Source organism: Theropithecus gelada, chromosome 13, assembly GCF_003255815.1.
Source record: "Theropithecus gelada isolate Dixy chromosome 13, Tgel_1.0, whole genome shotgun sequence".
Classification (NCBI taxonomy): domain Eukaryota; kingdom Metazoa; phylum Chordata; class Mammalia; order Primates; family Cercopithecidae; genus Theropithecus; species Theropithecus gelada.
Window position 1 is genome coordinate 76,658,272 of NC_037681.1, and position 144,179 is coordinate 76,802,450.

Consider the following 144,179-nt stretch of genomic DNA (forward strand, 5'->3'; position numbering starts at 1 on the left):
TCTTTGAATAATAATAACACAAGTAACCCTATACTCACATTCCAGTTTAGGAATAGTACATTTTCAAAACTTTGAAGCCTGTATGAACTCCTATTATATCACATTTCCTCTTCTCTCCAGAGATAATGGATGTTTTGAATTTTGTTCTTATTTTCTTTGTAGTTTTAGAAACCACATATAGATAATTCCTAAACAATGTCTTATTTAATTTTATTCATTTTTGAACTATATGTAATTCTAATCATATCTTACAAATTCTTTTGTGACTTCCTTTTTTTCTGGAAATTCATTACCCTTTCAGTATCATCCATGTTGATGCATCTTTTTAATGCATGCATGTTATTATGCTCTATGGTCATATCACTTTTCATTCTGTTGTTTCCAGTTTCTTTCATTACAAAAATGCGACAATAAACTTTCTTGTACATATGTGCAAAAGATGTATTCCTGGATTAGAATTGCTGGCTCATAAGAGATGCATATTTTCTTCTTTAAAAATAGCCAAATTGTTTTCCAAAGGGCTTGTATCATTTTATACTCACACCAGCAGTGTTTAAGAGTTCTTGTTGTTTCACGTTATTATTAATGTTTGATATTTTCGGACTTTAAAATCAGTGGTGGCTGTAAAATGCTAACTCATGGTGGTTTTACTTTGCATTTTTCTGATTACTGATTAGGCAAGCATCTTTTTCATCTATTTATTGGTCCTCTGATAAATGTCTTTTCATGTCTTTGGACCACTTTGTTATTGGGTTGTTTGTTTTTCCTTTGCTTTTCTGATTCCAAAGTATTCTTCATAAATTCTGGACACTAATCCTAAGTTAGTTTTATGTGTGAAAATGCCATCTGACCAGGCGTAGTGGCTCATACCTGTAATCCCAGCATTTTGGGAGACCAAAGTAGGAGGATCACTTGAGCCCAGGAGATTGAGACCAGTCTGGGCAACATAAAAATATCTCTACAAAAAAATGTAAAAATTAACTGGATGTGGTCCCTGCTACTCAAGAGGCTGAAGTCAGAGAATCACTTGAGCCTGGGAGGTTGAAGCTGCAATGAGCTGTGATCACTCCCACTGCACTTCAGACTGGGCAACAGAGCAAGATTCTCTCTCTTTCTCTCTCTCTCTCTCTCTCACACACACACACACACACACACCACCCCCCAAAACACAGAAAATGCCATCTCTCAGTTTATGACTTATTTTTTCCATTTCCTTTGATATCTTTTGATGTCGTTCTTTAATTTATCAAGCTTTACTTCATGAGTTGTGCTTTTGATTTCTTGTTTAAAGCCTTTTTCCACCCTGAGGATATAAAGATATTCTTCTGTTTGTTCCTGAAAGATGTAAAATTTTGTCTTTCACATTTATTTATTTTGTATTATTCAATTGAAGTTACACATCTGCAATTTTTGTACATGGTTTCACACGCTGTGGTAGTTGTATTATTGATCCCGATTTGTCACCCCTCCCTGTAACCATATCCTCTGGCATGTGGTTTCAAATTTCTCCTGTAAAGTTAGATGATACTTCCCTAGCTCTTGGCTTTAGTCACATGGCTTTTTTTGGCTAAGAGAATGAGAAGAAAGACATGAGTTCCAAGCCCAGGCCTTAAGAGGCCTTGTGTGTTTCTGCTTCTTCCATTGCTCAGAGAAGAATATGTCTAAGCTAGTCCACTAGGCCCAGGAGGTGAGCTATACCGGCCACACAGCCTAAGCTAAGCCCAGTTGATTTCAACTGAACACCAGGTCACTTGTAGAGTTTTCTGTGATAATAAACCATTGCTGCTTTAAACCACTGAGTTTGAGGTGGTTTTGTTTTGTAACAATAGTTATCTGATACAGGTATTGATCCAATTTCATTTTTTCCTGTATAAAAACCAATTGTCTCTCTTATTATATAGCAATGACTCAAGTCTTTTGGTTTTCTTTGGTTAGTATTTGTCTGATATGTTCTTTTTTTAAAAAATGTTTTATTTCCATAGGTTTTTGGGGGAACAGGTGGTATTTGGTTACATGAGGAAGTTCTTCAGTGGTGATTTGTGAGATTTTGGTGCACCCATCACCTGAGCAGTATACAGTGAACTCAATTTGTAGTCTTTTTTTTTTTTTTTTTTGAGATGGAGTCTTGCTCTGTTGCCCAGGCTGGAGTGCAGTGGCATGATCTGGGCTCACTGCAAGCTCCGCCTCCTGGGTTCACGCCATTCTCCTGCCTCATCCTCCCAAGTAGCTGAGACTACAGGTGCCTGCCACTGTGCCCAGCTAACTTTGTATTTTTTTATAGTAGAGATGGGGTTTCACCGTGTTAGCCAGGATGGTCTCGATCTCCTGACCTGGTGATCTGCCGGCCTTGGCCTCCCAAAGTGCTGGGATTACAGGCATCAGCCACCGCGCCTGGCCAATTTGTAGTCTTTTATCCCTCATGTCTGGTATGTTCTTTGAAGGAGAGTGTTCAGTCATTTTCATTTATAGTGATTATTGTTGCTTTTGAATTCATTGCTACCATCTTAATTTTCATTTTCTCTTTGCTTTTTTTTTTCATTCTTTCAGATTGGTTTGTTGTTATGCTGTTTTTTCCATTCTACTTTTTCCTCTTCTCGTTTTCAGTTGTACCTACTGTTTCTATTAATTTTGTGGTTATCTTAAAATTTTTATTATGCATATTTAGCTTAAAAATGTTCAAAGGACATCACTATCTTCAGGACCTTAGAACAGTTTAACTTTGATGACCATCTCCTTTACTGTTGTTTTATATTTGTTCTATCTTTCTAAAATCCCACAATTTAGACATTGTTGTCCTTGCAGTTAATGTTTATTAACTTCATCCACATGTTTAGTATATTCTCTCTTGGTATTTCCTTCTGAATTTCAGATCTTTCTTTGTTCTATAGTGTTTCCATTAGAAGTTCCTTTAGAAAGGATATGTGGGTGGTAAACTCTCCCTTTTTGCTTGTCTGAAAATGTCTTCATCATGCTTATCTTGAAAGATACTTTTGTTGGATATAAGATTCCAAATTGAGAGTTATTGTGATTTGGCATGTTGAAGGTGTTATTCCACAATCTTCTGGCTTTCATGGTTGATCTAAGATGTCAGCAATCATTTTATTAATAATTGTTCATTTGTAGATAATCTCTCTTTTCTCTCTGGCTTCTTTTAAGATCTCTTGAACTCAGGTATGTTTAATTTCTCGTGATGTCTCTAGGTGTGGATTTATTTTCACTTTTCCTTCTTGGCATTGTTATAATTCTGAATCTGAAGATTTATGCCTTTCCACTCTCTTGCATCTCCTCATTTGCTTTGTTATCTTTGACTAGCCTATTAAATATGTCTCTCTCTTCTGACTCTCTTCTCCAAGTCTCTTGACCTCTCTTTTATATGTCAATCTTTGATTCTTGTTGCTGCATATGGGTACTCAGATATATCTACTAACTCATGGGTTCTCTCTTCAGCTCTAACTTGAAGATTAGCTTGACAATTAAGTTTCTAATATTACGATAGTTTCCAGTTTAACGTTTTGTCTTTTTCACGACTGTCTAGTTTTTTATACTCCCTTGTTTCTTCTTCATTTTAAGTATTGTTTTCTGTAAACACATTAAACTCATGTATTTTTAAATATAATATCTCATAATTCCAATACCAGAAATTTTTGTGAGTCTGATTGAATTGTGTAATTATTCTGCTGACTCTTGTTCATAGTGGCTTGTTTCCTTATTTGTTTTGTGATTTTTATTTGTGAGCTCATAATCACTAGAACTCTATCTGTGGGAAATCTGAGGCCTGGGTTAAAGTTACCTTCTATAGAAAGAATTTAAATTTGCTTCTGCAAGCCAAATGGAAATGAAATCAAGAGCTACTTTAGTCTGTAATCTTTTATTTTCCTCTGCATAGATAATTTGAGTCTTGTTACCAAACCAAAATGAAAGTTTGCCTGAGACTGTAAGTTCTTAGGAATTCTCTTCTTTTTTTTCCTTTATGTAGAAACCAGAATCCAGAGCCCTTGCTTTGTGAGTAAGTGGGATAGTTTTGTTTTGTTTGTTTGTTTAGTTTACCTTTTCCATTGAGAATATCTCCTTTCATTATTTCAGCTTTGTGGAAATGTCTTGATCTTAATTTCTGTTTTAGGTTGGTCCTGTTTTCTATTCCTCATTAAAATTGAAATCTCCAAACTGTAAGAAATCACAAATTTCTGCAAATGCCTCCAGGCAACTAACTGTGCTGTTGAGTGCTTGGTTACCTTTTTGGATTCTAGCTTTTAAATAATTTTTGGTTCTGCAAATTCCTTTATTTTCTTGCCATCTAAGCTATACTTCTAAAATGTTTTAAAAAATGTTTTGTTCAGAATTTTTAGGTATCCTGTACAGAAAAATTCTTTGGGATACACCATATTGTTAGAATTATAAACCTAGAAATTTAAAATTTTGAGGTAGTCAGGTGTATCAGTATTTTCTTTTATGAATTTTGTTTTCATTGTTAAGCTTGCGAGGTCCTACTTCACTTCAAGAATATCCAAATGTTCACATGTATTTTCCTATTGTAGTTGCATGGTTTTACGTTTTAAGTGTTTAAATATTTACTTCATTTGGAATTAATCTCGATGAAACGTGAAAAGTAGGAATCTAATTTTATTTTTTTTCTCAGATAGTTAACTTGTTGTCCCAACATCTAGGTAATTTGTTAAAAAATAGAAATATAAAATAATAATGGCTAAAGGTATAACTAGTAATGAAAAGGATTGTGTTTCAGTTGAAGTTACAAGCATACTTGTTAGATGCATAACATAGAAAACCAATTGTGAAAATGAATGATTTTGTGTTTTTTAAAAGTATGTTGATTTCCTTTGTACTCTTTGAAAGTTCAATTCCTTGGTTTATTCACCAGTGTCTCCAACAGAAATTTTTTTTTCTAAAATATGTCCAGTATACTATAAAATGGAACATTAAAATAGGAGACTCTGGAGAGCAAAAGATTTTTTGCTGACTCCATGTTTTTTGTTTTCCTAAAATCGGAACCTTGTATATATTGAATTTACCCATGTGACATAATTATTGGTGGTCTAGTAGAGAATTAGAAACAGATATGTATTAATTTGGATGGGGGAAAATTGGACTTTCTTATTTTCCCAGGAATGAGGGCTATGAAGATGGAGACAGAGGTGCATGGATAACCCCTATGGAATATTATTATGCCCTTCCTCATAGATTAAATTTGTGCTTTTTTGTCAAGTTTCCCTTTTCCCATGCAATTGTTTCCATGCAAAATAGAAATTCACTGTACTGAGAAGTAAAATTTAACTTCTAATTGAAACTTGTAGCTTACGTTGCCACAGATCCATATAAGAATAATGTGGGTTTTGCATTATGGACATAATCTCTATCGTTCAAAAATTATTTGTTGATCCTTTGAAACTCCATGCTGGGCCTTGCATTGAGTAGGAAGAGACTTCAGTCCTCATTTATGTATAATGTGGGAGAACAGGTTAGTTTTATTAATAGAACATATGAATGATTAATCACATTAACAAAGTCAAAAAATAGAAATACATTTGAAACTAAAACTGTATGGAAGAGACTCAACCCTCTTTGGAACTTCTGGATTTTACAGTATTTTCTACTTACAGTCAGAGAGCTTTGACTGTTACTGCTTAGCCTGGTAATTATAGGTGAACAAGGCAGTTAGAGGTTGGATGCAAACAGGATTGCTTTTACAGACGTATTAGAAGTTGCTTTATGGACTACATTTCTGAAAGCTTGTTTGCTTGTTATTCTTTCGTCATTAAAGAGAATTCTAAGAATTCTCAGAATTCTGAGAATTCTAGAATTCTAAGCAACAGTTGCAACATCTTTCATATGCCCAGTGTCTAACACAGTGTTGGGAACATAGTAGGCATTCAATAAACACCTGCAAATCAACGGAAAAGGGAGCATAGGAAAACACCACCCTGTTTATTTTAACTTTCTGCTTGATTGCATTCTAGATAAATGACAGTTTATTATAGAGAGAAAAACAGGATCTGATGGAATCTAGGAAAGATGTGGAAAGGGGAGTTTGTCCAGCAGGTCAGGACATTTGAACCCGTTGTCAAGAGTTCTAAATGTTTTTCCTGTTCAATGTTACAAGGCATTTACCCATCATTCATTTTAGGTGGTTTTTATGTGAACTTAAACTTTGGGTAATTTCTTGATTAGTGCTTTTTAATTTAACATCAGGTTTTTTTTTTAATGATTTGCATTTTGTTTTACAACAGCTGCCCAAAATATCCCTGAAAAATGAGGGCTGTGTTCACCTTTAATGCTTAAAAATCACTTGGAGGCAGTTCAGTTGAGCATGAGTATGTGTTTGCAAGAAAGTAAAACATAACCAGAGTGAGTAACCTCTGTTCTCTGAGGCTTATTGCATATCATTTATGCTTGAAAAAACAGTGAATTTATTTGTTTTAATTCCCCAAACTTTGACTCAAGAGTTAAAAGGAGCTAGCTGACCAATAAGGTAAAAATGGCAGCAAACTTACTTTTAACTGGGATGATATTTAATCTTACATCTCTTCATCACAGAACATGTTGAAAACAGAAATAATTTTCTAATGTTGGAAGCACATTTAGAATGTTTTTCCTGGTAATATAAAATGTAGGCTGGCCAACTTCAGTGAATAACCAAAGTTCCCAAACCCACCCTGGAGATAAAGGAGAGTTTTGTTTTTTTTTTTTTTTTAGCTTAAATTATCCAAATAGCTTATCTTTATAATCCCATGACATTCAGTAATTGCTCAATCTTCATCTGATCCCCACTGCACTGTGAACTGAGTTATATTAATGAAATGAAAGGATTTAAGGAAATAGTATGCTAGGAATCAGCAATGAAAGGCTCATTTTACTTTAAAAATGTTGTTTTTAAATTAGAGATGATACATGATAATTTATTTAAACCTGAAGAAATCCTGATTCATCTTCTCAAATATCTGTATTTTGTTGATTATTCCATGGAGATTTTACTCTCATGTTTTATATTTTCTCTAAAGGAGTGGGTGGGTCTTAGCTTGATTTGATGTTTCTTCCCAGGCCACCAATAAAGGCAGGCTTGTTTCCCAAGTGATTTTTATTATCTTTCTAGAAAAATGCTGATGACAATAACTTTTTAAATTACTCTTTGTACTGAACCTCTCCATGCCTCCCTAATTGAATATGATAACAGCCAATTATTTAATATTTAAGGAGTAACTTTGAGTTAAACAAGGGCCTCTTCCTTAAAAATGGACCCTAGAAAGCATAACAGAGAATATAAGACATGTTTAGTAATTTTTTAGATTCAGAGTTTGATTAGAGAGAAAGTGACATTGATAAAATGGCCTTTCAGTAATTAAGAACTTTTGTTTGGTCCTTGGCATTGTGCCATACACACTGTGGGGTATAAAAGCTTAAGATGTGGTTACAGTCACCAACTTACAGTCTAGATAATGTGAACTTATAGTCTAGATAACAAGATCATATTTACACCTGAACTTCCAGCAGTTCAGCATACAACTATATGCCAAAATGAGTAGTATAAATAGCAAATACTGTAAGAGTTCCTAATGGGGGTTATGTATCAGTAGAGGCCAGTTGACTTACACAGTGGAGTCACATCTTACTTAGGGGTTTGGTACTAAAGTCAATATACAATATGAAAATTATGCAAAGTCAATATCCTTGAAAGACTATTAAACTGCTCATAAATTTTAGTATATCCCATCACAAATATCTGCTACATTAGATACTAACACTCTCTCTCTACAAGTGCTGTACAGTTAGTTTTTCCTTTGCTGTAGACACAGATCACTAAAGAAGGGGGCTTGACTTTATCAGCATCAGGAGCTGCTTAGACTACGAGGGGCACATGGGGAGTGAATGCTCCTTCAGTGGACCGGAGGGCAGAATTGCCTACACTTTACAGTTCTTTTACTCACATCTTTTCCAATAAGCGTGTAGAGGCAAGTTTACATAAAGTGTGTACATGATGTGTTCCATTTTATATAAACTACACACACTCTTGCCTTCTCTTTTTCTAGCTGTAGATGGTAAATGTTGATTTGTTTTTATTTGGCTGTATTTAAGATTTATGTAGCGTACTTAAATCGGCATATTATTTTTCCATGCTTATTTTTAAAATAAGACCAAGGCTGTCCTAATTAGGACTTTTGTATTCTCCTCTATAATTTTCCTATAATTTTCTTCCCTTCCTTTTAGTTTCGTGGGAGAAAATATATTCTACCTGTTCTGTAGCCCATACCACCACCTGTTCTGGGACTCACCCTTTCTCATTTTCTTTAGGACTCTACCCCCTCATTGCCAAACTAAAAAACCAATTAGCAAATACTCACAGAGCATCTACTATGGTGCAAATTATTGGACTAAGTTTGGAAAAGAAACTTTGAAGTGTATCAAAAGGGAAGACTGGGACATTCAATCACACAAAGTACCATGTTGTAAGCATCAAGCTGGTGATACATAGAGTAAGTACTGTGGCCATTTCAGAGAAGGGAGACACTCATAGCCTGGAGTGAGTGACTGAGAAAGTCCAGGGAAGGGGCTTGGGATTGAGCCAGGCCTGGAACCTTGGGTAGGATTAAGACACAGAGAGCAGGGTGCATTCATAATTTCATTCATTCAGACTGAGATACATGAATGCTGCCTGGTACTGGTCCTCTGTGAGCTCCTGGTCTAGTGATGGAGACACACTGTGAAAAAGATAAATTTCAACAATCTGGCAAATGTGATTATACAGGGATTTGAACAAAGTCTTATAGGGGCACGGAGTGTGGAGGAACTCTGTGGGATTCTGATAAGAGGTAAGAAAGGACGGGTCATTTGGGCAGCACTTTAAAGGTAGGTAGGAGCTTCCCAGGGCACGAAGGGAGAAAAAGCTCTTTGGATAAATGAAAACACTGCTCCCAGGAATAAATCTGGAAAGAACAAGAAGCCCACCATGGCAGAGATGAAGTGCTGGATGAGAAGGGTGTGGCACAGGGGGAAGCAGACTGGGAAACATCTTCCATGACTGTAGAAGGATTTGCATTTCACCTTGTAGGAAAAAGAGAGTGAAAAGAGAATTGGAAGCCACGGCATGACATTATAAGATTTGTTTTCTGACAAGAAAATGCATTTAAGCCTAGGGGCAGGGAGACCAGATAAGAGGCTGAGGGCTACACAAGGGCAAGATTGTGTTGAATTCCTCTTGGTATGTCCAGCACCTAGCACATAGGTGTGCTGCTATATTTTACTGAATTGAGCCTTTGTGTTGCCTATATAGGCAACCTTTCCTTAAAAGGTTGGAAAGCAAACCAGGAAAGGTTGAGAGCAAACTAAAGCCTTAGCAACGGAAGTGGAAAGAAGAGGTCACATTTGAGTGAGGTTTGTGAGATAGAATCCACAGGGACTATTTTTCTGATCAGATGTGGTGGGAGGGGAATAGGAAGAAGAGAAAGTTGAAGAGAATGCCAAGGCTTCTTAACTTAGGAGGCCAGATAGATTTGTTATGAATTAAAATAGAAAACACAGGAGCCATGATGGGATTTGGACTCTCTTTTGGAAGTGGCTGTTTTGTTTAAAGGGCCTGTGGATTTCTGAATCAACTATGTCCAGCGGGCAGTGGGAAGCATGGCTCTAAAGAGTGGCATTGAACTTGAGGCCAGGGGTTCAGATTTCATAGTAACAAGCAAGGAATAGATGGACTGGGAGCAGATGAGACCACAGGGGAATGGCCATTCTCTGGGGCTGGATGAGGACTGTATTGAGTTGAAGACTTCCCCCCCCGCGCCGACCCCTGATTTTATGTCTACCCAGAACCTAAGATTCTTACCTTATCTGGGGTTGTTTGGAGGTTCTAGCAGGGGAATGCAGCTACTTGTATATCCTTGACCAAAGACCGGTCCTCCTCTATCCAGATGGTCGTCCTCTTCCCCCGAGTGCGCAGCTTCTGGAGGGGTGCACATGGAGTTGCGGGAGGAAGGGGACACCTGCCTAACCAGCCAGATCAGCCGAATCAACCCTGGTGATCAATGGGGTGACAGATGTTGCGGCCAGATCGCCCTCATATCCTGTCACCTTATTTGGAATTCGGTCTCTGCAGTTGTAATTAGTTAAGTTAAAATTAGGTCATACTGGATTAGGGTGGGCCCTAATCCAATGCCTAATGTCCTTGTGAGAAGAGAAAACAGAGATACAGACACACAATGGAAAAAGCCATGTGAAGATAGAGGCAGAGATTGAAGTAATGCATGTATAAACTAAGGAACACAAAGGATTTCCAGGACCTCCAAAAAGGTAAGAGGAAGCAAGGAAGGACCCTCCTTATGGCCTTCCGAGACAGCATGGCTCTGCCACACCTTGATTTTAGACTTTTAGCCTCCAGAATTGTGAGAGAATATGTCTGTTGTTTTAGGCCACCCAGGTTGTGGTATTTTGTTATGGCAGCCCTAGAAGATTAATACAAGGACCACGGATGAGCCCTGGAATCTGACAGTTAAGGATAGCAGGAAATGAGGATGTGAGAAAGGGGCAGAGGAGGAACATTCCCAGAGTTAGAGAAGGCTATGTGTGTGCAGGTGGGGAGTAGCACAAGAATGGCTTGATTAGGAGAGATGACTTGTGGTGAGGCATGGTTTAGAGATAAAGTCTCAAAGATGTTTAGAGCCAGCTGAGGTGCACTTCCGTGCCAGGCACAGCTGTATATGGTACATGGGCAGCCTCTGATGGTTGGGGGTGTGCAGGGGACAGGATGGTTCTGGGCTGTTTCCACATCTCCAATCTTCTGTCTCTTCCCCTCTCTTGCTTCCAAACTCAGGCCCATATCCCCTATTCTGCAAAGGATGAAGCAAATCATCCTGGGTCTAATCTGCTGCCTTCTCATCTCCCTCTGCACCCACTGCCTCCAGTTCCTCACCACTCATCCTCCAGGACTTGATTTCTAGCTTTAATTTCCCAAGTAGTCTTTAACTTGTTAACTCCTGTGCCTTTTTGTTTCTCCTTGTTTTCCTTGACCTCAGTGCATCTCTGCAGCACTAACATTTCTGATCTTCTCTGCTTTATTCGAAGTTTCTCTTTGTATGACTTCTCTGCTGCTATATTATTTCAATTCTTAAATTACATTTCAGTCCCCCTAGGGTTCATTCTTCCTGCTGCTGAATAATGCAGATGAGATGATTTTCTTGGGTTAACAATGACTTCTATGATTCCCTCCCGCTCTCCCTCAGACAATTTATATAACTATTCATTGAATGAATTAATTATGAATTAATTCAATAAACAGTAATGCCACAAAAATTTCTTCAAATTTGCCCTCTCTCAGACCTAGTATAATTTTGGTCAGGAATATTAAGCATCAATTCTAATCCATGTCTGTTTGGAATTCCTCTTGTTTTACTCAAAATGTTTCCTTAAGGAGCTTATTGAAGAAAATTTAGAAAATACGGAAGAAGTAAGAGGAGAAAAAAAGCATCCAATATTTCCTTTCATCTATTTTTTACATGAAGGGTTTTCTTTTGTTTATTTTTATAAGCAAACATTTTTATATATGTATGTGTATCTATAATATTGGCTTGTTTTCTGTCTTTTTAAAAATATTATAAACATTTTTATGTTATTACCAATGTTCATAGGTGTTTCTCATGGCTACATAGTAATCTGTTGAGAGATTATATAATTTTTTTCCTTAATCATTTTCCTACTGTTCAACATAAATGCTGTTTCTCTGTTTTTCTATTAAAAATAATGCTGCAGTAAATATCTTTGTGCATAAAATTTTTCCTATTGTAGTTGTATTTAAAATAATATCTCCTTCAAAGTGGAATTTTTGGATCTGGGGTATAATCATTTTCCACCTTCATATATATTGTCAATTTGCTTATATGGTGTTCTGTACCAAATTACACATCAGCAGTTTATAAGTACTTGTTTTACCACTGCCCTTAAATGCTTACTTAAATTTTCTGTTCTTTAAATACTTGACTTTTTTCCTGCAAGAACATTGATGATGTAGGTCTTCTTAGTGAAGAGATCTACAATTTGGATATTTTTGTCATGTATATCTATCTATATATTACAAAATAGAGAGATATTACAAAATATATAAAATTATGGTGTATATATATAGAGAGAGAGAGAGAAAGAGAGGACTGTTAGTAGAAACTAAGTCGACAAGAATCTGGCTTTTACTAACAAAAGCATGTTTACTTGAAAGCAGAATCTTAGAGAAAAAAGAAAAGATCTGAAAAGAAAATTTGTTATGGTATTAGAGGCAGTTTCTGAATCTGTAGGATAACATTTCTCTGTAATTCCTCTCCAGAATAAGAAAATATTCTTAATGTCTTAATTTTAAGCAGAAAAACAATTCCAACAGAGAGGGAATAGTTTTCTTTATGCAGATACGATATTCATGTATCCTTATAGAAAATATCTTCCCGGGGCATGTACAGATGAACATTTTCTGATATACTTGTTTTCTGCTGGCCACGTGAAGTGACTGTTTAGCAAAGCTTACATGAGAGTTTTGTGTATTGTCCTAATGTAGGCATGTGTAGCCTGTGGCGTGTAGGATTGGCTCAGAACATTAATTAAATTCTTCCTGCTATTTTATACAGAATGTACTGTCAGTTTATAGTGTTTGTAGAGTTCTTTCAAAGAGCCTGAGATCTACCATTTTATAGCAAAGAGTCCATGTCAAGTCTGATTTCTGAATCACTTTCTCATAATTCACTGCATTTCTAGTTAGTGATACTTGAAGAAAAGTTAGAGAAAAGCTAGGTGCTTGATAATACATAACTGGTATGTTCTGTATTCCCAGGTTTTTGAAAAAATCAAACCACTGGTGATATGCTAAAAGCTAAATTTTGTTAAATGTTAAACATTCATGAAAGAAATGATGAAAGAAAGGCTAGGTTTCCTGCCAGCCTTGCGGTCAGCAGCAGTACTCTGGCCTGATTACTTAAGCCGATGTTTTTCCTAAATCAGTCATGAATCAGTAATTATCAAGTTTTGCAATACTAGGCAATTCTCTTGAGAACAGCAAATGATTTGTAATGTTAAGTTGATAGCTTTTTTTTTTTTTTTTTTTTTTTAAAGAAATAATTTGGCTTCTCTTGATGGGTTTCCCTGGGCACTAGGCAGAACCTCTATTGATTTAATGGGCTTTGTCTGTGGAAGCTTTGTAGATTTATCTTTCTTGCACGATCAAATAGCACATATTTGTTTTCTTTCTCCACAAAAATAAGAATGCTGCTGGTGTGTAGTGTATTGGTTTCGCTTCTATTCATTTGGCTTAACTACTTAAACCACAATTTAGTCCCAAAATGGAAAAAAATGAGAAGTCATAGATACAAGATCAGAAATCAAGACTTTTTGCTTTATTTAGTTTCTTCCAGCATGTTTTGGAATGACCTGCTGATAACTGTTTTCTTCTCCTATAACATGTTCTCTTTTGTGTATGGGGATTATAGATCCTAGAGTTAGATCTATAAGGGACTTATAGGGACTTTGTGAAAAATTTTTAATTCAGTCCCCTGATTTTTGAAGCCCATGGGAGTTTAAAAACTGTATCAGTTATAGAGCCCGGCATTGGTTGAATATGGATCCAAACATGGGCTGTTTTTCCTACACAGTGGCATTGTTTCAGAGGCAGGATACCCAGGGCTCACCCAATGACATCGTTTGCAATTTGCTTTGAGGTACTGCCTGATGCCAGGATTTTAAACAACCTGTTTCTTGGTTGTCCAGGACCCCCCAGGCTGTTACTCCTCTTCTGCATTCACCATCTCAGTCCTGTATACTTTACTCAGGAGACCTCTATAACTGTCTTGTCTACCCCCTGCTTGTTTACTTTTGGAGGTACTCTTCTTGGGCACATCTTTGACAACAGCTTTGCTTGGAGCTTCCCAAGAATCTGAATGTCCTAACATTCATGAGGGCCCCTCAGGAGTCAGCATCGGAAGAGCCTTTCAAAATACTCTAGAATCCTACACATCTCTTCTTCAAGGAGCTGTTTTTTTAGTTCTTTAGTTACGTCTTCATCTTGGAGTGCCCTTGTCTAATAACTTTGACCCTTTTTGAGCACTAATGAGTTTTGGCATTCTGAAGCTCTCCCAGATACTGACTAGCACCCTGGGAGTTTGGTCAAGTTCTTGGTAGAAGTTCGACCTTCCCATTCTCTGTTTCCTCACCACCATTCAGAATGGGCTCTGGTTCCCTGAGTAAGCCTAACCCATGGCTAATCTTCAACATTGACAACCTTGTAGTGTGGGTTCCCAGGTTTGTTTATTGTGTTATTAAGGGGGAGCTGCAGAAATTCACACAATTGCAGGACTGGAAGGGAGCCTACTGGTCATTGAATGCTTGCATCACCCCTACCAAATCACTGCCAAGTAATTATTTAGCCTGATGGGAAACTTATTACCTCCCAAGGTGGTTCATTTTAATTCAGACAGCTTCAACTGGTGGGAAATTCTTTTTTATACCTATTCAGTTTGATGTGTTTCTTGTATTGAGTAAACCAGAATTCCTATTAATTAAACTCCCCACAGTCTTTCCAGGGTTGACTTACCCTGTTACTTTTGGGAGGAAAACTGATTTGCATTTATGGAACTTGGTGGATCCTGCCTTGTGAAATTCAGAATGCAGCCTTACATAATCAACAGATCTTTAGTGGGCATTTAATGTAAAACACTTGTTGAACTAAGCTGAATTATTCTCTCCATAAAGCAGTGATGGCTAGGAGTATAGTACTTACAGAATGCATCATTATTTTGGCAGCTACTGCCTTGGACTCTCAGTTATTTTATATGCACAGGTCTTGCCGGCATAGCCTGTTGTTGTTTTTATTTTATTTATTTATTTATTTATTTATTTATTTATTTATTTTTGAGACGGAGTCTCACTCTGTCACCCAGGCTGGAGTGCAATGGTGTGGTCTCAGCTCACTGCAACCTCTGCCTCCCGGGTTCAAGTGGTTCTCCCACCTCAGCCTCCTGAGTAGCTGGGACTACAGGCGTGCGCCACCACACCCGGCTAATTTTTGTATTTTTAGTAGAGATGGGGTTTCACTATGTTGGCCAGGCTGGTTTTGAACTCCTGACCTCATGATCCTCCTGCCTCGACCTCCCAAAGTGCTGGGATTACAAGTGTGGGTCACCACGCCTGTCCTAGCATAGCCTGTTGTTAAGCTCCTTGGAGTGTGGATCTGTCTTGTATGTGCAGTCCCCAACAGGCCTTATTCATGACCTTGCATTCACAAGATCAGCTAGTGAAAGAAAGTGGAAGTGCAAGAATTGTTCCTCCTGACACTTAACTGCTTTTCTTGTTTGCCCCAGGTGATGATTGGTGGTAGTGGCAGTGGGTACATGTGTGTTGGCATAAGCCCAGGGCCAACTCTCTTTTATTGAGGGTCTTAGAACTAATCTCCCAACAGAAACAAGTATTTCCAGGCTGGCCTACAAAAACCTATTCCATTTCTGTTTCTGACATAAGCCTGCAGCACTGGTGGAGCTACAGTTGGGGTTAAATTGACACTTGGGTGTTGGTCTGGCAACCTGACAACCACATACCAGGAACACCCTTCTCCACTCATCTGCCTGGTGCATACTTCCTCATTCTTTAGGCCTCAGTGGAATGTCTCTTTGTGGAACCTTCCTGATCCGCCCAGGCAGAGGGCTCACCTCTTTTTTCTTGTTCTCACTGTACTGTGGATAGTCCTCTATTTTTCCACATGCTGCCTTGCATATGTATCATTTCTATCACTGTCTCCTTTGTTCTTCTGTGAACTTCTGGAGGAATGAGATTGTGTCTCACTTTCTCTTCTACTGTGCCAAGAACAGTGCCAAGTAAGAAGATACTTGGTGAATGTCTTTGAAGGAATGACTCCTGAAGTGTATGAGTTGTTGGTGTAGAGATATGCGTTCCCAAGTGCTAGAGAGTCTATTTGCAAGCATATTTTTGGAGTATAACATTTTTTGAAGCTGAGCATTACTTGTACTGCTTTGTGTACCGTCAGGGTTCTGCCAGGGTAGGCATGACTCGACAGCATCCTTCCAGTTAACCCAGTGACAGTCCTGTGGTATGGCTAAGCCACGAGCTGGAACAGGAACCAAGTGAGGCAGGCCCTGAGGATAGAGACCTGTTTTAGACCGTGAGAGAGGACAGTTGGCAAATAGAAGGTGGTATCCACTGGGTATGGGAACCAAGCATGAATCAGAAAAGCAGTTTGGCTTTACAGAGTCTAATGGAATAAGTGAGAAGTCCTAAAGGTGGTTGAACATAGCAGTAGGAATCGAGGAAGATATCTTGTACTTCTGATGCTCTCAAATATAGGCTACTGATGGTCAGCCAGCATCAGGGAAGGCTGCCAGGAGTGAAGAGGTAAGGGATTAAAGGATGTACTGACAAGGACCTGGCAGAGCTCTAAACCAAGAGGGACACTGGCATAAAGCCTTTTTGTCATTCCTTTAGCAAATATTTATACCTACTGTGAAAATGCTTCCAAGAGGAGGCGAATTCTTGATGTGATTATCAGAAGGAGAAGAAAGAAGATGCCCAGTTACCAGCATTGGGACATATGATCAGGGCTAGACTAAGTAAGTATGGTGACATGATGTGAATTCCTCCTTATGGGGATAGAACTCCCTTAGTGTCTTTTGTTTCTATTTAGGATTGATCGTAGAGGCAGGATGGGGCAGAGCTTCTGGGGTCAAATAAACCCAACAGTGGAAAGAAGAAGGCCTAGGGGTTACAGTACCAAGAAGGGCCTGACAAACCATCACTTGACTGATAGAACTGGATCCAACCTAGAATTATTCATTAAACCATTAAATTGTTGATTGGCCACACCATATGGTGGCATTACATAGCACAGTACAGGAAACACTGATTTTCATAACATCTTCTACTTGAAAAATAGTCCATACTTACCAAAATACTTTCACATTTCACTAGATTCCAAAATTCTTTGATATAAACAGGGTGTTATATCCATTATTTTTTAGAGGACATCGAAGCACTAACAATGTAAATAGATGGTTTAACTCCTGGCTAGCTAGTGGCAGAGACAGAACTAGAACTATGGGGTCCTTATTGATAGGTCACTGCTCTTTCCTTTATCTCACTGCTTTGCTTGTGTGATACTGTGACAACTCTTGGAGGCCATTTTTGCTGATAATTCAGTCCAGGTCTGATTGACTTTTGGGAAACAGGACCTGCTGAGTCTGAGCATTCAAGAATATACGCTCAGCCATAATCATGAGCCCAAGTATTGTTTCAGATACTTGCTTTAGGAAATGTGCTTGAGTTCTGATAGTGGGCTATTATCTCTTTTTAGGAGGTCTCCTTAAGTGTACTCAAGTAAATTAGCAATGCCAGATATTTTAAAATATCAGTTTCTAGTAAAAATGCTTAATTTTTGTGACTTTATTATGTTGCTGCATTACTGAGTTCCCCTGATGTGTCAGGCACTATTGTAAGATTTGAAGACATGGCAATAAACAAAATAGAAAAAATTCTGTCTTCGTCATAGGGCTTTTATTCTAGTTGGGGAGGGGGTGCTTGTGAAGGAGGCGAACAAAAACCAAGTAAAATATAAAGTATGTCAAATGTTGATAAGAGAAAAAATAGAACAGGGAATTGGGACAGGATATGTGGGGGTAAGGGGGACAGGGATTGCAATTTTAAATAAGATGGTTAGGGGAAAGGCTCCACGGTAAATGTGAAGGAAATACATCACTATGTACATCTTCAAAATCTACAAACATCAATATTAAATTTCCAAAGTACTTATCTATAATTACTAGCAAAAAAACAAAAAAATTAATGAGTATACAAACACAGCCACACCTACACACAGATGCATACACATATGTACATATAAAATCTAGCACTTACTTTTCAAATTAACTCCCCACTCTTTATGCACCTAAAAGATGAAATAAGTTTGAATTTATGTTTTTGTGCAACTATAAGAATATGGAATGTAGCTATTACTAATCTCTGCTTTTTTGTTTTCAGACCTCCCACCGTTTAGCTCAGTGATAAAATTCCACAATAAATTTTGACTTGAAAGATTTTAGGATATCATGAAAATGGGAATGACGAATGAAGGCTGAGATGAGGCAAATATTTGGCAAATCCTGTGAAGCACTTAGAGCAAGCTTTATTAAGTGTGGTGGAATCAGATAATCATTACTGTTTTTATTTTTATCTGGAGTCAAACTTAATTAAAATAAAACATTTTCTGTGGGTTTTCTAATTAGCCTAACAATTTACTGGTCTCCAAAGATCTTTGTAGATGGTGACTTTGGCACAGAGTTCTATTGCAGAGGACTCTCTAGATCTGGAAAGAAGTTGGAAAATAATTTCTTTAAAAACAAAACAAAAAACGTCCCAGGAAACACCATGAGAGAATGTTTTGTGACATATTGGGGATTCAGTTGAAAGGTATTATTAGGAAGTCGATGGCAAGCTGAGTCCCCAAATGCTCAGTTTGTCATTGTTTAGAATCGCAAAGACCTAGGAGGAAATGTTGTAGCTGCCCTCTTGTGGCCAAATTGAAAGTTTTGCCTCTTTGTCTTGATACTCGTAAGAAACCAATGATACATTTTTTCCCTGGAGTTATTCATTTAATAATCTAAGAGTAATGAAAAATTTAACATTTTCAAATGGGCTCAAAAAAAAAAAAAAAAAAACCTTCTTCCAAAGCAAGATTCAGCAGATCAGTCAATACATACTTTTTAATGGAGCAAAACTCCCGGCTATTGGTAAATTATAATAAAAGCGTGGTCCCTTCCACCACACCCCAAGTAAAGTCATTTGAGACTTTTAAAGGAAATACCTAAGTTTACAAATACTTTCTGGTGGAGGTGGTGGGGGCTAACTGCAGAGGAACATGTAGGAAATAATAACGGGAAGTGCTTTGGTGCCTGTCAGCTGGGTGATCAAGGCTCAGTCACTTAACCCAAAAGCTTAGACTTTAGTTTTCTCACATGTAAAATGAGATTGCTCAAAGGCAACTTCTAATACCACTTTTAGCTCTAAAACCCTATACATATGTGACCGGATGGACAAAACAAACGGCTTTTTGGTCTCTGGAATTTCTTTCCTTTCTGCCTGTGTGGCTTTATGATTAGTGAACCAAAAAGTCGTGAGGGGAATTACGTGATGAAACCTTTGAAAATTGCAGGGCTACAGGGAGATTCGTAAAACTGCCCTCACTGGTCTTGTGAGAATTTTTCAGTTTATTTATACAAGTATTGACTTTATTAAGTATCAACTATGTGCTATGCATTATTCTTGGTGCCAGTAATACAAAATAAATGGAGAGGAGAATCCTTGTCTTTAACGTGTTTGTAGTTTGAAGAAATCAAAATTCAATCATTTCTATGTAGCCTTACACAGTTTGCTTATATGTTCATACGGTTCTGGAAATATTAAGGGGAACTTACCTTAACTTTGTCTCCAAAGAGCTTTGAGGTGGGATCGCCTTGAAGCTTAGCAAAACTCCCAGTGAAGTTTGGCAAGAGCTGGGTCTGGACTCAAAATTCTGAGTTCAGGAGAAGTGTGCTCTTTGGTGAAGTTTCCAATGAAAGAGGTGTCCGACTATGCCCTGGTCATTCTGAAAACTGCTCTTCCATGGGCCATTTTTTTAACATAAAAGGAAATTCTAGTAAGTCCTATATCTTTTTGGAAAATGCCTTGTCTGTGTTCTGCTTTTACATTCATAACATACTATGAAACGGCTAATTTCATAAGATTGTGTTTTAAATGATTTATGAATTGATTCAAAATTTTTACTTTATCAGGATAAGATTGTTTTCTTGGGTTTGTGTATTCCTCAAGTCTTTGTGCATGTTCTGATGTCTAAAGTAGAGAAATAATCTTAAATTTGGCAACACTAATTGTTTTGGATGTGAGAAAATTTAAGCTATACATTATTAAAATGAAAGTTGATTTATGTTATTAGTCATACATATATACACATGTGTGCTATGATTAGGTTACAGGAGCTTGATAAAAATGATTATTCTAGATTACAAGACATTCTGGGAGGACCTCTTGATGACACAGATTTTTTTCCCTGTTGCCTTGGTATTTTCGGAATATCTTACACATCATCTACTATATGTGGCTTTGTTGTAAGTTAGAGTTTGGTTAGATAGAACATTTGAACTCTATTCAACTTGGCAATGTGAAGAGCCTGGAGTCCAGTGATTCGTCTTTAGGGCGGTGTTTGGGGAATAACAAAATATTTCAGAATCATTAAGGGTATTCCAACAGGGAATTTGGGAGTGGTTGAGATGCTTTGTGTGCTTCTAAGAAGGCAGGATGGGAGAGATTAGAAGAGGAAAATGGTTTTAAAATTTCACTCACAGATTTGTAAATATAGTCAACATTGCTGCAGGTCCATAACACAATGAAATGATTACAAATTGGTAAAAAGATGATGGCTCTTTCTGGTCTCAGTTTAATGAAACTGAGATGTTAAAACAAAAAACAATTTACATGTTACAAAGGTAGGGCTATTAATGTGTGATATTAGAGCTCTTCCCTGGCCAAAACTATCTGAAGACTTTTAGATAAAGTTTTTTAAATAAGTTGGTGATATCATTTTGATACAAATGGCGACACCACAGATCACTTCTTTATACAGATTTTCATGTAGAGATGCTCTGAGGAAGGCACTGTGAAGTCCTCGAAAGAATAAAGACCTGGTTCAGAATATGCTGGGTCAGTAATTTGCTGCTGGTTGTGTGGTGTTAGGTAAGTTCTTTAGCCCCAGGATCCACACTTACAAATTGAAGTGATTCTTCTTCTCTCATAGGCTTGTTCAGAAAAGGCTCCATGTTTTCTTCTTGCCACATCTTCCAGGTTTCTGGGAGAGTTTTGCTACATACCTAACTGATCTCCAAGATCATGTCAATCATTAAGGCCTAAAGAGCTAAAAAAAAAAAAAAAAAAAAAAAAAAAGAGAGAGAGAGAGAGAAAAAAAAAACAGTTTAAATGTTATTGTTTGTGTTAAGTAGTACATGAAAATTTAAACTCCCTCTTTTAGCTATGCCAAACAAAGAGGAATGCGTTTAACATTGAAGGCAAAAGAGTCTTTGCTCCATGGACTGTAAGGAAACTTGCATTTTCAGGTTTTGTTTAGGTGTGGAGATGTGGAGAACAGCAGGAGTTTACAATTTCTGCACATAGGGCTCAAAGGCTTATCCAGGCATTTTCTGCGTGGTTGTGTTTGAACCTGGTTGTTGATTGCTTTTCACGCAGACCTCTTTCCTACATTCATTTTTTTCTTCATTTAATTCAGACATTTTAACCATTGGGTGCACATTATTGAACACAATTCTTGTGTCTTTATGGCTAAGACCATGTTTAGCAGCATTGCCTAATTCTGGATGGCAAACTCAAATGTATGTGCCGATTAAAAGTGAAGCAGGCCCTATAATACAGCTGTGAGCATTGGAGACTGGTGAACTGGGGACCTCAGTCCAGACAGCAGCCACCAGTCAATGGCTTGTTGCCGCATCACTATGTGAGCTGCCTAGTGCCAGATCTTCCAACTTTTTTGAGAGCAGTCAGAAATACAGACTTGATTTTTAAAACACTGTGCAAATCAAACAGAGCCCATTGTCTGAGGACTGCTTGTTTTGTGTACTTGCATTCCAGATACAGTTAGCACCTCTTTCACTATCTGTTTCCTAATAAGGTAATAGTTAAGAGCTAGATAAACTGGGATCAAATCATAGCCCCATCACATACATACTGACTGTGTGACTTTGGAAAGTTACCTGATATCTCATTTATGAAATAGAGATGATAATAGCTCTTATCTTATTGGGTTTTAGGGAAGACTTAAATGAGCTGAAATATATAAAGTGCTTAGAATAGTGCCTGGGATGTAGTAGGTGCTCCTGAAGTGTTTAATATTGTTAGAGTCTCTTTTATATCATCTCACTAAGAGGCCACAGTCCTCTTGTGAGGCCTGGGAAGAGAGAAGGAGGAAGAAGGGAAACTACCCTTTATTGAGTACCTCCTGTTTGCCAATAATTATGCCATATGCTTTGTATAACATTTCCTCATTTAATCCTCATGTAGAGTCTTGAGGTAGATGTCATTTGCATTTTATAGTAGAGAGAATTGAGGCCTAATGAGATTCAATGACTTGTCCAAGGTAGAACAGGGATTTAGGCTTAAGTAGATCTGATTCCAAACCGATCATTTTACTAGAAAGCCTATCACCCTTGATCCAGGGAGATCTGCTGTGAATTTGATGCTTGCTAGGAAATTGCCTTCTAAATGAATCCACTTGGTGTTATGAGAAAAACTTAGGACTGTAATGTTTCCTCCCCACCCCCTGCAAACTGGGAAGGTATCAAGAGACCAAAATGACTTGGACAAGTCCAGCTTGGTGAGTAGATGAGTTTATTAAGACTTACATCCAAAGCACTCCTGGGCGGTAGCAGGACAGCTCTAGAGATTCATCCCGCTTCCTATCTCTCATTTAAGCTAATTATTTGGCTCTTTGCGTACTGTGCCTGTGTGATGGGACTGTTTTCCTTGGTACGTTTGGGTTCTCAGAGACACCTGCTCCTCGGCTGGGCCTGACGGCCTTGGCTCACTACCTGACCTTTAAGGTTCAGGCAGTGGACATACACCCTTAAGTAACCTGGTAGAGGACCCATCACACTACACTTGGAGCCAGATTAACTAGGGAGAGCTTTGCTACTCATTAACCTACTGTCCCTGCTGGGCAAATGTCAGCTCCTTGAGAGGAGGGATAGGGTCTTTTTCTATCTGAAGCTCTCAGCATATTCAGTGAACTCAAATCCTGACAAAGATATGAAAGGGGGACTCAAAATAGACTCTCACAGTTTTGGCGAGTCTGGACATAGCATGCAATGATAGATCTGGCCAGGCCAAGTATTAGCCTTTAATTCCTGCACTAAAAGCCCCTCAAATGCTACAACACTTGTGCCTCCCCTTCTAACGGTGTTCTTTATGGTATCAATTAATACAATCAAAGTAGATGGGAGGTGTGAAGGTGTGTGTGAAGGGAAGGAGGAAGGGAGCCAGAAAAGAAAGTGGGAAGCGTGTCTGTAGAGATAAGGAGAGCAGGGCTGTGAAAGGCAAAAGTCATTGAACAAACTTCCTGTCAGCTCCACAAAGTAATTTCAGCCTGGATGAACTTCCCAAATCAGGACAGAATCAAGAAGCACACGCAACAGTTTCCTTGGAAAGCCCTTTTCACCTAATTGGGCTCTGCTGAAAACAGCTTTTGTTTTTGGTAGGTGGAATAAAAGAGTATGAGAAGGTTACTCAGAATATCTATCTGCTGTTGTAAATCACACAAAGTTTTTCCCAGTTAGGGCTTAAGTCACATCCATCTACAACTCTGAAGCAGAAAAACATGTGACTCTTTCTGCTGGCTGATGAAATGTTTTCAAAGGATTTTAATTCTTCCATCTGAGAAGTTTGAACACACAACTTTCTAGTTTTTGCTTCATTGACTCAAATGTGGTAGGAGTCAGTGGAATGACCAAAGTCATGAACTAAATGATTAATAGGTCTGTTTTTAAGAATCGAGTGGAAAACAAACAGAGAAACGAGAACTACAGTTCCCACTCTGTCCCTTTATCACTTTGCTTTCTGTCTCCCAGGAGACTGAGGGACAGTCAAGGCCGCTGAGTCACCACCTTGCTGTTCCCTTTCAGTCTCTCCAGATGGAGTGCCAAGGCCGCCAAGGCTGCGCCGCCCCATCCCGGGGGTCAGGCAGGCTCACAGATGGGCCTTTGGAAGTAATCCAGATGCAGAGCAACGCTGAGCCCATCCATCCAGAGCCAAGTGTCAGTGTCTGAATCAATTTTCAGGCAGAGCTCTTTAATAAGCTTAATATCTAGAGTCCTGTACTTCCTGGCTGAAGGAGCTCTGGCAAGTTACTTACCCTCCCTGATTCTCAATTTCCTCATCTGTGAAATGGGAATAATCCTAAAAGCTACCTCATGTGTGTGATAATTAAATGATAATTAAAAGCCACATGTAAAAGGCTTTGTGCAGTGACTAACACATGTTCATTAATATTGTAAATAGTAATATAATGTTTTAGAGGTGTATTGATCACAAGAGCAGGTGACTATATTTGCACTGGAAATAACCCTTTTCAAAGTGCTTTTATTTTGTGAATGATTTTAAAAGGCATTTGATGTGAGATCAGGTACTTTCATTTACCACTCCAAAAATGAGAAATAGAAATCTCCATTTCTATTATAAGCAGATTTTTATTCCTTTGTGTAAATTATCAAGATTTTATAAAGGGATATAATATAATCTTGTTCCTTGCAGGGGGGAAATGGGGGTAATTATACAGCGATAACATGTAGATAAAGCAATGATTAATTAGATGGATTAAACATGATTAAAAAAGTCAAAGAGGGATAAAATCATTTTTTTTTCTTTTTAAAAGAAGTAACTTTGTTCCATACTTACTGTTTCCATATACTGGATTGTTTCTCATTTACACTAAATGGAACACAAAATTGTCAGGCCCAAATAAAAATTTCACAAAGCTTCGTTTCTAGTTCGTACCAAAGGTGTTTCCTGATTAGTATTAAGCAGCGTTATTAATTCTCAGGGATTATCTTTTGACATTTTCCTGTATCACATTTTTGTAGGTAGGAGAACTGATCGGAATTATAGCGGCAAAGCAGAATTCAGAACTGGGCTCTGCAATCACAGATCTTCCCTTTGTAAAGTTGGGATGGAAGAGTACAGTATAGCAGAAAGCCACAGGCTGTATATGAATATGAAACAGATCTGTATATGAATTCTGGATATACCACTTATTACTGAGTTTTCAATGCATTAGTTATTTTAATAAATTTATGGAACAAACAAGTGGTTCTCAAAATTTATCATGGATCAGATTTACCTAGAAGGTATGTTAACACTCAGATTGTGGACACCACCATAGAGTTCCTGATTCGGTAGGTCTGCTGCTTGGTCCCAAAATGTGCATTTCTAATTAGTTCCCAGGTGATGATGGGGGCCTCACTTTGATAACCAGTAGGATAAATGTTATGCAGTATGTTCGGCTTCGGTGGTAGGTTGTGAATAGCTGGTTAACTATTTGGGGCCAGTTTCCGTATCTATAACTGGGAAGAATAATGGGAAAAACCTGGTTTCCCATAGCGAATAGAGATGTTGTATAGATACACCTGACACTTAGTGGGCAGTCAATAAGTAGTAGATATTTTTCTCTTAGAGTCTGATACCCTTGGGTTCAAGTTCAAACTCTGCTGCTTGCCAACTGAGTGAGCTGTTGTGAACTCCTTGTTCTCTTGAAACATCATTTATTTGTAAAGTGGATGCTATTGACTGAACTGTTCCTCCCTGACTCTCCCTGACAATTCATGTGTGGAAGCCCTAAAGCCTACTGTATTGGTACTGTATTGGTATTTTGCAATGAGGCCTTTAGGAGATAATTGGGGTTAAATGAAGTCATGAGGATGGGGACCTCATGATGGGATTAGTGCCCTTATAAGAAGAAACACCTTCGAGCTCTCTCGCGCTTCCTTTCACCCTCTGTCTCTCCGTACCATCCCCACCCCTCCACCATGTGAGTACACAGTGAGGAGGTTGTTGTTTGCAAGCCAGGAAGAAAACCCTCACCAGGAACCAAATCAGCTGGCACCTTGATCTCATACTTTCTGGCTTCCAGAACTGTGAGAAATAAATTTCTGTTGTTTAAGCCACTCAGTCTATGGTATTTTGTTATGGCAATTCTAGCTGACTAATACAGTGGAGAAAATTCTACCCTGTAAATTATGGACATAATGAGATACTGTGCATACAGCACTCAGAACAGAACTGGCTTCTTGTAGTGATGGTAGCTAATGAGTGTTAGTGTTGTTATTTAATAAGAACAATCGCCATTCTGTCCTTCCTTCCAATTTCTTTGCAGGATTTCTCCTCATGTAAACTTTGCTAAGTACTTTCCAAATCTGATGGTCAACTATTGTGGGGCATGTGGATGAGATAAGAAGTGAGGGCTAATTTAAGTCATTGCCTTTTAACTTTGTTGCTACAAATTAATTTCTGTCTCAGCATCTCATCTTGGGACCTCCCCATATTTATGTAAGAACAAAATGGTATCAAACATTTTTATGTGTTCAGCCTATTCAAGAGAGTAAGCCATCTTGTATGGCTCATTTTTGTGACATTCCATTTTTCAGAGCACATTGGTCAGTTGTCTCCTGGGTGGTATCTTGCACATGTGTTTCCCATTAAAGTAGCAACTAAAGAGTGGCAACTGTGGATCTTTTCTGGCTGGTGTTCATGTTCCCTTTTCTTCTGTAATTAGCTTGGGGTGGACGTTTTTGGAGGAAGGGAGGGGGAGGCTTATTTATGAATTGAAAATTGGACTTGATGCATATGACACTGGGTTATATTGCTTAAACTAGCTATGATGAGATTTTCTCCTGGTTCTCTCTCTCTCACTAAAATCTCTTCATGTATAAGTAGAGTCCTCAAGGCCTTATGCTTCTACAATGTTAAGCACTTAATTTTGTTTTAAAAATCACATTAAAATACGAAAGACTTAATTGAAGCTTTAAAAGTAAAAAGAAAGAAATGAAGTCAAATGCCTCTGATTATTTTAAGAACAATATTTTGTCATGGTGAATAACTATTGGAATCCCCTCAACACAAGTAAACAAGCTGTTGGGGGTCATTTTAATAATTTTTGTATTTTTTACTTATCAAAAAGACATTATGTATAGCCACTCTGTAAAAAGTTTGGCAATTTCTTATAGACATACGTGTAGGATGTGACCCAGCAATCCCACTTCTAGGTATTTACCCAGGAGAATAAAAAGTTATACTCACAACATAACTTGTACATAAATGTTTATAGCAGCTCATTTGTAATTGCTAAAAACTGAAAATAACTACGTGTCCTTCAGTGGGTGAATGGATAAACAAACTGTGGTATATCCATATAACAGAGTATCACCTAGCAATAAAAAGGACAGATTATTGAGACGTGGAGCAACTTAGATGGATCTCAAAGGTATTTTGCTGAGTGAAAAGTTACATGACAAAAGTTATGTGACATTCTTGACAAGACAAAGCTATAGTGACAGAGAACAGACCAGTGGTTTGCTAGTGCTTAAAGTAGGAGAGGGACTGTAAAGTAGTAATGTCAGACAATTTTTGGGGTGCTAGAATTATTACCCTGACTGCAGTGTTGGTTCCATGAGTCTATACCTGTAGTAAGATTCATAAAACTATACACCAAAATAAGTCAATTTTACTGTGTCAATTTAACAAATAATTTATGATTTTAGGGGGAATAGAGAAAGACATGATGTCTCTTTCAGGAATTTAATGACATCCCAGTATGGTAGGCAGTGAGGTTTTAAACGTGTGTTGAGTTGAATCTATTATGGAATTTCTGTGCAGGTTGGAAATGTCAGGAAGACATTTATTTTTGCTTGCTGTGCATAATGAAGGAATGAAGGAAGGATGGGTTCAATTTTACCTTTGGTTTCACATATAACAACCAGAAATCATAGGATAATATAATGAGTTAACAATACTCATAAATTTCTTTTTGAAATCTCTAAACCTCATCACTTATTAACTTTCTGATCTCCACTGCATTTCAGAAATGAATTGCATCTGGATTCTGAGTCTGAGATGCCCGAGATGGGAAGTGGTTGGGTCAAAAGTGGGAGTTCACCTTCCTTTATACAGCACATCAGCTCTTCATATCCTACCATCTGAAACTAATTTGTTGTACGTAATTTATTCCATAAAGTTGCTGGAATAAACAATGCATGCAAAGCTCCTTAGATATGTATTCAGCAGGGACCTACTTGGCTGTCTGTGATTTTCAGCTCTCTCAGTGCTTTCAGATGTACCATCCAGCACTTAGGATGTCATGTGGGTTCTCAGAGGGCCTATTATGTATAAACTAGGGTACTTGTGTGGGTGGTTTGCTATCTGTAATTGACATGACATGGGCCATGGTCCCCATTCCCGAGTTGTTCCTCTGTCTGGTTCAGTGAGGTAGTAATGGGGAAAAGACATGCCCATCCTGTACCTCTGGTCCAGATAAATACAACAGGATTGGGATTGTTTGGTCAAATGTGTGAGAAGTTACAGTGTGGTTTGTCATTTGTCTCCCAGGAAATGAAAGGCACCTCAGATGGTGCATTTTCCACTGTGGAAATTAGTTTCTGGGTGTAGCCCAGCTTCACTTCTGTGATGTGGATGCAAAAGCATTTTATAAAGTTCCTCATAAATGCTTCCACCTCTCATCCTTAATGCTGTGAGCTTTGCTGGGTGATGGCATGATATAGAGAATAAGACACAGTTGACTTCACAGCCCTCACAAATTTCTTTATAGTCCTTCCAACACAGCACTCTGAAACTACACATTTCAAGTTTCATTTTGCCTCTTTCAAAGAGGGGCTGTCCTAGAGCCACTATGGGCCACTTACAGTGTTCTTTCTCTCAAAAATCCAAATTTTCATTTTGTGCCCATAATTTCAAAGCAGCAGGCTTAAATGATTCACTTCTGAATCCTATTCCATCATAGTCACTTTAAGATAGGAAGTACAGATAATTACAGAATATTTTAGAATAGTTGTCAGTTCTACACCTATTGTCTTGAGTTTCTCCTTGTAGCAAAAGAATTGTCCCCTCTGCAGGAATCATACTTGAAGGACTCATACTTGAACTTTGGTACATGGTTTTCTCTTGCCTTATATTTCTGGAGGCCAGAAGTCCTTATGTTATAGAGAAATATTTTGTGAGCTTCTTCTATGTACCAGGAACTGTTCTAAGTACTGAAGAAATAAGACAAAGTCACAGGCTTTGTGGAGTGGGGGAAGAAAGGGGATGGACAAGGAAATAAAAAGATAATTTCAGAGCCTGTGAAATACTGGGAAGGAAATAAAATATGCAGTAATATAGTGATTGTAGGGTTGGAGAGAGTGCATTATTTTAGATGACAGGTGGCCATGGAAGGCTACTTTGAAGAGGTCACGTTTGAGCTGAGTCCAGAAACAAGCCAATGCAAAGATTGAAGAAAGAACATTATAGAGGAGGAGGCTGTTTATGCATCAGGCAATACAGGCAGTTTTCATGTTTGAGGGGTGGAGGTCTCACTATTATACCTAATAATCATCATAACAATAAATACCTAATAATAATAAACAATTAATTAACTGTTCCCTCTCCTTAAAACCCTGGGCTGGGTAGGTTTGAAGGTCCTGGTGTCTAAGACAGGATTACTTCTACCAGGGAACATATGTCACAATTCTGTTAAATTGGGGACTACCGTAGTCCCTGCTTCTGTAGCTGGTCATAAGTCCTATCTTGATCATCATTACATTAATTCTATGTTCCACCTATTCCATGTTCCCTTGCCCTCTGCCAGAATCTTGGCTGGTCAGAATTTTTTACTTGGTGGGGTTAATCTAACCTTATGCCTATGGGATACAAGTTCTTAGTGATCTTATCTTTATTAGGTTACCTCAATTTCCCATTGATGAGTATTTTTGGGCATAGGACTACTGAGCTGTGTACCACGAAATCCCCTGGCTCCCAGACACGGTCTTCCTTGCCTCTACTGTGCTGCAGCAATCTGATTTACCCTTGGTAACTGAGGTGTACTTGCAACTGCCTTGCCCAGTACACCTTGCCTGCTAGTGGTATTAGGAGCCCCAAGGAGTCTCAGCTTCCAATTGAACACAACAATGTTTGGATATTAACTGTTTTCTTTCCTTCCCTTTTTCTGCTACTTCATTTGAAAGGCATCAGTGGTGACTAACTTCATTTGCTGTGAAGAGATTTCTTTGATCAGAAGCAGTACTATGTGGGATACCATGATGGTGGATAAGGCATTCTGTAAGATGATCATTTTGATGGAAGCAATGCTTGCAGAGGAGGAAAATCCAGATCCAGAGTAAGGGATAACTGCAGTAAGGACCAAACACGGCTCATTCCATGAAGAAAGAGGTCCAGTGTAACCAACCTGCTACCAGGTAGCTGACTGATTACTCAGGGAATGGTGTCATATAGGGGAATCGGTGTTGGTCTCTGCTGGCAGATTGGGCACTCAGTAGTGACCATGGTTGGCTTGCCCTTGGGAAGTAGAAATGCCTGTTGCTGGGCCCATGCATACCCCCATATTGCCATCATGGTCACTGTTCATGAGCCCACTGGGTGATGACAGAGGTGCTTGGGGAAAGAGGCTGACTGGTATCTGTAGAACAGGTCATCTTATCCACTTGATTATCAAAATCCTCTTCTGCTGAGGTCACCCTTTGATGAGCATTCATATGAAACACAAATATGTTTACATATTTTTGCCCACTGAGAGAGATCTATTCATATTCCTCTCTCCAAATTTGTTACCAATTTTCCAATCATGTTCCTTTTAAGCTCTTGAGCATCCAGATAAACCATTAGCTATAGCCATTCGCATTGTACATAGTTGTACATCTGGCCATGTTTCTTAGTAAGCAAAGTGCACAACCAGGTATTCTTCTCACTGGGCAGATTTCCCTTCACCACTGTCCTTCAGGGATATCTCACAAAAAGCACTCAGTAAATGAGTGAGAATAACATGCCCAAATAAGAAATACATTGCCTTCGGCCGGGCGCGGTGGCTCAAGCCTGTAATCCCAGCACTTTGGGAAGCCGAGACGGGTGGATCACGAGGTCAGGAGATCGAGACCATCCTGGCTAACACGGTGAAACCCCGTCTCTACTAAAAAAAAAAAATACAAAAAACTAGCCGGGCGAGGTGGCGGGCGCCTGTAGTCCCAGCTACTCGGGAGGCTGAGGCAGGAGAATGGCGTGAACCCGGGAGGCGGAGCTTGCAGTGAGCTGAGATCTGGCCACTGCACTCCAGCCTGGGCGACAGAGCGAGACTCTGTCTCAAAAAAAAAAAAAAAAAAGAAATACATTGCCTTCAAAATCCAAAGAGGCCCAACAGGCATTATGCCTCTTTCTTGGTTGTAGGTGGGGTCAGATGCACCTTGGAAGGGATATCACAACATGCCCCACAACACTGGACCCCTAGAAATTTCACTGAGGTAGAAGGCCCCTGAATTTTTGTCAGTTTATTTTCTACCCTCTTATATGCAAATGTCTTAGTAGTTGCTACTTCTTGCTCACTAGGTCCAATCAGCATAATGGTATAATGTAATGAACTAGTGTGATATCTACCTGTGAGGTAGAACAGTGAAGGTATATTGCTATCCTTGCCAGCTGAAAGCAAACTGCTTCTGGGGGTCTTTACTAATAGGCGTTGAGAAAAATGTGTTTGACAGGTCAATATCTGCATGACACATACCAGGGAATGTGTTACCTTGCTCAAGCAATGAAACCATACCTAGTACAACAGCGACAGTTAGAGTCATCACTTGGTCAAGTTTATGATTATCCGCTGTCATTCTCCAGGATCCATCTGTCTTCTGTACAGGACAAATAGGAAAAATGAATGGGGATGTGGTAGGAGTCATCACCTCTGCATCTTTCAAGTCCTTAATGGTGGTGCTAATCTCTGAAATCCCTCTAGGGATGTGGTATTGCTTTTGGTTTACTACTTTCCTAGGTATGGGTAGTTCTAGTGGCTTCTGTTTGACCTTTTCCACCTTAATAGCTCTTACTCCAGAGTTCAGGGAACCAGTGTGGGGATTCTGCCAGTTACTGAGTATGTCTATTCCAAATATGCATTGCAAAATGGAGAAAAAAAACCACAGGATGGCTTTGGGGACCCACTGGACACACTGTGACATAGGCCTGAATTAAACTGATTTCTCCTAAGCCGCTACTCTGACTAGTGGGCTATAGTGACTTTTGGATCTCCTGGAATTAATGTTAGTTCGGAGCCTATGTCTGGTAATCTCCAAAAGGTCTGATTATTTCCTTTTCCCAAACTCACAGTTCCCTTAGTAAAAGGCCATGGATCCCTTTGGGGTAGGCTGAGAGAAATATTATTAATTTTTGGCAGCGTATCAAGGTCTTTCTTCAAGAGTACCTGGCTTCCCCTTCATTCAAGGGGTTCTGGGTCTGTAAACTAGCTTACGTCTGGGAATCGACTGAGTGGCTGTGACGCTCTTTATGGTTCAGGTTTGACTTTTATTCATTTGACGTAGAACTTTTCTGCTTATACAGATCAAGTAATAAATTAGTAGGCATCCTAACTATTCACTTCTATAAACACCATGATCAAATAGCCAATGCCATAGGTCTGTGTGAGCCAGGTTATTTTAACTGCTGCTTCGATTCTGCTGTTCATTCTGGTAATCATGCTTACCATGCCTTTGAGAGTTGAATGCTGCCACTTGGCCCCTCCCATCCCAGAATCTAATTATTCGCATTGCATTTAGGTTTCCCAGTTCAGTCACTGCAGTTCCCATTGTGAAGTCTGGCCTATAGAAAAGAGCAATCACAGAGCTCTTCAAGGATGCTGGGGCTCCGTTCACAAATTTATTTCTTATAATTACGATGAAAGATATGTTTACTGGACCATTCTAGGATGAGTTAGTAGGTCTTAAATGAAAAATCCACTCTAACATTCCAATTGTCCTAAGCCTTTCAACCCCTTCCTCTACATTAAACTGAGGGATATGGGGCATTTCAAATTTGCTAATGGTGGGCTATCTTTTGATCCATGTTTCAGCCAACCAATCAACCAACCAACCAGTCAAACAATTATAGCCCTTTCTAATTCCCCAAGCTGAAACCTTAAACACAGAATCTCTGGTTAGTGAGCCCATATCAACAAATTTGACCTGATCTTATTTCATGTTCCTTCCACCATTATTCCACACCCTTAATATTCCATTCCACACATGTTCCATGGATTTCTGTATAGGTTAGAAAACCTAAGTACTGTAGTTCTTTTGAAGTACAGCACACCTTGTCATGGGCCACACTTTCTACCTCACCTGTAGATGCCTGCTGGGACTTGAGTCTAATTATAGGTCTAGAAGCAAAGAGGAGTGTGGGGGTGAGTGGCGAGGAGAATCAGCATTGTCTTGCATGGTAACTGCCTCAGGGGAGGTCATTATACTTTCCTCAGGCACTGCAGGGTTAATCTCCTCAGATAGGAGTGGAGAGGACAAAAACTCATCAAAACTTAGAGGCTTAATGTCCCCAGCTTTGTCACTGTCTTCTTACATATGACTATTCTAACATTCAGGATCCCCTTCCTTCTCCATCAATCCAATCCAAGAATTGCATATATTGGTCTGGAATGCAAGGAATAGTCAGGCTAGAGATATAAATTTGTGATTCATTAACATATAGATAGTATTTAAAGATACGAAACTAAATACCTAATCCCTACTTTCCTTCAGAAGAGACTAGGTGGAGAAAAGGCCTCAAGACCTAACTAGAAGGGTTTCTAAACTTTCATATTCAGATATAACTATTTCTCTGGAAAGGAGAGTTAAAATGATGATTTCTGATACAAACCACTCATTTCTCATTAATCCACTTGTTATCCAAATAATTTCTGGAGCTCACTATGTGCCAGGAAATGGTAGTAGGGATCACACAGTGAACACTATATAGTTCCAACTCTCAGGTACCTCTACTCTGGTAGAAATGACAGACAATAAAAAACTCCCAACAAACAAATATATAACCAAATGTCAGGCAGTGATAGACACAATTAAGAAAAATAAAGCCAGATAAGGGGTAGCAAGTGATGGATTGGAGGGGCTGTTTTAAATAGGGCAATGGGGAAGGTGTTTCTTAAAAAGTGTGGAGACAAAGTAAGAGCTAGCTATGTAAATGTCTGGAGAATGAAACAGAGTTGGTTGGGTATGGCAGGCAAGGAAGAATGGAAGGAACCAATAGAATGAAAAGCTAAGGGTCTGATCTGTAAGGGTGGGTAGGGAGAGAAAAAAAGAGTGAGGGAGAGAGGAAACTGGCGAGGTGGGAGGAAAGGAGGAGGAAAAGAGATATAGATAAGCCAAATGGGCTGGGGCTTTTAAGGGTTAGAAAATAGACATTGAGAGGCTCAGGAACAACTATGGGGGCATTAAGAACCAGAAGAGATTCCTAGAAGTAGTGCTGAAAGTTATAAATTGTTTTTATGCTCTTTTTCAGATATAAATAGAAGTGGAAACTATTTTTTTGAATGACTTATGGCCATTGGCCTGTATTTCTTTTTAATGCAACACTCCACTGAAACTGGGCCATATGGTTTATATTTGAGTTATATTTAATAAACATTAAATTTATGTTTCACATTACCTGCAGGAAAGTGAATTCAGAGATCCTGCATAGTAGCCTTTTCTCTCTTCAGGGAACATATCCAGCTAAGTCCATAAAATAGATATACGTAACATCTGTACAGTATATAGTGTGATAGTTGTCAGAATCAAAATGGAGTTGCTGTGCCAAAAAAAAAAAAGCCCTCTGCCAAATTGAGCTGGGAAAGGACATGAAGAGAGGATTCTCATTCATAAATGCCAGAAAACAGAAACTATCACAAAAGACTGCAAAAACTGCAACCTTGCACAAGCTTCTGCTAGGACCTCTGCTCAGCAGCTGCCTGTCCAACCTTGGGCTGGTGTCACTCTTTTTATTGATCCTTGTAGCCAAAGATAATTATCTCAAAACAATTAGGTAATCCTCCTCATTTTTTCTTTAAAAATCTTTGCTTTTGTTTACCTTTCTGAACATGCAATAGTTTACTATGGCACATGTATTCCCACTGGAATGCAATTACTTATTCCCAAATACGTATCATATTTTTAAGAAAGCTTCTCTCTGATTGTCATTTAAGTTGATATAAACGGCATCCCGAAGTGGGACCTGAGAAAGGATCACTATCAGAAGGAACAGGTGATTTCTGGGACTGGTATGCAGTTCTCATTTGAGACTTTTGAGCTTTCTGCTTCCATGGCTCACTTCTGCCCTCGTAAGTCTTTTCTCAGGCTGAGCCTCCCTCTTTTGGTGGAAATTCTTGACTTTATTCAGGATTTGGTTTGATTACAAGGCCACCTTACATAAAAGACCTTACATCCCTTTTATGATGATAGGATGTGTGTGTGTGTGTGTGTGTGTGTGTGTGTGTGTGTATGTTTCTGACAAGTCATTTTTGGTATAAAAGACAGGTGTCCTTTTGGTTTGAGTAATCTTGTTTCTGTAGAGTTTGTGTTCTGTCTTTGAGGCACATGTTACCTGGTGAATTTACTTTTGGTTCTTTCCGTGTGCCTAATTGAATATTTTTTTTCATCTGCACACCTGGGTTAACAGTTTTGTGAATACTCTTATCTTAATTTCATTTTAGCTTGGTTATGTGCATCTGTAAATTATTTCACTCCTTTCCCTTGCTTGCTTCTAAAAATCTTCCAAGAGTAAAAATAAACATCCTAAATGGTGTGTGCTGGATGGCTAATTAAAAGCCACTAGTGCTGTTGCCACCATCTAAAACATCAGTACAAACTCATGACATTCTGTAACAGGATTTATAGGATGTTCTTTGCTCATCAGAGATTAATAAGAAACAGAATGGGATCCTTAAACATTAAGGTATACGAGGTCTTCTGGGACCCCAGACAGCTATATTAAGGCCCATAATTGTGCACGTTTCTAAATGGCCTATACATGTGCACATTTCTAAACTGATGAGCAAATTACATCAGGGAAGATTCAGAGCCCAGATGGTCATTGTTCAAACTGTCTAAAAACCTCTAGAACGATATGGGTAACATGTAGAGCTTTCCAAGTTATCTATCTCTATTTTTTTTTCTGCCTATTTTGAATATGCTGATTTTTCTATAGGTGCAGAGATAAAACTTAGTGATTGTGGCATTCTAGACAACACTAAAAAAAAAAAAAAAAAAAAAAAAAAGAAAGAAAAAAGAGAAAAAAAAACCCTAGAGGACTTTCAAATTAATGACTTTACAAATTATCATGGTAACCAACAATCTAAACCTAAGAGTAATCCCTTTTAATGTACATTTAGGTGTGTCTAACAATTGCTCAGGGCAATGGAGCAGTTAATTGAAAGATTGATAGTCTGTAACTACATAAATGTACATAAAACTTAGGCTCTCAGATCAAACAGGTCAAAATCTCGAGCTCAGAGTAATAATATAAGGTGTCTCTGTCTGTCATAAATATTTCGTTGCCTGACATGCAGGTGCCAAAAAGAAAAAGCCCCCCCCCCAAAAAAAAAAAAAAAAGCTTGCTAAAATGCTTCCCTACCCACATTAACTAGTCAAGCAAACCAGAAGAGCAAATGAAAAGAGAGATTTGTTACTGAAAATTCAAGGCCACTTGGAAATCCATTTTTCTTGTACAATTCAGCCAGTTCTAGCTAAAATGTAAACATTGAAAATTTAACCCTAAACTTATTTGAAACTAAAAAAGGGCTAAAAAGATTTTTTTTTTTTTTTTTTAAATCAAACTACTACAGAAACTGCTTTACCCAAAATTTTGGTCCATAAACTTCTTTTTTTTTTTTTTTTTTTTTGGGCAACACAAACATTCAGTCCATTGTAGCAAGTTTTTTGTTTTTGTTTTTTTAAATTATTTTTTATTATTATACTTTAAGTTCTAGGGTACATGTGCATAACGTGCAGGTTTGTTACATATGTATACTTGTGCCATGTTGCTGTGCTGCACCCATCAACTCGTCGGCACCCATCAACTCGTCATTTACATCAGGTATAACTCCCAATGCAATCCCTCCCCCCTTCCCCCTCCCCATGATAGGCCCCGGTGTGTGATGTTCCCCTTCCCGAGTCCAAGTGATCTCATTGTTCAGTTCCCACCTATGAGTGAGAACATGCGGTGTTTGGTTTTGTGTTCTTGTGATAGTTTGCTAAGAATGATGGTTTCCAGCTGCATCCATATCCCTACAAAGGACACAAACTCATCCTTTTTTATGGCTGCATAGTATTCCATGGTGTATATGTGCCACATTTTCTTAATCCAGTCTGTCACTGATGGACATTTGGGTTGATTCCAAGTCTTTGCTATTGTGAATAGTGCCGCAATAAACATACGTGTGCATGTGTCTTTATAGCAGCATGATTTATAATCCCTTGGGTATATCCCCAGTAATGGGATGGCTGGGTCATATGGTACATCTAGTTCTAGATCCTTGAGGAATCGCCATACTGTTTTCCATAATGGTTGAACTAGTTTACAATCCCACCAACAGTGTAAAAGTGTTCCTATTTCTCCACATCCTCTCCAGCACCTGTTGTTTCCTGACTTTTTAATGATTGCCATTCTAACTGGTGTGAGATGGTATCTCATTGTGGTTTTGATTTGCATTTCTCTGATGGCCAGTGATGATGAGCATTTTTTCATGTGTCTGTTGGCTGTATGAATGTCTTCTTTTGAGAAATGTCTGTTCATATCCTTTGTCCACTTTTTGATGGGGTTGTTTGTTTTTTTCTTGTAAATTTGTTTGAGTTCTTTGTAGGTTCTGGATATTAGCCCTTTGTCAGATGAGTAGATTGCAAAAATTTTCTCCCATTCTGTAGGTTGCCTGTTCATTCTGATGGTAGTTTCTTTTGCAGTGCAGAAGCTCTTTAGTTTAATGAGATCCCATTTGTCAATTTTGGCTTTTGCTGCCATTGCTTTTGGTGTTGTAGACATGAAGTCTTTGCCCATGCCTATGTCCTGAATGGTACTACCTAGGTTTTCCTCTAGGATTTTTATGGTATTAGGTCTAACATTTAAGTCTCTAATCCATCTTGAATTAATTTTCGTATAAGGAGTAAGGAAAGGATCCAGTTTCAGCTTTCTACTTATGGCTAGCCAATTTTCCCAGCACCATTTATTAAATAGGGAATCCTTTCCCCATTTCTTGTTTCTCTCAGGTTTGTCAAAGATGAGATGGCTGTAGATGTGTGGTATTATTTCTGAGGACTCTGTTCTGTTCCATTGGTCTATATCTCTGTTTTGGTACCAGTAGCATGCTGTTTTGGTTACTGTAGCCTTGTAGTATAGTTTGAAGTCAGGTAGCGTGATGCCTCCAGCTTTGTTCTTTTGACTTAGGATTGTCTTGGAGATGCGGGCTCTTTTTTGGTTCCATATGAACTTTAAAGCAGTTTTTTCCAATTCTGTGAAGAAACTCGTTGGTAGCTTGATGGGGATAGCATTGAATCTATAAATAACCTTGGGCAGTATGGCCATTTTCACGATATTGATTCTTCCTATCCATGAGCATGGTATGTTCTTCCATTTGTTTGTGTCCTCTTTTATTTCAGTGAGCAGTGGTTTGTAGTTCTCCTTGAAGAGGTCCTTTACATCCTTTGTAAGTTGGATTCCTAGGTATTTTATTCTCTTTGAAGCAATTGTGAATGGAAGTTCATTCATGATTTGGCTCTCTGTTTGTCTGTTACTGGTGTATAAGAATGCTTGTGATTTTTGCACATTAATTTTGTATCCTGAGACTTTGCTGAAGTTGCTTATCAGCTTAAGGAGATTTTGGGCTGAGGCAATGGGGTTTTCTAAATGTGCAATCATGTCATCTGCAAACAGGGACAATTTGACTTCTTCTTTTCCTAACTGAATACCCTTGATTTCTTTCTCTTGCCTGATTGCCCTAGCCAGAACTTCCAACACTATGTTGAATAGGAGTGGTGAGAGAGGGCATCCCTGTGTTGTGCCAGTTTTCAAAGGGAATTTTTCCAGTTTTTGCCCATTCAGTATGATATTGGCTGTGGGTTTGTCATAAATAGCTCTTATTATTTTGAGGTACGTTCCATCAATACCGAATTTATTGAGCGTTTTTAGCATGAAGGGCTGTTGAATTTTGTCAAAAGCCTTTTGTGCATCTATTGAGATAATCATGTGGTTCTTGTCTTTGGTTCTGTTTATATGCTGGATTATGTTTATTGATTTGCGAATGTTGAACCAGCCTTGCATCCCAGGGATGAAGCCCACTTGATCATGGTGGATAAGCTTTTTGATGTGCTGCTGAATCCGGTTTGCCAGTATTTTATTGAGGATTTTTGCATCGATGTTCATCAGGGATATTGGTCTAAAATTCTCTTTTTTTGTTGTGTCTCTGCCAGGCTTTGGTATCAGGATGATGTTGGCCTCATAAAATGAGTTAGGGAGGATTCCCTCTTTTTCTATTGATAGGAATAGTTTCAGAAGGAATGGTACCAGCTCCTCCTTGTACCTCTGGTAGAATTCAGCTGTGAGTCCATCTGGTCCTGGACTTTTTTTCGTTGGTAGGCTATTAATTACTGCCTCAATTTCAGAGCCTGCTATTGGTCTATTCAGGGATTCAACTTCTTCCTGGTTTAGTCTTGGAAGAGTGTACGTGTCCAGGAAATTATCCATTTCTTCTAGATTTTCTAGTTTATTTGTGTAGAGGTGTTTATAGTATTCTCTGATGGTAGTTTGTGTTTCTGTGGGGTCGGTGGTGATATCCCCTTTATCATTTTTTATTGCGTCTATTTGATTCTTCTCTCTTTTCTTTTTTATTAGTCTTGCTAGCGGTCTGTCAATTTTGTTGATCTTTTCAAAAAACCAACTCCTGGATTCATTGATTTTTTGGAGGGTTTTTTGTGTCTCTATCTCCTTCAGTTCTGCTCTGATCTTAGTTATTTCTTGCCTTCTGCTAGGTTTTGAATGTGTTTGCTCTTGGTTCTCTAGTTCTTTTAATTGTGATGTTAGAGTGTCAATCTTAGATCTTTCCTGCTTTCTCTTGTGGGCATTTAGTGCTATAAATTTCCCTCTACACACTGCTTTAAATGTGTCCCAGAGATTCTGGTATGTTGTATCTTTGTTCTCATTGGTTTCAAGGAACATCTTTGTTCTCATTGGTTTCAAAGAACATCTTTATTTCTGCCTTCATTTCGTGATGTACCCAGTAGTCATTCAGGAGCAGGTTGTTCAGTTTCCATGTAGTTGAGCGGTTTTGATTGAGTTTCTTAGTCCTGAGTTCTAGTTTGATTGCACTCTGGTCTGAGAGACAGTTTTTTTTACAATTTCTGTTCTTGTACATTTGCTGAGGAGTGCTTTACTTCCAATTATGTGGTCAATTTTGGAATAAGTGCGATGTGGTGCTGAGAAGAATGTATATTCTGTTGATTTGGGGTGGAGAGTTCTGTAGATGTCTATTAGGTCTGCTTGCTGCAGAGCTGAGTTCAGTTCCTGGATATCCTTGTTAACTTTCTGTCTCGTTGATCTGTCTAATGTTGACAGTGGAGTGTTGAAGTCTCCCATTATTATTGTGTGGGAGTCTAAGTCTCTTTGTAAGTCTCTAAGGACTTGCTTTATGAATCTGAGTGCTCCTGTATTGGGTGCATATATATTTAGGATAGTTAGCTCTTCCTGTTGAATTGATCCTTTTACCATTATGTAATGGCTTTCTTTGTCTCTTTTGATTTTTGATGGTTTAAAGTCTGTTTTTGTCAGAGACTAGTATTGCAACCCCTGCTTTTTTTTGTTCTTCATTTGCTTGGTAAATCTTCCTCCATCCCTTTATTTTGAGCCTATGTATGTCTCTGCGTGTGAGATGGGTCTCCTGAATACAGCAGACTGATGGGTCTTGACTCTTTATCCAGTTTGCCAGTCTGTGTCTTTTCATTGGAGCATTTAGTCTATTTACATTTAAGGTTAATATTGTTATGTGTGAACTTGATCCTGCCATTATGATATTAACTGGTTATTTTGCTCGTTAGTTGATGCAGTTTCTTCCTAGCCTCGATGGTCTTTACATTTTGCCATGTTTTTGCAATGGCTGGTACCGGTTGTTCCTTTCCATGTTTAGTGCTTTCTTCAGGGTCTCTTGTAAGGCAGGCCTAGTGGTGACAAAATCTCTAAGCATTTGCTTATCTGTAAAGGATTTTATTTCTCCTTCACTTATGAAACTTAGTTTGGCTGGATATGAAATTCTGGGTTTAAAATTCTTTTCTTTAAGAATGTTGAATATTGGCCCCCACTCTCTTCTGGCTCTCTTTCTGCCAAGAGATCTGCTGTTAGTCTGATGGGCTTCCCTTTGTGGGTAACCCGACCTTTCTCTCTGGCTCCCCTTAAGATTTTTTCCTTCATTTCAACTTTGGTGAATCTGGCAATTATGTGTCTTGGAGTTGCTCTTCTCGAGGAGTATCTTTGTGGAGTTCTCTGTATTTCCTGGATTTGAATGTTGGCCTGCCCTACTAGGTTGGGGAAGTTCTCCTGGATGATATCCTGAAGAGGGTTTTCCAACTTGGTTCCATTTTCCCCCTCACTTTCAGGCACCCCAATCAGACGTAGATTTGGTCTTTTTACATAATCCCATACTTCTTGCAGGCTTTGTTCATTTCTTTTTCTTCTTTTTTCTTTTGGTTTCTCTTCTCGCTTCATTTCGTTCATTTGATCCTCAATCGCTGATACTCTTTCTTCCAGTTGATCGAGTCAGTTACTGAAGCTTGTGCATTTGTCACATATTTCTCGTGTCATGGTTTTCATCTCTTTCATTTCGTTTATGACCTTCTCTGCAATAATTACTCTAGCCATCAATTCTTCCACTTTTTTTTCAAGATTTTTAGTTTCTTTGTGCTGGGTACGTAATTCCTCCTTTAGCTCTGAGATGTTTGATGGACTGAAGCCTTCTTCTCTCATCTCGTCAAAGTCATTCTCCGTCAAGCTTTGATCCATTGCTGGCGATGAGCTGCGTTCCTTTGCCGGGGGAGATGCGCTCTTATTTTTTGAATTTCCAGCTTTTCTGCCCTGCTTTTTCCCCATCTTTGTGGTTTTATCTGCCTCTGGTCTTTGATGATGATGGTGACGTACTGATGGGGTTTTGGTGTAGGTGTCCTTCCTGTTTGATAGTTTTCCTTCTAACAGTCAGGACCCTCAGCTGTAGGTCTGTTGGAGATTGCTTGAGGTCCACTCCAGACCCTGTTTGCCTGGGTGTCAGCAGCAGAGGCTGCAGAAGATAGAATATTGCTGAACAGCAAGTGTACCTGTCTGATTCTTGCTTTGGAAGCTTCCTCTCAGGGGTGTACTCCACCCTGTGAGGTGTGGGGTGTCAGACTGCCCCTAGTGGGGGATGTCTCCCAGTTAGGCTACTCAGGGGTCAGGGACCCACTTGAGCAGGCAGTCTGTCCCTTCTCAGGTCTCAACCTCTGTGTTGGGAGAACCACTGCTCTCTTCAAAGCTGTCAGACAGAGTCGTTTGCGTCTGCAGAGGTTTCTGCTGCTTTTGGCTTTTGTTGTTGTTTACTGTGCCCTGTCCCCAGAGGTGGAGTCTACAGAAACAGGCAGGTTTCCTTGAGCTGCTGTGAGCTCCACCCAGTTCGAGCTTCCCAGCAGCTTTGTTTACCTACTTAAGCCTCAGCAATGGCGGGCGCCCCTCCCCCAGCCTCGCTGCTGCCTTGCGGTGAGATCACAGACTGCTGTGCTAGCAATGAGGGAGGCTCCGTGGGCTTGGGACCCTCCCGGCCAGGTGTGGGATATAATCTCCTGGTGTGCCTGTTTGCTTAAAGCGCAGTATTGGGGTGGGAGTTACCCGATATTCCAGGTGTTGTGTGTCTCAGTTCCCCTGGCTCGGAAAAGGGATTCCCTTTCCCCTTGCACTTCCCAGGTGAGGCGATGCCTCGCCCTGCTTCAGCTCTCGCTGGTCGGGCTGCAGCAGCTGACCAGCACCGATTGTCTGGCACTCCCTAGTGAGATGAACCCAGTACCTCAGTTGAAAATGCAGAAATCACCGGTCTTCTGTGTCGCTCGCGCTGGGAGTTGGAGACTGGAGCTGTTCCTCCATAAACGTCATTAGATTATGTATCAGGAGAAATAATAGTTTTAGCCACGTAAATGGATTATATTTTGTCAGGAATGTAATATGGATCCAATTGTCTTTTATAAGCCAGTGAGTTTGTATCTTTCACTGTCTTGTGACTAAAGTTCTAAAATGAAAGCTATAAGATCTTTGTGTACATATGTGTTTAGGTATGTTTACACATATGTGTATGTATCACGTTATATGTTGTGTCTATATTTTAAAATCTAGTATAGTCGGACAGAAATCCCTTAGGAAATTCTATTCAGATTGGCTTAGATAAATGGAGCACTCATATAAAATATATGGTAATTAACCCAAATGCCTTTTAGTTCATGTGACTTAAGCAAATCTTTAAATAGGCTAGTTTTAAAATCATTGGTAAAATAAAAATAAAAATGTCTTAAAAATTGTCTGTATACATTTTTCCCAGGGTCTACTGGTCAGACAGTTTCATATTTGTCTCTGCTGGATGTTTTAAGGCGTCAAGGTTTGACACAAAGGTTATAAGACTAAACCCAGCCTAAAACAGAATGATCTTTGTTTGTGTAATTGCTCGATAAGACTATTTTAATATTGTTGGCTTAATAAAAACAGCTGTATTTATCAGCAAAATACCCCTATATTTAACTTTAAGATTCTTATTTAGGTGAGCACCTGATATTCACAGGTTGAAAAATGGTTAACGAGAAAATAACCTGAAATGATGACTAGAACTTTTTCTAATACCTGTTTTCATAAGTAATTTTCATAAATTTTTAAAAGATAAATAAATTAGGTAATGTGAAAGAGATAAATGTTTATAACTAAATTTTCATGTAATTTGAGATTTTAAAGTTATGTTTTGTGGAATTAATAGATATAAATTACATGTCTGGATGAAAATTTCCAAATAAATTAAACCAATAAAAATCTGCTTTCTCTTTATAGCTGGGAACGTTAGTTGTATTACCAAGGCTTTGACTGGAATATCATATTTGAAAACGCACATAGAATGCCTGGCTTCAAAGCTGATTTTCAACTTTAAAGTGAATAGATTAAAGATGTCACTTCCTGACAGGTCCAGGAACCTTAAGACTGTAGATAAAACTAAAGTCTGCTTTGGCTTGGCTTCCTAGCCTCAAGAGGTTTTTAAATTTGAGATTCCTAAGTGACCAATTTAGAAAGAAAAAGTTATGTTTCTAAAGAAGTTATAGTACACCTGTTATATAGTGAATTATTTCAAGTCCTTGTTATCAGCCTATAAACTAGACTAGATCATGAATTCTCCAGATCCCTCCAATTCAACTTTTTTTTCTTGAAATTATTAAAAATTGAACTTCTCTTCCTGAAGCTTCATAAGCTGAAACTAGATGAATTTTAAGAAACAAGTCTCATGCCTGATGTAAGGGTCCCAGAAAAAGTTCACCAAACTCTCCAATTCCTTAACCAGAGATATTTAAACTGAAAACCAGGACAAGAAGTTGAAGTTGTTACCCCGTAGAGAGCTTTTCCGAAGATGTCAGAACAAGATTCCATATTATGATGAGACTCTTACCCCTCTTAATGTCTACCTTTTTCTTTTGGCAGGATAATGGTCCTTTGATTTATTCCATTGGTTGTCTGTAAGCATAGGTTTCATGGCTTTAAACTACATGCAAACTGGGATTATCATATTACTGTTAATCTTACTTTGAATTTCCCTTTCTTGAATTTTGTATCTGTTACTCATTACATTTTTTCAGAAATACAACTTCTAACAGAATAATGCTGTCCTGGCACTTTGAAGTGATAGCCAAAGGTTACAAAACAGACAAAACTGAACTTAATAATGAACTGCTGGTAGACTAGCCTGAGAGCCTCTCCCTTCAAACCTTCTTTGTTGCTCAAATGTGGCTTTAAAAGGGCTTTAACACCGATTCCCAGCTGCTATTTACACCCTTCTATATGAGACCAGACCAGCAACCTAGGCCAGATCCAGCCAGGCCAGGCACTGAGGGATATCAAAATTTAAATATAGGATAATTGATCAGTGATGTTTTTGGAGAAAGATATTGATCAAAAAGGGGGAAATGTAAAAGTTGTCAGAATAAAAATAGAGTAACTCGTGTTAAAAAAACTACCCTGACAAACAGAGCTGGGAAAAAAATATGAAGAGAAGGTTCTCATTCATAAATGCCTAATAACAAAAACTATCACGAAAGACTTTGCAAAAACCAGAACCTTGCACAAAAAAATAATTCTTTAAAGACATTTGCCAAATAAGTGCCTGCCCAACCTTGGACTAGTGCCACCATTGTTACTGATCCTTGTAGCCAAGGATAATTATCTTAAAACAATTATCTAATCCTCCTCAATTTTCCTTTACAAACCTTTGTCTTCCTTTACCTCCCTGAATATGCGCATAGTTTACAATGGCACATGTATTTCCATTGCAATGCTCTATTTCTGAATAAATATCATTTTCTTTCAGAGAGCCCTCCTGTTATGTAGGTAAACAATACTATATGGTAAGTATCCACAAAATTTACATAATTACTTGTATCCAATAATGTTCAATCCATATCAAAGCATATTTATTTCAAGACTGTTGCTCTTCTGAAAACTCTTGATTTTATGAAGAAGAATAATATAAATTAGGTTTTTAGTTGTTTACTTCCCTTTTTATAGTGTGTAAAGTTCCTTAGGAAGTGACTTTGGTTTTTTTTGGTTTGTTTGTTTGTTTTTTTTGAGACAGAGTCTCACTCTGTTGCCCAGGCTGCAGTGTAGTGGCATGATCTCAGCTCACTGCAAACTCTGCTTCCTGGGTTCAAGCAATTCTTGTGCCTCAGCCTCCCAAGTAGCTGAGATTACAGGCGTGCACCACCATGCCTAGCTAATTTTTATATTTTTAGTAGAGACAGGGTTTCACCATGTTGGCCAGGCTGGTCTCAAAATCCCGACCTCAGATGATCTGCCCGCCTCGGCCTCCCAAAAGTGCTGGAATTACAGACGTGAGCCACCGTGCCTATTTTGTTTTGCTCACTGCTTTATCGCAAGTGCTTAGAATAGTACCTAGCACAAAATAGGTGTTCGATAAATGAATTAGTGCGTGAAGTATAATGAACTTATTAGTCAAGCCACCTTGACCGTCCAACCAGAAAATTCTGGAAATATATGTGAATTTAGGCTCGTTGAAAGTAGAATTTAACATGTTATTGTTATTATTTTTTAGAGACAGGGTCTCACTCTGTTGCCCAGGCTGGAGTGCAGTGTCATGATCATAGCTCACTGACACCTCTAACTCCTGGGCTCAAGCAATCCCCCCACCTCAGCCTCCCAAATAGCTGGGACTATAGGCATGCACCACCATTCCTGGTTATTATTATGTTTTTACAGATGGGGTCTTGCTATGTTGCCCAGGCTGGTCTGGTCTCAAACTTCTGGGCTCAAGCAATCCTCCTGCCTTGGCCTTCTAAAGTCCTAGGATTACAGGAGTAAGCTGCCATGCCCAGTTACTATGGTATTTTTTAATAATAATGACTTTGTAGCACTTTTTCTTATAGTAACATTTATTTTAGTGCTACAAGTGGGAAATAATCCTTATTCCAATAGCAATACCTATTTAATCTCCATAAACACTTAAAAAAATAACAAAGATAAACCAATAAAAAGTTATTCATTTTTCTCCCAAAATAGAAAAATGACCAGCAACTTTTAGGTTGTTTTACTGGTAATGTATTTAGCAAAGAAGGTACAAATGTATCATAGGCATAAACATGCAATTAGATTTGTACTTCTGGTTTCAGTGATAAGTCCACAAGAATGGTGGTAAATGATAGGTGTTTCAGCATCTTGGGATCACCTCCCTTGTAGAAACATTTCTCTTCAGGGTTAAATTAAGAGTGAGTATTTTATTGGATGACCATGAACACATCACAGCAAATCTAACTTGAGGTATTTACTGGTGCTTGTTTAGATGCTGAAGGCAATGCATTAGGAACTGATGGTGACTGATTCTTATCCAATCAGTTCCTGATGCAGTATCTGCGACATCAAAAACTATGTAATAATTATATTAAGTATCATTTGTTTCCAAATGCAGCAACTTTATTCTCTTTTGTTCCTTCATATGAAATTTGCAATTTAAAAAACTCTTTTTAAATGTCAGTTAATAAAGCAATCCAAAGTCATACTAACAAGTAATTTCCCCAATTTACCAAGACAGATATATTACAATATAATGTGTATGACTAACTTAGCATAAACACTTATTTCATGGCAAACTATTGTGGTAGTGTGAATAAGCATTTATAAAGGGTTTTTTAAAACTAGCTTTTTTTTTTTTTGAGATGGAGTCTTGCTGTGTTGTCCAGGCTGGAGTGCAATGGCACGATCTCAGCTCACTGCAACCTCTGCCTCCTGGGTTCAAGTAATTCTCCCACCTCAGCCTTCTGAGTAGCTGGGATTACAGACACCTGCCACCATGCCCGGCTAATTTTTATATTTTTAGTAGAGATGGAGTTTCACCATGTTGGCCAGGCTGGTCTCAAACTCCTGACCTCAAGTGATCCACCCACTTTGGCCTCCCAAAGTATTGGGATTACAGGCATGAGCCACTGCACCCAACCTAAACATAGCTTTTCGTAAGCCACTCAGTCTGTTTTTAAATGATAATTTAAAAAATATTAAAGCCCTCAAGTGGATTTGAATGAGAAAATTCTGATGAATTGTTTAATTTTAGATTCATTGATTAGGATGAACTGTATTTCATTTTTAAGATAACTTTATTATGTTTTCCCCCTGCCAGCTTTATTGAGGTACAATTGGTATACAGAATCTTCATGCATATAATCTGGTAAGTTTGGACATATATATACACTGATACTAGCATTATTACAATCAAGGTAATAAACATATTCATCACTTCCAAAAGTTTTCTTGTTTATTATGTTACTTTAACCACACTAGAATTCTAGCTCACTGAAATGATAAAGTTAGAATTAGAATTAGTACATATGGGAGGCACGTAACAACTTGAAGAATGTGGTGGCCAAATCTATAATTCTGAGAGCGTTACTGGTTTTCTACCTTATTAATAATTTTGCGGGCCATCTTTTGGAGAATCTCTCATTAGAAAATTCTAGTTGATCCTCTAGAATGCCTCCAAATATAGAATGAATGAAGGAGTCTAATATTACTTAGCAAATCCATCATTCTGTCCGGTGGGGCTTCTAGTTTACATGGGCTGTTTTAGACATAAGGGGTAGGAAATAATTGGGTAGAGAATTCAGAAGTAGAATAGAGGTGGAGCTGAGAGGTGAAGATCATAGAAATGGAGACTGAAGAATCCACTTTTGGCTTTCTGTCTCATTTATTTGGATTCCAAATAGGCTTGAGAATTAAGGTTAATAATATTTTCATTTTACGGATAGTGAAAATTTGGAGTACATTAAAGTATCTTAGGGGCATATTTTCTGGCTTATTATTTCTCTCTCTAGAGGTCTTATCTATGATCAAATATAGTATCTCAATTTTTTACCAGACATTTCCGTAAGATCTGTGTGTCTTTTCTAAAGGGTATGCAAATGAAGCCAAAGGTCTTGTAAGCAGAGTGGTCTTGGAAACCCTAAAGACTCCTTCCTGAAGAAGGAGCCCCAGAAGGAGGCCCTGAGAAGCCGGTTCATCATGATGTTCTCCTCTAGCTAGTTTTGTCTGTCTGTAGGTATAGTTTCTGGGTTTTGCAGCAAGATTTGACAGATTAGGGACTTGGGTTAACAACTCTTGTGGTGGTTGGGAAACCAGTTGGTATTGTGTCATTTGCATGCTGGGATGAACTGTGATAAGTGAAAGTAGGTGAAGAATAGGCTTTAGGAAGATTTGATTGTTGCAAATATGCTTTATGGGATCTTCCTCAGGTAGTGTCATTAATTAAAAATAATAGGGCGCAGCCTCGTCATAATTTTAGGCTTCTTTTGGCTGTTATCTGGAGTGTCCAGTGTAAGACTGCAAGTTTTAAAAGCCCCAAGGACTGGGATACAGTTGGCTGGGATGATTGGATATTAAAATGTCATCTTTCATTACAGACTACTGCAGGGAATCAGATGGGGAAGGAGAGATTCATCAGGGTGGGTGAAAAGGTCCTCTAGGCCAGTGGTTCTCAAAGTTGAGCAATAATCCAGCGGCTTGTTAAAATATAGATTGCTGAGACCCACACCTAGAGTCTCTGATTTAGTAAATCTGGGATGGGGCCCAAGAACTGGCATCTTTAACAAGTTCTCTAGTGATATGGTCCAGGGACCATAATTTTAGAACCAGTGCCCTACCCTAGTCAGAGACTATTTGGGTTATTGGAAACAGGTGATCTTAATTAAACAGGACCTTGGTAAGTGAATGTGATGATCTAGAAGGAAAAAGGCCAGAACTGAGCACCTATAGAAGTTCAAGTCCTAGTAATTATTGTAGTTCAAGACTGTTGCTTGTTGAATGTCACTGTATTATTATAGGTCTTTAAGGAGTACATTTGTAACTTCCTGTTTTCATTTCCTTTCACCACAGAGAAATCACAGAACAGAAACTCTGCTTTTCTCTGGCCAACTAATCATTACTCGAGTTTGGAAATATAACTAACACGCCTGTAGACAATGCAAAATGATAGTAAACAATACAACTGAGATTGGCCACTATAAAACAGAATCCTAAAATTCAGGTCACAGTTTAGAGCATTGTATAAGCTGAAGAGTATTTCCCCAGTAATTGAGGTGTCTATAATAGAACTAAAAAGCAGAGGGTCACCCTTTTCAGGTATTTCTAGAGTTTTTCCAGAGAGATCCTCCTGGTATGTCCATGCCAGGTGACAAGCCCAAATTGAGTACCTTGCAGGGTTACTGATCCTGAGGGGCTTGTCTGATATAGAATTAAGTCTGTAACCAGAAAAGTTCTTTCTGTCCTGCTCTACTTTAATGATAGACAGCTCTGGCTTGAATAAGATGGTTATAGAGACTCATCTTTAGGAGTTTAATGGTGAATCTTGCAGTGATCATTAAAAACAAGCCATTTTTGTTTATTTTGTTTTGCTATTGTTTTGGTTGGGCTGAGGGCAGGCTGCCAAAGGAGGGCAAAGGTGGGACTTTCTGAGCATTCAAGAACTGTTCATCATTTGGTAGTATAGCATGGGGGAGGGCCACAGAAAACTCTAATTTGGATTTCCACAGAAGACAAACATTTTGAGCCTGGGGCCATCTTTACCAGGCAGAAATAGAATTCAGGTTTTCAACAAAAGCTCAAGATCACTGATTCAGCAGACAACTAAGGTCTAGTCCTGCAGACTGGCAGTAGGTTCTGCTTGTTTGCTCTGATTAAGAGGCTGGCTGCCTCTACCTTGGCTTTCATAGTCTTCATGGTATAGGTGGAAAAGGGATAATAAGTGCCATGCCGTAGGTGCTGGTGAATGAGATGATGAGTTGAGAATGCTGAGGACTTAGTTCCCAGGAGCCCTAACAAGGTCTTGGGTCATGAGCAAGACAGAGCCTCTTTACTAAAAGGCTGGGAATCCTGTTGCACTCTATTTTTACTGAAGACTGGCATAAACCCAGTCTAACAAATGATATTTTGAATGTCTCATTGATAGAGATGCCAAATCCTTCACTTAATTTGATGCTAATTACTACCAGGCTGTAATTCTAAAGTTTTTAAGCTTTAAAAGAAAAGTCAGAGTCTATGTGTTGAAAGGATAAGTGATTTTCTTTTTTTCTTGAAACAGTGACTCAAGCTGTTGCCTAAAGGAGTTGTGGCTCCTGATTCCTGAGCTAGTTTCCTTTTTGTTCTTTCATACTAGCTTTCCTCTTGGTTGGAATCTGCCTATCCTGTGGCCTTACATTCCTACAGTTAAATGACAAGGAAGTTATTTGCAGTTCACAATAACCATTTTTCTTTAAAGTTTATACATGGTTAGATTCTAAGAAAAGTCTATTAAACTATGTTACTGGTAAATAAGTCATGCCACTTCTCTAATTAAAACTCTCCAATTGCTTCTGAAGTCCCTCACATTAAAACCCCAAATTCTTACCATAGTCTACCCAGCTCTACCCTCCAATCCTCTCCTTCCAGATTTTCTCACTGCCCTCCAACCACAGCTTCCCTGTTGAGCTCAAATACAGTGATTCTCACCTTTGGCTGCACATTATAATCCCCTGGGTACCTCTTAAACAGTGATGCCCAGACACCATCCCAGACATTCTGATTTCATTTATCAGTGGCACAGCCCTTGATATTGACATTTTCAAAAGCTCCCTGTGCGTCTGTGTGCAGAGAGCACTGGGAACATCTGGAGACTGCAAGAGTGCACTGAGTGTACACACAAGCAAGGCAACAAGCACGGTTCCTGATGCATCATATGTACTCAGCTATTCAAAAAATGTTTCCTACTCTGTTTAATTACATGTGTCTTCTTCCCTTTTTGAAAAATGGTCACCAAAAATTGGAATTGGGAATTTTTTCATGTTTGGAAAAATGGTTATTTCAACTAGCAGGAGGATACAGACAACATTTAGAAAGTTTCAGCAGCTTAAAAGAGCCCTTAATGAGTCCTGAAAATTAATACGAAGTCCTCTCCTTACCAGAGGTAAGTTATTTCCTGGCTTATGGTTCAGTATTTGTGCTGTTAGTATGTGAATAACTAGTTCTCAAACTTACCTCCTACTGCTCAACATCAATTTCTGGCAAGGAAATCTAATAGGTCATACTAATGTGCCTTGATACAAAAATGTAATTTTTTTCTAATTTTTTTTTTTTTTTGAAATGGAGTCTCGCTCTGTCGCCCAGGCTGGAGTGCAGTGGTGCAATCTTGGCTCACTGCAAGCTCCTCCTCCCGGGTTCAGGCCATTCTCCTGCCTCAGCCTCCCTCGTAGCTGGGACTACAGGCGCCTGCCACCACACACAGCTAGCTTTTGTATTTTTAGTAGAGACGGGGTTTCACCGTGTTAGCCAGGATGGTTTCAATCTCCTGACCTCATGATCCGCCTGCCTCAGCCTCCCAAAGTGATGGGATTACAGGCGTGAACCACTGTGCCAGGCCTAGAAATGTAATTTAATCAAACTGAGATATACAGACTTCTCTTCCTGAGGATACCTGAGGGGATATGTGCCAGTCAAGACTTTGGAAATAGCATTTTAATAATTTTTGTTGTTAAAGTTAATCCCACTTTTAATTACAAATTTGGTTCACATGATTTGTTTTGTGTTACTGGGCGAATGAGGAGGATAACTGGCCTTGATTTTTCACCCTGAAGAATTACATTTGTTCTTATTCTTTTTACAGAAAAGGATTATCTGTTTCCAGGGATTGCCGATAATTAGAGTTGGGTACAGCTCCAAAGTTTCGTGGCAACCTCAGCCTAAGCCATAGTTGATTCTAAATTTCAATATTATTTAGGGCAGATGAATGTGAAACACAGAAGGAATGAGGAAGGGTGATTAAATGTGATAATCTGGGGAGTTGAAGTTTGAGGAGGGCCTGGCAGGAGATCGTCCTCTTTTAGACTGTTTGGAATTTGATGGAGTAGCACCCACAAAGAGAGTGGGAGGAGCTTTCAGAGGGAAAACATTTTGGGTTCAGTTTCTAACACCCAAACTCCTTGGCTGCAATTTTTTAAAAAACCAAGTAGCACCGAAGGAGTGCAGTAAGTAGCAAGTTAATCCAATAAAGGCAAATTAATTCCCAAGGCTGGTTTCCTTTCTGGTACAACAACACTTTAGAAAAAGACTTTAGCAAGATTAAAAGTGGTTGAGCATGAAATAGTAACCATTGAAAACTTTTCCCCCGCCTTGGTCATGAAATAGAAATTTGGTATTTTAGTTTTGGTTGCCATGCAAGTCTTTTGCTTCGCGAGGGCAAGGAAATTGCTCTGTTTAGCGTAATCCCAGAGACCACTGTGAGGGATTGTATGAACATCTCACAGTTGCCAGCTGAGATTAAGCCAACTCACAGCCATCCGCGTTAGACCTGCAGGAGAAAGCGTATGAGCACAGGCACGTGGCTGCGTTAGGTGGAAGCACATCTTCATTCACCGAGTGCAGCAGCAGAAGCCCTGATGTACCCCTCTGCATTTTTCTTGATGAGACATTATCAAGCTACTCCTCTTGCTGAATTGAAACCTCATTTTCACAGATTTCTGGCATATGCTATACTGCATGTATTGTCATAAAAGTATAATCTTTGCATTTAGAAAGGATTTACTCTATTTAATCCATATACAGTAAGAAACAGTCAAGTAGGAGTACAGGTGGATGTAAAACCAATCACTAAAAACGGTTTTTTCAACAAGCTTTATAGAGAACTTGGAAATATCAAAGCCAAACACTCTAAAATTTGTCCTCAGACAAGAAAATCAGCAATTACATTGAAAAAGTAATGACCGTATACTCACCAAATGGGCAGATGTGTCAATAGCGGTGGCTGTTACCTTTCATAGATGGGGATGTTCATGTCCTCCCCTCTTGCCCATGTCACTTTGTCATGGCTTAGTAAGACTGAGCCATGATCTAAGCCCCTCAGTCCACTGGGTGGGGCTAATCAATGGTAGGAATAATGATTAAGAACAGAGGGAAGAGGAAACGCCTTCAGAGTTTCCCCACCATCCACCGTGGATGGCATCTCAACCTGGGTGAGTGTAAGAAGCACACAGGGAACTTGTTACAAATGTAGATCCCCAGGACCCACCTCTAGATTTTGATTCAGTAGGTCTGGTTTTGTTGGCTGGGATTTGCACTTCGGTAGAGATTTTCCACTGCCTTTCTCCGGCCTCATTTCATACTAAACCATTTCTTCCTTTACATTGTAGACTCCAGCTCTAACAAGTTCTGAAAATCCAGTGAGCTGTATTTGCCCATACTTGGAATCATTTCTTCTTTCTCTCTCCCTCCTCTCTCTCTCTTTCACACACATACACACACACACACACACACCCCTTGTGTGACAGTCACACATTGAATCTTAGAAAACTGTCACACTGCCTTCTCTCCCCGCTCTCCCTTTTGTGGCACCTGTAATACACAATGGTGTTTTCTCACATGCTTTCTCCTTCATTGACTGTAGACTCGTAAGTGTTGGCACTATGCTTATTCATCTTTATATCCTCAACTATACTATTCTCAGTTTAGCATGTGATGTTTAATAAGTGCTCAATAAAATTTCGTCAAACTAAATCAAATGTTTGTTGAACGAAAGAATTATGGATTTCAGCTCATAACTTGTCCTTAAATAATTGAGACTTGACACAATTAAGAGAGTGATGGTTTACTGAGTTAGAAAAGTGGCTTTTCATTTTAAAAGTCAGGTAAATATAAAGTTACAAAATAATTGAGAAAGAACAATTGAATATAATCTTGTGCCTCATACGAACTCCTAAGTACAAGGCTACTTTTGTAAAATAAGAATGTCTGATCATTAGGATTTAACTTTTTAAATATTGTTCTAAGTTTATTTTCTGGAGTCAAATTGCTCAGGATTAAAAATAAGCAGATTTTATCCTAATCAAAAAACAAGGGCTTCTAAGAGCAACATGAATGATGTTCAGTTTTTTCTTTTCTCTTAATCTTAGATTTGATTTTCCTTTCTCTTTAGAAAGTGTAATACTGAAAAGTTACTATAGAGAGGTGACAGAAGTATGTAGTTCTTCTTCCCTCTGCTAGAAAACATTAAGAAAAGATCATAAATAGAAACATCATATGTTGATGTGGAAGGTGAGACAGCTTTGTATTAATCTTAAGTTGTCATGCCCACGACTGCACAGGGAGGTAGGCTCTCAACAGAAGCAAAGACACATACTTTTCTGCCTTGCCTACCTTACTGGGTTGCTGTGATGGCAGTTAAAAAAGAAAAAGGAAGAAACGGGTACAAAGTTGTTTTGGCAACAATGCTATATTAATGTGAATAGATAGTCCACAGGCCAGATAAACTGAAATATAGTAGCAAAATATCAAGGAGTAAGCTGTTTCTAACACTTATCTATACATTCTGTTCAAGTATTCTGGGGATATTATCATATCCATGGTAAGATGTCTCTATACGCATCTTTTGGGTGCGCTGCAATGTATGAATTTGTGATCTTAGTTCTATTGGAGGCTCTCTATAGATTTGTATTTGAGAGTAACAAATTTCAGTTTGGTCATTGGGTCTGTTCAGATGGTGGCAATTTTCCTATTTCCCTGAAAACTAGTGTTATTTATTCAAAGCTGTAATTATTTGGATATCTTCTGAAAACCTGGAGGACTACCCTTCCTGCAGCTATCTTGGCTGTGGAATGGTGTGTGGGGTGTCGGGAAGCACATGAGCTTTGGAGTAAGGTGGACCTTGGTGTGACTGCTGGTTCTACTACTTACTACCTGTGGGCTTTAGGCAAATTGTTTTATTTCTTGGAGCCTCAGTTTCTGTGTTGGTAATACTTGTGCATGAGATTAAGAACTAAATATGGTATTTGTGAAAATGTCTAACTAGTACAGAATCTGATACATAAATTCTCCATAAATGCTAACTTTCTTTTGTTTTAATTTTATTCCTATGTCCTTTGGTTAACTCAATTACTTTTTCTGTTAGTTTTACAAATCTTCAACCTCCAGAGTTTACAAAAGTTACCCAAATCCCACTCATTTTTTATGCCTTTATCTTTTTTGTTATTTTCCTCCTTCCTAGAATTTTTTCATACCCATTTCTGTATCTTGCTTGAGTTACTGATTTATTGTCAATGTACTAGGGTGTATTAGTATATAGGTCAAGAGGTGTCTCAATCTGTAAGTTGAAGGGCTTCTGAGTTTACATGCTGTTATTGATTCCTCAGAACCTTATGGTATCTAGAGTTGATACAAGCTATACTTGCAATTCAGGTTTCTCTTCTTTCTTTTCTTTCTCTCCATCATCTGAGACATGTCCTCTGTCAAACTTCGGGCCTAAATTCTGAAACATCTCAGGTCTTTGGATACTCAAACTCAAGCTAGTGCTGAAGTAGTATTAATTTTGTTATATTTGAGTATCTTTTGCATCCTACTTTTTGGAAATTAACTCAAAACAAAGGTAGAACATCTATATAAATCAACTGAAAAAGTGCTGGTGGATGAGAGGACCCATAAGAACCCACTCAATGTTACTCTCTTCTGTATCCTAATTTCCTAGCAGTTATGATGACTACCTAAAGGTTCCCTAAATGAACTTCTGCTGTTTGATTTCTGGTTGAGAGTCACTATCCAAGCAATAACCTTTTCAAGTCTGCTTCCTTTTACCTTGTCTTTTTGTTATTTCTGGGACTGGGACTCCGTATCCTCCAAGGTTTGAAAAATAGCCAAACATTATTTATTTTTTTTGTAGGCCTGTAGGCATTTGGAAAATGTTTGGCTTCGAATTGATTTCAATGAAATAGTTGGCTGGAGTTACAAATGAGCATTTTGGCTGGAATTGTGTTAAATACCAGTTTGAATTTTGGTAAAGCTGCCCTGAATACATCTATCTTTGTCAATGGATTTGTTTGTTTATTAAGTGCATACTTTCTGGATTTTTGTGGGAAGAGAAGGTCAGACAGAGGAACATGAGGATTAGAAGTGATTACGAATGGGGAAAGGGATTCATAGAGAATGGTGTCTAGAGATAAGGCATTACGAGAAGGGAATTTGAGTCATAGTGTGCATAAGTGGGTGTTGAGTCCAAAGCCAGAACCGGAACTGCCATTGAGCTGAGCTTCCCACTGGCATGTTTTCCACATTCTGAATGGTGGAGACATTCTTGAATAGGTAGTCACAATTAACAACAGAACATAAGTGTTACTGATACAAAGGATGGTTCCCATAAAAAGGCTTTTTCCTTCTCTAGTTCAAGCTTCTGCAAAGCCTTAAAAAGAAGCCAGTTCCACTTCAAGAGATATGGTGCATTCTCCATCCCTGTGACCTAAGCGGATAAATAATCTCCTCAGAGACAAGCCATTATTAGTAGGTTGGATAATGACAATAACATGAGTAATTGGAGAGAAATAAAGTAGTTTCTGTTAGAATAGTCATCGGGGGTTGCCTATATGTAATTGGGTTGCAACCCTTAAGACTAAACTTTTCTACCTTCTGTTTCATAAAAAAAGAAAATTTTGGAGGTGCTCTTTCTGGAGACCAGAGACATAATAATAATTAACTTCAGTGACACTGATCTGCTCCATAGAATTGAAGTTGTAATGGCTGAATCAGCTTGGACCTACCTTCTTTGGTAGAGTACATCCACAGTAAAAGAAGGAGAAAAGTTTATCCTGGAAATATTTAGGAGATAGCGTTTAGAATCCAGATTTCTGAAGATTCTTGCAACAGAGAAGAAATGTCAGTCTAAGTCTGTCAGAGTTTTCTTTTTTTTTTTCTTTTTTCTTTTTTTTTTTGGAGATAGAATCTCGCTCTGTTGCCCAGTCTAGAGTGCACTGATGCAATCTTGGCTCACTGCAACCTCTACCTCCCGGGTTCAAGCAATTCTCCTGCCTCAGCCTCCTGAGTAGCTGGGACTACAGGTGCCCACCACCACACCTGGCTACTTTTTTTGTATTTTTAGTAGAGACAGGATTTCACCGTGTTGCCTAGGCCGGTTTCAAACTCCTGAGCTCAGGCAATCCGCCTGCCTCAACCTCCCAAAGTGCTAGGATTACAGGCATGAGCCACCGCACCTGGCCATTTGTCAGAGTTTTCTAAGAGGATACTTGGTTTGGGAAGATGGAAGTGATGCTAAAGGCAACAAACATGAAAGCATGGAAGATGATTAGATACTTGCAGCCTGTAAGCCTGTAAGTCTCCATGACAGAGTGTTGGGCAAGATTGCAAAAGGGTTGACTTACCCATTGTCAGCTTCTTGGAGGCAGGGGCCAAGTTTGAGATTTCTTCTGCAATTCTCACAGTGCCAGACTGGAACTCACTGGCTTCTTTGAGGAGTTCAGTGCCATGCCACAATCTGGCAAGATTCACATCCTACGAGAACGTGTTTATTCTAGAAGCAAATGCATCCCCATTGTCAATTTAACTGGCTAGTGACCTAGAAAAAAGGCACAACCCCTATAAAATCTCAGTTTTCTCACTTAAAAATAGGATCCCAGTATCTATCTCATAGGCTTGCTAGGAGTTTAAATAAAAATGTTTACATAAAATGCCTAACAATGCCTGACATGGAACCATACAGTAATAGTAGCAGTGTCAAAAGCTGTTATTTAATTAGGGATGACCATGTTCTTAGCCTTGTACTAAGCATTTTATGTAGATTATCTCATTTGATCTTGACAATGACCCTATCAGGAAGGCTGTTACAGAAATCAAACTGAAAATGGAAGAATAACCAATAGCAATACCTTTCCATGGAGTTACAAAGCAACATGGAACTCACTTTTCAGAAACATGAGTTCCAGCAATATAGTGAGAAAAGGAGAATGAAAGAGACAGATACCAGGAGGCAACGCCATTCTCTTAATTTTAAGAGTTCATTTTGAAGAGAAGCCTAAGAAAGCCACCTAGGAAGTACCTGTAAAAGTAAAAGGACACCTGGATCTTTATAGGGCAACAGCAAGGGTGGCTAGACAGAGATAGTACTGTGATGAAAAAGATGAATGAAACATTTTCTCCACTGCTTTGGAGCTAGTAAGGGAGCTAGTAAGTAACTCAGGACCAGTGAGAGAAGAGGGGCTCAGTTTAAGGAAGACAGGGGCCCATAGGGGAAAAAGGCTAAGGGGATTACCTGATGCCTAATGCCTGAGGTCCAAAAAACAATCTTTTAGGATGGAGATTGAAGAATGCACATCCCTTGGGCAGGGACAATACATACTCAAACTATTTTGATTGGCTTGCATATGTTTAGGGAGTGAATGCCAGGAATCCTCATAAATACTTATTTTTCAGTTACTATATTGAGGTAAATACACTTAGAGAAAAATGCTCAAATCGTAAGTGTGCAATCTGATGAATTATCACAAAGTAAACACACCCATGTAACCACCACCCAGGTCAAGAAAGGGAACATTACCATCTTTATAAATATTTACTACTCAAGCGTTTTCACAAGCTTAGTTTCTTAAATAAATTTGTGTCTTTCTAACGTAGACATTTAAAGTAAAATGTGGCCAGTTAGGATGTTTTATGCATAAAGTGAGAAAAGCAGCTCATTTGAAAAATGAGTTGGAGAAAACACTTGAAATCCGTACAATTCTATAAAAGCGATCTGTTGAAATCTGCATAAATTATAATTAAAACCTGAAATAAAGGGCAGTTTTATACACCTTCCTAATACAACAGGGTACTGAAAAATTGAGGTTCAAGGAGGAATCCCTGTTTTTTCATTTTGTGTTTTAAAAGGACTATGCTGCTTAAAGCCTTCAAGAAATGACAGCTTTTGGCACTGTCCCAAGCACACTGTGTGCTCAGCAAATATTTCCTGGTAATGACAATGGTGATGTTACCTTTTTTATATGATACGTGGTGATCTTTGTCTCCCTAAAGCAAAAATCTGTGCAAAGACATATGACTTTTAGTTCTCTGCAGTTGTTGCTTGGAACCTCAGGAGAGACAATAGTCTTTGTGTATTAGTGGTGTGTTTTATACACCGATTGAAATTATTTGCCCTTTACCTCTATCCTTCTCCACAACCAAACACAGGCTCTGGGTTTTGCAGAGATATAAATAAGGAAAGAAAATAAGTGGCGAAACTGGGTGTAAGTCGCTCATGTCTGTAATCCTAGCACTTCGGGAGGCCAAGATGGGAGGATAACTTGAGACCTGGAGTTGTAGACAAGCTTGGGCAACATATTAAGACCCCATCTCTCCAAAAAATTTAACAAGTTAGCTGGTTGTGGTGGCACATGCTTGTAGTCCCAGCTACTTAGGAGGTAGGAGGATTGCTTGAGCTCAGGAGTTTGAAGCTGTAGTGAGCTACGATCAATCACTGCACTCCATCTTGGTCAATAACAAGACCCTGTCTCAAAAGAAGGAAGAAGAAGAACAGAAGTATCACAGAGGAAAACAAATTCTGAGTTAAAACCACGCCCTTTTCTTCAAGGAGTCAATATTACAACTTAGTATAGCAATTAACCACACCTTTTATTATATCAGATTCCATTATGTGCATACTTGTACTTTAGTGGATAGTTATTTGTGAGCTGAAGAAGGTTCTCCATGGCAGCCACCATGGTGGGTGATGATAAGAAGAAAATAAAAAGCCATTTGTTAAATAGGAGGGTTATCTAACTTTTACAGACTATAATATCCTTAATGGATTCTTTAGTTGAAACTTTACAGGGTACAGAGTTGACAGGATATGTAAATTTGATGATGAATAATGAGTATGGTAACATTTACCTGTTTGTGAATGCAAACTCAAGCTCTGTCTTAGGAACTCCCCAAATGATCCCTGCTGTGCTGAAAAGATATTAATTACTTGTTCTGTCTTGATTTTTAGGTTGGCAGTAACAATCAGGAAGAGATGAAGCCTCTATTTCATAGGACTATGTGCACTTTATGTTGTTTTTGTGTTCTCAGCAACAGCATTTAGCATTTACCCATTGAGGTTAAAGTATAAATCGATGTCAAATTTATACAAATCTTTCTTCCTTGGTGTCTACTTTAGCCAGTGGGTTGTAATTTAGTAGCTTTGATTTTGAGTCAACCATTTGACTTATATGAAAAATTGAGTAACTCTTTCAGGCACTTTTATTAGAATGTAGATGTTCAAGTTAATTCTTTAGAGATAAGTGTCATGTGGTACAAAGTAAACTGGACTCTAGTTTCAGGTTTACCACTAACCAGCTATATGTCCTGGGGCCACTTAATTTTGGGGCCTTAAAATCAGCTAGTGGCTAAAATTGTGGGTGTTGGAGTCAAGTAGACCTCGTTCAAGGCCCTTATTAAGCCTCTAGGAGTTTCAGCTTTTTTTTTCACCTGTAAAATGAGAACAGTAATAGTCTGACTTCATATAACATTGTTATGGGGACTAAATGGGACCGTGTATGTCAAATGCCCAGTATACAGTCAGTGCTCAATATATAAGAGAACTGGAATAAGAGGCCACTATTTTCCTTTCCAAATCCAAAGATTTGATTTCTGTGAATGGTGGAGCTTCTGAAATGTCTGTCAAGATTATATCCAGATAGGAATTTCAGGTCCTTGAGAGATGGCACATTGTAGCCAAGCTTTACTTCATAGGCCATTGGGCACTGGTGTATTTTAGTTACACATTTATTGAAAACCTTGACATCCTTTGAAAGAAAACAGAGGGAACCGTTACCCCGTCAGAGGAGGAAAGACCGTGTGGACTCATCTAGCACAGTCCTTCAAGAGAAGCTGTTTGCTTGCCTTAATTAAGGGTTGTGTCTTTAGTATTACTAAGGCTAGGGCAAAGAGGCATGGCTGTGCCCAGGAAGGAAAATGATAAAAGATACATGGACAGTGTCCTTAGGAGGGGCTGATTAGGAGGCAAAATAGTCCTCCCACCAGCATCCTCTCTCTTGCAGTTTACACAGCAATGGGAGAAGACTGTGGTGGTGAGAAACAGCAGCAGGAGACTAGGCCATCCTCAAAGCTTGCTCATTCACTCTGAGCATAATGACCATATCCTACATCTTTCCAGTTCTTTATTATTGACAAATATTTTACCAGCCATGAGAAATAAGCAGGAAAGTGAATACCTTGCTTGTTGAAAGATTAGGAAAATCAGAGAGGTCTCATTTAAGTAGGGGAATCAGATACTGAAAACCTACATTTCCTCAATAGACACTGGGGACCCCAAAAGGAGTGGAGAGGCAAGAGTTGAAAAACTACCTATTGGGTACTGTGTTCACTGTGTGTCAGTAGAAGTCCCAAACCTCAGCATTACACAATATATCCATGTAATAAACCTGGACGTGTACCCTTGAATTTAAAATAATTTTTAAAAAAAGTAATAACAATTAAAAAGAAAACAGCTTCTTAAAAAAGTAAACATACATTTATCATATGACCCAACAATCACATCTCTTGACATTTGTCCCAGAAAAATGAAAATTTATATTCACACAAAAATCTTAGACTATATTGTTTGTATTAGTTTTGTTTGTAATGCCAAAAGACAGACACAAACTAAATGTCCTTCAATGGGTAAATCATTAAACAAACTATGCTGCATCCATATCATGAAATACTACTCAATAGTAAAAAGGAACAAACTATTGATACATGCAACAGCTTGGACGGATGTCAAAAGAATTAAGCTGAGTAAAAAAAGTCAGTCTCAAAAGGTTACATACTATATGATTAAATTTATAAACATTCTACAAATGACAAAATTATGGAGATACTAAACAGATTAGTGGTTGCCAGGAGTTAGGGATGGGGCATCAAGAGGGCAAAGAGATAGGTGTAACTAGAGAGGGGTAACACCAGGGATGTTTGTGGTGATGAAATAATTGTGTATCTTGATTATGGCAGGTGTTACACAAATCTACATGTGGCAAGTTGCATAGAACTATACACACATACACACATGAGTGCCTGTACATTAGTGAAATCTGAATAAGATCTATGGGTTGTACAAATGTCCATTTCCTGGTTTAGATATTTTACTATAGTTATATCAAATGTTCCATTGGGGGAAATTGAGCGAAGGCACATAGAACCTCTGTATTATTATTTTTTAACTGCTTGTAAGTCTATACTTTTTTCAAGATAAAAATTTGAAAAAACAAAAACAAACAAAATAAAACCTAAGTTTCCTGACTTGTAGTTCCATGCTAGTTCCTGTGTGCTATTTTATCTGAGATGTAGAATTATGCACATTTAGATAATTTATTTCCTTCCAATGCATGTCTTTTTGAACTTCAATTGCTTTGTTAGGACAAAAAAAGGACTATAAAATAGGACTGCCAATAATACCTTCTTCTCTAGGTTTGTGAGAAAACTAAATTAAACAATGTGTATAGAGTGCTTCATGCAATAGTGACTATTAGTCATTGCTATCAAAGAGTTAAAACATCCCTACTGCCTGGGAGGATGCTAAATTACTAGCAATGTCTTTATGGTTTTCTTTAATGAAACCTCATGTTTTGAAATATTTTGTGTATCAAATTGTATATATGGTTAATAATTTTTTTCTTTTGTTACTATCAAAGGCATTTTATTTTTATTTTTTTTTTTTTGAGACGGAGTCTCGCTCTGCCGCCCAGGCTGGAGTGCAGTGGCCGGATCTCTGCTCACTGCAAGCTCCGCCTCCCGGGTTCACGCCATTCTCCTGCCTCAGCCTTCCGAGTAGCTGGGACTACAGGCGCCCGCCACTGCGCCCGGCTAGTTTTTTGTATTTTTTAGTAGAGACGGGGTTTCACCATGTTAGCCAGGATGGTCTCGATCTCCTGACCTCGTGATCCGCCCGTCTCGGCCTCCCAAAGTGCTGGGATTACAGGCTTGAGCCACCGCGCCCGGCCCAAAGGCATTTTAGACTGTTAGTTGGAGCGTCTGATTAGCAATTGCATCAATATTGAGTTGATTTAAATACAATGAAAGTAAAGAAAGCTGATATTTGGAGAGCCTTCTTATCCTCATCTAAGGAAATGTACTTCTTTCAGGTCACCTGAAGTGCTGAAGTGTCTAAAACATCTTGCTGATGTCCAGCACTGACTTTACAGACTCTGGACATAGTTGGGCTCTCACTTTTCAATGAACAAGCCAAATCTTATTATTATAATCTGAGTGAGTTGACATTTTGTGTGTGATCTAATTCAATTTTTGAATGTTACAATTTTTTTCCATCACATCATGGGAAATTGGTGTGGTCCAGAAATAATCCAAATGAATTCACTAAGAATGAAACTGAAGATGAATTTTTAACATGCTACCAGAAGTTATTGATTAACAGGCATACCAATGTTTCAGATACTATATTATGAATATATAAAAATCAAATTATGACTTTTATTCATTGTCATTAAAGATCAATTTCAATAATAATTTTTAATGCTTTACCCTTTAGTCATGAAATTTTTATACTATCAGAGGAGAAGGGAAAATAATTTTTTTTACTATATAGAAATTGGATTGCTTATAGACAAACTGTTAAGGGGGAAAATTATAAAGGATGTTGAAACATATAAATTTAAACAAACATCTCTTATTTTGACTGGATATGTTTCAGAGGGAAGAAGTCTTGAGTCTTTCAAATATTACTGGGCCAGGCTAAAATAATTTCATTGTGAGAGCATTTTCCCTCTCTGTGTGCAGTCTAAGTGCATATTTTGTGCTCTTAGGAATAACTTTCCAAAGCTGTGTGAAGAATGTAGCAATAAAATCTAATAAGAATTATGGCTCATGACTTGAATGATGTCAGTACCCTTTTAATCCTCCCAAACATGAAAACGTTTTCTCCTCTTAAATAAGATTTCTTAACTCCTTATTTCTAAGGAAATAAGTAGATCTCATTAGTTCTATTGGCAAAGTAAGAGTTAAATGAAAATGTTTCTTTCCATTATTATTAATGCTTATACTTACTAAGACCACTACTTTAGAAAAGAAATGTATTCTAGACAATATTTTTATGAATACATATTATTTTGTCTGATTATTTTAGTGTTTCAGTTATAATCTTTTCTTTTCTCTAAGCCAGTGGTTCTCAAACTTGAGCATGAGTCAGAATTACCTGGAAAGCTTGTTGAAACACAGATTGCAGGACCCATTCTGAGTTTCTGATTCAGGAGGCCTCTAGAGGGGTGCAAGAATTTGCATTTCTAACAGGTTCCTAGGTGATGCTGCTGATGCTAGTCTGGGAATCAAACTTTGACAACGACTGCTTTAAGCCATGTTAGGAACAACCTTCTTATTTTACAAATTTAATTTAGTGGGATTCAACCATCATGAGGCATGGAGTTCCCTTGGTTTAGAAGAAGTCAAAGTTCAGTAAGTGGGCTGTAGCTTGGCTTTTTGGCCATGCTAGATTTATTCCAGGTCAAAGAACTGCTTATAAAAAAAAAGCATAGTTGATGAAATGATTCGATGCTTGAAGATGTCAGACTGTAGAATCTCTACGGGTAAGTGTGTGATTTCTTCAGTGACATCACATTTGCCTGCAGAGATTTTCCAGTCTGCCACTTTGAAGTTGTATTTAAGATGGAAAAAAGTTGTCGTCATTGTACAGTGATCTTTCTTGTCTTGCTAAATTTTAAAACTATATTTATTCAAGGTTAAAATTGGCTGGTAAGTAGGAGTTATAGTTGGGATTCAGATAGGTGCATAAATGAGAATGGATACTCCCTAATTTTGCCACACATATCCATAGAGAATGAAGGAAAAGATGAAAAGTGAAGTTTCCCAAGCCACAACCAGTGGATGAGACTAGTATACCTTGGTCATGGAAGAAAGACTAGGCTTCTTATGCCATCATTCATTTTTTTTTCCCTCAAATTATGCTGTTTGTTTCATATGTGCTTATTTTTACCAGTGTTTTAGTTACACTAAAAGCCTTATGGTCAATCCAGGTAAATATCCTTTCATTTCAAGCAACTTTATCTCATGTTAGACTTTGCAGTTGAGTTTCTCAGTCTTTTGTAATTTAGTTATGCCTAAGTAATAACAAGATTAGATGAGTAGAATGAGGAGATGTGCTTTTTACTTTTATTGTCTCCATCTTTCTTCTGCCTAATAATGGTCTTATGGTAATACCATCACCTGCTGCTAATCTTTAAAGTGCTGGAATAATGCATAATATGCAATATTTACTTTAGAGCTCAAAAATCTAACTTGTGAATATTGTGATATTATTAACACTACAATGCCGGGTTTTGGGACAATGTCAACTATAAATTTATTTCAACATTTTCCTAGAACAGGGACTTTATATATTTTGTTATCTTCTATATCCCAGCACATAGAATAATTCCTGGCCTATAGTAGGTACTCAATAAACATTTATTAATGATTGGCTATCGCTTAGGATGTTTTTTGCAAATGCTTGTTTACCATTAGAAAGGAGATATATATATTCACATAGTGTATTGATATTAGAGTGACATTTAATTTCAGACAAGATAAAATGAGAGAATATTTAAATATGTAAATCTTGGTAATAAAGAATCCTTCTACAGTAAAATGCATTATAATAAAATTTTTTTGTAATACTTGGTTTAGGAGTAGATTAATAACTTCCTTCAAGTATAACAATGTTATATTATGTTTTTCAGGCATGTAGTTGAATTTCGGATGATGAGTTTTTTAGTCCTGAGTTACATCCAAATTTATGTAATAATGAATCACAAAATTAGGGTTGATTATGTTTATACTACACAACACAGTGTCTTGATTATCTGTTAATCTGCTATATACACATCCTTGGACCTCAAGATGACTTTAAAAGCATCCTCTCAATTGCATTCTGACTTTCCTAAATAAACCATAAATAGAAACTTAACATTAAGTCTCTCATAAGTGTGCAGAGGATGTAACAGGTGGCCCTGATCTGATGTAAGTGTAGCTAAAATAATGTGTTGAAATAATTGCAGCTTAGAAAGATAGAAAACATCTGGGCTTCAAGGGAGAACATTTCCATCCTTTTTGCTGCTTTTAAAAATAGAGAACTACATCATTCTGGGTTGCATAGAAAGAATGGTCTTGTGTTAGAAACTCTACAATCCTCAGTCTGTTCATCTAAAGCTCCAAAGGATGAGACTAATATACCTTGGTTATGGAAGAAACACTAGGCTTCTCATGCCATCATTCATTTTCTTTTCTCAAATTACTATTTTTGTTTATATGTGCTTGTAGGGCCTGATTAACAGTGTCACTTGTTCTCTTGAAGGAAAATTGAATTTGTGAATGATGGAATTATAGTTGCCATTTCTTTAATGTTGAAAAACATCTCACCAAAGAAGATATAGTAAGTAGCATATGAAAGGTTTTCAATATTGTATGTCATTAGGGAACTGAAAATTAAAATGAGGTACCACTAAACACCTAAGAGAGTGGCTAAAATCCAGAACACTGACAACACCAAATGCTGATGAGGATGTGGAGCAACAGGAACTCTCAGTAGTCATTGCTGAAGGGAATATAAAATGGTATAGCCACTGTGGAAGACCGTTCCACAGTTGTTGATATCGTGTTTGTTTCTTTGCTCCACAGGAAGGCATGAATGGAACAGAGCTTTGAGACAGAATCCTCATTTTAGTTGCCTCTATCAGTAGGTTGTTTAGAGGCAGCCAGCCTATTAATATAGGGCTCTTGTTAGTTTAAGCACTTAGGTAGAAAAAGACCCCTCTATAAATGCAAATTTTTAATATCTAAGCATTATCTGCCCTTAACATTAGTACAGATGAATTTATAAGATTATTTCTAGCAGACAGTAAAGATCTGAAAAAAAAATTGAACAGTACAGTTACATCTTAAAAGATCAGAGGCCAAGATCTACCCAGTGATCCTTAACCCTGGCTGTACATCAGAAACATTTTGGATTTATGGAGAAGACAGATTTCCAAGCCCCAACCAAGACCTCCTGAACCTGAACTTACAAGATGTGGACTTGAAAAGTCTCTTTTTTTAAAAAAAAACATAGTAAACTTTATTTTTTAGGGCAGTTTTAGATTCATGCAAGATTGAGTCAAAAGTATAGAGAGTTCTCATATGTCCTATCCCCATCCATGTACAATCTCCCCTACTAATGACATCCCCTACCATAGTGAGAACATTTTTTATGATGGATGAACCTACATTGACACATCATTATCACCCCCAAATTCACAGTTTACATTAGAGTTCATTCTTGGTGTTTTCTGTGTTTTGACAAATATATAATGATATGTACCCACCACTGTAGTATCATGCAGAATAGCTTCAGTGCCCTAAAAATCCTCTGCCTCTCCATCTCTTCCTCTCCTCTAACCCATGGTACCCACTGAGGTTTTTATTGTTTCCTTAGTTTTTGCTTTCTCCTAAATGCCGTATTGTTGGAATCATATAGCATTTAGCCTTTTCAGATTGACTGCTTAACTTGGTAATATACATTTACATTTCCTCTATGTCTTTTCATGGCTTGCTGGCTCATTTCTTTTTAGTGCTGAATAATATTCCTTTGTCTGCATGTATCACAGTTTATTTATCCATTCACCTACTGAAAGACATTTTGGTTTCTTCCAAGTGTTGGCAATTATGAATAAAGCTGCTGTAAACATTCATGTGCAGGTTTTTGTGAGGACATAAGTTTTCAACTCCTTTGGGTAAATACCTAGGAGCATGATTGCTGGATTGTATGGTAAAAGTATGTTTAGTTTTTAAAGAAACTGACGAACGGTGTTCCACAGTGGCTGTACCATTTTACATTCCCTTCAGCAATGACTACTGAGAGTTCCTGTTGCTCCACATCCTCATCAGCATTTGGTGTTATCAGTGTTCTGGATTTTAGCCACTCTCTTAGGTGTTTAGTGGTACCTCATTTTAATTTTCAGTTCCCTAATGACATACAATATTGAAACTCTTTCATATGCTACTTACTATATCTTCTTTGGTGAGATGTCTATTCGGGTATTTTGCCCATTTTTAAATTGGGTTCATTTTATTATTGTTGAGTTTTAAATGTTCTTTGTATATTTTAGATAACAATCCTTTATCAGATGTGTTTTTTTTTGCAAATATTTTCTCCCAGTCTGTGGCTTATCTACTCACAATCTCTTAACATAGTCTTTTCCAGAGCAGAAGTTTTAAATTTTAATGAAGCCCACCTTATCAATTATTTCTTCCATAGGTCATGCCTTTGGTGTTATATCTAAAAAGTCAATGCCATACTAAAGGTCATCTAAGTTTTCTCTTGTGTTATCTTCTAGGAGTTTTATAGTTTTGCCTTTTGTATTTAGGCCTATGAACCACTGAATTACTTTTGTGAAGGGTATAAGATTTGTGTCTAGATTATTATTATTATTTTTTGCATGTGGATGTCCAGTTGCTCCAGCACTATTTCTTGAAAAGACTCTTTGCTCCATTGTATTGCCTTTGCTCCTTTGTCAAAGATCAGCTAACCATGTTTGTGTGGGTCTATATCTAGGCCCTCTATTATGTTCCATTATTCTATTTATTTATTCTTTCATCAGTACTACACTGGCTTGATTACTGTAGTGATATAGTAAGTCTTGAAGTCAGGTTGTGTCAGTTCTCCAATTTTATTCTCCTTGAATAATGAATTGGTATTCTGGATCTTTTGCCTCTGCACATAAGCATTAGAATTGGTTTGTCAATATACACAAAATCATTTTCTGGGATTTTGATTGGGACTTCTTTGAATCTATAGTTCAAGTTGAGAGGAACTGACATCTTGACAAAATAGTGTTCTTACCCAGGAACATGGACTCTCTCTCTATTTATTTAGTTCTTCCTTGATATCTTTCATCAGAGTTTTGTAGTTTTTCATATAGATCTTGTACATCTTTCGTTAGATTTATAGTTGAGTATTTCGTTTTTGGGGTGTTAATATAAATGGCAATGTGTTGTTAATTTCAGATTTCATTGTTCATTGCTGGTATACAGGAAAGTGATTGACTTTTGTATATTAACCTTATATCTTGCAACTTGTGCTATAATTGCTTATTTCCAGGAGTTTTTTTGTTGATTATTTTGGGCTTTCTATATATATGATCATGTCATTTGTGAACAAAGACAGTTTTATTTCTTCTTTCCCAATCTGTATATTTTCTATTTTCTTTTCTTGTTTTATTGCATTAGCTGTAACTGCCAGTATAGTATTAAAAATTAGTGGAGAGAATAGACATTCTTGTCTTATTCTTGATCTTAGTGGGAAAGCTTTGAGTTTCTCACCATTAAGTATGATGTTTGCTGTAGTTTTTTTTGGTAGATATTCTTTGTAAGTTGAGGAAGTTCCTTTCTATTCCTAGTTTGCTGAGTTTTTTCTTTTTTTTTTTTACCATAAATAGGCGTTGCATTTGTCAAATACTTTTTCTGCATCCATTGATACGATAATGTGATTTTTCTTCTTTAGTTTTTTGATACGCTAGATTACATTAATTTTCAAATGTTGAACCATCCTCGCATACCTGGGATAAATCACATTTAGTCATGGTGTATAATTGTTTTTATACATTGTTGAATTTGACTTGCTAATATTTTTTAGAGGATTTCTGCATCTCTGTTCATGAGAGGCATTGGTCTGAAGTCTTTTTTGTAAAGCCTTTGTCTGATTTTGGTATTAGGGTAATGCTGGCCTCATGGAATGAGTTAGGAAGTATTCCCTCTGTTTTTATTTTCTAAAAGAGATTGTAAAAAAATAATATAATTTCTTCTTTAAATGTTTGGTAGAATTCATGGGCAAGCTTATCTGGGGCTTGTGCTTTCTGTGTTGGAAGATTATTAATTATTGATCTAATTTAACTAATAGATATAGGCCATTCACATTGTCCATTTCTGTTTGTGTGACTTTTGGCAAGTTGTGTCTAGGAATTGGTCCGTTTAATCCAGATTATGAAATCTGTGGTCATAGAGTTGTTCATAATATTCCTTTATTATCCTTTTAATGCCCATGGTATCTGTATGATGTCCTCTACTTCATTTCTGATATTAGTACTTATCATTAAGATACTAGTCTTATCTTTTTTTTCTTATTTAGCCTGGCTAGAGATTTATTGCTTTTACTATCTTTTCAGAGAACCAGCATTTGGTTTTGTTGAATGTTTCTATTGATTTCCTGTTTTCAATTTCATTGGTTTCTGCTTTAATTTTTATTTTTTTTCTGCTTTCCTTGGATTTAATTTGTTTTTTTTCTCCTAGTTCCCTAAAGTAGAAGCTTAGATTATTTATTTCAGATCTTTCTTCTTTCATAATATATGCATTCAATGCTATAAGCTTCCCTCTAAACGGTGCTTTCACTGCATTCCACAAATTTTGATGAACTGTATATTTTAAATTTCTCTTGAGATTTATTTTTTGACCCATAGGTTATTTAAAAGTTGGTTAGTCTCTAAGTTTTTTGAGCTTTTCCAATTATCATTCTGTTATTGATATTTAGTTTAATTACATTATGTTCTAACAGCATACCTTGTATGATTTCTATCCTTTTACGTATTTTAAGATGTATTTTATGGCCCAGAGAGTATTCTATCCTGGCAATTATTCCATGTGAGCTTGAGATGGATGTGTAATATGTTGTTGGATGAAATAATCTATGGATATCAATTATATCCCATTGATAGATGGTGTTGTTGAGTTAAACTATGTCTTTACTGATTTTCTGCCTATTGGATCTGTCCATTTCTGACAGTGGTAAAGTCTCCAATTATAATAGTGGATATATCTGTTTCTCCTTGCATTTCTATCAGTTTTTGCTTCACATACTTTGGTGCTCTGTTGGGTGCATACATGTTAATAATTGTTATGTCGTTTTAGAGGATTGACCCCTCCATCATTATGGAATAGCTCTCTTTATCCCTCCTAACTTTCTTGTTCTGAAGTTGGCTCTCTCTGAAATTAATATAGCTACTCTTCCTTTTTTAAAAGCAGATTTTCTGCTTTCTTTTGATGAACACTACATGGTATATTTTCCTTCATACCCTTACTTCTAAACTTTTTTTTTTTTTGAGGCAGAGTTTTGCTCTTGTTGCTCAGGCTGGAGTGCAGTGGTACGATCTCAGCTCACTGCAAGCTCCACCTCCCGCCTTCAAGGGATTCTCCTGCCTCAGCCTCCTGAGTAGCTGGGATTATAGGTGCCCGCCACCACGCCCAGCTAATTTTTTGTATTTTTAGTAGAGATGGGGTTTCAGTACGTTGGCCAGGCTGGTCTCAAACTCCTGACCTCAGGCTATCCACCCACCTCAGCCTCCCAAAGTGCTGGGATTACAGGTGTGAGCCACCACGCCTGGCTTACTTTTAATCTTTATGTGTCTTTATATTTAAAGTGGGCTTCTTGTATACAACATGTAGTTGGGTCTTGTTTTTTAATCCACTCTGACAATCTCTGTCTGTTAATAGGCGTATATAGACCATTGAAGGTTAAAGTGATTATTATTATAGTTGGATTATTATGTAATATATTTTTTATTGTATTCTATTTGTTCTTGCACTTCATTCCTATTTTGTCTTCTACACTTGTTCTGCTTTTGTAGTTTTAATTGAGCATTTTATATGATTTCATTTTCTCTTCTTTCTTAGGACATGTCACATTAAAAAAAAAAATTCAGTAGTTTTTCCCCAACGTTTGCAATAGACATTTACAATGAATTCAAGTCCAATTAACAATGTACTGCTTTATGAGCAGTGCAGGTACATTATAATAACAAAATATTCCTAACTCTTCTGTTCTGTCTTTTGTATCATTGCCATCATTCATTCACTTACATATAAGCATACATTAGCATATATATGTATGTTTATGTGTGTGCACATATATATAAAACATATAAGTGTACATAATTGAATATATCATTGCTATTATTTTGAACAGTTTTGTGTTAAATCAATTAAGAATAAGAAAAATAAAAATGTTATTTTACTTTCACTGATTCATTCTCCATTGCTCCTTTCTTTATGTAGATCGGAGTTTCTAACCTATATAATTTTCTTTTGTTCTGAAGAACTTCTCTGAAGAATTTCTTGCAAGGCAGGACTACTTGCCAACAAATACTCTCAATTTTTGCCTGAGAAAGTCTTTATTTCTTCTTTACTTTTGAAGGATAATTTCACAGTGTAAAGAGTTCTAGGCTGGTAGTTTTTATCTCCATAGTTTAAATATTTTACACCGCTCTCGTCTTGCTTGCGTGTTCTGAGGAACAGTCAGGTGTAATTCTTATTTTTGCTTCTCTATAGGTAACGTGTGATGGACCCACTACGTCTGGGCCCTCCTAAGTTTTTAATTCTCAAACTTGTCCACACTGATCTTCTAGCAATTGCAGTTCTGGTTTTCTAACTCTGGCACTGGCTCCTGAGAAAGAGACTGCTCATAGACTTCTGCTCCAGTAAGTTGTGATTCTCTCTATTTGTCTGTCTCTCCAATCTGGGGGACAGTGATTTGTCCTGTGACCTCACTTCTCTGACAGATCTAAGAAGGGTTGTTGATTTTTCAGTTTGTTTGGCTTTTTACTTGTTGTTAGAGTGGTGACTTCTTAAGAGCCTAACATGCTGGACCTGAAACGAAAACTCTTGATGACTTTACTTTTTAAGATGAGTCTGATGATTGGATAGATTGAGAGTTGGTTTTTAAACTTTAAAAAGTCATGCCATCTTATCTAAAAAAAACTATGAATTTATAAATTTATAAAAGTAATAAAATTGATAAAAGGGGGCTGTTCTGGTTGAATTGTATGTGTTATTGAGGGAGGGAACCAGGGTTTGTCCTCTCAGCCCCTTTCCTTATGACAACCCCAACAGCCTCTTCAGAGCTCCCCGTTTGCAAATCACACTGGTCTTTCCAGCATGAGAACTACCAAATGATCTCTGACAGGTTTTGGAGGGTATGGTGTGAAATCTCTTGGTGCCTGGAGTGCCAGTCAAGTGAAGGAGGAACAGCACTCAAAGGAGTACAGACTTTAGATATCAGTCTTAAAATTGCCACTGGAAAGTGAAGGGGGCAGAAGGGTGATGCAGTTGGAATCAAAGTTAGAAATCTGTTTGCTGGCAAAAAGACCATTTTGCAACTTGCCTTTTTAAAATGACCTTACCCGTGTAGGGTGTTATTTAGTTAACCCAGCCTAAGGGGATGTTTTAAAGATGGAGAATTGCCCTGGTGATGAACAAATATGAGAAATAAACTTCCAGTGGGGCTGGGTTGCCTGCTGACTGTGATTTCCTGATGATCTATAACAATGGTTATTCACTAACAGCTGGCGCATGTCTCCCTCGGACAAAGCCACTGGGAAGCACAGGCGCTCTGATTGGTGAACCAGAACCGTTTCCCTGGTAACAGTTAACTAGCACGTGTTTTATTGTTTCCAACTGCTTTTCCTGGGGTATTTGCAGGTGGTGGGAGATGCTTTCTTAAAGAGGGGTCATAACCTCATGAACTTTCAGATGTTGCAACAAATTGGGGAACAAAACATTTTTCCTTTTTCAAATATATTAAGTAAATCTTATTACATAGCATTTTCAAGACAGATGCAGCCCAACGGTTTTTCCTTTTTGCCATTATTTCCAGATGTTATCAATTTTAAAGTCAGCGTTCCATTTTAAGAACAGGATCTATAGGAAGGTGATATGTAATCAGTAGAGTACTATTTTGCCCTTTTTGGAGGTGTGTTCTGGTTCTACATTTTGCCATAAAATGTGAGATCAAACCATAAAATGTGAGTGTATTTTTAATTGGCCTTTTAATCATTTGTATATTTTGCCTCTTCATTAATTAATTCAATGTTTTTGCCTTTACTGGTCGTTTTCTTTGTCATTTTTAATGCACCAGAAAAATTATAGTGGTTTTATAAAATACAAGACTAAGTAAGACTTGATTATATTAGAATTTTCTTCTATATTTATTTGACGTTTTTGAAAGGCTTGGTTAATTTCCAGATGGATAGCTCCCTCTTCTGTCTGGTTTGTAGAATTCACATCTTTTGAAAGCAGAGATGGAAGATGAAGTGTGTATCACAAAATTCTTTATCTTGGCTGCAGGCTGAATGTAGTTACTATATGAAGAATAACAAATTCATGTATTGGAATATGGAAAGTGCTTCCTTTGTAATAATTTGGTTTAAAATAAAATTGTCTATCTTGCCTTAAATGCTGGCTAAAAGAAAATGAAAACATTTCCTTAAGTTAATATTGAACTTTATCTGCAGACATCCCTGAAAAAATGCAGACCTGATCAATCACTTGACTGAACTCTACTTGAAACACTTGGACTTTGGTCAAATAAGCATTTGCCACTTGATTTGTACAGCATTCCAACAAACGTCCAACTCAAGTCTTCTCTTGAACCTGATCTGCAAGGTTGTTTCTGGTAAGTGTTCTTCATGGGATTGCAAACATGCACCTACTTATAAATTAGATCAGTGGCATTCAAATACTCTTCTCCAGGAACTCAGAATTTAAAAAAATTTAAAACATTTCTTTAAAAAATGTGTTTCCTTTGTTTCCTTGGATCCAATTCAATCACTACACCCAGAATTAGGGTTATGCTCTGAAAGTGAACACAATAAAATCATAACCTAAGCTCATAACCATAGAACCAAAAGAGCTAGTAAAATTATTTATGATAATAAGGATACTTATGTACAGTCTGTGTTTCTAGAGATACAATGACATGATGCATTTTTACTGTGAAGAGGAAAACATTAATCCAGACTCACCCTTCTTGTTTCTCTCAGTGGCAGGGTGAAAGGGGGCGGTGTCACAGAATGCTAATTATTTGAATATATATTAAATGAGCACTGTTTGCAACTCTCTGCTTTTGTTGAGGTAGGCATAGCTCAGGGCCCTCTGAAGGAGAAACATTTTACCTCACACACTCCTGTTGGTACCAAGTCATTGTATTCGTTCTTTTTAGATTCATTAGAGGAGTACACATGGTATTTTTTATATCAAGGAATAATTTGAATATAGTGAAATGAGAATCAGAAAATTAGTCATTATCAAAATTTGTAGACTTAAGCATATGTTTGAAAATTTTAAATTACTTTCTTATCTTCAAGTAGGTAAAATAACCAAGTCATAAAGTATTAGATAACAATTCACGTGGAATGAGGGATGCGGGACATCATAGGCTGTAGAACCCTCAGTTTAGTCTCTCCTTTCACAGATGAAAAATTAAGCCCAGAAGGGCAGTTGTCTTGTTCAGGGTCCTGCAGCTAGCAGGTGACAGAGCTGTTTTCTCTGGCTCTTATTCAAAAGTGCCCTTTTGCTCAGGCCATGCTCTGTGCAGTGGTCAAGGAGTTCTTCCCTAAGGGTACTTGGCTGTGGCTCCATGAATACGGATTCTGTACTTTCTTCCCTCCTCCAAATGAATAAACTCTGGCCCCATTTCCCAGATTTGCATTCCAGTGACTGACTTCGTGAGTGACTTTGGACTAGTTAAGCAACCTCTCTGTGCTTGTTTTCACTTCTACAAAATGAGGGTAATAATAGTGCATCTCTCAGAAAGTTAAGATCAGTGTTGTGTGTGGCACAGTGCCTGGTACATAGAAAGCTCTCAATAAGTGTTATCTATTATTTTTATTATTGTAATTTTCTGCCTATTTTTCTCAAGTATTTTCTCCAGTGCGTCTTAATTTATTCTGCAGCATGTAATAATCACATTCTGAAACGACTGAAGGTTGTACACCCATGTGCATAGCAGCCTTATTGACAGTAGCCAAAAGGTAGAAGCAAGCCAAGTGTCAAACGGCAGATGAATGGATAAGCAGAATGTGGTGCATATACATAAAATGGAATATTACTCAGCCTTAAAAAGGAAGGAAATTCTGACAATGCTACAACATTGATGAACTTTGAAAACATTATGCTAAATGAAATAAGCCGCACAAAAAGACAGATACTATAATGATTCCATTTATATGTAAGGTACCTAGACTACTCAAATTCATAAAGACAGAAAGTAGAATGGTGTTTGCCATGGGCCTGGAAGAGACGGGAATGGGGGAGGTGTTATTTATGAGTATACAGTTTTTGTTTTGTAAGATCAAAACAGTTCTGGAGATTAGCTGCACAATAATGTGAATGTACTTAACACTACTGAACTGTACTTTTAAAAATTACTAAGATGATAAATTTTATGTTATGTGTATTTTACTACAGTTAAAAACAACAACAACAAAATGACTGAAAGGCTTAGTGCACTTAGAACATACTAGTTACATTAGTTAGCCCTGGATATTTTGACTTCTTGGTCCCAGAGCTCTGGGCCAGTGCTGTAGGTTAGAACCAGAAAGGATTTGGTTGGAGACTACGTATGGTATGTGGTCATAGTACTCAAACATTGTATCTGTTTTAGTTCTATTTCCTTCCTCTAAGATTGCTGATTTCCTGCCAGAGATGGACTTAATTTCCAGAGCCTTATAGTTTATGAACTTGGATGAAAATACAGAAGCACACTTTCCCCATAGACACATGAAGAAACCCCTCAGAGACTCTTCAAAAAATGCAAACACATAAAAAGCAAATTTGATTCAGCAAGTTTGCCATTAACAAAACCTCCTTTGGGGACAGGGGTGGTATAGTGATAGTATAGGCTGTTAGAAAGAAGCTTAGAAACTGCCCTATTGAACAAAGCAAGCTAAAGGCAGACAGAGAAAACGAGAGAAGAAAACTGCATTTTAGTTTAGAATATTTTTTGAAATTTCTGTTTAATTATCATTATTATCTACAGAGATGATTAAAAGCATCAAACATTTCCAGGATAAAACCCAAGCACAAATGGAAAAGGATTTATGCTAAATTGGCATTTGATAATTTCTTACAATAATCTGATGTAAGAGGTGTCTTCCTTTTATTTCAACTCAAGAATTCCTTTCATCTTTTACTCAATAGTCAATATCCTTTTTATTTCAATTCAATAACATTTACTGAATATCTAATATGTAGTACAGGCCCTGTGTCTCAGAAAAAACCACTGCGGTAGGGTTTTTAAAATAAGTTTTAAAAGAAGGTAAATATTTTAAAGCTTAAATTTTTTTTTAAGTTTAATGTTCAAAATACTGAACTATACTGAAAATCATAATAAATGGTCATTCTTCCAAATAAATCATTCTTCCCTTTATGATTGTGGGATTTCTATAAACTAAATATTTGCAGAAGAAATTTCTTCAACTATATTGTAGGTAGAATGTCATCTTTTCAGATATGCTGGTTGGGAATAATCACTACAGTAGTGGAAATGTTTGCTCAAGCCAGCATCGAAAAGAGACAAGAGATTTCCCTTTATCAGCTTCTCAAAAATGACAACTAAAATTCTTAGTACTGGGACAGGACACAAGTTTAAGTCTGTCATTTTTTAAATGCTACATTTTTGAAATAACAATCAGGTGTTTCACTTTAATTGTATTAAATTTAAGTATATTAATATTTAATATAAATATTGAAATATAATTATTAGTTTATTCAGAAGCAAAACCCCAATCCTAATTTCAGCATCATCTTAATAGAAAGCCTGGGTTTATGAATCCACAGGCTTTTGATTAAAATCCCAAGAGGTCAATAACAATCTTGTAATCACAAAATATGCATAAAGGAGAACATCAGACTTACCAAGAAATATAGCTGTAACAGTGCATGACAAAAGGCACATTTTGGAGACATGATTCAATTTCCTGTTTTTCAGCATCAGGTACTTTATCTGACCATCTGAAGCCTTTAGAAATAGGTGAAAAAAAGGGGTGAGTTTTTAATATTAAGAGCTATGAAAGGTGAAAAACAGGCCTTGACAAACACATCTAAACAGATCCATGTATTTCATAATAGGAACAGTTCTCTTATCATTCTCAACATTTCTAGTTGAATAATTATCCACTACCCCAAGGATTCTTAATAAAAAACATTTTACCCTTTTGAGAGGAAGGCAGCAATGAGTTCATTTTGAAAGGTTCACATTTAGCTTTCAGTCCAAAGTGAACCTTTGGTGTCTTTTGAATCCTTTTTAAGTCTTGAAACCTTAGAAACCAAAGAGAAAGAGATCAGATCGTGGCCTACCTCTTTCAGCCCTTGAGAATTCCCTTTCCAAGTAGTTTCTTAAATAGTGAGGCTGCATCAGAACCCCCAGTTCTTCTCCTTAGAAGTTATTAAATCAGCAGAAAGACCGACAATAATGGCAAATGAAATCTAAGTTTTGTATAGGAAACAGGCAGGCAGTCTACACTTTGTTATTCACTTGATAGACAGAGCCATTTTGACAGCTCTAACCTTGGAAACCACAGGTCCTGCTGAGCTCAGCAGGAGTCAAACGCTGAGTACCATCTGTCAAAGCTTTATTTTTCCCCCTCCTCATCCACGCCTTTACTATAAGATGCTAACAAGAGCCCTGAATGAAAGTAGCTAACTACAGTTAAACTTGTGTGCATTGTAACGCTAATGTTGGGGTAAGAAACTCACTCCCGGAATCTACCAAATTTGAGTGAACAGAATTGAGTATTCTGTGTCTTTTCTTAATGGTTATCAATGTTGGAAAAGTGTGGGTTGAGAAACTCCATAACCACACTCCAAACAACTAATGCTCCAAAATAAGGAAATTGCACATCATCTTGTATGTTTTTGCTAATTCTGTAGCTAAAATAAATGGTTTGGAAAGTTCTCAACTCTAAGGCCTTTTTTTTTCTTAATGTGGTTTAATTAAACGTGCAAGAACAACAAATTAATTTCTTTCTAAAAAATAGAGATTTTGATGCGTTGAACTTGTGTTTTATAAAATGAATCTCATTCAGATCAAACACTCCCTCGCTCTGGCATAATCAATTCTAAAACATTAACAGGCCTAATAATAATAAAATCAATTAAATCAAGTGTGGTATGGCTCATGCTTCACTTGTGTAGAAGACAGTGTATCAATTGAAACATAAAGGAGCTCACAAAGGCATTCCTTTCCACTAAGCACTACCAAAATGCTACATATTTTTTAAAGTACAAATTTATTTTGCTTGCATTTAAAATTTTTATATATTTAATGAAAAAATTAGATATCAATTTAAAAATCCTTAACTTGGAATACCATTTTTAGCACACAGTTCCTTAAAAAATGTAGAGAACATTTCCATAAATGCAAATTTTAAAAAAGTAGCTTAGAATTAAAACGCTGAAAAAAGCTGAGATCTTTTTAGCAGAATTATTCCTAATTTTAATTTTTAGTTATTCTACTTGAAATAGTAATGTTTCATTTTTTTCTAATCTTTTTCGCAATTCTCCCAAATGCTGAAAATAGTTATAAAATATTACTTCATGAGAATAATACTATATATACGTACTAGATATACTATACTATAGCAATTAATTATTTATTGTTTAGTAGTTAATAACATTGTCAAGAAGATACTGTGAAGAAGTATTATTAATCAATTATTATATTCATACAAGTGTGTACTTTTTTTTTTACATTTTACTGAATGTTCCATGTGTGCAGATTTTGTAGGGATTTGAGAGACCTTGTGTATAAACACCTGAAATGCTTTATGTGAAATAGTTTTTATAAATCGCACATCCAGAAGGTGATTTTGCTTTTTAAAATGACCAGGTGGTGATTTATTTGCAATGTGAAAACTAGCTAACTCATAAGTAATAGTTTCTAATATCACAAGGTTGAATTTTGTCCATCAGTTTTGCAAGACAACTTCAGTTATATATATGCATGAATGCATCTGAAAGAAGTCTCAATAGGTACTATTTGAGGCTTTGCCCCTTCTCCTAGTTTTCCTCATCTGCCCTTCAGCCCAGGAGAGGCTGAGAAAGGAAGCTGCCTTTGCTGGCAGACAGGGTCCCTGATTGGTAAACACTTCTTCCACCACTGTGCTTATGCCTGAAATCCTTTCTTAAGGGGGCAGGACACAACTTTCACTGCATTGAGAGAAGATTCAAAGGCAAATGCCCCAGGGAGAGGGAACACGTGGATCTAAATTAATCTTGCTGACAGTTAACTCTGAAAGCAAAGAGAAGCAAAGGAGAGCAGGAGGGGAGGCACCTCCAGATGGAGAAGGGGCAAAGATGGGGAGGCAAACTTGGCCTTCCTTAAGGTTTTACCTAAGAAGGGCTGCTTGGAGTGTCCATGCGTAGCCTTGCTTTACATAATGCCTGTGTAGACTTTCTTGATTGTCATTGTCATGCTTTTGATTTTCATAATCTCAGAATCTCAGAGTTGGGGGAATGTTAAGGGTCAGTTAGTCCCAATCCCTCCTTACAGAGATGAAGAAACAGACCCAGATAAGGCTACCCCATGGTTTATCCAAACCCTGATTTTTTTTTTAAAGCCCCGTCTTTTTGTCTGTAAAATAGGGGTGATCATATTACAGACATCAGAGGATTTAATGAGCAATGTTGAAGCCTTTAGTACAAGTCCTGAGCACAGAGCAAGTGCTCAATAATTGTTCATTTTTGTTATCATCCATGGAGTTCAGAGCCAGATTTAGTGACAGTTTATAGTAACTGTATTAGGTCTCATGGTTACTAATTTGTTTTCATTTCCTGTTCATAAAGTTTTTCTTGTAGGGAGCTAATAGAAACAATTAACAACTACTGAAAATTTATAAAACAATTACCTATATTCTACTTATCTTGATAAAATATGATGCATTTTGCAAATATTTTTTTTTCTAGCTATATACATTTGTTTACATAGTTGGAATCATAATGTACTACAATTTTATATCCTGCTTTTCCTGTTGACATCATACCAGAATTTTTCATGTGGCTACCAATTCTTGGTGAATATCATTTTAAATGAGTAAATGTCCCATAATTTAATTAGCCATATCTTGATGACAGAATTTGTTGGTTGCTTTCAGTTTTTCTGTTATAAATAATATTCCAGTGACCATTTTAGTACATATAACATTTTCTTCTTCGGATGTATTTTTTTAGGTTACATTTTCAGAAATTAGATTACAAATTAGATTAGAACTTGTATATTTTTTGTAGTATTTGCTACTTACTGCTAAATCATGGCCCCACTTTTCTATTTTTATTTTATTAACCTTATTTTATAAATGTCCTTTTAAAAATTATTATTATTTTGTAGTTACAGGATCTGGCTATATAGACCAGACTGGTCTTAAACTCTTGGCCTCAGGCAATTCTCCCACCTCAGCCTCCCAAATGTTGGGATTATAGGTGTGAGTTACAGTGTCTGGCCTAATGTCTTTGGGCTTCTAATCTGTTTTTTTAAAGATGCAGTTGTTTTCAAAGTCATAAGGATGAGTAATGGCAGAGCCAAGACTTGAAGCCCTCTTTTTACTACACCATAATAATAATGCGAACGGGAATAACTTCCCAACGTTAAGATGTGGAGGAATCATCCATTCCTTAGGTACTAGCTGAGGTAGCAGAAAGTGCAGAAATCTAGGAGTTGGGAATTCTGAGTTCGAGTCCTACTACCACTAATAATGAATTGTAACATAGATTCATTGATTCTTGACCATATTTCCTAGAGAATCTGAGATTTAGAGAATGCACTGGAGTGCTCTTGAAGCTGTGTAAATCTCTGCATTGGAGAAAGGCAGTGTCTCACTCTGTGAATCCTGAGCACTGAGTTGCTCTAAGAAGCTGTAGCATAGAGCTTCTTAGACATGATCTTGTTACATTCTGGATCTCATTAAATTCTGTTTCAATAGGTTTGGGGTGGGCCTGAAATTTTGCATTATTAAAAAGCTTCCAAGTAATCCTGATGATGATGCTGGCCCAGGGACCACACTTTTAGAAGTAGCCACCCTGAGTGGTTGTTGAGTTTCATGGATGACTGTCCCCATGGTACAGAGCACCCTTAATCACGGAGCAATTTTAATCACTGGATAAAGGATGGGGATTAACAGTAGTCAGCCAGATGCTCCCGAAGTGGTGTCTAATATGCAGGAGTATGTGAATATTGTGACCTGTATGTGGAGGAAGTATTACGTGATCTGTTTCCTCTTTGATGCTAGAGATCCTCTGAACCCAGGAATGTCCCTTTTCCTGAGATGTGGGAGGAAGTGGAAAGAAGCCACCTGGAATAATAGAGTAATATGGAAAAGCACTGGCCTTTTATTATCATTTCCCTTATCCGAACACAAGCTCATTCTTATTTTATATTATCAGAGATTCCAACCAAGGTCCCTTAAAAGCTGACCAAGAAAATTTGCCAGAAGCACTTTAGAAGCCATAATGCTTTGTGGCAAATCTTTCCAAACATCTGCTGTGTGAAAAGGAGCAAAAATCCTGCAATGGCTAAGGGCAAGAGGGCAACTTGGAAGTGGAATGTCTTGGCACAGCTCTGTGGAGGCCCTTTCTCTGAGCACAGGCGTCCCCAGGAGGCCCCAGCACCTGTTCTTACATATTCCTGCTGGCTTCTGTTGTCTGCAATTGCTGTCAAAAGTGTCCCAGGAGAGGGTCGGGACAAGTCTTGTCAGGGAACAAGAAAAGCTGGGAGTGTGGCGGTTGGTCTCACAAATGTGAGGATGTACACCATCCCAGTAGGGACTCTCATTTCCCGTTTCACATCACCATGTACCTGATGTCAAAAGTAAATCTTTTGAGTTTAGGAACTGTGGCAGAGAACAGTCTTTTGAAACTCAGGTGATATCGATAGCCTAGTTTCATTATTCTAAAACTGAAATGCCACGAGTGGGATTTGGAACACAATCATTAGGTCTTCTGGAGTTATTGTCTAGAGAGGTGGATGGTGCATTTTAAGAAAGAAAGAATTCTAGGTTAGGAGTAGAAGAAAAGTAGTTTGTGTGTTAGGCCTCAGCTTTGAAAGCCTAGCTTTCAAGGAAATAGTCAAAGGGAGAATATGATAAATGTCCTTTTATTTATTTATTTATGTTTTTTATTTTTATTTTTTTTAAATTTATTTATTATTATTATACTTTAAGTTGTAGGGTACATGTGCATAACGTGCAGGTTTGTTACATATGTATACTTGTGCCATGTTGGTGTGCTGCACCCATCAACTCGTCATTTACATCAGGTATAACTCCCAATGCAATCCCTCCCCCCTCCCCCCTCCCCATGATAGGCCCCGGTGTGTGATGTTCCCCTTCCCGAGTCCAAGTGATCTCATTGTTCAGTTCCCACCTATGAGTGAGAACATGCGGTGTTTGGTTTTGTGTTCTTGTGATAGTTTGCTAAGAATGATGGTTTCCAGCTGCATCCATGTCCCTACAAAGGACACAAACTCATCCTTTTTTATGGCTGCATAGTATTCCATGGTGTATATGTGCCACATATGTCCTTTTATTTTTGCTCTGAAGATATCCTTGATAGAATTGCTGCATACAGTTACTTCAGCTTGACAGGACAAGTGGTTCTGCCCTTAATTGTCACCATAAGCTTGCATTTTAGGATGATTGAACAGTTTTTAATATAACAAAGACATGGCTTTTAACATTTTTTTTGTATTGTCGTCTTATAAGCAGAAGAGAAGAGAATTCTTTTGTCTCTTGTTTATTGGTCACCAAAGTCTCAGTTTAAAATTTAAAAGTCCGAAAATAGCTTCTGAAATACAGAGAACTACTTTTCAGGGAATGTTTAGCCTGCAGATCTTATGTGACTAAAACTTAATGCAATAAAGTTAATAAAACTTAATGCAATAAAAGGTGCATTATTAATATGCCAGAAAGATAGTGTTTACAATTAAAAATCTCTGTCTTTCTTTAGCATGAACATTCCTTCTTCCTAGTAGCTTTAGCACAAAATGAAATTACAGTCTGGGTTTCAGAATAAACTTATTTCTCAAAGACATAATCACTATTCTGGTCCTGAGTTTTTTTCATTCAAAATATTAATATTATTGACCAAATTGAGTTTTGATTGTGATAAAAAAATGTCTGAGCCACTTTTTGAAGCTCTTAAAAATTTAAATTGGCCGGGCGCGGTGGCTCAAGCCTGTAATCCCAGCACTTTGGGAGGCCGAGACGGGCGGATCATGAGGTCACAAGATCGAGACCATCCTGGCTAACACGGTGAAACCCCGTCTCTACTAAAAAATACAAAAAACTAGCCGGGCGAGGTGGCGGGCGCCTGTAGTCCCAGCTACTTGGGAGGCTGAGGCAGGAGAATGGCGTGAACCCGGGAGGTGGAGCTTGCAGTGAGCTGAGATCCGGCCACTGCACTCCAGCCTGGGTGACAGAGCGAGACTCCGTCTCAAAAAAAAAAACAAAAAAACACAAAATTTAAATTGCAGAAAAACAATAATCCAAGCTGTATGTCTTTGAAATGGTCTTCCTCTTTTGACCAAGTATAATAATTAGGTTTTGTCTTAAATGATACTTATTATTTTAATCCATTTAAGGTTCTATGTATAGTGTAACATAGAATAATCTCTTCGATAGATAATTTTTTTAGAAAATGATAAAATGATGTTTTTAACGTTAACTTTAGGTCATTTGGCTACCAAATAAATCATTATTTTCCTTTGTAGTTTTTAATTCTGTTGTATTCCTTGTTACAATTATGGTCTTAATGTAAATTGCAACTATATGATTTTACAATGGCTACCAATTGTTAAACTAGTGGAACAAGAGTTTAAAAAGTGTTTTTGAAAACACTATGATTCACAAGTAAAGAAATCTGATTTTCAAAATGTCTAGTTTTAGCTGTTGTAGAATCTTGGATAAGATCTATAGTGCAAAATTCAGAAAAAGGGTATCTAGTCACCTTCTCTCACCAAGACAGCTGAAAATGCTTAGGATTAAAGCTGTCAACCTAAAAGCAGATGTATTTTCATTCACTTACACACAGAGGAATGCCTTCTGCCAGAGGAAATTCTGCTGAGTGTTTTATTAGCCCTGTTAATGAAGGACATTGCTTGCTTTGGCTATTTAGTGGGTGACATCTCTGCAAGCTTGGTTCTTACTCTGATATTCTTACTTAGTAGTGAATGGAGGAACTCTCCAAGCTTAGGATGGTTAGAGGCATTGTCAGAGGAAAGGTAAAATTGCTGTTCTCATAAAGGGGGCATAAATTGCAAGCCTTTCTTTCAACCCCTCAATGTCCTACTCACCCTTTTCAATCTCAGTAGTGGGACACTGACTCCAAAGAGGAACACTATCACTTCAGGGAAGGAACCGGGGCTGTGGGATTGTGAACTATCCCCTGATATCCAGTTTGTCCATATGTAGCAGCATCAGAGAGACTGCTAAATAGAAGCCCACCTCTAAGGGAGAGGTGCCTTTGGTGTTGAATGTCAGTAAAGAAATACCTCTATATGGATATCCAGACAACTTTCAAATGAGCTTTTAAATTCTATTTTGGAGGGGCTCTGAAAAGAAATAAATCTTTCTCTGGAGAAAAAAATTGCCCAAAGATAAACTCCAGTGCAAACTGGTCAAACCAAATTTAGTTTTTTTCGGTAAAAGTAAAAATAACTGGCTGGGCACGGTGGCTCACGCCTGTAATACCAGCACTTTGGGAGGCTAAGGCGGGGTAATCACGAGGTCAGGAGATCGAGATCATTCTGGCTAACACGGTGAAACCCCGTTTCTACTAAAAATACAAGAAATTAGCTGGGTGTGGTGGTGGGCGCCTGTAGTCCCAGCTACTCAGGAGGCTGAGGCAGGAGAGTGGCGTGAACCCGGGAGGCAGAGCTTGCGGTGAGCCAAGATCGCACCACTGCACTCCAGCCTGGGCAACAGAGCAAGAATTCATCTCAAAAAAGAAAAAAAAAGAAAAAAAAAAAGGTAAAAATAACTATAACATTGCATTTCATAAACTTGTAGTTTTTTAACATTCTGAAAGCATACGTATTCATTTGTAAGCTCATGTAGTATTTGACTTACAGAAATCTTGAAACATGTTCTGTCAGAGTAAAATGCTGTTTCATTGTATTTATTCAGCTTATAGAACGGACTTCTCTTACACTATATCCTTCCTGCATGTTGTTTATTGTATATGCTTTATGGGGTTAAGCACTTCTGGTACATTTTTCACATCAGACAACCTACGGAAGCTAGTATAAGTATGGCACAATTAAGTTTATAGGTCATGAGATAAATTTACACGGAGAGGCAAGTTTCCAGCTTCAGGCAAATGACTTATCTGTAATTTGATGCAAGTGAAATGACTGACCTTTCAAATGTTTGTTGGGCTTCAAGTGTCCAGAACAATCAATATGTACATTATTGTTTATATTTTATGCTCCTGATCCCATTAATGTATGCCTATGGAATGCTGGGACGCCATTAGTTTCTGATACTTCTGAAGTATTGGGTGGCATTTATCAAACAGAAAGGCAGCACATATTGACTCGTGACAGTTTTTGCATTTCTTGAGCTCAGTGTTTCATGAGCTGCTTATTCAGTTTTGGTGAGCAAGGCTTTTATTGCTCCAAAGCCTCCTCAATTAAATAATAATGAACCAATTTGTTTAAAACGAATCTTTAACTTGCAGACTGATTAATCTCTCCATTGTGAGCATGAGAAGTTGTGTTCTTAGGCAGGAGAGATCAGAGAAGTGTGGTGGAGTGGAATAATTGCTGGGTGTGGAAATTGGAAGAATGATTGGCGCTGTCTCTAACTGTGTGACCTTGGATAGGTCTCTAAGTATTCCTGAAACTCTGGTTCCCCAGCTGTAAAAGGTGGTCAGGTGGACCAGATAATCACCAAGATCCCTTTCAGCTTGGACATTCCATGGATAATGCAATATCAATAGACAAACACACGAGCAATATGCAGCTCTACCAGTAAGTGCAAGACTGAGAAGTGGGGAAATCTTTTGACCACTTTACCCCCCACTTCAGAGAAAGATTTAAGGGATATTTGTATTCTTTCCTATTTGCATAGAGTATGTTGGACTTATTCTGGGTCTCTGGGAGAAAGATATTTGGGAAGTATGCTCTCTCTCGCGCGCGCACACACACACACACACACACACACACACACACACACACAGGCCACTCTCTTTCTCTACTTTACTTTACTTTCCCATTCCACACACCTAATCCTCATCCCACGCACCTAATCCTCATCCCACGCAAAGGTGCTTAAACTAAAAAGTGCCACTTGTTATTGGGGTGGAACAGGAACTCAGTTCTTCACTGAAGAGACAGGAAACAGTTACTCACTTCTGTATTAATTAACTCTCCCTTTCTAGGGTTTTATTATTGGAGAGTCTAATGACTTAAAATTAACCATCCACGGTCCAATTAAAAATCATGAATTGATGAATTGCTTTCTAAATTCTCTGTGTTATTGACAAGTTGCTGCATCATTGAAGCTGTAAGACATGTCATCCATTATTAACTTTGATGGCATTAAAACAGATAAATTAGATCTTTTAAGCAGAAATGAGTTCTCACAAAGACTGCTCTTCTAAAGTGCACACGGTCTCAATTTTCTCTGAATTTCAGCCCACTTATTTGAGTTTATTCTTGTTTCACTTAGATTGTATTGATTGTTTAGTAAACATTAACTGATGATAGAGGCTTCTTAATATGAGCAGATAATAGATAATCAATGTGTAATGCAACTTAAGTGATAAAATACTTTTGCCAGGAAGATACAATCTGCCATAAGGGCTGGAAATGCCTGCATTAAAAAAAATTAAAACGTACAATGAACATTTAGAAAGGAAACCTGTGTCTTCAATGTATGAAAAGTTAAATTTACTCTCAAGACAATGACAATAGAAAGCAAATATATGAAAAATGCTATTTCTAAGGCACATTTAAGATATAAACATATTTATTTAGAAATAAGTAAGTGTTCTTTGAACACTTATAGTTTGCATTAGGATGGGGCAAAAGGCAATAATAAAAACATGATTAAAATACATTCAAAATTTGAACTTAATAATTGACTTACTACAGAGGCAAAACATTCTTACCTTGGCTTTTGCAAAATTCCTTATTCTTACTATTATTTACTTCTTCAACTGAAAACAACCTTTTGTTTCATAATCAGAATCTTATTTTTCTAACATTGTAAGTATGAATTTACTGTTAACAGCTTCAGTATCTGCTGTGTAACACATGGTATGCTGGGAGTAAAAAGGACTTACACACGTTTTTAATACTTCTAATTGGACCCGCCCTTTATCCCACAATCCCTTTTGTGTGTCTCATTATTGATCACAGTTATGCTGTTCTTTGAACCCTGGGAATTACCAGGATAGTGTTTTATCTGACTATTTGTCTCTTTAGCAAAATTGTTGCTGTCTTTGACCTTTCAAAAATGTTTGTGACAAGGTGTTTGCTGTTAATTGCACGCAGGAAGGAGTGAAAAGCCTCCCAGTTGAATCTCATGTTTACCAAAAGATGAGATTTCTTTTTTTGGTAAAATCTGAGTCTTAAGAGGAGACAGGTTTGGGTTGTTGTTTTTACTTTAACATAGCAATGTAGCTTGAGATGGTTACTATTTTCTAATTAGCAGATTCATTAACAGGATAAAGAAAGGATATGGCTTTATATAAAGTATATTGTAGCTCCGCTTGCCTAGATCCATTTTTCGCTTCTAGTGGAAATTCAGTTCAATAGAGATATAAAATTGCAGGACTGGAAAGGGCCTTAAAGATCATGTAATCATATCAACAGATGCAGAAGAAACTCTTAATTAATGCCAGACTCTGTTCTATGCACATATAGAAAGCACTTATTAATTCATTTAACCCTTAGAGCAACCTTATGAGGCATGTACAGTTTATTATTATTTCAATTTCCCTTTCTTTCGTAGATGAGGAAATTGAGGCGCAAGGAGGTGATGCAATTCCCTATAGCTAATAAGTGTCAGAGGAAGGAAATGAACCCAGGTGGTCTGTCCCCAGTAGACAGTCTCCTTTTTCCTTCATACCCTGCTTCCTGGTTACTGTGCCAATTTGATTTTCTTTGTAGCATTTTTTTGCTAGTTGAAATGATCCAACTCATTTTTTCCCCTCACTCCCTCTGCCACATTAGACTCTAAGGTCCAGGAGAGCAGGGACTCTTGCTCACTGCCATTTCCACTCAGGTCTGGAGTAATTGTGCATGCAGTGGTTTCTTAATAAAAAATCAGTGAATGAATGAATGATTTTGAGAAAATGCAGTAGGGACAGTGAGAGTGGAAGAGGCTGTTGGGTTGGAGGATGGCTCCCTAGTGAATGTGATGGGAGAATCCTCTTACCAGCCTAACTGATGAGAGTGGGAGTAAGGGAATGGGGGTATCAAGAGTGGGCTCAGTTTTCAAGAAGGTTGACAGTAAGGAAAGCAGGGGCAGGAGAAATAGCAATTAATGTTTTTTTGCGTTCATCAGAAAACCTAACAGGAACCTTCCTCTTTTGCAATGGAAGAATGCCCCCTTGCCCCTCTTTAATGATTATTATTATGTGAAGACCCATCTCTGGCTCATTTTCTCATCGATTTGATCTGCTTAAACACCAAAGTAATGGTTTGACCACAGAATTATCATCTGCCATTATGCATTTCACCTGGGGTGCACTCCTGGGTAGTAATTTCCCAGGATCATCCTTGGGGGAGCAGGCCTTTCCTCATCAATATCTGTGGAGTCGAAACCCTATAAAGTACCAGCAAATTGGCTTTGAATCCCGGGAAACACATCCTCTGTCCTTTTCTACATACTCTTTGAAGTTGCCTATAGCTTTATAAGTTCTTTTCCTGGACATTACACCAGAATAGAAAACATAGAAAGAAAGAGTGAGTGTGTCAACATGTGTGGTGCTGAACCACCCCATTGTGGTCTGTGTCCTGCGAGGCCAACCAGAAACATTTCCATGGCATAGTTCTGGTTCTTGATGTGTGCAATAAGCAGCCCCTTGTATCCCTATAGCATTTCCTACCATCCAAAGGAAGGTAATACCAGAAATTTCACATTTAAAAGTTAAACCCCTTTAAGATGGTTTTGGTTAGCTTTCCCTGTGGTTTCTCTAATTAGGTGCTTGTATGAAATCACAGTGGAGGGAACATCTTGTTTTTACAGAGACTCTATTTTGAAGCCAGATACTGCTACTATTTCAGGGAAGAAAATATTGCCTCCTTATAAAATATAGTAAAACATTTTGTCTCTCAGCATCGGTTACAAATCAAGATTCTCTTCTGAATTCTTTTTTTAATCTGTGTTCTCTTGTTCATAATTTAGAAATGTTAATAATTCAAGTAGGACTCTATTTGAATTGCTAATACTAGTATTATCAATCGGACAATAAATATTAAGATTTAAAGTGCAAATTTTTTACCATGACATTACTTGGCCCAGTGTTTCTCAAAGGAGGTGCTTCAAGCATTTGGGGGACAGGCGAATCTTCCCTATGAGGAGCTTTCCCAGATGTTGCAGGATGTTGAGCTTCCTTGGTTCTGGGTCACAACTTCCAGTAGTACCTGCCAGTTATTGGATGACTCATGTGTTTGCAATAGACCTGTAAGGGAAGGTAGTATTTCCCTTGGCCATGACCTGGCTCAGGGATCATAAACACAAATGCTTATGATGCCAGAGGCCAGCCAGATAACATAAATTTGTTAACTGCCTCAATGTAAGGGAATTCGGAATGGTATGCCCTGTACTTGCTGGAAAAATGTGCACGATTTGTTTGGAGGCATTCAAGAGCAAAGTTGTAATAAACACTGTGCTGGTCAGCAAAATTCTCCTTTCTGCCAAATTTGGCTCCCCAGGCATCAGGCTTCCACCCTAAACTGGCTCCTGTCTATCAGTCCAGCCTACCTATCCACTCTCCACTTTGTACGCAATGATTTAGCTACACTGACTCAGCACATTGGAGACTTGACTTAAATACTAGTTGAATAAATGAATAAATGAAAATTATTCTAGGCCTTTAACCAATTTATGAGAAGTTTATAAGAGAAGCATTGATTGTTAAAATTTCCCCCTAGGCCACAACTGCTGTGGGTTTTTGGGTGGCATCCCTGGGTTTCCTCTAAGTCCTCTCCTTGCATATGAATTGAGGCTTATCTTTAGTTTCCTGCGTCTGTTCCATTTGTCCAATAGTGCACTGGTTTTGATGCACAATAGGTATAATTTAAACCTTAGATTGTAAAAACTTACCTCACAAATACTCCTTACTGTGCTTTGCCCAGTAGTGTGCTGCTTTCTCAGAAATGTCAGGGAGCAGTGACCTGAGATTCCTTTATACTAGTAATGTGCTCTATTTCTTCTAGTTCATGGCGGGGGACAAGGAATTGCTCCCACCCCAGGCTGATCTGGCCTTATTGATGCTAGAAAGTGATTTTAGTGGAACTAAGAACTCCTCCCATTTCAAAGTAAAGACTTCTCCGAGTATCCCCTAAATTCTTCCTCCCTTTCTTCCTTCTCTCTCTCAAGTAATTTTAACCTGTTCCCCTGGGTTAGAACTCTCCATGAAAAATGAATTTTGCTGATTTTTCACCCTCTTCTTGTGGTCTTATTTGGCCATATAACTCCCAAACTGAGCAGGAAATGTGGCATTCAAAGGTAACAGAGTAAACTTCTCCTCTGTACCCAGGGGCTTAAGCAACTCGGTTTCCAGAATTTTATGTAGAAAATCTTTTTACTAATGGGTCAAAGATTCCCAGATGCTCACAACATTCCATTTTTTCCCTTGATATTATTATTTCCTGAGACTGCTTTAAACATAAATAAATGTTGTTAATTCACACACCCTTTCACACCCTTTTTTCTTCTTTCCCTTGCACAGTCTGCATATATTGGTTTGGTTGGTTTTGAAGGAGAACACACACTTGACCAGCCATTTGGTTTCCCACAGCCAATATGCACATGTCCAGGGTGTTCCCCTGTGGTTTTCAAGGCCTGGTTTTCTTCTGATAAGGTCAGAAGCACACACAGCTTATCCACATCTGCTGTGTTCCTTGAGGTCAATCAAAATATTTTTCCTTCTGGGACTAATGGGAATCTCCCAGAGAGAAACAATTATTGCACATGAAAAATCTATTGATTTGCATTGCATGGTTCGCCTGTTATTTAGGGTTCAGGGACACTTCTTTGAAACTGGGAGAGCAATTCAGGGGATTCAGAATGGGAAGATACTAGTGAATCCATTCATGCCATACATTTCTGAGTATTTGCTGCTACTGCCATTAGAAGTGCAGAATGCTGAATACAGTTGCCACAAATTGTCAAGAATGTAAGTCATCCAGCATTACTGACTTCATTGGTTGAATTATAAATACACGGTAATAGTGTTGGGCACAATCACAGATTAAAAAACAATCAGCAGAATTGTGAGTGCTCCCATTTGTGTGATTTCCCACTTTTCTTTTTTCTTTGCTTTAAATGTGAGGCCCATTTTCTATGGCTCCCGATGCTGATTTGGATGGAAACAAGGAGCAGATGACTCCATGTTGCAGAAGGCAAGAGCACTAGGTTTCCAGTTATAGGGGTTTACTTTTCATGTGGTCCATGTTGAAATTTTCAAAAGAAATGTGGGACCATGACAACATACTATGTGTTGTCATCTGGATCCAGGAATCAAGCAAATAGTTAAAAGCCTTCAATAAACTGTCTACCCTTTGGCTCTTTGTTTCAATATATTTTTGTCACAAAATATTTTTTCCAAAGTTGCAAACCAATTAACTGGACTCATAGTCCCTTACCCTCCTTTAGGAATTAGATAACCTGCTTCTAAATCTCAGTTGCAACCCTTATCAGCTGTCTATCTCTTTGTTCTGGGTTTATACCTATGGAATATGAAAGACGCTAAGCATCTCATGATCATCTTGTGAAAAATAAATAAAATAACTCACAAAATATCTAGCGTAATTGATACTACACATTAAACAACATTAGTCAAATTTGTATCTTTACATTCTGAAGAGTCTAAAAAGTAATGAAGTAACCTAAATGCTGAATAAGATGCTGAATTATAATTTTCTTACAAAAGTATTTGGATGCCAGTTTTTTTTAAATTTATTTTTTATTTTTATTTTTATTTTTTGGGATGGAGTCTTGCTTTGCTGCCCAGGCTGGAGTGCAGTGATGCCATCTTGGCTCACTGCAAACTCCGCCTCCCGGGTTCACACCATTCTCCTGCCTCAGCCTTCCGAGTAGCTGAGACGACAGGCGTGCGCCACCACGTCTGGCTAATTTTTTTTTTGTACTTTTTAGTAGAGACGGGGTTTCACCATGTTAGCCAGAATGGTCTCGATCTCCTGACCTCGTAATCCACCCGCCTCGGCCTCCCAAAGTGCTGGGATTACAGGCATGAGCCACCGCGCCTGGCCAGCTTTCTTAGAAATAAAGATATTTTCTGCAGGCTTAAGAGATGGCAACTTGAAAGTTGTATTACATTTGGTATAGGACTAAGGCAATTCTCTAAAGATTTTATGCTGGGGTCTTTATTTCAGGCCCTTATACTTTCACATGCACCGAAGCAGTCAGTAGAAGATGCATTAACTGGTAGCCTTAGTCTTGTCATCCGTGAAACTGGTTTAGTAATTGTAATGATATCATAGGATTTGGTGATGATTGGATGAGACAGAGTATATAAGGAGCTTTGCATAGTGCCTGGCACAAACTAAGTATTCAGTAAATAGTCAATTAATAGTATTATCATTATTTATAAAGATCCTATCACAGAAGTTGCTACATTTCCATAGGGAGATTGAAAAGGATGGAACATATTATATCCAAGCTCATTCTAGCTATACCATTTACACTTCTGTAGTTTTGATAAATCTAAGATAGTAGAACAGTATTGAAGACTCCATTTTTGACTTGGATAATTCTGAATGGCATTTCTCATATAGGAAAATTCACTTTTTAAAATCTCAAAATGGTAAAAAGCCCCAAGACAAACACTAAGTAGCATCTAGCTATTTCTCCCTTCAAATGGGTATAATTTTCTGACAACATCCTTTTCAGCTACAGAGACCTTCAAATCTGTTTTAGAGTTATTCTGGTATTTTTTCCCTGGAAAAATAATAAACACAAATGGTAATAAATGAATCTGTATGACTTTTTCCTCCTGATTAGAGGGCATGATGGCTTCAGTTGTTTGCAAGGCAAAAGTGCTGATGCAGAAAGGCCTAATTGATTAGAACAATATATGGTCTGGCTTAATGCTTTAGGTCAAATCCTTGGAAAATTATACATTCTTTACGCAAAATTAATTGTGTTGCAAGCATCTTTCCCGTCAGATGTCATTTTTTTTTTCTTTTGCCCATTTGGCTCCAACTTTGACTTGTGGGGATGAGTCATGAGTAGCATTGCCACATAGATTCAGATGCTGTTTGTGGGCAGGAATTAAGTTACGACTATTATTCTCCTTGTTATTTTTACATTTTGTCAATGTCTCCTTTTGCCATTAGAACAGCTCAGCATTTCTCTTTCTTTTTGGGAGTCTGCAGGTTGTGGTTTGGTCCTATTGTGGGATAGGTTTTTTCCTCTCTGGCTGACAGACTTTCTCATCATGGGCTTGGGCTCCCTGATGGATGAGTATTAGGCTTATGCTCAACCTACTCTTATAGTATCATGGCTCTCAGAGAGGCTAGAGATACCTTCACTCGAAGTGGCATGCTTCACATTATATGCTCTCCCCTGTAGTTTCTTGTCCTTGCACCTTACTGCACTGGGTTGGGTTGTTTAGATGTGGCTGAGGGAACAGCAGGCCCTTTGCTCCTCCCTTTCTCCTCTGAAGCACTCAGAGTCTAGGCCAGTTCATTGTTGATGCACTGGCAGGTGGGGGCTTTCTGGCCTAGAATTGACTGGTCATGACAAGTAGGTGGATGTGAGGATTGAGGGAGATGGGGGACTTTGAACATAACTCTCAGGTTTACAGATTGGGCCAATAGGTGGCTAGGGCTGGAGATCACTAAGATAAAGAATGGGAAGTAGGTTTGGTTGGAAAAATGGTAAGTCCAGTTTTGGAGGTGAGTTGGCTCTGCCTTCAGATCATCCTTCAGGTGGAGATGCACATGTGGGCTGTTGTGAATGAGCATCTGCAGCTCAGCATCTGTCAGGCATAGGAGCATGGAGGCTCAAAGGGAGGCTCTGCTCCTTAAAGCCACTTTTAAAATTGCAGTGCTGAATACATCTGGCTCCCCAAAACTGCTGATGTTGTTGAATATACCAGATGTCTCAGAATTTTGAAGAGCAGGAATCAGGGTAATGCATTCCCAAACTCAGCAGCACAACTTTGTATTATAACCATATGTAGAAGAAAGGTGCCTGCAGGATGGAAGTCTCCCAAATGCAAAGCAGATTAGGTGAGCCTGAGTCATTTCAGGTATAGGGCTGGCATGAGGCACTCAGAGTGGTTTGTGCCTTCAACACCTTTCACTCAACTCAAGCTTAAATACAACACAATAAATTAATATTAATTAAACGATAGAGTTAGTTATCCTAATTGTCATCAACATACATTTATCAGAATTCCCCTATTTTGGGGGTTTACTCAGGTTTGTCACTATTCTTGGTTACCATTGAAGTCTTTAGTTGTGAGGGTTTAAGAGCGATTTTCTCTGAAAATTTCATTCCCTTACACCAAACATTGCATGGCTAAGTGAATATTTTGCTGTTGGTTAGTGTGATAGCAAAAAATTTTAAAAGGAACTTTTAAAAATCAGTTTTACATATGTGTCTTTATTGTTAGCCTTCATCTTTAGGGCATGGACCTTGGGATTTTATTTTCTCTGTAAAACTTTCTACCATTGCTCTGATTAAAAGAGGGAAAAGCTAAAACCCACATATCTAGAGGTGTGTACAGACTGGGTCAGGGGCTCTTGATCATAAGCCTGAGAATCGGGAACCCTTCAGTGAACTCTCTGGGACATTCAAGAATAAGAGAAAAATGCTGAAAGAATCTAGCAATGCTGGCATTGTATAGAAAACCTTTTTTGAAAACAAACGTGCTGGGAGGGGCTTTGAGAAATCCTCTCGGGGCTTCCTTTCTTTGGCAGCTGAAGCAGTATTGTCCTCATTGTACAGCCAAGGAACTGAATCCTGGAGAGCTTCAGAGAGAGCTTTGGTGACTTGGCTAACATGCAGCACAGAAAATGCAGTGGAGGCTAATGGAACACGAATGTTGGCCCACCGTTCTCACCACCACCTTACTCTGCCATCCATAATAGAAGGCCATTGTCAGCAAAAGGAGAACATGAGCTTCCTTAGCTCTCTCTAGAGTTGAAACTCCTGGAGGTTGAGCACCCATGACATTTCAGAAGGCCTTCACTTTTCAGCCTTGTGGCCCCATATCAAGCTCAGCAGAGACACAACAGTGGACACTGGTTAAGAACTCAGCACTGGAGTGAGATAGTCCAGGGTTAAATGCCTTCTTTGCCACCTACCAGTTTTATGGCCTTGGGCAAGATACTTAATGTCTCTAACACTCAGTTTATTTATCTGAAAAGTGGGGACAATATAACTATTTGATTTTGTTGTCAAGATTAAATGTGTGATCATCCCTGTAAACCACGCAGCACATAATGTCTAGAAGCATCGGCCACTGTGGTTGCTGTCAGCTCACCACCCAAGGGTGGTAAACATGAGTGCTTACTCACACTCGTTTGACTTGTGTCTCACAATATTGAACATGCTCATGCACATCTCAGGCCTTTTCCCTCTGTGTTTTCCTTTCCACATCTCCAGCTATTGCTAACAATTTACACAATGTGAAGAAAGCAAAGCCCCTTTCCTTTGTCTCTTCACCTTCTATTTCTTTCACCTTCTCTGCCCGTCTTTGGAGACACTGAGTGAGGAGATCCTCACATTCGCGCTTGTGTGTCTGGCACTGTCCACTCTGCCTATTCAGGCTCCCACTCCCTGGACCCTTTACTTTCTTTTCAGCCAATCAGAATTTACTCTTTGCTGCCTTTTTACCCAGAGGGTATAGATTCCTGGTCTGCAGGTTGGATCCAACCTCAGAAGTATTTTCTTTGACTGGCACAATGTTTAATTTTTTTAAAAAAATTATTAGTTACTTGGGAAATTTCATGTAAAAGCCGAGAAATGGTGTGTGTCTTTGGGTCCTACCTTTCCTAATGGCAGTCACTAGCTGAATAGCAGCTGTCCTCTCCACACGGGCATGTGCTGCTCCCGTTCACCACAATCCTCACCCATCACACCTTGTACCAGGCTGCCATATGATTTGCATTCCTGTCTGGACCCTATAATCATTTACTTTTGTGACCTAACAAATTTAAATCCCAAAAGGTAGTAATTGGTGGAGTGGCTTAATGTAGCCTGTGACTTTCTTATATTCCCCATATATTAAGCATTAGTGTACATTAACTACCTTTTTCATGCTGGGTTAAGGCGACGAACAGACATTTCAAGCCGACGCACAGTAGTACTATTTGCTAGTGTAGACTTGGGAGTATTACTATCTTTTCGTATGTCAGTATTTGGGTAATATTTGCATCTGTATCTGACTTTTGCTTTTTCTACTTCAAGTGTTATAAAAATGAATGGAGGTGAGAAAGGAGCTAATATCAATGTTATAAAGTCTCATGTCACTCAGTGCAATATTTGTTAGTCTCGTTCAGTTGTTCACTGAGATTTAAGCTGGAAACTTAAAGAGTATATGTCAAATGCAGGAAACAAATCATCAAAGGCCAGGTCCATGAGAGGAGGTATATTTTCTAACATTTTAGCTTTCTCAGAATGGAACTGCTCTTAGAATGTATCAGCCTATTGTTCCATTTTTCAATCTTCAAATATGATAGAAGTTTCCAGGAATATTATATGCATACAAAATGCTCTGCCTGTATTTTTGTTGGCTTGTTTATTTTTCAGAGTACTCCTAGAGACACAAAGCTTACCCAAAGAGAAAAGATTTCACTGGTAGATTTCGTTAGGTCTGATACAGGCCATTGGGGGAGATTGTTGGGGAATATATACTAAGCACCTAGCAGGTGTCAGGTTCTCTTGAGCTGTCACAGCAGTCCTATGAAGTAGGTTTTGACCCTGTTCAGTGAGGCAGCATGGTGTCTCAGTCTGCCTAGGTCTGTTTTTTTGACTTCTCTGCTGACTTGCTCTTGGGCAGGTAACTTAACTTTTGTTTTTTTGGGTTTTTTTTGAGCCAGGGTCTCGCTCTGTCACCCAGGCTGGAGTGCATTGACACAATCTTGGCTCACTGCAACCTCCACCTACCGGGTTCAGGTGAATCCCATGCCTCAGCCTCCCAAGTAGCTGAGATTACAAGCGTGCACCACCACGCCTTGCTGATTTTTGTATTTTTAGTAGAGACGGGCTTTTCCCATGTTGACCAGGCTGATCTCGAACTCCTGGCCTCATGCGATCCGCCCACCTTGGCCTTCCAAAGGGCTGGGATTACAGGCGTGAGCCATCGCACCTGGCCGTAACTAAACTTTTATAAGCGTTAGTTTTATCATCTGTAAGATAGTTTATGGTAATACATAAAATAATAAGTGTTAGCAATTCCTGGCACAAAATGTGTTGGCTGTTGTTATTTACAGTAAGGTCCTGAAATCCTTCCATTTCAGACAGCTGACTGCTCTTCCTCCAGGCTTAGCCTACCAAAGGCAGAGGTGGTTACTCTCTGTTGTGGGTAGGGGGTGGGGGGTCCTCCTCACTTCATAGATCAAGTGTAGAAATTACTTGAAACTGGAGATTAGCTTTTTGCCACTCTGGTTCTGTCCTTGGTCCCTCCGTTTCTCACCTGACCTTTTGCACAGCTTGACTTCCTGTCTACTGCTTCTTCCTTGCTTAAATGAAGTTAATATCCCCCTCTGATACCCTTCTCCACAGTAGCCTACATGTTATTTCCCCATAAAGCTCAAATGATTTCGTTGAACTTTATGATGCCTGTGAAAGATGTGGATGATTATCCTCAGTCTGGCCAGCAGTTTTAATTAGAGTGACTGTGAAGTGTGCTGTTAATTAAACAAGGAGTTATTTTTAGATATATGTGTTCATTAGTCCTCTGGAACACCTCTTCCTTCAGATTTTTAAAAATACAGGTTAATTTATGGTCCGGATAGGAGTCATTAACTCTTTAACTTCATCTTGTCTAGCAAAATCCCTCCTGGGGTTTCTCTGTTGCTAGAGAACCAGAGTGAAGGCAAGGTGGACGTGGCAGCTGGAGAGCAAAGCTGCCTTTCTTCCCATTGTGTGTTCTCTTCAGTGACACCTCCCAAAGACAGAGTTTGAAGCTGCAGAGATTTGCTCCAAAATACTCTAATATTAACTACTTTTGAACTTCAACCTGGAATTCAGGCCTAAGAACTATTGAGCCCTTTTAAACACACAGAGCTATGCTGTCGTCATGAAATGATTCACCCTTCAGTTTGCATTCTGGCAAACTTACCCCCAGGGCTGTCTCTAATGTCTTACAGATTGGATCAAATTAAACTTAAAACATGTTTATAAAATTTGAGGCAAGAATATACCAATTAAACATATGTATGTTATTGTATGTATATGAGCCACATACGTATTTAAAAAAATAGATGACTTCAAAAGATACATACTGTATGATTCCGATTTATGTACTTCTTGATTCCATTTATATAACATTCTCAAAATGACAAAATTATAGAAATGGAGACAAGATCAGTGGTTGTCAGGTGTTAGGGACATGGTGTGACTATAAAGGGGTAAACGGGTAATTATTTGTAGTGATGGATTAGTTCTGTATCTTGATTGTGGTAGCTACATGATAGCTCCATGATAGTTACATGAATCTTTACATGTGACCAAATTTCATAGAACAAAACACAAACACACACAAAGAAAGACAGAAAAGAAAAGCAATCACAGCAAGATATTTATGTATTATGACATGTGTTAGGTCAACTATGCATAACTACAACAAACAAAATAGAAAGTAAATAATTGCATGTGGCTTTCCCTATGATCAAGACATAAAAATCTCAAGTTAACAAAGGGTTATTTTTGCATTAGAATGTAACGGGGCTTTAACACATGAGTTTATAAATGCTCATTCTTATTGTGAACATTAGCCTCTGTGGGGTCAGTCACCAATAACGCAGAATTTATGGGAAATATCTCTTTTTTCTCTTTCCCTTTATCACCATCATCTCACTTCGATGTGACTATTGACTGTGATTGATTTTTAGGAGTGTGACTGTAATTGAGAAGACCACCTTCTCTCTGTTGTTGACTCTTGATTTTCTTGGAAACATTAACTCCTTACACATGCCCAGTCTTGATAGATTGTGACGGGTTTAAGCGTATCTTGTGGGATTTCCCCCCTTCTTTGTTTAATGGTTCCCAATCAGTGATCCCTCACACCAAATTCTTCATGCTTTCATGGGGGAGGGGTACTATTTCTTATGGTGGAAAGTGATCTAACAGGTAAATAATATGACAACATGTTAAATCATCTTGGGGTAATTCTTTTTTTTTTTTTTTGAGATGGAGTTTCGCTCTTGTTGCCCAGGCTGGAGTGCAATGGCGTGATCTCAGCTCACCGCACCCTCTGTCTTCCTGGTTCAAGCGATTCTCCTGCCTCAGCCTCCTGAGTAGCTGGGATTATAGGCATGTGCCACCACGCCCAGGTAATTTTGTATTTTTAGTAAACACAGAGTTTCTCCATGTTGGGCAGGCTGGTCTAAAATTACTAGAAAAATAGAAGTAATTTATTATAGCAATTTATTTAAGTTATTCTTATATTTAAAATACCAGCAGTTAAATATGCCTAGGAAAATCTAAATAATGACCCATTGGTATTGGAAGGAAATTGGGGCAGTGTTTAACCTAAAGGGATGACTAACATCAGTAGAATTTCAGTCACTGTGATACCTGGGAAGGGAAGAGAATTTTTTTGGGAGGTGCACGCAGTTGGCTTTTTTCATGCTGTTTGAGTTATAATAATCAAATAATTGTCTAAATTGAGCATGAAGGTTTTCTTACTTCTATATGTTCAATAATGTATTGAAATTTAAAAATTTATGTAAAACAGAATTTAAGGAGTCTATTTGCAAATCTTAGAATCCCTAATAGATTTTAACTTCTCTGAGAGCAGGGGCTATGCCTTTTACAGCTTTATTTCTCAGTACTATATAGTAGAAATTTTATATACTTACTTATAGTTAATATCATTAACATATTTGATAGTAGATATTTAATAAAGATTAGTAGATTGGATATGTTGATGTATTTTTAAAATTTAGTTTGTTTTGAAGCAGAGTCTGACTCTGTTGCCCAGGCTGGAGTGCATGGCGTGATCATGGCTTACTGCAATCTCTGCCTCCTGTATTCAAGCGATTCTCATGCCTCAGCCTCCTGAGTAGTTGGGATTACAGGCATGTGCCGCTTTGGCATGGCTAATTTTTGTGTTTTTAGTAGAGATGGGGTTTTGCCATGATGGCCAGGCTGGTCTCGAACTCCTGGCCTCAAGCAATCCACCCGTCTTGGCCTCCCAAAGTGCTGGGATTATAGGCGTGAGCCACAGCACCTGGCCAGATATATTTTAAAAATTTAGATACAAACATACTATTATATGGGTGAGAGCAATCACTAATTGCCATATGCATGTTCTCTGTTTTCTGGTTCTCCTTATTCTCCTTAACTAATATCATATTCAGGCACTACATAGCACTAATTACATTTTTTGTCTTAATATTCTTTAAGAGGTCATTTGAGATATTAGTGTTAAATTTATATACATGTAAGAAAATTCTATTTTACGTCCATTTCTTAGTTTTTTTTTGTTTTTTGTTTTTTTTTTTGAGATGGAGTCTCGCTCTTGTCGCCCAGGCTGGAGTGCAGTGATGCGATCTCAGCTCACTGCAAGCTCTGCCTCCTGGGTTCACACCATTCTCCTGCCTCAGTCTCCCGAGTAGCTGGGACTACAGGCGCCTGCCACCATGCCCGGCTAATTTTTTTTGTATTTTTAGTAGAGACAGGGTTTCACCGTGTTAGCCAGGATGGTCTCGATCTCCTGACCTCGTGATCTGCCCGCCTTGGCCTTCCAAAGTGCTGAGATTACCGGCGTGAGCCACCACGCCTGGCCTAAGTTCATTTCTTGAATATGTGCTTCCTTGCTTAAGAAAACTGTGCTTTGGAGAAATGCCAGCCTCTTCTGTAATGAACATCCATAGTCATTGTTTGAAGAGAAAATTTATTTTTTTATTTTTTTATTTTTATTTTTATTTTTTGAGACGGAGTCTCGCTCTGTCGCCCAGGCTGGAGTGCAGTGGCCGGATCTCAGCTCACTGCAAGCTCCGCCTCCCGGGTTCACGCCATTCTCCTGCCTCAGCCTCCCGAGTAGCTGGGACTACAGGCGCCCGCCACATCGCCCGGCTAGTTTTTTGTATTTTTTTTAGTAGAGACGGGGTTTCACCGTGTTAGCCAGGATGGTCTCGATCTCCTGACCTCGTGATCCGCCCGTCTCGGCCTCCCAAAGTGCTGGGATTACAGGCTTGAGCCACCGCGCCCGGCTGAAGAGAAAATTTAATATGACTTTTTCATAAAAGTAGCAGATGGCCAATATACAATCCATATCATTATCAATAATCTTTTACTACATTTCTGAGTTTATTTTTCCAAATTTCATTCCTAGGAGTTGAAAAGCAATTATATATTATTTTGCTCTAAAATAATGTTAAACTCTCAATTCTATCTAAGGAAACTCTGAAAACTGTAGAAGGAAAGGGTTTTAATTTTTGTTTTTTCTTTTTATTTATTTATTTTTAAAATCCATGTTACCAAAGTCAGAAAACTTTTTCTGTAAAGAGCCACACAGTAATTATTTTTCAGTTTGGCAGTTCAAAAAGCCAGTTTTTGTTGCAACTACTCAGCACTGCCCTTGTAGGGAAAACAGCCAGAGACAAGATGGAGACAAATGGGCATGATTGGATTTAGCCTGCAGTTCTTAGATTCTCTCTCCTGTTATAGACACTATTAAGCTAGTGTTATGGAGGAGATTTACCTGGAGGCACTATTGAAGTTTCAAAATGTTGGCAGTAATGAATGTGTGGGAGGAGATGGATGATCAATCTGTGGAATCTGCAGTGACTGAAACTCAGCATTGGCACTAGCTTTAAGCACAAAAACCAGGTCCTCTGGTGCCCAAGTGAAAGGAGAATACTTTGTTCTTCACTCTGCTTTAATGGTATCAGTTGGTAGATGTCCATTGGCCCTGTCACAAGGTGATGTGTGTACAGCAGATGGTACCAGCACAAAAGCAAGTAGAAGTTTGTTTTTGATTGGTTACTCTTTGCTTCCTCTTTGATACCAAACCGATAGCATGGGCACTCAGTTTCTATACTAGGTAAAGGAAAAAAATGGCAATCCATTATTCTTCCATTTAGACCAATCCAAATTGATTGTCCTCCTCATTTCCAATTTATCCTGCCCCATGACTCTCTTAAACCATAACTTCAGGAGCAAAAGTATTTATATATTTTTGCTGAGTTCAAGGATTTAATGTGCTGAGCAACATATCATTCAAGGAGCTGACCTACCAGTTTCTGATTGATAATGGAAATGTTAGTGTATTGTTAGTCCTCTTATTTTTAGCCTAAAGTGAGCTAATAACTAGAATCATTATGTTGTGCCTATAAAGTGTTCAGGCAAAAGGGAAGGTGCAGAAGTTGAGATCTATTTGTCAAGTTAATTATAATATTGGAAAAGCGAATTAGATTGAAGGAAAAATCCAATTTCATACCCTTTTGCTGGTAAAAGGGGCAATGGAATATCTAATTTCTGAACTCTTGTAATGCTGTTCTTTGGATAAGCTTATTGCTGAAAATTTTACCTATTAAATCTATGTCTTATAATAATTATTAGCTCAACACTTACTACTGTAAAACCTAATATTTCACTGCATGAAACACACCGTTTCTCTGAGACTATTGTCAGTCTCTCTGCCCTGATTCTCTCATGTTGCCATGGCATTCCATAGAGCAGCCACCTGCTCACCCTGGACCTTCTAGCTCTGTGCTCTACAAGGTACAGGCTCCTACCAAATCTGAAGGGGAGTGAGAGAAAAGATGAACAGAAAGCCTGGGTGGTGGTCAGGAAGTGTCCTGTCAACCCTCTGGGTGGGCCTGCAACATGCATTCTTCGTGGAGGGATATCGCCCTTCCCACCTCTGAGTGGGGAAGGGGTACAAATACCAGTTTTTGAGGAGCAAAAAACTCTGAGGCATGACAATGGCTTGTGGCCTTTCAAAGGGTCACAGTACATAAACAGATATGTAAACAATATATCTGTGGCATTACCACGTCAAGGGGGAGCAATTAGAAAAAAAGCTAAAAAGACTCCAAGGTGGGGTGATATACTTTTTAAAAAGTTCAGATATACTGCTGTGTGATGGAGAAGGAGGGCCCCTTTGCCTCTTTTCTTAACCATTCCAAAGCCCCTGATTTGGCCAAGTGAACAATGGACACCCTTGCGCTGGCAGAGCATGTCTTAAGTCCCAAAGGTGCCCGTGTTTGCCTTGTTGCGGGCAATAGGGGAAGCTTGGGCAACCCAGGCTGTCTTCTCCACTGAACCTCATCTCTAAAGCACTGGTTCATAGATGGCGTCTTCTAGCTCCAGTTCTCCAGATCCATATGCCTATTTGAAAAACACTCAGACACCAGTTGCAGTGTTTCGAGCTACTTCACAGAGGGGTGTTCATGAAGAGTTATTGGCAAGGAGAAACGCCAAAAGACTTGAACATCCTGGGAGCATTTTCATGCTAACCGGTTTTGCTGTCTTTAGAGAGAAAAGGATTGGCATTTTTCTTTTCCACCAGAATAATTTAACCTTAAACTCTTGGTAAATGTCAAAATTCCAAATAACACTCCTCTAATATGTTAAAGTGGAAGGGGAAAAAGAATGACACACATCAGTTGGCCTTTCCTTGGTCTCTTGATCCCACACTCTCCCTTGGTGAGGACCAGCAGAAGGGAAAATGGAGCGCTCTGGAAGAGCGAGGATTTTCCTAAGGCCGTCTCCTGTGCTTCCTCATCCCCAGCTCTCCATTTCTGGAGTAAAACAGCAGCTGTGCAGTGAGGACCCTGAGCAGCTGAAGATCCAGTTAACAGAGCCTCGGACTGACGTGTTCACACTTGGAAACCTCTTTGGAGACAGGCTACATGGCAGTTACAGAAAAGATGTTCTTGCCTCTGGGATGAGCTCTGTCAGTCAGAAATTTATTTAAAACAGTTACCCCTCCTGCAACAATTGGTGAAATTTGGGAAAGATACTAGAGTCTAATGATCTTGTTTCTTTGCTATATATTCTCACAAAGTGAATCTGACAGAGTAAAAGATTCATTGAAGATTAATTGAAGGTCAAGGAGATATTTGTCAGTGCCAGGCACTGCTCTCAGCACTGCCGAGGAGTAAAAAGCAGTCTGGGTGTGAAGAAGCTGATGGGAGATAAGAAAGTATAAGCTCAACAGCAGGAAAAAGCAGAACTTGAGCATGCCATGAGAAAGGCACAAGAAAGGTACTGTGAGTGATCAAAGAAACATAGATAACATCTGATTGGAAGGAGTAGGAGAGGCTTCCTGGAAGAGGTGACATATGAGATAAGCCTGTAAATAAGCATACGATTTGAAGGCAGGATGGTGAGAAGCCTATTCCAGAGGGAGGAAAGTATGTGAGCAGAAGCTTGGGTGGGAAAGCACCAGGTGTGTCCAGGGAACAAGCAGCTGGTTCTTGGAACTGGAAGTTCCAGGTGATGTTTGAGAGAGCAGTTTTGTTTTTTTCCAGTGTAGGGCAGAAGTCACCTGTAAGAGTGAAGGAAGGAGGAGGAAAGAGCTGGCAGAGGCTGCAAGGTCAGATGGCTCTTCAGAAGGCCTGAAATGGAGTTGAAGGACAGGGCAGCTCATTCTGCAGCATCCTCCATATATTTTCATCTGAATTTTCAAGGGTGGTGTGAGCTGACTCCCTTAATATCAGGCCAGACATCTTGGTGTCTGTGTGAGAGGTTAGACTAGGGGGAAACAGAGGAGAACCTTAGAGGGGAAGGCTCCTTTCTCTGTCACACCTCAAAATTTAGTAAGTCTCTGCAGAATCCAAGAGGAAGTCCTAGGGAAAATGTGTGACTCAGGTTGGATGGACCCCAGAGCACCAGCCTGCAGACCTCTGGTCTTACTAGAGAAGTAAGACTCATCTCTAGTTTTAATGGGTGACATAGTCAAGTCCTGACCAATCTGGGCCTCATTTTTCTGGCCTTGTGCATGGTACTATTACCTTCCCTACATACACAAGATCCAATTACAACCTAAGATGCTCACATCTGTGAAAGCACTTGGAACATTTTTTTGTTTTGTTTTGTTTTGGTACTGGTATAAGATGGTAGTGTGAGTCATAAATTACAGGTTTTTAATAAGCTCTTTGCTCCACTGGTCTAAAATGTAGAATCTGAGACTCTAGGGGTTATTTTAAACTCACAGACCCATAGACTGTAAACATCGAAAGGGACTTGGGGACCATCTAAACTCCCCTTGGTGAAAGGCAGCACACCATCATGGTTAAGAATGTAGATGCTGGAATAGATTCAATGCAAATTTCATCTCCACTACTTACTAGTTACATGATTTTGAACAAGACTATTTTAACCTGTCTGTGCCTCAGTCTCCTCATCTATAAAGTGGGGGTGAAAAATGCTCTCTAGGTCATAGAATTGTTGTGAGCTTGAGTTTGTATGTGTCATGCCCTGCGAACAGCACCTGTGTGTAATTAAGTACCACATGCACTGTGATAGCTAGTTCGACTGACTGGTTTTTCACATGAGGAAACAGAAATCCAGCCAGGTGAACTGACTTGCTCAAGGCACTTATTTGCCCTGTGGCAGGGCCAGGACATTAGAATGTGTTTCCTGACTCCCGGCTCAGTATCTTTCTACTTCCTCTCAGTGTCCTCTGTTGATTGAGTCGGCAAAGTTTGCTTTTGGTAAAAATGGTTAAATGAAGAAAAGCATGCCAAAATCTTTCAGGTATTTTCAATGCAGAAAAAAATCACGGAACTTCAGCGAGAAGGAAGGGTCTCTCAGAAAGACTTCTGTGAAATCTGTCCTTTGACTTGCACGTGGGCCACTGAGGAGAGAATGTCTGGTCTTTCACTGACCGCATCTCTCAAATAGCCTTCATAGCATCCTCACTTGGAACAAATGTAGACTTTCCAGATCACAGCTGGATAAAAAGCAATATTTCAAATAATAATATTATTTGTAGTAGTCATTGGCTAAATTTATATATTTTTATTTTTATGCCTCATAACAATCCTGGAGGTTGGATGAATTATCTTTATTTAAAAATGAAGGCTGGGTGAGGTGGTTCACACCTATAATCCTAGCACTTTGGGAGGCCGAGGCAGGAGAATCGCTTGAGGCCAGGAGTTTGAGACGAGCTTGGGTAAAGTAGTGAGGCCCTGTCTCAACAAAAAAGTTTTACAGATTAGCCAGGCATGGTGGCATGTGCCTGCAGTCCCAGCTACTGACTCAACATCTCTAGTGGTGAGGTCAATAAATCTGTATTTCTTCTGCATGCAAAAATTTGAGCAGCAGTGTGCTACCAGCCTTCTTCCCAGGTCTCATTCTGTGTTAGCCCTGCAAGTGCCCAAGCTTTAGGACAGAGATGCCAGGAACTGAGCGCTCATCGCTTATTTGGCACTGGGGCCCGATGCTGTGGGCCACACACTTCCCTATCACTTTCTGTAACCACGCAACAACTGCTGAAGAAGGTTCTCAGGCTCTTTAGGAAAGAGCCTTACATTCTGCATGCGAAGACAGTGATCAGAAGGGATGACAAGTCACGTCTATTTCTGGAATATGAGGAAGAATCAATTGTAATTGTGAAAATACCTCTATGTTAAACCTTCCGGTAACACTTTTACTACAAAATAGGAAAGAGAGAAGCTTACTATGGACACAGAAATCAATGTCTCTGGATTTCAAGGGAAAATAAAGGAGCTTTAAAAAAACAGAAGCAGCCAAGGGCAAATGGTCAAATCTCTCGCCTAAAGAGGAAGAACGTTTGTGTCCACTTTGAAATGAGTGAACGTATACAACCTGTTGTGTTGCCAGATGCTTTGACCTAACATATCCCAGGTACTATGTTTTTAATTTGTTGGTGACTCAAAGGCACTCATAGGGTGATCTGGCAGAATCCATGAAGATGATTTTTGGTATTGCTTTTAATGGCAAAAACAGCAAATTATTTTTGTACCAACATAATGTTAACAGTTACTTGTAGATATCTCTCTCATCAAAATGCCTGAAATGCCATTGTTAGAGATGCATTGCTTATGGCTAAATATTTCATCCAGGCATCTTTCCTAACAGATCTGGGGAGATATGGCCTGTTGACATTAAAATCCCATTGTGAGATGGGACTCTGGAGAACTGGAGCATGTGGGGATATTGGGGTGGAGATTGGAAAAGAAGGAAACTTTACAGAAAGGAAAATAATAACTTTCTTAAGGTTTACCTTGTGTGAATCCATCACTCTTTCTAACACTTCGTGAAGCTCCAGAAAACCAGCCTAGAGCCAACTTTAAAAGCTGACAGCCCTGCCTTCATCAAATACCCCTGGTCAGAGAACCCTGAGCAGAGACACAGTTGGTCCCTTTGACGTTGGTCTGTGATTGAAGAAAGAGCAATTTCTTTTGCCAGTGGGCCACTGCTGCCAGCCAGCTGTGGGCAGTGCTAGATCTTCCTCCCTTCACCTGTTAATATGTAGCCAGGTCACATGCCAGACCCTGACATATGCCTCCTTCACTTTCTGATCTCCTTTTCCAAATATCTCCATCACCTCCCATTCACATCTGTAATTGTACTCTTTGGGTCTTGAAGACTTCAGAAATCCCTTCTAACATGAAATACAGCTGGGTGTGATCATACTTTGTTTTCTGTTATCTCCTTAAACATGACTTAATTCAGCAGATACTAATTGATGGTCATTGAGAGCAAAAAGGAGACAATTTGGGAAGATTATGATATGATGATGCCAAAATATTTTGCACAGAGGAGGACTTTGTAGAGATGTAGAAAGGACAATAAAAAATAAAGTGAAAAAAATATAATTTACCAAGATAAATAACAAGTTGTTCTTGTATGTAAAATATGTGAAAGAGTTGTAAGAGGCCCCAGAATTTGTGAATGGGAGTCATTTAAGGCATTGGGTTTTTTCTTTAAAGTTGCTATTTAATAGGATTCAGATATTTAGATACATTTTCTATAGCTTCAGTGTATACGTATATGTGTTATATGTAATGGGTATATGACATATAATATGTCTATTTATTACATGTATTTGTTTAATTTAGATATAGCAGAGGACAAAAATGGAGGAATTTCTGAAGGAACTAGGTTGTAAACCAATTTGAAGAAGCAGGTATTGAAGGAGAAAATTGCCATTTAGAGGAGATGGCATAAGCTCATGGAGGGGGAAACCACACATAAGGGGGCTACAGGCTGCTTGAACGAGGCAGAGTGGCCAAAGGGGCGAGGCTGGGGGTGTGAAGTTCAAGCCAGGTGGAGGGAGCAGCTGATGAAGCAATCTGTAGGGAAGCCTTGGTGTGGATCTGGAGGGTTCCCAGTAACCTCCTGGGCAGAAGGATGACTCCATATGAAGACTGTGAAGGTGGCACTGGACAGACAGCTGGGTCAGGGCTATTGAGGGAGACAGGGGACTAGAGGGAAATAAAGTGTCTGGTTGATCTCCAGCCATACACAGGTGAGTCTGACGAAGTGGGCAGAAATAATGTCTCCACCTCTTTCAGGGTGGGTGTGGAGGATCTGCTCTCATTTCCCTCATCTAGGCAATTTCTTGCATAAAGATGAAGAGACTCGGAGGGATGGTTCCCTCTAGGTAAGGCTGCAGAGTGGGTCAGGTGGTCCTTTTCAGATGGTCCTTGCCCCTCCCCGCAGAAGGGGCTCAGGCTCCCTTCTGTGCATCATTTTTTGAGATGAACTATTAGGAAACCCATCGTGTTCAGGAAGCTGAGTCTTTTGCCTAGTGGTAGAACAATGACACATGCATTCTGGCTGATGTCTGGCTCCATTTTTGGAACCCATAACAATTATTCCCTTAAAATTCCAGATTGAAATGGAGAACTGAAATCTGAAAATGGCTCTTCAAATGAGTGGGGCAATGTGTTTTAAGCATTTAATCTCAAAAGAATCCACTCACCTCCTCCGATTATTTTAGAGGCTGACTTTCTCTGAGAATAGAGAAGCAAAGAGAGGAAACTCATTTTGATCTCATGTACTCTTAGTCAGTTTAGGGGGCTGAGGCCACAACTGGTGTTTGAAGGGAAAAATATAGAGCCCCAAGTGGAGCCAGGAAAGCTTCCATTTTCTTCTCGGCCTTAACACACCCTCAGCAAATGATTGAAGCCTGGGAAATTATGAATATCAGATTAATTGAACAGGAAAACCAGTGAACGGCTGCAATTTTCTGCCATGGAATTTTTTGTTTTTAATTTAAGTGATAGGAAACCATTTTATGCATTGGGTTTTCCAAATTGATTTCAAGAGTGTACTATGCTAATATGTGGTAATTTTACACAATAAAAAATTGGCTTTCTACTTGGAATTTTAGGCATGAGAGTTGCATCATGATTGTTATACTTATTTGTTCTCTGATGAAAGAAAAGAAGATTGAACATTAAAAGCTGAAGGTCATCCATACAGTTGTCCCAATAGCAATCTGTGTACCTTTAACCCTGAGGAGGAAAAGTAATTACCCTTTGGCTTCTGGTGACCTCAACTAACCTTTGTTGAAGGGCCAGAGAAAATAAAAGCTGACCATCAGCCTGCCCTGGCTGCCCTGGGCTTAACCTGCTGCGTGAATGAAGAACAACCCAACAATAGGATGAGAGGATGTTGCCATGGAAATAGGCCTGGACGAAGGAGCAAAAATCAGAAATTTATCACAATTAATTGTTCTATTAAGAACCTCCCATCTTTTGGATTATTCTCTGGGGGTAGGGATGGAAGATCTGTTCTCATTTAGATCTTATGAGAGAAAATTCTGCTTGCATAAATGAGGCAGCCCATATAGTAAAACCATTCTAAGTAGTGGCGAGAATTGGACAGATTTGTGAGAGACGGAAGGATCTATATCTCCTCATAATCTATAAAGATGCAAATGCAAACAGCCAGGACGAGGGCCAAAGAACCTCATTCTATCAGGGGAATCAGCTGAAGTGTGGGTCTGGACATACGTCTTTTTAATATTTTCAGTAGACTGTTGCCTGCACTTTCATGCCTTGGCAAGGTCTGCAAAGTACAGGTAATGATATTTTAACAGTACAGAAATGTGTTGTCATATTTTATTCTGCTGATTTAGCCTTTCTGTTAAATAGAATCCAAGTTCTATGTATTTTTAACATGAGCTTGTTTAGATTAGAAAATAGAAACTTGCTATCCAATTATGTTCAGATTAAACTAGACTAATCCATGATGCTCTGGGTGCTATAGACTACTTGCAGAAAAAAGAAATAGAGTGAGAAATAGTTCTTTTATGGAGAGCCTACAAGTTATCTCTTAGGTAGAAGCAGATGTATTTAAAAGTAATAATATTTTTATTTTTAACGTGAGAATGTTTTCATTTATATTCATCATACAAAGATGAAATTAGACTTTAAAAATGTGGATTTTTAATCAGTTCTTTCATTTATTTGTATTAAATGGATTAATTAGTTGTTGAGCAAAGGACTGTATGTCAACTTAACTTCTTTTTCGCATGACAGATAGCAATATGAAACACTATTTGCTGTATTTCCTAAACAGTGAGTTACTTGTGTTAATCAGTTTTTAAAATAATTTGTGGTGCTAAAACAAAGCAGGTGGTTAAGCTCAGACATTGATTTTCTCTTTAATGGGTATTTCATCAGTGAAATTTTAACCACCAATGAAGGAGAATATAAACCATAGTAGGTGTTCACTGAAGACTCTTGCTTACAGTGAGAAGGTATGTTTTTCTGTCACAGTGTAAGATGCCAACATGAGTTTCATCCATGAATTTATGAACCTATGAATTTTAACTCCAGATGTTGATAAGAAATTAATCTCATACTGGGGAGCATTGTCAGCTTTCATTAGAACTTGGGAAGTTTACATTTGGTAGAAATAAACTTTTTAAACGACAGGACATGTGTTGGAAGTCTATTAACTAACAATGAAATCCAGCTCTTGGACTTCTTATTTACCCATCTGCTCCCTGCAGTTAGTTTAGTACTCGTTTGGTGTGATTCTGGTATTGTTAGGGCCAGGATTCTGTTTGCTAACCCCCCAGGTACCTGTGGTTGGAAGGCCCATCTCAAATAATATAATAGACTTGGCCAAACTCATTGAACACTCTCCGTGGCCTTTGGCAGGCTTTTAAGCTTTTTCTCTGCTATAGATAACAGTTTTTCTGAAGTGGCAGCAACATAGCTCTAAAAATACATCTACAATAAGGTCCTAGTTGTACTTACCTTATAGTTCAGCAGCACCTCGTTGGTGGCGATCATGCTTCGTAATTTCCATTTGCTTTAGTTTGCTGGTAAGCACATACCTGCTTGTAGGGTGCTAAGAATGTTCTTTCTGGCTAAGGTGTTTGCAGCATTGGGCTTCGTCTTTACAGTTCTCAGTTTATTTGGACCCTCTCCAGGTTTTCTCTGTTTATTAACCCTCACCTGGACGGCGTGGCTGAGGCAGCGGAACCAAAAGTAAAGATGGTAATGGGTTTCTGTTGTTTCACCTGTCTGGGCCAATAGAAGAATGAAAAGGAGAATGAGGAGCAAGATCAAAATGTAAAAAACAGTGCTAATCTTTCCTTACGTAGAGAGAGGCAGCAGATATCTACCTGGTCTTCCCCATTTAAAACGATTATGCATAATTTCTGCTGGTTTGGATAATCAGTTCTGTATTATAATTACAGAAAGATATTTCATTATGTACAGTTTGCTTATGGACTACATTTTTATTGTTCTCAATTTTGTTCGGAGGAAAAAAATTATATATGTTTAGTGAAGTTTACTTAGAAATCTTCCCAAAATAATTCTGTAAGGAATAGGGTAGATCAGATCTCTCAATGACTAGATATTTAAGTGCAGACATGAGAGTATTTGCTGATTTATAACTAATAAAGCTTCAACTTAACTGCTCTTCAATGACACCTATAAAAATGGTATTAAAGTGTGATGAGCAATTTAAAAGACAAGGACTACTAGAAGAGAAGAGTTTTTTATATTTTGTAGCTATCTGCACTTTATTTTTAATCTTTTATTCTATGTGTACAAACTTAACTATGAAATAAATCCACAAACTCTGCAGTGTAAATGAGGAGCTAAATACGGTATGTAAGAATCACAAAAATAATTATGTCATAAATGAAAGCAAAAATTAGATGATAAATATATGTGTGGAAAAATGCCAAAAATTGCCATCCAGGACACTTTGAATGTACCTATGGAAAAACCAACATGGAATTTTGTGAAAAGAGTTCAAGATAATTTTTATAGGGTTAACATTACATATTTTAAACAGTATGATATTTAGTCAATAGAGTTGAAGATAATTTATATAAGGTAAACATACAAATTTTTAAAATTACATGGCATTTTGTCAAGAGAGTTTATGATAATATTGGGTTGAATAGACACTTTCAACTGAAGGGGGAAAAGCTATTTTAACAGTTTTTGGGTGTTAACACTACCAGCTCCCAATTAAGCAAACATTAACAATGTGACATTATTCTGACATACTCAGTATTTAAAATATCTTTCCATGGATTACGTGTGGTGTAATGAATCATATACAGAATATAGGATATTTTAGTGGAATATCAAACTGTGGTGTTAATACTGTGTCTGGGTTAAAGAACATGAAAACATCATAAAAAATTATATGGCATCAGTGTTCCTCATAAAAGGACATAATTCAGTCTTGTTCAACAGACTGATGGAAATGAAATGCTGTCAACCTTTCTATATTTTCAAGCACAACATATAAAGAAGGTAACTCATGAAAACAAATTTAGATCCATTTAAATACACCGCAGAAAACAAAGATATTCCAAAGAAATAGTCAAATATGCCTCTCATCAAGTCCTGCAAGGTTCATCCTGGATTGAAGCAGGGAATTTTATAAACGATTATGTTATTTAATAAACATGTATATATATCTCCATATATTATGTCATCCTGAAGCAAATGATTAACCCAGTTTAAAGTCACAACTACTAGAATTCAATATACAATAGTACCAGGTATCCAGCTGTGAAGTAGCTGGGCTTGGGGCTTTCTATTTCCACCTCCCCACCACAAGCACATAACTACAGTTCATATCTAAGCTTTGAGTAAGAATATCAGCTACCTTAAAAGTTGCCTTCAGGATGAAATACCTTTAAATGCTGCAGCGCCCTGGATTTCCAGTTAACCAAACTATATTTCCAGCAGAAACTCCTGGGGTATAGAGTAGTTCTCGTCTGTAGGCTCTTCCCGCTGGTCTTCTTAGGAAGTGTTGCTGGAGCACTTTATTTATTTATTTTTAATCCTGTTGATAATTTGACTCTCTGTCAACTAATGCTTGCCGACTCATCACTAGTCTTTCTTAGGGTGGAGATGACTGGAAGGTTGAAGGACTGCAGGCCATACATCATTCTCCCCTTCTCAATGCACCTTAATATGAACATGGCATCATGACTCCGAGGAAAGGAGGGGAAAGCTGAGCCATCAGATATTCCACAAATTGCAGGCTTTCCCTATGTCCTGTAGTGCCGGAAAGGGGGATTATTACTGCAGAAAAAAAAAAAAAAAAAAAATCTGGCCACACTGTAGAAATAATCACTGCAATTGAGCTCCCTGCTATCTCCCCTTGTTTCTTCTCTCTCTCTCTTTCTCTCTCTGTGTCTCTTCCTCTCTCTTTTTCTTGCTCTCTGTACGAGGCCCCAGCTGATTCAGGCTGCATCCAACCATACATAAATCATTCCCCTTATTCTATTGGTTACATGGTACATGGCAAGTATTGATTTTTTCCGTTGCCTCATTGCTGGAGAACACTTGGTTTTTGTGAGACAGAAAAAGAAAAAACCAAACCAAACCAAAGCAAACAAAAAAACCCTCACCAGAGTTTTGTCTAGATAAGAAATAATCAGGTAGATGTGTACCTTGCTGATGATAAGTGCATTCTAAAAACAGCATACTTTTGGGAGGCCTTTTACTGTCTATTTGCATGTTCCCAATATCTCCTGTCTCAAAATTAAAAAAAAAAAAAAGAATTGTTTCTAGTGGTGGAGAGCTCTGGGCTAAGGACTTAGGAAGGATACACACAGAGAGAGATCTTCTCTAATTGTTCGGGGTAAGGAGGCAACTAACTGATCACTGCTAAGTCCAGGAAAAAAAGAAAGTTTAGTTAAAACACGACTCACTCACAAAACAGGAATAAAGGGCAAACATAATGCCTCCTGGCCAAATGACAGCATACAAGACAGGAAGAAAGAGATGTTTGCCTACGTTTATTTTGTGTGGTGATAAAATGTGCAATTATGCCTTGTTTGTGTGAAGTATAAATATAAAATACTGTCAATATATTGTATCTTGTAATACTCAGAGGCGGGAAATAGCAAAAAAGCAAGTGTGTCTTAGTTTAGGGTTCTGACACTTAATTCTTCAGAACCTAAGTTAAAACACACGGGAGTTTTAATATTTGTTGCCAAGAGCCATTTGTTTTAAAGTGATAGCAGCTCTTGGACTCTATCCGAAGGGGTTTTATTCCTGAAATATCAAAATGACTTCTTTATGAGGTAATGCTGTCCAAAGGAACATCCCAATATATGAGGAAATTGTTATAACGAGGAAATCATTAGAAGAAGGTGATAGTGCTAAGGTAAGATGTGAAAAGACGGTAAAAACCCACTTTCATTTTATGAGCCTATGTTACAACTGATTATTGATCTAACAAAGGGCGAAGTTTAAGAACAAAACAATTCAGTGAGTTATACAGGTGGCAGGGTATTTCTGTTTTTTTCATTTTTTTGAGATGAGTCTCACTCTGTTGCCAGGCTGGAGTACAGTGGCGTGATCTCAGCTCACTGCAGCCTCCGCCAGGTTCACGTCATTCTCTCGCCTCAACCTCCCGAGTAGCTGGGACGACAGGCGCCTGCCGCCGTGCCCGGCTAATTTTGTTTTTGTATTTTTAGTAGAGACGGGGTTTTACTGTGTTAGCCAGGATGGTCTTGATCTCCTGACCTCGGCCTCCCGAAGTGCTGGAATTACAGGTGTGATCCACCGCACCCGGCCAATTTTTGTATTTTTGGTAGAGGCAGGATTTTACCGTGTTGGCCAGGATGATCTTGATCTCTTGACCTCATGATCCTCTGGTGGCAGGGTATTTTCTTTTGTGTTCTACTTAGAGCTGTCAGCTAATACATTTACCATGTAAAAATTGCAAGTGAGAAGTGTAATGGCTTCTTTTTTTTTTTTTTTTTTAATTTATTTATTATTATTATACTTTAAGTTGTAGGGTACATGTGCATAACGTGCAGGTTTGTTACATATGTATACTTGTGCCATGTTGGTCTGCTGCACCCATCAACTCGTCGTTTACATCAGGTATAACTCCCAGTGCAATCCCTCCCCCCTCCCCCCTCCCCATGATAGGCCCCGGTGTGTGATGTTCCCCTTCCTGAGTCCAAGTGATCTCATTGTTCAGTTCCCACCTATGAGTGAGAACATGCGGTGTTTGGTTTTCTGTTCTTGTGATAGTTTGCTAAGAATGATGGTTTCCAGCTGCATCCATGTCCCTACAGGACACAAACTCATCCTTTTTTATGGCTGCATAGTATTCCATGGTGTATATGTGCCACATTTTCTTAATCCAATCTGTCACTGATGGACATTTGGGTTGATTCCAAGTCTTTGCTATTGTGAATAGTGCTGCAATAAACATACGTGTGCATGTGTCTTTATAGCAGCATAATTTATAATCCTTTGGGTATATCCCCAGTAATGGGATGGCTGGGTCATATGGTACATCTAGTTCTAGATCCTTGAGGAATCGCCATACTGTTTTCCATAATGGTTGAACTAGTTTACAATCCCACCAACAGTGTAAAAGTGTTCCTATTTCTCCACATCCTCTCCAGCACCTGTTGTTTCCTGACTTTTTAATGATCGCCATTCTAACTGGTGTGAGATGGTATCTCATTGTGGTTTTGATTTGCATTTCTCTGATGGCCAGTGATGATGAGCATTTTTTCATATGTCTGTTGGCTGTATGAATGTCTTCTTTTGAGAAATGTCTGTTCATATCCTTTGCCCACTTTTTGATGGGGTTGTTTGTTTTTTTCTTGTAAATTTGTTTGAGTTCTTTGTAGGTTCTGGATATTAGCCCTTTGTCAGATGAGTAGATTGCAAAAATTTTCTCCCATTCTGTAGGTTGCCTGTTCACTCTGATGGTAGTTTCTTTTGCTGTGCAGAAGCTCTTTAGTTTAATTAGATCCCATTTGTCAATTTTAGCTTTTGCTGCCGTTGCTTTTGGTGTTTTAGACATGAAGTCTTTGCCCATGCCTATGTCCTGAATGGTACTACCTAGGTTTTCCTCTAGGATTTTTATGGTATTAGGTCTAACATTTAAGTCTCTAATCCATCTTGAATTAATTTTCGTATAAGGAGTAAGGAAAGGATCCAGTTTCAGCTTTCTACTTATGGCTAGCCAATTTTCCCAGCACCATTTACTCTTCAGGATATCATCCAGGAGAACTTCCCCAACCTAGTAGGGCAGGCCAACATTCAAATCCAGGAAATACAGAGAACGCCACAAAGATATTCCTCGAGAAGAGCAACTCCAAGACACATAATTGCCAGATTCACCAAAGTTGAAATGAAGGAAAAAATCCTAAGGGCAGCCAGAGAGAAAGGTCGGGTTACCCACAAAGGGAAGCCCCTCAGACTCACAGCAGATCTCTCGGCAGAAACTCTCCAAGCCAGAAGAGAGTGGGGGCCAATATTCAACATTCTTAAAGAAAAGAATTTTAAACCTAGAATTTCATATCCAGCCAAACTAAGTTTCATAAGTGAAGGAGAAATAAAATCCTTTACAGATAAGCAAATGCTTAGAGATTTTGTCACCACTAGGCCTGCCTTACAAGAGACCCTGAAGGAAGCACTCAACATGGAAAGGAACAACCGGTACCAGCCATTGCAAAAACATGCCAAAATGTAAAGACCATCGAGGCTAGGAAGAAACTGCATCAACTAACGAGCAAAATAACCAGTTAATATCATAATGGCAGGATCAAGTTCACACATAACAATCTTAACCTTAAATGTAAATGGACTAAATGCTCCAATGAAAAGACACAGACTGGCAAACTGGATAAAGAGTCAAGACCCATCAGTCTGCTGTATTCAGGAGACCCATCTCACACGCAGAGACATACATAGGCTCAAAATAAAGGGATGGAGGAAGATTTACCAAGCAAATGGAGAACAAAAAAAAGCAGGGGTTGCAATCCTAGTCTCTGATAAAACAGACTTTAAACCATCAAAGATCAAAAGAGACAAAGAAGGCCATTACATAATGGTAAAGGGATCAATTCAACAGGAAGAGCTAACTCTCCTAAATATATATGCACCCAATACAGGAGCACCCAGATTCATAAAGCAAGTCCTTAGAGACTTACAAAGAGACTTAGACTCCCATACAATAATAATGGGAGACTTCAACACTCCACTGTCAACATTAGACAGATCAACAAGACAGAAAGTTAACAAGCATATCCAGGAATTGAACTCATCTCTGCAGCAAGCAGACCTAATAGACATCTATAGAACTCTCCACCCCAAATCAACAGAATATACATTCTTCTCAGCACCACATCGTACTTACTCCAAAATTGACCATATAATTGGAAGTAAAGCACTCCTCAGCAAATGTACAAGAACAGAAATTATAACAAACTGTCTCTCAGACCACAGTGCAATCAAACTAGAACTCAGGACTAAGAAACTCAATCAAAACCGCTCCACTACAGGGAAACTGAACAACCTGCTCCTGAATGACTACTGAGTACATCACGAAATGAAGGCAGAAATAAAGATGTTCTTTGAAACCAATGAGAACAAAGATACAACATACCAGAATCTCTGGGACACATTTAAAGCAGTGTGTAGAGGGAAATTTATAGCACTAAATGCCCACAAGAGAAAGCAGGAAAGATCAAAAATTGACACTCTAACATCGCAATTAAGAGAAGTGTAATGGCTTCTTTAACCTACTTTATGAAGTTAAAAAATTTCTTTTAAACCCAAGCCTTTGCTTCTTACATAAACAGAGTCCATTAAACTGTCACCAGCCTCAGAAGTCAGACTATGATTTCTCCTTTTTTTTTTATTTATTTTTTTTCCACAAAAGTTGTGCTGGAGGATTCTTTTTGTCTTTTTGGTCTGTCAGTTTACTGTGTGGCCCTTGGTCCTTAATCCATGTTTATGATAAGGTCTGCCCAACAGAGGATTCTGTAGAGTTGAGCTGTGAGGGCTACCCAGGTAGAGCTGTGGCCAGCCCTTTGGGTGTTTAGCCTCTCAATGCACAGAATACTACTCATTTCTCTTGTCTTTATCAATCCCTTTTATGGAAGCACTCAGAGCTTCGCTTGTTACATTTAAGTACTGGTTTATCTACATTGCCATTTCAAGGGAAACCATGAATTAAGATGTGAGAGAAGGCCTTAGGAAACCTGCATGGAATTTTGTAGGTATTAATGTTTCGTTGTTTTGTGTGTTTGTTATAGTTTAGGGTTCCAGCCCACTACTTATTTTCTCAATCATCTCATATCCGTGTATTGGAGAGAGTAAGATTGCCTGTCAACTTACCTAGGTGGCAAAAGAGTTCCTAAAGGACTTGGAACACTTTGAATTTAAAAGGAAACAGACAAGAAAATGACAAAAACTACAGGCAATGCTTTGAACCTGACCTTTTTTCTTTTCTCTGCCTCATCCTTTCCTAACTCAACAACTTGAACATGTTTTTTGACCATTGGTTGTTGCCAGTGGTTTGCTGGGCTGAGGGGAAGCTGCAGAGCGAAATGCCCATGCCCCCTCCAAATGCAGTGGGCTCACTGGGCGAACACACAGGCATACAAACTTCTGCACAAGCAGAGGTGTGTGTCCCACATGTGGTACGGGTTTCTGCTGTGTAACTCTTGTACTCTCTATAGGTCTGTTTCTTTAGGAAAATCATATAAGAACCTTAAGTAATGAATACCAAAAGTGCTCTTTATTTCAATGTTTTATTTTCATTCACTCTAACAAGATTTTAACTGACAAGCAGAGCCTTGCCCACAGTGGACACTCAACAGGCATTTGTTTGTTTAGTTTGGTACAGTGAGGGCTCCAAAGGAGAGGTAACTATAACCAAGGCTAGCAATTATTATGCACTTAGGGGGTTCCATGTATTACTTCATGTAATTCCCATAGCAACCCTGTTTTTAACCAACCTTATTTTTATGCCCATTTTAAAAATGAGGGCATTGAGGCTGAGAGAGGCTAGGTAATTTGCTGAAGGCCACCTTGCGAATCAAAGGTGGAGTTGTGTTTCAGACCCTGTTGCTGTTAACCATCACCCAGTGAGGTGGGGCCGGGGCTGCCTGGCAGAGCCCCTTTTTGCCAGCTGGGAGTCTTGAGCAAGAGCTTCAGCAAGAGCATGGCTTCTGTGCTGGACTTGAAGCACATTGTATCCCATGATTTTCATATTCTCTGGGTATATGTTGGTTCACCATAAAAAAAAGAAATCTTTAGCATTTCCTAGTGGCGACTGCCATTGAAAGGAATATCTCTGTGAACGTTTTTGAACATGAATATCATTGTTGGGAGGAAAATGTCTACCTGCTAACTGGTGTGGTATAGCTAATGTGAGGCTCACACATGGAAGAAGTGACAGTGGCAGGGCCCCAGCACATGAGAGTCCCAGATAGAACCCACACCCTGCTCTGAGGAACCGTGATTTTCTTCAGAAAGTGGTAAGAATGCTCAGTTGAATTAATAGGTTTTTCTGAGAACCCAAACACCACTCTTTCTTTTATCTCTTCTACTGAAACACTGCCAGGGGAAACAACAAAGTGAGTGGGGCTTACCTTAGATGGTCTCCTGTAACAACAGGTCATAATGGCTTCAAAATTTTAAGGTAGGAAGAAATGTAGTTGAGAAACTGGTTGTTTATCTTGTCTGCAGCAAACTCCTTAGAGGAGGAAGATGGCTCAAACGTATTCTGAGAGGACTAAACTGAGGTTTTCTGCCAGAGTCCCCTCTTACCCAGTGCTCTTGGTCTCTGTAACAGAGTGGTTTACTTAAAAAGCATTTATGCTTAAGTATTGAGGGCAAGTATGTATTTCAAAATGTAAAAATAATAATAATAATAATAATAATAATAATAATGAAGTTGGTAACTGATGTGGGCACACATCACCAGGCATCCATTTACCTTTCTTTTCATCACATTCTTGCCATTGTTTTTGCTCTTCTTCGTGCCCATCTGATGGATATATTGGCCAATTCCCAAGCTAAGATCTGGAAGGGACTTTATGACAGTGGCTACCTCAGAGCACATCCCAAGAAATACTGCTGCCCAGCCATTTGCTTACTGCTGGACTGCATAAGCAGTTGATAAGTCCCAGTAAACAGGGCTGTCCCAACTCATCGGCACTCATTTCATGGCCTGGGTAGAAAAACAAAAGAGGTGTGAATGGGCTGTGGGAGAAGACAGTGTAACCAATACCCTGTGTTCTAAAACTGGACCAAAAAGAAACAGGGAAAGGTATTTCACCTGAATTCATTGCTTAGCAACAAATACATTACCTCCAGAGAATGCTGTCCTATAGGTTACCGAGTAACTGGCTGTGACAATTACCAAACAGCTGGCCTACTAATCTACATGCCCTTTAACCCCAGCCAGCTGAAAAGGGACCATGGACAGTTCACAAACAATAGACACACATCTAATGTTTTATTTAAGAGCTGACAGAAGTCACAGCTGTATGGGTCCTGCAGCCACTTGGCTTGAACTGTTGTAACTTGGATGTCCTGCCCTCCAGGGTCTGTGGCACATGAAAAAGCAGTTTCTACCAGAAGGCAACCTGGTGGAGCTTTAGGGAGGAAATACTTCTTGTAACCAACACCAAAGTGCAAAGTTTTGTTGAGGAGGAAGAACTGGATGCAAAGAGTCATTTAAAGGCAAAATAAAATTTGCTTCTTCTCAATTTCTAATTGATAAATACTGAGTTGGCCTGGCAATAGAATATCATATACAACAGATTAGAGACTTACAATATTGTTAGATATAGACAGTGCTTAGCACAATTTTGACTTTAGGAGGGTTAGATTCAGATATCCTTATTCTAAAAGACCACATTATAAGCCAGGATTTCTTACTAAGTAATTTCTTTTCTGGGACTCTGAGAAAACCCCATCAAACCAAGATATATTTGTCTGCATGTATTAATCACGTGCATATCTTGAGGATTTTTAATTCCTAACATTGGAAAGTACTTTCCTCTGTATCTGTGAACCCTCAAAAGGTCTACTTGCAGGCTGATGTGAAGGTCAATCTATTGCATGATGTACTGTCCAGAATAATTTAGAGGAGGTCTCACTACAATCCCCTGCCCCACCTGCCTCCGTAAGACCAGTTGGGGGCATCTGAGAGACTCTATTTCTAGTAAATGGAATGAAATTGGTCTTTAAAAATGAACATCCCAGAACCTCCAGCCTCCACAACTAAGTCATGAGTTGTCATTCTAGGAAGCTTTGCTTCCATTTCAATTGTGCTGCTATTGAGTGAGACATCTTAGGAACTCTTTGGAACTTGTTTACCATCACATAAGGAAGCCCATTATCTTACTTTTTAGTCATGTTTCATTTTGGAGCAACCGAGAAAAAAGGCCAATAAAAAAGGAAAAAAATCTAACCCAGCTTATCAGAATGGCACAGTAGTAGTGCAGTTTGATGATTGTTTAAAATAATGTGTTTTAATGGATTAATGGCCTTTCGGCTTTAGAAGATAATCTGAAATGATGTGTTGAATGCTAAAATGTAGTCAGACAGCCCTTGTAGATCCTAGTGTTTCTAGGATTTCACATAATATTTTTAGCCCTGCACATTGTAGAGGTGCTAGCTTTTCTATACATCCATAAATATACTGGTTATTTTTGGTGATGAAATTTTTAAAAATCATCATTGAGAAGTAATTCAAATATCACACATTTTGTACAAGTACATGACTCTCTGGGTATTCCCTAGCTATTTCATCAATTAAGTTAGTATGTCCAATATGAATAATAGCTGCCATTTATTAAGTGCCTACTGTGTACTAGTTGCTTTACAGGCATACCTCAGAAATATTGTGGGTTTGGATCCAGATCACCATAAAAAAAGTGAACCACATGAATTTCTTGGTTTCCAATTGCATATAAAAGTAATGTTTATACTAAACTGAAGTCTGTTAAGTGCATAATAGCATTATATCTTAAAAAATAATGACCATACCTTCAGTTAAAAATATTGCTGAAAAATGCTAATGATCATCTGAGCCTTCGGTGAGTCATAATCTTTTTGCTGGTGGAGGGCCTGGCCTTAATGTTGATGGCTGCTGACTGATCAGTGTGATAGTTGCTGAAGATAAGGCCACAATAAGTTTGAAACATCAGTTGACTCTTCCTTTCATGAAAGATTTCTCTGTAGCGTGGAATGCTATTTGATAGCATTTTACCCACAGTAGAATCTTTCAAAGTTGGAGTCAATCATCTCTGACCCTGCTGTGCTTTATTAACTAATTTTATGTAAAAAAATAAGTTATATAATAGTCTAAATCCTTCGTCATTTCAACAATTTTTATAGCATCTTCACCAGGAGAAGATTCTGTCAGAAGAAACCACTTTCTTTGTTCATCCATAAGGAACAACTCCTCATCTGTGAAAATGTTATGAGCTTGCAGCAATTCAGTCACATCTTCAGGCTCCACTTCTAACTCTAATTTTATTATTATTTCCACCACATCTGCAGTTTTTCCTATAGTAAAATCTGGAACCTCTCCAACTCATCCATAAGGATTGGAATCAACTTCTTCCAAACTCCTGTTAATGTTGATATGACTCCCTTTCATGAATCATGAATGTTCTTAATAGCATCTAAAATGGAGAATCCTTTCCATAAAGTTTTCAATGTACCTTGCCCAGATCTATCAGAGGAATTGCTATCTGTGGCAGTTGTAGCCTTACAAAATGAATTTCTTAAACAATAAAACTTGAAAGTAAGAATGACTTCTAGATCCATCGGCTACAGAACGGATGTTGTGTGAGCAGCCATGAAAACAACATTCATTTCTTCGTATACCTCCATCACAGCTCTTGGATGACCAGGTGCATTGTCAATGAGGAGTAATGTTTTGAAAGGAATCTTTTTTTTTCCCTAGCAGTAGGTCTCAACAGTGGGCTTAAAATATTCAGTGAACCATGCCATAAACACGTGATGTCATCCAGGCTTTTTTATTCCATTTATAGAGCACAGGCAGAGTAGATTTAACATAATTTCTAAGGGCTGTAGGGTTTTCTGAATGGCACATGATAATTGGCTTAAACTTAAAGTCACCAGCTGTATTACCCTCTGAAAAGAGAGTCAGCCTGTTCTTTGAAGGTTTGAAGCCAGGCATTGATTTCTCATCTCTAGCTATGAACGTCCTACATGTCACCTTCTTCCTAGAGAAGGCTGTTTTACCTGTGTTGATAATCTGTTGTTTAGTGTAGCCATCATCATCAATTATCTTAGTTAGATTTTCTTTAAAATTTGCTGCAGCTTCTATATCAGCACTTGCTGCTTTGCCTTGTATTTTATATTATGGAGATGCTTCTTTCCTTAACTCTCATGAACTAACCTCTGCCACCTTCATACTTTTCTTCTGCACCTTCCTTACTTCTCTCAACCTTTACAGAATTGAGGAGAGTTAGTACCTTGCTCTGGATTAAGCTTTGGCTTAAAGGAATATTGTACCTGGTTTGATCTTCTATCCAGACCACTCAAGCTTTCTCCCTATCAGCAATAAGGCTGTTCTGCTCTCCTATTATTAGTGTGTTCACTGAAGAAGCACTTTTCATTTCCTTCAAGAACTTTTTCTTTTCATTCCAAACTAACTGTTTGTGCAAGATGCCTAGCTTTGCTCTATCTTGGCTTTCAGCATGCTTTACTCACCAAACTTAATAATTTCTAGCTTTTGATTTAAAGTGAAGAGCATGTGACTTTTCCTTTTGCTTGAACAATTAGAGGTCGTTGAGGGTTATTCATTGGCCTAATGTCAATATGGTTGTGTATCAGGGAATAGGGAGCCCAAAGAAAGAAAGAGAGAGAGGGGAATGGCCAGTTGGTGAAGCCATCAGAACGCACACAACATTTATTTATTAAGTTTTCCATCTTAATATGATGCACTTAATATGAGCACTGTTTGCGGCACCCCCAAAATTATAATAGTAAAATCAAAGATTGCTGATCACACATCACCAAAGCAGACTTATTACAACACTAATAGTAATAACACTTTTGAAATATCACAGGCATTACCAACATGTGACACAGAGACATGAAATGAGCAAATGCTATTGGAAAAATGGTGCCAATACACTTTCTCAATGCAAGATTGCCCCAAACCTCTTTGTAAATAACCTCTTTGTAAAAAACACAGTATCTGCAAAGTGCAATAAAACAAAGAGCAATAAAATGAGTTTTGCCTGTGTATATTTCACCTATAATTCTTAAACCAGTTCTGCAAAATTTTGTCACCTGCATTAAAAAATTTGTTTTGATTTTTAGATCCTATAAAAGAATATGTGACACATAATAATTGTACATATTTATAGAGTACATGTGATATTTTGATACCTATATACAATGTATAATGAGCAAATCAAGGTAATTGGTATATCCATCACCTCAAACATTTATTATTTCCTTGTGTTGGGAATATTCAAAATTCTCTCATCTAGCTAATTTGAAATATACAGTAAATTATTGTTAACTACAGTCACCCTGCTGTTTTACAGAACATTAGAACCTATTCCTCCTACCTAATTGTAATTTTGTACCTGTTAACCAATCTTTTCTTATCCTTCTCTCCTCTTTCCATTCTCTGTCTCTCGTAACCACTGTTCTATTTTCTGCCTCCATAAAATCCACTTTTTTAGCTCCCACATATGAATGAGAATATGTGATATTTGTCTTTCTGTACCTGGCTTATTTCACTAACACAGTGTCCTCCAGGCTCATCTGTGTTGTCACAAATGACAGAATTCCATTCTTTCCCATGGCTGAATAATATTCCATTGTGTATATATACCCCACTTTCTGTGTCCATTTATCCATTGATGGATACAGGTTTATTTCATATTTTGGCTGCTGTAAATAGTGCTGCAGTAAGCAGGGGAGTGCAGGTAGCTCTGACATACTGATTTCCTTTCCTCTGGATATACACCCAGTAATGGGATGACTGGATCATATGATATTTCTATTTTTAGTTTTTTGGCTAACAGCCATACTGTTTTCTGTAATGGCTGTATTAAATCACATTCACAGAAACAGTCCATAATAATTCCCCTTTGTCCACATTCTTGCCAACATTTGAATTTTTTGTCAATAGCCATTTTAACTGGTAAGATGATATCTCATTGTGTTTCTGATTTGTGTTTCCCTGATGATTAGTAATGTTGAGCATTTTTTTTCATAGACCTGATGGCTTCTTTGAAGAAAATGTGTATTTAGAGTGTTTGCTCATTTTTTAATTGGATTTTTTGTCTTTGCTGCTGCTGTCTGAATCTTCATATACACTAGATATTAATCCCTTGTTGGATCGATAGTTTGTAAATATTTTCTCCCAATCTTTAGGTTGTCTCTTCACTCTGTTGATTGTTTCCTTTGCTGTGAGGATATTTTTAGTTTGATATAATCCTATTTGTCTATTTTTCTTTTTGTTGCATGTGCTTTGAGATGAATCCAAGAAGTCTTTACCTGGACTAATGTCCTGAAGTATTTCCCCTATGTTTTTGTGTAGTAGTTTTATAGTTTTGGGTCATATGTTTAAATCTTTAATGCATTTTGAGTTGATTTTTGTACATGGTGGGAGGTAAGGGTCTAGTTTCATTCTTTTGCATGTAGATATCCAGTTTTCTCAAAACCGTTTATTGAAGAGATTGTTCTTTCCGCAATTTTGTTCTTGATGCCTTCATTGAAAATCAGTTGACTGTAAATACATGGATTTATTTCTGGGTTCTCTATTCTGTTCCATTGGTCTATGTATCTATTTTAGTGTCAGTACCATGCTGTTTGGTTACTATAGCTTTTGTATTATATTTTAAAGTCGGGTAGTAGGATGTCTCCAGCTTTTTTCTTTTTGCCCAGGATTGCTTTGGCTATTTGGAGTCTTTTGTGGTACTATACCAAATTTTGGGATTGTTTTTTCTATTTCTGAGAAGAATGTTATTGATATTTTTATATGGATTGCATTGAATCTGTAGATCACCTTGGGTATTATGGACTTTTTAAAAATATCAATTCTTCCAATCCATAAACGTGAAGTATCTTTTTATTTTTTGTGTGTGTCCTCTTCTATTATTTTTAAATCAATGTTTTACAGTTTTCATTGTAGAGATATTTTGTCTCTTTGGTTAAATGTATTCCTAGATATTTTATCTTGTTTTTGTAGCCATTGTAAATTAGATTTCTTTCTTTCTTTTTTAAAGTTATACTTTAAGTTCTGGGATACATGTGCAAATTGTGCAGATTTGTTACATAGGTATACATATGCCATGATGGTTTGTTGCACCCATCAACTTGTCATCTACACTAGGTATTTCTCATAATATTATCCATCCCCATGCCCCCCACCCCCAACAGACACCAGTGTATGATGTTCCCCTCCCTGTGCTTGTATGTTCTCATTGTTCGACTTCTACTTATGAGTGAGAACATGCAGTGTTTGGTTTTTTGTTCTTGTGTTAGTTTGCTGAGAATGATGGTTTCCAGCTTCATCCATGTCCCTTATTCTTTTTTTTTTTTTCAAGATGGAGTCTTGCTCTGTCGCCCAGGCTGGAGTGCAGTGGTGTGATCTCGGCTCACTGCAAGCTCTGCCTCCTGGGTTCACACCATCCTCCTGCCTCAGCCTCCCGAGTAGCTGGGACTACAGGCGCCCACCACCACATGCAGCTAATTTTTTTGTATTTTTAGTGGAGACGGGGTTTCACTGTGTTAGCCGAGATGGTTTCGATCTCCTGACCTCGTGATCTGCCTGCCTCAGCCTCCCAAAGTTCTGGGATTACAGGCGTGAGCCACCGTGCCTGGCCGAACTCATTCTTTTTTATGGCTGCATAGTGTTCCATGATGTATATGTGCCACATTTCCTTTATCCAGTCTAACACTGATGGGCATTTGGGTTGATTCCAAGTCTTTGCTATTGTGAATAGTGGTGCAATAAACATACGTGTGCATGTGTCTATATAGTAGAATGATTTATAATCCTTTGGGTATATACACAGTAATAGGATTGCTGGGTCAAATGGTATTTCTAGTTCTAGATTCTTGAGGAATTGCCACAGTGTCTTCCACAATGGTTGAAATAATTTACACTCCCATCAACAATGTAAAAGTGTTCCTATTTCTCCACATCCTCTCCAGCATCTGTTGTTTCCTGGCTTTTTAATGATCACCTTTCTAACTGGCATGAGACAGTATCTCATTGTGGTTTTGATTTGCCTTTCTCTAATGACCAGTGATGATGCACTTTTTTTCATATGCTTGAGTGTCTGTTCATATCCTTCACCTACTTTTTGATGGGGTTGTTTGTTTTTTTCTTGTAAATTTGTTTAAGTTTCTAGTAGATTCTAGATATCAGCCCTTTGTCAGATAGATAGATTGCAAAAAATTTCTCCCATTCTCTAGGTTGCCTGTTCACTCTGATGATAGTTTATTTTGCTGTGCAGAAGCTCTTTAGTTTAATTACATCCCATTTGTCAATTTTGGCTTTTGTTGCAATTGCTTTTGGTGTTTTAGTCATGAAATCTTTGCCCATGCCTATGTCTTGAATGGTATTGCCTAGGTTTTCTTCTAGGGTTTTTATGGTTTTAGGTCTTACATTTAAATCTTTAATGCATCTTGACTTAATTTTTGTATAAGGTATGTACACTTTATAATTTTTGTATAAGGTCCAGTTTCAGTTTTCTACATATGGCTGGCCAGTTTTCCCAATGCCATTTATTAAATAGGAAATCCTTTCCCCATTGCTTCTTTTTGTCAGATTTGTCAAAGATCAGATGGTTGTAGATGTGTGGTATTATTTCTGAGGCCTCGGTTCTGTTCCATTAGTCTAAATATCTGTTCTGGTAACAGTACCATGCTGTTTTGGTTACCATAGCCTTGTAGTATAGTCTGAAGTAAGGTCGTATGATACCTCCAGCTTTGGTCTTTTTGCTTAGAATTGTCTTGGCTCTATGGGCTCTTTTTTGGTTCCATGTGAAATTTAAAGTAGTTTTTTCTAATTCTGTGAAGAAAGTCAGTGGTAGCTTGATGGGAGTAACATTGAATCTATAAATTACTTTGGGCAGTATGGCCATTTTCATGGTATTGATTCTTCCTATCCATGAGCATGTAATGTTTTTCCATTTGTTTGTGTCCTTTCTTATTTCTTTGAGCAGTGGTTTGTAGTTCTCCTTGAAGAGTTTCTTCACATCCCTTGTAAGTTGTATTCCTAGGTATTTTATTCTGTTTGTAGCAATTGTGAATGGGAGTTTGCTTATGATTTGGCTCACTGTTTGTCTGTTATTGGTGTATAGGAATGCTTGTGATTTTTGCACATTGATTTTGTATCCCGAGACTTTGCTGAAGTTGCTTATCAGTTTAAGGAGGTTTTGGGCTGAGATGATGGGGTTTTCTAAATATACAATCATATCGTCTGCAAACAGAGAGTTTGACTTCCTCTCTTCCTATTTGAATGCTTTATTGCTTTCTCTTTCCTGATTGCCCTGGCCAGAACTTCCAATACTATGTTGAATAGGAGTCATGAGAGAGGGCATCCTTGTCTTGTGCCGGTTTTCAAAAGGAATTCTTCCAGTTTTTGCCTATTCAGTATGATGTCGGTTGTGGATTTGTCATAAATAGCTCTTATTAATTTGAGATATGTTCCATGGATACCTAGTTTATTGAGAGTTTTTAGCATGAAGAGGTTTTGAATTTTTTTGAAGGCCTTTTCTGCATCTATTGAGATAATCATGTAGTTTTTGTCATTGATTCTGTTTATGTGATGGATTACATTTATTGATTTGCATATGTTGAACCAGCCTTGCATCCCAGGGATGAAACCAACTTGATTGTGGTGGATAAGCTTTTTGATGTGCTGTTGTATTCAGTTTGCCAGTATTTTATTGAGTATTTTTGCATCAATGTTAATCAGGGATAGTAGCCTGAAATTTTTTTGTGTGTGTTATGCCTCTGCTAGGTTTTGATATCAGGATGATGTTGGCCTCATAAAATGAGTTAAGGAGGATTCCCTCTTTTGCTATTGATTGGAATAGTTTCAGAAGGAATGGTACCAGCTCCTCTTTGTACCTCTGGTAGAACATAGCTGTGAATCCTTCTGGACCCAGACTTCTTTTGGTTGGTAGGCTATTAATTACTGCATCAATTTCAGAACTTGTTATTGGTCTATTCTGGGATTCGACTTCTTCCTGGCTTAGACTTGGGAGGGTGTATGTGTCCAGGAATTTATTCATTTCTTCTAGATTTTCTAGTTAATTTGCATAGAGGTGTTTATAGTGTTCTCTGATGGTAGTTTGTATTTCTGTGGGATCAGTGGTGATATCCCCTATATCATTTTTTATTGCGTCTATTTGATTCTTCTCTCTTTTCTTATTTATTAGTCTAACTAGTGGTCTATTTTGTTGATTTTTTTCAAGAAACCAGCTCCTGGATTCATTGATTTTTTAAAGGATTTTTCATGTCTCTATCTCCTTCAGTTTTGCTCTGATCTTAGTTATTTCATGTCTTCTGCTAGCTTTTGAATTTGTTAGCTGTTGCTTCTCTAGTTCTTTTAATTGTGATGTTAGGGTATCAATTTTAGATCTTTCCTGCTTTCTCTTGTGGGCATTTAGTGCTATAAATTTCCCTTTACACACTGCTTTAAATGTATCCCAAAGATTCTGGTACGTTGTGTCTTTGTTCTCATTGGTTTCAAAGAACATCTTTATTTCTGCCTTCATTTAGTTATTTACCCAGTAGTCATTGAGGAGGTGGTTGTTCATCTGTATTTCTTTTATGTATTTGTGCAATTTTTGGTAAGTTTTTTAATCCTGAGTTTTAATTTGATTGCACTGTGGTCTGAGAGACTGTTATGATTTCCATTCTTTTGCATTTAGTGACGAGTGTTTTACTTCCAATTATGTGGTCAATTTTAGAATAAGTGTGATGAAGTGCTGAGAAGAATGTATATTCTGTTGATTTGGGGTGGAGAGTTTTGTAGAGGTCTATTAAGTCCACTTGGTCCAGAGCTGAGTTCAAGTCCTGAATATCCTTGTTAATTTTCTGTCTTGTTGATCTGTCTAATATTGACAGTGGGGTGTTAAAGTCTCCCATTATTATTGTGTGGGAGTCTAAGTCTCTTTGTAGGTCTCTGAGAACTTGCTTTATGAATCCGGGTGCTCTTGTATTGGGTGCATATATATTTAGGATAGTTAGCTCTTCTTGTTGCATTGATCCTTTTACCATTATGTAATGCCCTTCTTTGTCTTTTTTGATTTTTGTTGGTTTAAAGTCTATTTTATAAGAGACTAGGATTGCAACCCCCGCTTTTTTTGGTTTCCATTTGCTTGGTAAATCTTCCTCCATCCCTTTATTTTGAGCCTATGTATGTCTTTGCATGTGAGATGGGTCTCCTGAATACAGCACACCAGTGGGTCTTGACTCTTTATCCAATAAGCCAGTCTGTGCCTTTTAATTGGGGCATTTAGCCCATTTACATTTAAGGTTAATATTGTTATGTGTGAATTTGATACTGTCATTATGGTGCTAGCTGGTTATTTTGCCCATTAGTTGATGCAGTTTTTTCACAATGTCGATGGCCTTTACATTTGGGTTTGTTTTTGCAGTGGCTAGTAGCAGTTTTTCCTTTCCATGTTTAGTACTTCCTTCAGGAGCTCTTGTAAGGCAGGCCTGGTGGTGACAAAACCCCTCAGCATTTGCTTGTCTGTAAAGGATTTTATTTCTCCTTCACGTATGAAGCTTAGTTTGACCAGATATTAAATTCTGGGTTGAAAATTCTTTTCTTTAAGAATGTTGAATATTGGCCCCCACTCTCTTCTGGCTTGTAGCGTTTCTGCCTAGAGATCTGCTGTTAGTCTGATGGGCTTCTGTTTGTGAGTCACCTGATCTTTCTCTCTAGCTGCCCTTAAAATTTTTTCCTTCATTTCAACCTTGGTGAATCTGATGGTTATGTGTCTTGGAGTTGCTCTTCTCGAGGAGTATCTTTGTGGTGTTCTCTGTATTTCGTGAATTTGAATGTTGGCCTGTCTTGCTAGGTTGGGGAAGTTCTTCTGGATAATATCCTGAACTGTTCCAACTTGGTTGCATTCTCCCCGTCACTTTCAGGTATACCAATCAAATGTAGGTTTGGTCTTTTCACATAGTCCCATATTTCTTGGAGGCTTTGTTCATTCCTTTTCAATCTTTTTTCTCTAATCTTGTCTTCATGCTTTATTTCATTAAGTTGATCTTCAATCTCTGATATCCTTTCTTCCAGTTGATTGATTTGGCTATTGATACTTGCGTATGCTTCACAAAGTTCTCGTGCTGTGTTTTTCAGCTCCATCAGATCATCAATGTTCTTCTCTAAACTGGTTATTCTAGTTAGCAATTCCTGTAACCTTTTATCAAGGTTTAGCTTCCTTGCATTGCGTTAGAACATGCTCTTTCAGCTTGGAGGAGTTTTTTATTCCCATCTTCTGAAGCCTACTTCTGTAAATTTGTCAAACTCATTCTCCATCCAATTTTCTTCCCTTGCTGAGGAGGAGTTGTGATCCTTTGGAGGCATTCTGGTTTTTGGAATTTTCAGCTTTTTTGCACTGGTTTTTCCTCATCTTTGTGGATTTATCTACCTTTGGTCTCTTCGCTGTTGGTGACCTTCGGATGAAGTTTTTGCATGGTTGTCCTTCTTGTTGATGTTGATGCTCTTGTTTTCTGTTAGTTAGTTTTCCTTCTAACAGTCAGGACCCTCTTCTACAGGTCTGCTGGAGTTTGCTGGGGGTCCATTCCAGACCCTGTTTGCCCGTGTATCACCAGCAGACGCTACAGAACAGCAAAGATTGCTGCCTGCTCCTACCTCTGAAAGCTTCGTCCCAAAGGGGCATCTACCAGATGCCAGCTGTAGTTCTCATGTATGAGGTGTCCGTTGACCCCTGCTGGGAGGTGTCTCCCCATCAGAAAGCATGGGGGCCAGAGACCCACTTGAGGAGGCAGTCTGTCCCTTAGCAGTGCTCGAACGCTGTGCTGGAGATCTGCTCTCTTCAGAGCCAGCAGGCAGAAAGTTTAAGTCTGCTGAAGCTGCACCTGCAGCCACCCCTTCCCCCAAGTGCTGTGTCCAAGGTAGATGGGAGTTTTATCTGACTGGGGCTGCTGCCTTTCTCTCAGAGATGCTCTGCCCAGAGAGGAGGAATCTAGAGAGGCAGTGTGGCTAGAGAGGCTTTGTGGCGCTGTGGTGGGCTCCACCCAGTCCAAACTTCCTGGGGGTTTTTACATTGTGAGTGGAAAACCACCTACTCAAGCCTCAGTAACTGTGGATGCCCCTCCCTCCACCAAGCTCTAGTGTCCCAGGTCAACTTCAGACTGCTGTGCTGGCAGCAAGGATTTCAAGCCAGTAGATCTTAGCTTGCAGGGCTCCGTAGACGTGGAATCTGCTGAACTAGATCACTTGGCTCCCTGGCTTCAGCCCCCTTTCCAGCGGAGTGAATGGTTCTGTCTCGTTGGCATTCTAGGAACCACTGGGGTACGAAAAAAAAATTATTGCAGCTAGCTCAGTGTCTGCCCAAACAGCTGCCCAGTTTTGTGCTTGAAACGCAGGGCCCTGGTGGTGTAGGCACCCGAGAAAATCTCCTGGTCTTCAGGTTGCAAAGACCATGGGAAAAGCATAGTATCTGGGCCTGATAACACCATCCGTCATGGCATGGCCTTTTAGGGCTTCCCTTGGCTAGGGGAGGGAATTCCCCTACCCCTTTGTGCTTTCCAGGTGAGGCGACACCCCACCCTGCTTCTGCTCTCCCTCTATGGGCTGCACCCACTGTCTAACCATTCCCAGTGAGATGAACCAGGTACTTCAGTTGGAAATGCAGAAGTCACCTGCCTTCTGTGTTTGTCTTGCTGGGAGTTGCAGACCAGAGCTCTTCCTATTCGGCCATCTTGTCCGGAAATAGTTTTCTCTCTTAATTTCTTTTTCAGATTGTCTACTATTGGCACATAGAAATGTGGACTGACTTTTGTGTATTGATTTTGTATCCTGCAATTTATTTTTTACTTTTAGTAGTTTTTTTTTTTTTGTAGAGTCTTTAGGTTTTCTATATATAAAATCATGTCATCTGTGAACAGAAACAGTTTGACTATTGCCTTCTCAATTTGAATGTCCTTTATTTCTTTCCCTTGCCTAATAGCTCTGTCTAGGACTTCCAGTAGTATGTTGAATAAACATGGTGAAAGTAGACATCTTTGTCTTGTTTGGGATCTTAGAAGAAAGGCTTTCACCTTTTCCCTGTTCATTATGATGCTACCTATGGATTTGTCATATATGGCCTTTATTGTTTTAAGGTTTGTTTCTTCTGTTCCTAACTTGTTGAGAGATTTTATTGTGAAGGGATGTTGAATTTTATCAAATGCTTTTTCTGTATCTATTGAGCTGATCATATGGTTTTTGTCTTTCTTTCTGTTGATGTAATGTATCATATTTATTGATTTTGTACATGTTGATCCATGTTTGCATCCTTGGGATAAATCCGCTTGATCTTCGTGTATAATCTTTTCGGTGTGCTATTGAATTTGGTTTGCTGGTGTTTTGTTAAGGATTTTTGCATCTATGTTCATCAGGGATATTGGCCTGTAGTTTTCATTTTTCTTTGTGTTCTTGTTTAGTTTTGTTATCAGGATAATGCTGGCTTCATAAAATGGGTTTGGAAGGATTCCCCCGCTTCAATTTTTTTGGAATAGTTTGAGAAAAAATGGTATTAGTTCTTCTGTAAAAAGTTTGTAGAGTTAGACACTGAAGACATCTGGTCTTGGAGTTTTCTTTCTTGGGGGAATTTTTATTACTGATTCAATCTCATTGCTCATTATTGGCCTGTTTAGGCTATTTCTTCATGGTTCAACCTTGGTAGATTGTATGTGTTCATGAATTTATTCATTTCTTCTAAGTTTTCCAATTTGTTGGCATATAATTGTTCATAGTAGTCTTTAATCATCCTTTTTATTTCTGTAGTATCAGTTTTAATGTCTCCTTTTCCATCTCTAATTTTATTTCAGTAAAACAAATTTTTGTTTGTTCATCTTTTATATTTTCTTAGTCTTAATTTCATTTATTTCTGTTCTGATCTTCATTATTTTTTCTTCTGATTTTGAGTTTCATTTGGTCTTGATTTTCTAGTTTCTTAAGGTGCATCATTAAGTTGTTTATTTGAAATTTTTCTACTTTTTACTTGAGGACATTTATTGCTATAAACTTTTCTCTTACTGCTACTTTTGCTGTATTACATAGGTTTTGGTATGTTGTGTCTCCATTTGTTAATTTGTTTTAATAAATTTTATCTTTTCTTCTTAATTTCTTCATTGACTCAACTCATTTGTTTTCCAAGAGCATGTTGTTTAGTTTCCATATATTTGTACAGTTTCCAAAGTCTATCTTGTTATGTTTTCTAGTTTTATTCCATTGTGGTCAGAAAAGATACTTGATATAATTTTAATTTTTAAAAACATATTGAGACTTTTGCTATGGCCTATCATGTGGTCATACACATTCTTCTCATCAGCACATGGAACACTATCAGTGTTCCATGTGCTGATGAGAAGAATGTGTATTCTTCATCTGTTGGATTAAATGTTCCTTAAATGTCACTTAGTCCATTTATTCTAGAGTGTAGTTTAACTTTGATATTTCTTTGTGGATTTTCTGCTAGATGATCTGTCTGTTTTTGAAAGTTGAGTGTTGAAGTTCCCTACTATCATTGTATTGTGTCTATCTCTTCCTTTGGTCTATTTATATGTGCTTTATAGAGTTGGGTGCTCTAGTGTTTGGTGCATATATATTTATAATTATTGTATACTTTTGCTGAATTGACCTCTTTATCATTATATGATGACCTTCTTTGTCTCATTTAACAGTCTTAGCCTTAAGGTTTATTTTATCTGATATAAATATAGGTATTCCTACTCTCTTTGGTTTTCGTTTGCATGGAATATCTTTTTCCATTCCTTTACTTTTAGTCTAGGTGTCCTTACAATGTGAAACAAGTATCCTTGTAGGTAGCATATCGTTGAGTCTTCTTAAAAATTCATTTAGTCACGCTATCTCTTTTAACTGAGGAATTTAATACATTTACGTTCAAGGTTATTATTGATAGATAAAGGACTTGCTCCTGCAATTTTGTTAATTGTTTTCTAATTGTTTGGTAGATCATTTGTTCCCTGCCTCCTCTTTTGCTTGCTTTCTTTGTGATTTGATGACTTTCTATAGTGGTGTGCTTTGGTTTTTTTCTTTTTCTCTTTTGTGTATCTATCATAGGCTTTTGCTTGTAGTTACCCTGAGGCTTACATAATACATCTCATATGTATAACTAGTTTATTTAGACTGATAGCAGCTTAATTTTTATTATATACACAAACTCTCCATTGTTACTTCCCCTCCTTCCATGTTTTATGTTTTTGATGTCACACTTCACATCTTTTTGTAATATGTATCCCTTAGCAAATTATTGAAGCTTCCATTGTTTTTATTTTTATTTTTTATTTATTTATTTTTTTTTGAGACGGAGTCTTGCTCTGTGCCCCAGTCTGGAGTGCAGTGGCGCGATCTCGGCTCACTGCAAGCTCCGCCCCGCCGGGTTCACGCCATTCTCCTGCCTCAGCCTCCCAAGTAGCTGGGACTACAGGCGCCCGCCACCTCGCCCGGCTAATTTTCTTGTATTTTTAGTAGAGACGGGGTTTCACCGTGTTAGCCAGGATGGTCTCGATCTCCTGACCTCGTGATCCGCCCGTCTCGGCCTCCCAAAGTGCTGGGATTACAGGCTTGAGCCACCGCACCCGGCCTGCTTCCATTGTTTTTAATAGTCTTGCCTTTTGACACTTATACTAGAGATATAATTGATTTGCCCATCACCATTACAGTATTAGGGTGTTTTGGATTTGACAATGTATTTACTTTTACTAGTGAGTTGTATAATTTCATATATTTTTATGATACTAATTAACATCCCTTCCTTCAGCTTGAAGAACTTCTTTTAGCATTTTTTTTGTAATGCAGATTTACTAGTGATAATATCACTACTAAAAAAGGCTGGTTTTGAACTCCTGGTTTTGAACTCCCTGCTCTCTCAGCTTTTGTTTGAGAAAATCCTTATCACTTTTTTTTTTTCTCTTTTTCTGAAAGACAGGATTGCTGGGCATATATTTTTGGTTGACAGTCCTTTTCTTTTAGGATTTTGAATATATCACCCCCACTTCCTTCTGGCTTGCAAAATTTCTGCTGAGAAGTCTGCTGATATTCTGATAGAGACTTCCCTGTATGTAACAATTTGTATAGAGACTCCTCTGTATGTGACAATTTGCTTTTACCTTTACTGCTTTCAACACTCCCTTTTTGTCTTTAAGTTTTGACAATTTATTCATGATGTGTCCTGGTATGGGTCTCTTTGAGTTTATCTGATTTGGTGTGCTATGGGCTTTCTGCATCTGGCTTTCTAATTCCCTCCCCAAACTTGGCAAAGTTTCTGCAATTGTTATTTTGAATATGTTTTCATTCCCTTTCTCTGTTTGTTTTCCTTCTGGCATGCCAATAATGTATAAGTTGTTCTGTTTGATGGTGTCTTAGAAGCCTCTTAAGCTATATTCCCTCTTGTTCATTCTTTTTTTCATTTTGCTCCTCAGATTGGATGATTTCCAGTGATCTGTCTTCAAGTTTACTCATCCTTTCTTCTGCTTGATCTAGTCTCCTCTTGAACCCCTCTATTTACATTTTCAGTTCAGTTATAGCACTCTTTAGATCTATGATTTCCATTTGGTAATTAATTATACTTTCTGTCTCTTCTCAAAGTTTTCAGCTTGCTCTTTTATTGCTGCCTTGACCTTGTGAGCATCTTTATAACCATTATTTTGAATCCATATTAGGCAAATCATAAAACTTTACTTCATTCAAGTTGGTTTCTGGAGATTCACTTTGTTCCTTTGTTTGAAATATATTCCTGTTTCTTCACTTCCTTGATTCTCCGTTTTTGTTTCTGAGCATCAGATAACTGCCTCTCTCTTCGTGTTGTTAGACTGACTTTGTATGTAGGTTTTCACCAATCTGTCTGGCCAGAGATTTTAAGGTACCTCTCAAATCTCTGTGTTTGTCCAGACTGTTATCTCTGTTTTTGGTGGCTCCCTGGAGCTTAGGATGTGCCACATCTTGATAGTAACCTGAGATGGGTATGATAGGAGCCAGGTTATTAAGATGTAGCTGGAAAGTTTAGGGTGTTAGATGTATATCCCAGTTCTATTTTCATGGTGTGACTGGATGCAGGTATAGTAAGTTGGGGAGAGGATCTGCAGCAAATGTCTATTCTCACAGTCAGGTATTAGCTTCTGATCCTAGAGGGAAAGTTGCTAATATTGGGATAATTATATATCCACGTGTTTGTTTTCTGTGGTCTTAGGTCACTCAGGATTGCAAAGTCTATAGCTAGATCATTAAGGAGACAGTCCCTTGGGTGGGTGTTATGGAGGCTGTGGGCTGGCCACATGGCCAATTCTTTCCAGAAGGAAGGAATAGGCCTGCATTTGTCTCTGGAATGAGCCAGAGGAAGGTCTTGTGAAGTGCCATGCTCTGACTCTGGCTACCTAAAGGCCATTGCTTGTTTGCTCCATTAGCTCTCAGTGCAAGTTGATTAGAAACTAAGCCCTCAAGGAGCCACTGAAAGTGCGTGCTATAAACCCTTATTGAAGAGAAAGTGACAGCTGTATATTCCTGCCCCTTTTCTGCACTGTTCCAAGAGGGGATAGCCCCTAGAAGTGTTTGAATGCCTGTTTAAAACCACCTATTTGTTCCATGATCAAGGGAGACTCACGTATGCATAGTCCCTTCTGTTGGCAGAGCTACTAGGTTTAGGATGGAGTCCTTTGGGAGATAGCTTTAAAAACTAGGGCTTTCGATATGTATCCCAAACCCCTTCTGGGGAGAAACAGGGAGTTTTATTATGTCTTAAGCCGCTTCTCTGCACTGCTCCAAGGATATGAAATCCTTGGAGATGCTTGCGTACCCATTTAAAAACACAACTCTTTTCCCATAGTTTAGAGATGCATGTATATGCCAGTCTCTTCTGCTCCCAGTGCTAGGAGATTTAGGATGTAATCCCTTAGGTAGATGTTATAAGAGTTAGGGTGGCTAGGCCAGGCACAGTGGCTCACGCCTATAATCCTAGCACTTTGGGAGGCTGAGGCTGGCAGATTGCTGGAGTCCAGGAGTTCGAGACCCGCCTGGTGCAACAAGGCAAAACCGCATCTCTACAAAATATAGAAACATTAACCAGGCGTGATGGTGGGTGCCTGTTGTCCCAGCTACTTGAGGGGTTGAGGCAGGAAGATCTCTTGAGTCTGGGAGGCAGAAGTTGCAGCGAGCTGAGATTGCACCACTGCACTCTAGCCTGGCTGATAACCTGTCTGAAATAAATAAATAAATAAAAAGGTTAGGATACTTCATGTGAATGCAGACTTATCTTAGGCTGGTGGTGGTTTAATAATTGACTGTCCGTTTAACTGCCCAACATAAGTTAGTTAGAAACAGGGCCAAAGGTGGCTGCTGGAGGGATATTTGAAGTCCTTGGAATTGGTGTGCACTTGTATAAAATTGCCTCTTTTTTTTTTTTTTTTTAAAGTCTAGAGGGATGTGTGTGTATAATCCCCTCTGCTCTCATAGTTAGTAAATTAAGAGTCACACCATGGGAAAACTTACTGTTAGAGCCCTATTTCTGGGGGTCCAGATCCTCCTTTCCACAGGGAGAGACTGGGTGTTGGGGATTCCTTTCCAAATTTTATGGTGCAATGCCTGGGATGGGGCCCATGCCTAAGTGTGCCTCAGCTTTTCCTACCCATTCAATGTAGATGTTTTCTCAGCTGTCAGTGGGTAGGAGCTTCTCTGTTGGTCTTGGATCTTCTCTCTCTCTCTCTCTCTTTTTTTTCTTTTTTGAGACGGAGTCTCGCTTTGTCGCCCAGGCTGGAGTACAGTGGAGCGATCCTGGCTCACTGCAACCTCTTCCTCCGAGGGTCAAGCAATTCTCCTGCCTCAGTCTCCCAAGTAGCTGGGATTACAGGCGTGTGCCACCATACCTGGCTAATTTTTGTATTTTTAGTAGAGACAGGGTTTCACCATGTTGGCCAGGCTGGTTTTGAACTCCTGACCTCGTGATCCATCCGCCTCGGCCTCCGAAAGTACTAGGATTATAGGCGTGAGTCACTGCACCCGGCCAGACCTTCTCTTAAAGGGAATTAATCTGTGGTAGATGTTTATTTGGTGTATCCATGGGTGGAGGGAGAGTCAGGAGCTTCCTTTTCTATCATGTTTCTGATGCCACTCTGTCACCTGCATTTTAAAGACGAGGAAACAGAGCTCAGAAGAGCTTAATTTGCCCAACTAGTGAGTTGAGGCTGGGATTCAAAACTGATCTGCTGGGCTCTGAAGTCCATATTTTTTTTCAGTTATGCCACAGACTTATTCTTTTTTTGGTAAAATGCTTTTTTAGTATGAGGACAATTTGAAATATCTGAAATACAGAAATAATTCCTTAAACTTTCAACATTTATTCAGCAAAACATTCATTGAGAACCTACTCTTGCTCATGTCCTGTGCTAGCTGCTTTATGAAGCAACATTCGTATGACTGACTATCTCCCTAAAATCAGCTTCAACTATGTCTGGAAGGACAGAGGCATAAATAGCCAAGGAAGACTGGGCTGAGAGACACAGAGAAGGAGTTGGGTTGGGGTAATGGCGATTGAGGAAGGCTGACTGTTTCATTCGTGCCATGAGGGATGAGGAGCAGCCGCTGAACAGAGAAAGCCTGGAAGGACATCTAGTCAACATGGCTATAAGAATGGTGGAGTGAGTATTGGCGGGGTCTTCAGGGAATTGTCTGTCATTAACTGAGTCTGGAGTATAGCCATTAAGTGTAGAGAGGAGTAATGGGATTGAAAGTTGCAACATGTCACAAAAAATGACCTGAGAACTTAACCTAAATTATATATTTGGCACTTAGTTTTCATACTTTTGACTTTTCTTCTTCTGGTCTTTTACTTTATTTCTTTTCTGATTATCAGAGCTCTGCATGTTTGTGGTAAAAACTTTGGAAAGTACAAATGAATGCAATACATCAGATTAACAAAAGTCATTCTTGCTTAGTTTGGCTAGCATATCCATGCCTCTCTGCCTCCACATATCAGAGACAATTTTGACCATAAGACTTTACAGCAGGCTTTTCTTACTTAACTTCTTATGATGGAGTTCCATGTGAACTTCATTATATTCCATGAAACGTGTAGTGTCTTTGCTGTCTGCTCCTCCTACATCCATTTACTGAAGATGCCTTGTGCCCAGATCTGCTGAGAAGCAGGTAGGCCTTACCAGTTCTATGTCCATAGGACAACCCCTTCCCCAGTGGTCACACCCAACTGAACCATATGTAAATACCTGACCCAAGTTGGGCCTATTATATTGTATTCCCAGAAGTTTGGGACTAAGGCCCTGAAGGACTGGGTCAATAAGATGGTGCTGGGTTCTGGAGCCAGATTTGGCACTAAAGCCAGTCAAAGCCACATGCAAACTGAAGTTGTGGAAGAGGATCAGGCATGGTTTTCTTTCTCTCCTCAGGAGAAAGAAAGAAGGAAGTGTGCACAGGGCCAGAGAAAAGAGACCATGTGGACCAAAGAAGAATGGAGATGGAGACAGTAGCTGCCTAACCATTTTCCTATTCTCATGAGATCCAGCTATACTTGCTATACTTTGTCTCAGTCAGATTCTCCGTAAGTTTTTCACAGGGAAGTCATTTGAATAGATGCCTGCTCCTGGTAATCAAAACATTTCCTATTGGAGCAGTTTACTTAAATGGGTTTTGTTTCCTTTAGTTTTTTCTTCCAATTTTTGCTTTGGTGTTTTTAAAATATACATATGTTTAAAATTTTTTTGGTAGTTATGGCTCAGATCTTTTCTTTGTCATTACTTGCATTTAAACTTAAATATCTAGTCAGAGAGCACTACAATTTTATATCTTTTCTGTAGGTTTCAAAAAAAGATATAACATTTCACATTTAAATGTATAATAGATGTGTTCTAATCCATAGAACCCATGGATTCTAATCTACCTAAAAATTATTTTGATATATGTGTGAGATGAAGATCTAATTGAACTTTTTTAAAATAAAATGTAAATAGCTAATTAGCTGGCCCAGAATCACGCTTCATTTTCCAACTGATTCGTGATCTCTCCTTGATTACATGTTAACTTTATATACATATGTTTCACATGGGTTTGTTAATGAGCTGTCTATTCTGTTTACTCAATTATTTTAAAAGAAAATGTTAAAGAAAATATTTCTAGTCTATATATAAGTATGACTCCTAGAGATATTGACTGGATTTAGAGAAGGATGGTGCTAAGTTAGAGAACATAGGTTACCAAGTCATTTGATTCCTTTGATTTTTCCCTCCAGAACTCGAAATGACATGTTGGTGTTTATATTGGAATATATCCATCTTCTTCCTGGGGCGGCTTGAGTAGTCCTGACAAGTTTGTTTAATTTTGGTAATTTCTTGAGTCTAAGGATAGTTTTTATATTATAGAATTTCAACTTGTTAAACTGCTTTAATTTGAAAAATACAGAACTACTGAGAGTTTTAAAATGTGCTAGATTTGAGCGCCTGACAAGGACAATAAGCACATACTGAAATTCTCTCTTTTTGCTTCCATAGTAAATATTGTTAATTGATTAGGGTCTTCCCTACCACTAAACGTGGACAACTTCAGACTCCTAAACACAGTGCTCCAAACAACCAGCTCTATTAGTGAAGCTCTAGTATCAGCTTAGTACCAGTTGGTATTGCCTGATAGGATGTAACCAATTTGCAGATTAATTCTAGCAAGCAATAGAAATCCCAAGGTTAGAGGTAAAATAGTGTAGCTATATTATAGAAGTGGCTAGTATAGATTTAAGGTATTATTTTAAATTTTTTTACTGCACCCCTTAATAATTAATACATTTTACGTGTTCACATTTAGCTATGTAAAGAAGAGGACAACTGGATAAAAGTTGGATGTGTTTTAGGGAATATATACTTTATGTTAATTCTGTAATGTTGGAATCAAAATAGGTTATATTTAGTACAATTCTAATTATTCAGAAATAAAACACTCTTGTATTTACTCTTCTCAGTGATTGGTGTAATTAGTTGGAATGATTTTTGTCCCAATCTCTTTGTGGTTTATATGAGGAAAAAAATCCATATTTTTATCTTCCTGAACTTAAGTACCCCATCAAGGCTGAGAATAAACCTCAGTAGAAATTTGCCGATATGTAGAAAAAAGTTTGTGCCATCATCAATTTTCAGGCCAGACAATATTCATTAAGTTTGTAGTAGATTTATAGGTTCGAGGATGATCATCTCCCTTATGTCTAATAATTATTTAGTTAAGAAAACAACTCTGTCCTGGACTCGAATATTTGCAATCTGTGTGACCTTACCCAAGGTACTTGAACTTCCTAGTTTGAAACCCTATGGCAGCTTTGTATTA

The 144,179-nt window shown here is 38.4% G+C and overlaps 1 long non-coding RNA gene across 1 annotated transcript; it reads right to left on the reverse strand.

Moving 5' to 3' along the window:
* Window positions 1-19,925: 19,925 nt before the first annotated feature.
* On the reverse strand, window positions 19,926-112,693 carry LOC112605222. Its single transcript, XR_003115376.1, has 3 exons — window positions 112,589-112,693; window positions 77,887-77,989; window positions 19,926-20,938 (listed from the first exon to the last, which is right to left on the reverse strand). It is a non-coding gene; the product is annotated as an uncharacterized LOC112605222 (long non-coding RNA).
* Window positions 112,694-144,179: the final 31,486 nt, after the last annotated feature.